General features: G+C 46.6%; 3 protein-coding genes and 1 long non-coding RNA gene across 8 annotated transcripts; 3 read left to right on the forward strand and 1 right to left on the reverse strand.

Annotated features, from left to right (window-relative positions):
- Positions 1-8,271: 8,271 nt before the first annotated feature.
- LOC128837057 (uncharacterized) lies at positions 8,272-14,736 on the reverse strand. The gene is made up of 3 exons (XR_008444883.1): positions 14,667-14,736; positions 10,358-10,412; positions 8,272-9,040 (listed from the first exon to the last, which is right to left on the reverse strand). It is a non-coding gene; the product is annotated as an uncharacterized LOC128837057 (long non-coding RNA).
- A 279-nt stretch (positions 14,737-15,015) lies between these two features.
- On the forward strand, positions 15,016-46,708 carry SLC41A1 (solute carrier family 41 member 1). 4 transcript variants are annotated; one of them, XM_054026792.1, is made up of 12 exons: positions 15,016-15,118; positions 18,556-18,707; positions 19,155-19,967; positions 29,830-29,937; positions 36,364-36,435; positions 36,688-36,832; positions 36,915-37,061; positions 37,727-37,874; positions 38,973-39,052; positions 39,977-40,111; positions 41,335-41,483; positions 44,083-46,708. In XM_054026792.1, the coding sequence occupies exons 3-12, from the start codon at positions 19,584-19,586 to the stop codon at positions 44,266-44,268; spliced, it is 1,554 nt and encodes a 517-aa protein (XP_053882767.1). In that variant the 5' UTR covers positions 15,016-15,118; positions 18,556-18,707; positions 19,155-19,583; the 3' UTR covers positions 44,269-46,708. The 4 variants fall into 4 exon arrangements, with proteins under 4 accessions (XP_053882767.1, XP_053882766.1, XP_053882768.1 ...); XM_054026791.1 differs by having other exon boundaries at positions 18,556-19,967; XM_054026793.1 differs by lacking the exon at positions 18,556-18,707.
- A 5,348-nt stretch (positions 46,709-52,056) lies between these two features.
- On the forward strand, positions 52,057-67,115 carry RAB29 (RAB29, member RAS oncogene family). The gene is made up of 5 exons (XM_054026363.1): positions 52,057-52,907; positions 57,008-57,079; positions 59,384-59,565; positions 62,174-62,295; positions 63,376-67,115. The coding sequence occupies exons 1-5, from the start codon at positions 52,784-52,786 to the stop codon at positions 63,491-63,493; spliced, it is 618 nt and encodes a 205-aa protein (XP_053882338.1). The 5' UTR covers positions 52,057-52,783; the 3' UTR covers positions 63,494-67,115.
- A 2,196-nt stretch (positions 67,116-69,311) lies between these two features.
- On the forward strand, positions 69,312-96,314 carry NUCKS1 (nuclear casein kinase and cyclin dependent kinase substrate 1). Of its 2 annotated transcripts, XM_054026868.1 has the most exons (8): positions 69,313-69,621; positions 80,396-80,445; positions 81,616-81,721; positions 85,853-85,908; positions 86,374-86,523; positions 87,549-87,701; positions 88,202-88,351; positions 90,466-96,314. In XM_054026868.1, exons 1-8 carry the CDS (start codon positions 69,605-69,607, stop codon positions 90,666-90,668), a joined length of 885 nt encoding a protein of 294 aa, XP_053882843.1. In that variant the 5' UTR covers positions 69,313-69,604; the 3' UTR covers positions 90,669-96,314. The 2 variants fall into 2 exon arrangements, with proteins under 2 accessions (XP_053882844.1, XP_053882843.1); XM_054026869.1 differs by lacking the exon at positions 88,202-88,351 and having other exon boundaries at positions 69,312-69,621.
- Positions 96,315-117,629: the final 21,315 nt, after the last annotated feature.

A 117,629-nucleotide genomic window follows, 5' to 3' on the forward strand; every position in this document is an offset into this window, starting at 1 on the left:
AAGTAATACGAATGTAGGACACCCCATTCCCTCCCTCTTCCCCCACAAAAGTGGGAGGCAGCTTCCTCTGACCGGCCCCAGCAGTGGTTTCTGCTCTGAAAGTTTCAGCCTTTTGCCTTGGCATGGCATAAACAAAGTGAATGCTGCAGGTTTGCATAATCCTAACTCAGGTCACATTGTTGTATAAGCAAATACTGTGGCCTGAAAAGGGGGATTTGCCCCCTGTTGTCTGTAGCAATCTGAGCAAAAGGGCCCTGCTGGAAGCAAGCCAGGCAAAAATGTCCTTTACATTTTGTAGTGTCCGGCTACCACACAAACTTCCCTCTGCCTTGACGCAAGGTTATGTCTTTAAATGAGATTCAATGAAGCACATTTCACTGTGAGGGGAAGTGTAGGGCAAATAGCACTGGCAGGCAGGGTTGGTTGTGGCAGGTCCTGGGTGAATGTGTGCCACACCGTTCTGCCAATGCACCTCAGGTCTGAGCCTCGTTTAGGCCCTGCTCCTCCAGCCCAGAGCCAAAGCTGGGATTGTACAGTGTCTGTCCTAGATAAAGGTTCAGAGATGCAACTTGAAACCACCACACTCAGGTGCTTTCGATAGGCTTTAACCTGAGGTCTGTAGTGGTACAGGCCTGCAGTATTAACCCATTGCTCCAGCTGCCCCACTTCCTAATGGAGCCGTATTTTTATGGTGAGCGTGGGGTTTCCCCCATCAGCCAGGACTCCCCTACACCTATTCTCCTTCCCCCTAGTGCCATTATTGGCCGTCAAGTCTCGCTAACCTGTCTAGGTTTTTACAGGGTTACACATCACCCTGATAGCTATAAATCTCTCCCTACAGAATAGCTTCTCTCTCCATCCCATACAGTCTTTCCCACAGGCTTGTTATATGCCTCCTAAAATGCCTCCCATTTAAATGGTATTTAAGATCTAAGGTAATGCATAAAGTGCAGTGTAAGGATGATGCACTGGCCTTTTTTGTAAAGATCAAATGTAGCCTGACATGGGTAAGTAATTTTTATTATGGAACGGAGCACAGTATAGTAACCTCGCTGGATACTATGGCTTCATTCTCTTACATGCTCTCTGAGGTACTATGGTCTGTTTCTGTAGAGAAACAGACTATCATCCAGTAGAGAAATGGGCCTAAGCCAGAACTCCTGATCCAAGTACATATGAACTTTGGGAAACTTCTGCTCTGAATCTCAACTTTGTAGCTTGGACTCAGTTTCATTACATCATGAACTACTATGATCCTCTTATGTATGTGGAGAAGTTTTCCTCTCCCTATTGTATTCAGCTTTGCTCTGTCCTTTCCCCTTACCCCCCATCCCATGTCCATGAAGCTCACAATCCTCTGACAATAGTTACGAAAGTGAATATGAACATGTCTATGGTTGTCTAACAGCCATCAGGTAGCCAAGCAGGGCCTGGATCACACCAGAGCATACAGGGCTGACTGCAGCACAGCTAAGGAAAGGCCAAATTCCACATCTGCATTTTCTAAAGAAAGCTCTGTTACCGGCTTCTGGTTAAAAGGGCCGGGTTTATTTTGAGCCCTGGGTGCCTGTGGATGATTGTCCATGACTGTCAAGCACTGAGTGAGAGGAGCAGGCAGGAACAGAGTATTTACAAAAGCATTTCCTCCAGCCATCTTGCATTCTTGGCTCCTTTTTGCCTTCTCTTTTTTCTTTTAAGATTGTAGAGCTTGTGAGACCATTTTTTCATGCAGATCCTGTGGGAACTTCCCCTCTCAGCTTACGCAACGCCCCTCAATCCCAGCATGCAGCATCCCTGGCTATCTTAGAGTTGGGTTCCCCTCACAGCTCTGACAGTGATCCTCAGTTCTGGCATACAGCATCCCTGCTATTCTAGAGAAGGGTTCCACATACACAGCTCTGCTAGTGCCCTTCAGTTCTGGACTTTGACACTCCTGTTCTAGAGCATGGGTCCTGTGAAAAAGTTGCCAGCCCAACATGCCCCCTCCTGTATGGCTGTGGTGCTGCAGCGACTTTTGCCTCAGTTTCCCCAGCTGTCTTTTGGCCTATTCCAACCATAGAATCTTCTGGCCAGTCCACTTTGCAGAGTCCTGCCCCTTCCAGGGCCACGGAGTCATAGAAATGTTTTCAGAGAACTGTCCACAATGACTCCAAGATCTCTTTCTTGAGTGGTAACAGCTAACTTAGACCCCCTCATTTTGTATGTATAGTTGGGATTATGTTTTCCAATGCGCATTACTTTGCATTTATCAACATTGAATTTCATCTGCTATTTTGTTGCCCAGTCATCCAGTTTGGTGAGATCCCTTTGTAGCTCTTTGCCCTCAGCGTTGGACTTAACTAGCTTGAATCATTTCGTATCGGCTGCAAACTTTGACACCTCACTGTTTACCCCCTTTTCCTGATCATTTATCAGTATGCTAAACAACACAGGTCCCAGTACAGATCTTTGGGGGACCCTGCTATTTACCTCTCTCCACTGTGAAAACTTAACATTTATTCCTACCCTTTGTTTCCTAGCCAGCTACTGACCCATGTGAGGGCCTTCCGTCTGTGAAGGGGTTCACTCACCATAGCTGGCACCTCCTTGTCGTGCTCTGGGGATCAGCTTTCACCAGGTCTGGCACCCTCTTCAGTCAGTTACTCAAGCTGTGACCCCTTTCTCTTTCTTCACGGCTTGGGGTGCTCCCTCTTCATGACCCAGCCCTCCGGCCAGGTGACTAGATAGTCCTCCCATTCTGGGGTGTAGTGAGGCAGACTGACCTTCCTCTGAGCCTGAGCCCAAGGGACCACTACATGGGGTAACATTGTCTCTCCAGACCAGCTGTCCAGTTGGCATCTCCAAATCAGCCCCCGTGCCAGAAGCAGAGGGGCGTGGTAGGCAGGGCCAGCTCCAGGGTTTTGGCTGCCCCAAGCAGCCAAAAAAAAGCTGCGATCACGATCTGCGGCGGCAATTCGGCAGGAGGTCCTTCGCTCCGAGCAGGAGTGAGGGACCGTCCGCCGAATTGCCGCCGAATAGCTAAACATGCCGCCCCTCTCCGGAGTGGCCGCCCCAACCACCTGCTTGCCAGGCTAGTGCCTGCAGCCGGCCCTGGTGGTAGGTAGTATAAAGGGCTGGCCCTGCAGCTCACTTGGGCTGTTACCACAGAACGAGGCAGATGTCTCCAGCCTGCTGCAGAGCTCTGGAGCTGAAACTGCGCTGTGCAGCGCCCTGTCCCCAGAGAAGACCAACCCGTGAGAGGAATTGCCCAGACTGCTGGCAGCCGTGTACTCTGAGAAGCTGGAGGACCCTGGGAATACAGAGCCCTATGCCCAGTCTGTGGTAGGAAGTAGCCCAGGGAAACCAGATTGTAGTCCGGTTTTGCTGCCAGAGCATGAGACACTGTATTTTGGTGGGATCCCTGCTGACCCACTGGTGGAACCATCTGCCAATGTCAGGGCCCTGGGCTGGGACTGGTGGAGTAGGGGGGGTCTGGGTCCCCCGGTTGCCAACACCACCCCTAGGGTGGTGGCCTATTCACCTCTAGGCCAGAAGGCATGTGCTTTGTTTGTGGCTTGCCCCAGCCAGGAGATTGTGGGCCTAGACTGTGTTTGCTGGCTGCCTTAGCCAGGAGGCTTAGGCAAAAGTCTGTTCCCTGCCCTGAAGGCCAGAGCCAAGGCTGTGATTGCCACCTGGGCTAGGGACCGTTTACTGCTCTGCCTGCCAGAGGGCCAGAGCCATAGACTGCTAGGTGACTGTTGGTTACTAGATGCAGTGCTACAAAGTGGCCTCCCTACCAGCCCAGGGATCACTACATGGGGTAACGTGGTCTCTCCAGACCAGCTGTCCAGTTGGCATCTCCAATGCTCCTGCGGTTCCCAGCAGTTGATAGGGAACCCAGGCCCACTTTCTACAGTGGGTTCCAGCACAGGGACCCTATAACAAGCAGCCAAGGTCTGCACAGTCCTACCCCTTACTGCTATTTCCCTCAGCTTCTTCCTACCTAGTCCTCTCAGGCTTCCTTTTCCTAAAACACCTCTGAGGCCTTCGTCTTGGGTTAGAACCCCAGGGCTTATTTTCCCTCTTTCTCCTCCCCTCCTCTCTGCTCCCAGAGACGGACTGCAAAATCTCTCTATGCAGCCCCTTTCTACTGCAAACTTCCTAGATTTATAATCCAGCCTACTCCTGCCCAGCTGGGATTCTTGTTCACTTAGGCCTGGCTCTCCAGATCCAGGGAAATACCCTAATTGGCCCCTCGGGCCCACATTAACCCCTTCAGGGCCTGTGTGAGGGTACACCCCCTATCACACCCTCTTATCCCATAACTCCTTATTTGCTTAAGAGCCTCATCAAAGGCTTCCTCAAAGTCCAAGTACACTATAGCCATTGGATCATCCATGTCCACATGCCTGTTGACCGCCCCAGAGAAATTTAACAGATTGGTGAGACATGATTTCTCTGTACAAAAGCTGTGTTGACTCTTCCCCAGCAAACTGTGTTCATCTCTGTGTCTGATAATTCTGTTCTTTACAATTGCTCCAACCAAGGTGCCTGGTACTGAAGTTATGCTTATTGGCCTGTAGTTGTCAGGATTGCATCTGGCGCCTTTTTAAAAAATCGAGGTCCCATTAGCTATCTGCCAGTCGTCTGGTACAGGTTCATCCTGGCCTACCCTCCAGATGCAAGCAGGCAGGTTAATTGGCTTCTTAGATCCATATTAACCTTTCTCACTGTGTGTGGGGTAAACACCCATCACAGCTCCCCACACGAATTCTTGCCAATGCACTTTAGTCCTAATCTGCACTCCTCCCTGATGTGCCAGTCCTGCCATTCAGGGATATAGCTGAGCTAGAAAGCTGAGAAGTTTATCGCCACTAACTGATCCATTGTCCCTGCTACTCACACTCTACCTCTAATCTCCCAAAGTAGCCATGCTGTCGTGCCCTGTAGGCTTTCTCCTGCAGTGCAGTCAGTGAGATGCAGAGAGCTAGCTGGGTGTTAACAACAGGGGCCTCCTATGGAGCAGAAATCCTGCTAGTGGCCATCAGAAATACTGTCCCAGGGAAATTTTTTCAATGACACATGCCCCACCTGCACCAAGCTGCTGTGCAGGAGGCTTGGGTTTAGTTTCCAGCCTCCTGGCTTCCCCGGGAGAGCAGGGGCTGCAGAGATAATGAGCTCAGCATGGTGGGGAAGGGAGTGCCCTGCATCATTCCATAGAGACCCCTATGACTGATTTAAGAGCGATGATGAGGGGCTCCAGAGGAAGCTATGTCCAGTTCTCAGCAGGAAGGGAAATGACCGCATCCAGGGGCGGTTAAAGCAGGGGGGGAGTCGAAAGAGCAAGCGCTCTTCAGCAATGATGGATTGCCTGGGGTGATGGGACATGAGAGTCAACATCCAAGCCACCAGATATGACACTGGCAGCTTTTCATACAGTTTCCATTGTGCTTTTACTCCAACTCCGTTGTGCTTTGTTACAGCCCAGGGGATGTTCATGAACATCTCTTGGATACAGTGTCCCAAACTTGCATTATACATACCAGTATGTCGGGGTCACACGCTAACCTGGTATCTAACAAGCCAGCTCCGGCTTGTAGTGCAGACTGGTCCTTGGCTGCTCCACAACCGAGAGGATGACTAAGTGGTAACCGTGTGGCTAACTGGATGCTAGCTACCCATTTGGCTCATGATGCAAAGGGTGGGACAGGTTATTTTCATACCTTGCTCTTAGGTGGAGCAGACCAGAGAAGGAGAGCAAAATAAGCACATAGAAATTGCTACACCAGATCACACCATGCAGTTCAGCCTCCTGTCTCAAAGTGGTCAGCACCAGTTGCTTCAGAGGAAGATGCGTGAAGCCCAGGAGATAGCTAAGGGATAACCTGCACCCAGGGGAAGTTTCATCCTCACCCCCATTAGTGGACTTATACCCTGAAGCAGGAGAGTCTATATCCTTTCCAAAGCTCATGGGTTCTTCATCCTTATTATTACAGTTCTGGGTGCTCTCATTATCTACATCCCTAGTGCTGACCCAGGGCATCACAAAAGATTAATCCAGCACTGCTCCTTGGGGGCTTTGTGGGGAGGCTGCAGCCCCATCAAGTGGGCGGGGGGTGTGTGAAGGGATTGAACTGCACTGCTGTTGTTTCCAGGTTCATTAATATCAGCCCCTCCCCACCCACCCCGTCACCCGCGATCAGGCCTGTGAGTTCTCCTGTGATAACATTCTGTTTCCAGCCCATTTTATGAATCTAAATGAGCTCTTGGGCTGTACCCAGAATGAGGTGAAAAAATGTTAGGCATGTCCTCCGTTTCTACATGACAGGTGGCCACTCGGTCGCCACGTCAGCAGCTGTTGACACAGGAACCCCTGGCTTCACGGAACACAGGAAGTGAGGGCCTTTCCGGCTGTGCTCTGCCCAGATGCTTCAGCACAGGGGCAAGCACTGGACATTTGCGTGGGAGACAGTTAACTGTATTCGTCACGCCCTGCGCAGCATGTGGGTCAAAGCTGAATACATCCGAGCTGGGCAGTCACATCCCAACCTACCCCTCTGCAAAGAAAAGTTGATGGGTGCTCCCCTTTGCTTTGAGAGCTGGTGAACACAGCCCTCAAGTCCTGTGTTTTTTCTACAGAATAGGGCACGCATCAGATGATGCTTCCTGCCCACGTGAATTGACCCTGTCCTGGAGTGACCCATCTAGGGATAATTCAGGCTCCATGACCCATTCAGCCGTTGGCTTCTCTGCTGAGACTGCAGTTAGTGTTAACCACGGTGTGGTTTCTTCATAATATGAACACCTGGCCCATGAAGAATTAGATTGAGCTCTAGCACCTTCCTTCCACACCCAGCTATCGATAGAGCAGAATTCTCAGTCACTATCAGCCCAGGCTGTATTCAGTCTGGTGACTTGGAACTGTAGGAGGGTCTGAACTAAGACACAAGAGATGCAGGTTTAAACCCTCTCTCTGCTACAGGTTTTCTGTGTGACCCTGGTCAACTCACTCAAACTTTCTGTCCCAAATTTTCTAAGACCTGGGAATTGCACATCTCAGGGCCTGGTAATTAGGTACCTTTGAGCATCTGAGCCTCAGTTCCCCAGTAGTGAAATGGGGATAATTACACTTCCTTTCTGCTACCCGCCCTTTGTCCATCTTGTTTATTTAGTCTGTTAGCTCTTCAGAGCAAGGACTTTCTTCCTGTTTGTTTGTAAAGCATACAGCACAAGAGGCCCTCCATTTTGATCCAATTAGTAGCTAATGACTCCATAGGCCATTACTAGGCTCCTGCACAATGCGGTTCTCCAGAGTCACAGTTAATACTGATAAAAATGATGTGGCTGGTGTAAAATGCACGGGCTTAATCTTCTGAGATCCAGTGTGGCCAGATTGTAAATTGTTTCTTTTCCTAAGCATTTTGCTGCCTTTTGTACCTGCTGCCCAGCAATTGGAAACCCATTTCCTGCCCTTTCATCCTCCTGCCTGTGTGATCTCTGCACGTCAGTGCAGCCTTTTTGGACTTTATCTATTTCTGTTTTCTCATCTCAGGGGTTTTTTCCTTCATGCTTCCACTTCCTGAGCATGCAGCTGGCCCGGCCGTTAATAAACAAGGTCACACTTCTGTGTGTGGTGTTTTTGTGTTCGGTGGGGAGGGCAAGCGTTCAGAGCACATGGATTTTCAAAACCTGTACAAAAGGCATAGATAAGGGGGAAACAAAGAGAGTCCTAAAAGTCAGGTTTTCTTGAACAAAAGAAGTAAGATGATCTTGTGGCCAAGGCATCAAAGCAGGAGTCAGGATTCTTGGGTTCTATTCCCAACTCTAGGATGAATCTGAGGTGGCTTTGGGGGTGACTTGGCCTGTCTGTGCCTCACTTTCCCCAGCTGTACAATGGGATTCATATTTACCTCCCTCACAGCGGAGAGATAGTGAGGATTAACTAATTGGCCTGATCTTGCACTTCTCTGCATTGCGATTTTGAGTGCAGTGGTGGTCAATGGGAGATGTAGCTCCCCCTGAAAAAATGGGCCGAAGGTTATTGAACGATTGGTACTGATCCAGGGCCAGACCCTCAGCTACTGTCAATCAAACCCAGTGGAGCTCTGCTGATTTATACCTGCTGAGCATTTGGCTCTAGCACTTGCATGCCCCAAGGAGTGAAGTATTTTAAAAGGGCCTCAGGGCTTTGCTATAGAAGGTTAGAAAATCTGACCTGGTGTCGTTTTAGCGGAAATAAATCCAGACGGTTTGATATTTTCATTTTCTTTTTATCGTTCCATTAAACACGGATTCATTTTGTAACATGACTGCAAAGGAAGCAATTTTGAATCCGTTCCCTAAGGAAGGGAGCATAAAATAGAACTCAGCTTCGTCTTACACAGAGAGGGGGCTGGAAAGTGGACCTGGATCCCCTCCCATCCACAGTTCAGAGCTGGAGTTTGGATATGGCTGGCTGACAGGACAAGGGAGGAAGAGGAAGTAGCCAGTCATTCTACACAGGAAACCTAGGTTCAAACTCCTGCTCCACCGCAGACCTCCTGTGTCACTTAGACCCAGATCCTCGAAGGTACTGAAGCTCCTGACTTCCATTGATTTCAATGGAAATTAAGAGTCTAAATACTTGGGAGGATCTGGGCCTTAGTTCCTCTGTGTTTCTGTTCCCCCATCAATAAAAATGGGAATAATACTTTCCTACCTCTAATGTGTGTTGTGGGATTATTATGGTAATGGTGCTTAAATAAGGACATAGACAGAACTCTGATTCCATTGTATTTAAAGGCAAAACTCCCTTTGACTTCAGTGGACAGATGGGGCTCACCCGTGACGTTTGGCTCCAATGTATGGCATTCCCAATGTTCTGGGATATTTGGATATAGGGTTTTGATTCTGGTCTGTGTCTAAGACATGGGGCAAATTCCCCTTTCAGTGGCAACAGCAATGCTGTATTTTCCTCCTCACTGTAAATGACAGCAGGATTTTAAATGCCACCAGCTGTCTTTGTAACCTCCAGGATCAGCTGCTGAGTTCCTTCCCTGTTCCTCATTTGGTCATTCCAGCACTGCAGGGAAAAGAAATTTACACACTGTAGATGCAGTGCTAGCTCTGCATGCCCCACACACCTATCTCGGGCACAGTGCGTTCTCAGCCAATAGAGATTTATATTAACATTTACATTAACTGCCATGTTGATAGATTACATTGTTTGCATGCGTCATGCAGCTGATTTTCAAAAGGACAGTATACACCCACTCTTCTACTACTATTTCCAGATTAACGAAGCAAATATAAATCCTATGTGGATCTTTGTAAAGCTGGAGCAAACACATGTGCAAAGTTTAAACTGCAGTTTTCATGCAGTGCAGGAGTGGCACTTTCCTAAAATGATGGGGTGGGCCCAAACTGCAAAACTAGATCTGAATCCAGGGCTGAACTTCCCCACAGCTCAGGGATAGAATCATAGAAGATTAGGGTTGGAAGGGACCTCAGGAGGTCATCTAGTCCAACCCCCTGCTCAAAGCAGGACCAATCCCCAGATTTTTACCCCTGATCCCTAAGTGGCCCCCTCAAGGATTGAACTCACAACCCTGGGTTTAGCAGGCCAATGCTCAAACCACTGAGCTATCCCTCCCCTGGATATTGGGAGCCAGGTTTTTATTCAATGCCATTGCTCTTTTAAAAAAAGAGAGAGGACAGATCACCACTTCACATGGGTCTGGGAGAGCAATCAAGAAAACAGGAGTTGACCAGGGATAGGGGAGGGCAAGTTTGGAGATCAGCAAAGAGCTAATGGGTGAGATCCTCATCTGGTGTAAATCGGTGTAGTTCTACTGCGATCACTCCATTCAGGCTTTTTGGCCGCCCCAAGCAAAAAACAAAACAAAAAACAAACAAACAAAAAAACACAAAAAAAACCAACGGGGCGGCCAGAACGGCAAAGCAAAAAACAAAACAAAACAAAAAAACCTGCGGCGCAGCCGGAGCGCGGGTGCAGGGGGACCGGCTGGGGGGGGTGGGAGGGAGCGGGCGGGAGAGAGAGAGAGAAGGGGGCGGCCAGGGCTACAGCAGGGGCGCTGCCACGTGGCCCCTCCCGCTGCGCCGCCTCCTGCCGCGAGGGCTCCGCTCCGGTCGCCGGGGAGGGAAGGAAGAGGACTGCCCTGCAGGGCGCTCTGGTTCTCCGCGCCGCCGCCCTCTACAGGGCAGCCGGAGCGGAACCAAAAAAAAAAAATGCGGCCGTCCCACCCTAGGATTGGGCGGAATGCCACCTCGAACAATCTGCCGCCCCAAGCACCAGCTTACTCAGCTGGTGCCTGGAGCCGGCCCTGACTCCATTGTGATCGATGGAGCCATGCTGATTTATACCAGCTAAAGATCTGACCTTCCAAAGTCTCCTCTGCCATCATCTCAGATTCCAGATACCAGGAGGATGAGCACTATATGAAAAATAGATAGGTAGATTAGATGGCTATCTAGGGCCCACAGTAACTGCCAACTCACCACACGCTAGACCAAAATACATACATATATATAGGCAGGGCATTCGGTGTATGTTTTGTGACCTGATCAGAAATCCATTGTTCTCTGTTCAGACCATGGGTGAACCAGCAGAGCTGTGTGCAGGAACCCCCGCTGGAATAATTGTAGGTGCTAAAAATCGGGATTGAGGTGCACTGGCAGAGCTGGGAGCAAGGCTTCAGTGGCAATGTGAATTAAGTGCTGGGACCAAGGTGCACTGGCGGAGCTGTGCATAGGTACCTGTATCAAGATCGACCTTCATCAGTGGAGCACTGTGGGAAAAGCTTACCTGATACCTGGCAGCTTGGTGTTTAATTCTATCTATTAATGCCAATCTCGCTTTAAAGAGTGTCTGATTCACTGTGCCCTTCCGAAACAACCATCCCAAATACTAAAAGAAAAACAACTCCCCATGCAAAACTAGCTTGTAATTCCCTGAGCACAGAGGGGTTAAATAACACAAAACATAACTCTTTAGATGTCTCCATCAGAACGCCTCTCTTGTTCCACAACCTCGACGGCCTTGTTTTCTGTATTTTAAGAGATGAGGTCACTAGTGTCAGTAATATTAGATTCACTCTGTGTGTGATGGGGAAGCAGACCAGAAGCAGTTCCTGTGTTGCATCTCTGCCCCCATCCTCTCCTCTCCCTTTCCCCCCCTCCCTTGCACTACTGTGCTGCAGAAGCCATTGGTTCAGGACCTGTCTCTAAGGCACCAAGCCTGGGATCACGTAATCAGTTCTGGATAGTAACTTGCCGTTGACCATTTCCTGGGAGGAAAGGAAAGGCAGGAAGGAAAAACAACAACTGGTCAAAAGTTCCACTGGTGAGTTTAAAAAAAAAAAAAAAAAAACCTGTCTGAATCAGACAAGCTGGCTTCATTCAGAGAAACTGAATCCTACAGAGCAGTGAGCAATGAGTTCTCAGCAGCAGGAATTACTGCATTTGGTGTGTTTTTGTTGGGGGGAAGAGGGAGTTTGCCATAAACAGGATTTGGGAATGAGAACATGTATCTCCTTATCGGTATATTTTCCCCTTTGCAGCTATACTTGATAGAATCAATGGGGTCTGGTGGATGGAGCCGAGGAGTAGAAGTCAGGACTACTACTTCTTTCGTGCCACTTCCCTCTTCAGGATTGGCGATTTTTATAGCCTTCATACAAAACTCACGAACATAGGCCAGGCTGTCATGCAGATTGGCCTCTCCGAGGTCTACTGATATCCAGTCCACTTTGAATCTTTAGTCTTCCCCTCGGTCATCTTCCATCCACAATTATTGCAAGAGCCATCCTACCGATACAGCTTCCCGATCTCCAGTGGATAAACCCTTACCAAGGTAGCCTAGCCTCCCTCAACTTGTCTTCTATTGGAACAAACTGCATTAGGCCCCTTACAATTCCATTTCATATCCTAACATGGTGTCCAACCATTTGACCATCTCAATAACTTCAGCTCTGTGGTGGACAGCACACTGATTTTCTTTCTTGTGGCTGGCCAAGTCTCTGTTCCATTAAGATGGGTCAAATTACAATTGTATACATGCGTTTTTTTAACTATGTTGGCTTCTTTTTGTCACAGACAACTGGAGTCAGCTCACACCATTTGCCCCACGAAGCTTAGTACAATGCCAGACATCACTCAGGAGGGCACCATCAGCAGCATCCATTGATCCTAGGTATTTAATGTCTTGCACTCTTCTTCTACGGTTTCTGTCTGTGATATCCTTCATGGTGAGTCCTCCTACCTCAGTTATCATAGCATCGGTCTACCAACGTTCACTAAGTCCAGCCCGCTCAAAACCATGTTGCTACTGTTCAAAGTTGCCTCCCAAGGTCTCACCATCTTCTGCACTTATCATTAACAGAGATCAGCAAATTCCAAGGCAGCTGCCGTCATATATTCTCACCTATCACATCCATGACAATTGCAAACAAAAAGGGGCTTGACGCTGAGCACTGCTGCAGGCCAATGATTACTGGTAATTCTGTACTGTAGCCCCATTTAGTCTGGACTACAGTAGTCACTCCATCATACCTATCCTGGATAAGCTGGACATATCTTTCTTGCACACCTTTCCATCACAAACTCTACCCAATTCCTTTTGTGGGACATGACTACGCCTTCTCCAGGTCCACAAAGTCCATAGCCAGTTGCCATCTCTTTTCTCTCAACTTCTCCATGAGGATTCATAGCACAAATACAGCATTAACAAACTTGTAAGGTAAGTGATGCCTTCCCTTCCCAGTGACTTTGCCAGGAAGCCAGGACTCATTATTATTACTTGCATTGTAGTAGTGCCAAAGGTCTTCAGCCCCGTCATGCTGGGCCCTGTACAAACAGTCCCTGCCCTGAAGAGCTTAGTCTAGAAGGGCTTGTCTACACCATACATTGTACTGCACTAACTATCACAGTACAGTTAAAGCAACATGATTGCCCTAGTGTGGATGTTGTTATACCAGTGGAAAGGGCTTTATACTGGTATAGCTATTCCCATATAGGAAGGGGAATACTTTATACTGGTTTAGGGCATATTTTTGCCTACATAACTGCATCCATACTAGGGGTTTTATCATTAAAAAATGACAGCCCTAACCAAAATGGTTATACCATTTAAAAAATGTGTGTAGACCATACCTTAGATCAGGGGTAGGCAACCTATGGCACGCGTGCCGAAGTTGGCACGCGAGCTGATTTTCAGCGGCGCTCAGACTGCCCGGGTCCTGGCCACCGGTCCGGGGCGGCTCTGTATTTTAATTTAATTTTAAATGAAGCTTCTTAAACATTTTAAAAACCTTATTTACTTTACATACAACAATAGTTTAGTTATATATTATAGACTTCTAGAAAGAGACCTTCTAAAAACATTCAAATGTATTACTGGCACGCAAAACCTTAAATTAGAGTGAATAAATTAAGACTCGGCACACCACTTCTGAAAGGTTGCCAACCCCTGTCTTAGACAGCTGGGTTCTATTCTCAACTCTGCCACTAACAATTGTTCAGTGGCCATGGGGCTGTGTCACCTATCAGTGGCTCACCACCATAGCCCTTTATAAAATGGGGATAAAAAATCTAAGGTCTTCCTGGCACAAGTCTTTGGAGACTTAATTAATTAACGTTTGTAAAGCATGTTGAGATTCTTATATGTAAAGAGCTATCAAAGAGCAATGTATGGGCTTGGGGTTATGGCATGGGGCTGGGAGTCAGGAGAGATGGATTCTACTGCTGGGTTCACCTCAATTTCCTCATCTTCAAAACAGAGATAATGGTGATGATCTCCCATGCCTTATTAATTAAGGTTTGAAAAGTGCACTGATCTATTGAAGAGAAAGGTGCTCTGTAGGGATAAAGTATGATTGTAATGATTCTGTTTTCTGGAATGTTTCACTCATGACCCCTGTTTACTGTTGACCCTTGTTCTGCATGGGGCCCAGACGGCACACCAAGCACTGACTGATCCTGCAATAAAATTCTCAATTAACTTCAAAACATCACCTAAGTCTCTCGGGTTTAGAAATGTAAAGGGATGCTGCTAAGTATTCTTCTATCAGTGGCAGAGCCAGACTACAACCGAGGAGTCCCAGCTCCCAGCACTAACCCCCAGACTTCACCCCACTCTCCAAACTGGGATAGAACCAGGAGACAGGCCTCCCAGGCCCCCTGCTCTTACCACTAGACCTCATACCCCTCCCAGCACTGGGACTATAACCCAGGCATCCAGGCTCCTAAATCCCCCCCACCCGCTAGGGCTGGGAACTAGGGTGACCAGATGTCCCGATTTTGGGGTCTTTTTCTTATATAGGCTCCTATTACCCCACCCCCTGTCCCGATTTTTCACTTTTGCTGTCTGGTCACCCTACTGGGAACAGAACCCAGGCGTCCGGGCTCCCAAATCCCCCCACCCACTGGGGCTAGAAACAGAACCCAGGCGTCCAGGGTCCCAAATCTCCCCACTTCCTGGGGTTAGAAACAGAACCCAGGAGTCCGGGCTCCCAAATCTCCCCACTCCCTGGGGTTAGAAACAGAACCCAGGAGTCTGGGCTCCTAAATCCCCCCACCCACTGGGGCTAGAAACAGAACCCAGGAGTCCGGGCTCCCAAATCTCCCCACCCCCTGGGGGTAGAAACAGAACCCAGGCGTCCGGGCTCCCAAATCCCCCCACCCCCAGCGACCTGACCACGCTGCTCGGGGAAGCGACAGCCAGACACGTGCGCACCAGCAGCGCCGCAGCAACCAGCCAGGAACTGAGAGCTTTGCAGGCAGCCTGTGATTGGTTCCTTCTCCCTGAAGCTCCGCCTCCCAGTGACAGAGGGCAGGCCCCTCGCTCCGCCTCCCCGGCCTCCTTCCCAGTTGCGGTTGGCTAGCGATGCTGCCAATGGAGTCCTTCGTCGGCCGGGGGTGGGCTGCTTGTTGCGTCTGCGGGCGGCAGCCAACCACAAGGGGCAGAACCGCAGGCGCCGAGGCCCCATTGGAGGCTGGTGATGTCAAGCTCCCTGCTCTGGGCACGGCGGCTCCGCGGGAGCGCAGGCTGGGCCAGTGGTGATGTAGCGGTGGCCGGGCAGGGACAGGGGCAGAGGCAGGGAGCGGACGGGCCCCGGCAGCAGGCAGCAGCCCCCAGGTGCAGGTCAGTGCACGGGGCGGGGGTCCTACAGCCGGCCGGGAGCCTGGCACAATGGGGGGGGGGAGCGGGGTGCAGCCTGCTGGGGATGTGGGGGGTCACTGGGTGGAGGTGGGGGCTTGTCACCCGCTGGGGGAGGTGCCCGGCCCTGTTCCAGGATATGTCCCTATCACCCTCCCCCCCCCCTCTGCCCCCCTGCACATTCCTGCTGGCACTGGGGACTCTTATTTGGGTGGGGGGACCTGCATCCTCCCCGGGATTTATGCAGTTCAGTTTCATGCCTTTGGGGTGGTGATGTCTGAAGGAGCCGCTGTTCGATGCAGCCTCCTTGCGGTATGTCCGTCTCATCCTCAGGCTGTTGCTAGCGCCGGGTGTGCCCGTAGGTGCTGGAACTGGGGGTGCTGCAGCTAGCACCCTCTGACTTGAAGTAGTTTCCACCAGATACAGGGTTTGGTTTGGTTCTATGGCTCTCAGCACCCCCCACTATACAAATTGTTCCAGTGCCCCTGGGTGTGCCCCAATAATAGGACCCCCACGGTGGGGCTCTGCCTGGATGGTGCTGGGGTGCGTTCTCCTTCGCAGGATTGCCAAGGCATGTTTGGTAAGGACAGCGTGCATTTGTTTTTCCTTAGGGAAGGAGGCTTATTGGTCAGTCTCCAGCTTTCCCTCTAAATCCCAGACTGGATGCATCCTTTCCCAGCAGAGGCTGTGGGGGTGATGGACTTTGGGGGCAAGTCCCTTTAAAATTCTGTATCTGAATGGGATATAGCTGGGATGGATATTAGATGTACTTGACTCAAAAGGCATTTGTTCTGGGCAGGAGGGTTTTCCCAATGGCATTGGGGTTGTTATCGGAGGGGCGTTATAGGTATTACCTAGAGAGAGGCAGGAGATCAATTCATGGATAATGAGACACCCAAGGAAGGTGAATGCTCTGTGTGTGTGTGTGGTGGGTCCTGTTCCACTCTTCGATTGGAGGTTGGGGGTAATAGACATAGTCAATCCAAACAGCCACAGTGGTGCGTGGAGAGAGGTTGCGGCTTTTGAGGTGTGACTTAAACATGTGTTTGGACTGGAGGGTAGGAGGGGCCTTGTGGAGCTGGCTAGATTACTCAGATTCCTGAATCACAGGCTGGCCTACCCGTGGGCATTGGCATGGCTAGTAATGATGATAAATGATCCGTTGCCTGAATCACAGGCTGTCAGAGGGAGGGTGAAAAGGAAGCACTAACCAGTTGTGGTTAACTAAGCACCAGTGTCCGTTGCTTAGTGTATTGACACTATTACTGGGGGTGGTTTTTAGACTATAACACAATGAGCTTTCCTCCACCCTTAGTAAAGATTCCTGCAGCACAAGGGAGACTAAACTGGGAAGACTTCTCAAGGTAGCAGGTTGAAACTCTGTAGCTTCATGTGGGGTTTTTCCTCTGGGGGGGTCCAGCTCGCTTTGCATTCGGCACTGTACCCTATGTTCAGGGTATGTCTTACAAGCTGAGTGGCTTGTCACAGCCCTGTTGCAAGATCCGTTCAGCAAATCTGGGATTCACCTTACAAACGTAGGTTTCAGAGTAGCAGCCGTGTTAGTCTGTATCCGCAAAAAGAAGAACAGGAGTACTTGTGGCACCTTAGAGACTAACAAATTTATTAGAGCATAAGCTTTCGTGGACTACAGCCCACTTGCATCCGAAGAAGTGGGCTGTAGTCCACAAAAGCTTATGCTCTAATAAATTTGTTAGTCTCTAAGGTGCCACAAGTACTCCTGTTCTTCTTCTTACAAACGTAGTGATGGTTCAGTGTGGTAAAATGTCTTTGCTTATTACATGCCCCCCCCTTCCACATATGATGCGAATGGATTGTGTCTGGGGAGAAGGGCAGGTGCTCATTTTGTGCTTGAGCCCCCAGCCAGCACTGAGCAGAACTCAGTACTCGCTAGGGGGGGTTTGTACCACAACACAGAAGTTACTTCACTGTACTGCAGAGTAGCAGGGAGACAGCTCTGATCTTCCAGCTCCCCTAGCAATCCAAGGCCCATGGTGTCCATGGAGCACTTGTGATTCTGTCCAGCAGAGGGCAGCAGTGCGCACACACCAGCCTGCTCAGGACTATGCCTGTTAACCATGGTTCCCTCTATGGCAGGGGCGGGCAATAATTTTTGCAGGGGTGCCACTCCGCGGATTTTGGTGAGTCGTCCTGGGCCGCACATTTCTACTCTATTAATGGAGGCGGTGCGGGGTTTGGGTGCAGGAGGGAGCTCTGGGCTGGTGCAGAGTGTTGGGGTGCAGGAGAGGGTGTGGGCTCTGGGAGGGAGTTTGGTGCAGGAGGGGATTCTGACCTGGGGTTGGGGTGTTGGAGGGGGTACAAGGTGCAGGCTCTGGCTGGCTCCCGGCTGGCGGTGCAGCAGGGCTCAGGCAGGCTGCCTGCATGCCATGGCCCCACGCCGCTCCTGGAAGCAGCTGCGGCCGGATGCTGCTGGCACATCTCTGCGCGCCCCTTGGGGGGGAAGAGGGGCAGTGGGTCTCCATGCGCTGCCCGCACCCACAAGCACCACTGCTGCAGCTCCCATTGGCTAGTTTCCGGTGTGAGGACGGTGCTGGGGGCCAGGACAGCGCGCGAAGCTGCCTTCCTCCCCCCCGGGTGCGCAGAGACGTGCCAGCAGCAGCCAGCTGCTTCCTGGAGTGATGTGGGGCCACGGCAGGCAGGCATGCACCCTGCCTGATCACCCCGCTGCGCTGTGGGACTTCTAGCAGCCCAGACTCGGAGATCGCGAAGGGGCAGAGGAGGCCGGATAGAAATGTAAGATGGGCCGGGTCCGGCCTGCGGGCTGTATTTTGCCCACCCCTGCTCTATGGCTTGCTCTCATGCTTATTGCAAAGTATCAGGGAAATCTTGGCTCTTGACCTCGGAGGCTGCCGACCCATGTGTCAGCTGGGGAAATGTTCCGCTCTGCTGTCCGGCACGTCTGGAGCCTGCAGCAGGCCATCTGGGGACGTGTGCATCTGCTTGCCTCGTGTTGCAACGGTGGCTCTCAATGGCTGAACAATAGTATTTGTCCTCTGGACTGAGCACATCTGGTCACCCTGTCTGGTGACTTTGGTGCATGAGCATCCCAACCAGGACTTTACAGGCTTGGAAGAGGTGATGGGAGATGTATGGTCTGGGTGGGAGGAACAGAACAGGGCAGACCGGTCACCCTGCATAAGCCATGTGATCTGTACCTCCTCCCCTTCCCCCCTCCCCCATTTGACACTGTCCCACTGCTGTGTGTGCCAGGAGTTGTGGGGGAGGGTTAACTAGCTCAGCAGCATAGTTCTGGAGAGCAGAATAGTAAAGCCATTGAAGGCCAGTGCATGGGAGGAAAGTGTTGCTGAATGAATGCGCCATTGTGCTGACTGCGGAAAGGTTAGATAAAATATTTGTATCCCTTGTTTCTCTCCTGTTTTAAGGTGAAAGAGTGCAGCAGTCTCTGGAGCGTGGGTGTGAACCAGGCAGTCTCTCAATGCCAGCATCCCTGCCAGCACTAACTAGGCTCAGCAAGTAACCCTATCTGGGAACTTCCTGTTCCTTTAGTTAAGTCATCCCTGCCACGTGTTGTAAGGTGAGAGATTCCCTTACACAGGAGGACACAGAGGCTCACTGCTGCAGTTGGAGCTTGCTGGTGACCTAGCTGTTCTGCAGAGAGCAGGGAAAAGAGGCTACAAGGCATGAAAAGGCCAGTGCTGTCAGCTGCCAGACACCAAGCAAGACTCCTCTGCACTGTCTCCCCATGAAAGCAAGGTCCCTGGGAAGAAGAAAGCAGATCTGTAGCTCCGAAGAAGAGAGTTCATTCAGGCAGTGCTTTATTTTTAAACTCTGATCCTCCCAGTTCCTTGCCTGGCGAAGTAATTAAACTGGAATGACCCAAGGAGCTGAAATCAGGGGAACTTTATTTATTCTTTTAAAAGGATAGAACCCAAATTCCACTCCCCTTGAACTTTATTATAAAATCCTGCTTTGTAACACCCAGGTTTGAAAGACTCTTTGACTCTGTTTTATGTTTTCCCAGCTTCCCCTTAAAAGCAACTGAGTACGAGTCCAGCTGCTGGAGCCAGGGCTGGGTGGGGGAACTCTGCGTGTTAGAAGAAGATGCACTAAGGTGTCAAGAACCAAAGAAGAGAATCCGGGAGACTGCGTGTGCTTCTACAGCTCGTTCTTCTGGGAACAGGAGAACCGGAGCCAAGCGGTTGTATCTGGAATCTCCTCCTGCTTCTCTGCCGGCTTGGTGGTTGGTGTCTCCCGTTTCTGGATTGTGCTTGATGGGGATCTCTGCTAGGGGATCAGCTTCTGCAGTCGAGGGCAGGCGCACAAGAACAAAGGAGGTGGTATCTAGATGCCGGAAGGGGCATTGGCTTAAGCCCCGGGCAGGTCTTTTCTGGGACAGCTGCCTGCTGTAGCCCCACCAGGTTGAGGGTCGGGGGGACATTCACCCTTCAGCATGTCCTCCAAGCTGGAACAGAAGGAGACTCACCAGACCAATGGGGTGGTGCTGCCAATCGTGGCTGTGCCCGTGGACTGCCTGGCCAGTCCGGACCGGCAGCAGCTCGTGGAGCCCTCGGAGTTCTTGGAGCCTGACGGGGAAGGGGTGGAGGTGGCGGTGCTGGAGTCTCGGGCCAACGCCAAAGGGGTACGAGAAGAGGACGCCCTGTTGGAGAATGGCAGCCAGAGCAACGAGAGCGACGACACCAGTACAGATCAGGGCCCCGAGCCTGCCTCCCCTCTCAAGGAGACCTCCTTCTCCATCGGGCTGCAGGTCCTCTTCCCTTTCCTGCTGGCCGGGTTTGGGACGGTAGCGGCTGGCATGGTGCTGGACATAGTACAGGTAAGGCTAAAACCTACTATTACTTTGGGGACTCTGCATGGCTTGGGCTCTGAATCCTGTTCCCTGGCTCGATTCTACCCCAAGAGATTCAAATGCTGGGACCATGGCGTGTGGTGGTGGCTGGCTGGCTTGTGTGAAATGTGGCATTGCGATCCCGTTCTGGGCAGAGTACTCCACAGTGCTAGTTGGGCTGGGCGTGTGGGCTAGGGAATGAATTGCCCCAGGTTGCCTAACGGGTCTGTCAAGGCAAGAGCTCGCGGACGAAGGAGGATGTGGGAAGCTTTCCCTAACCCAGGGCACGCTTCTCTGTGTCTAAAGAGAAGGTTCAGTGGTTAGCCTGGGACTTGGGAGACCCCAGCTCAATTCCCACCTCTGCCACAGACTTCCAGAGAGAGCTTGGGCAAGTCATTTAGCCTCTCTGTGCCTCATTTTCCCATCTGTACAAGGGGGATAAGAGCACTGCCCTACCTCACAGGAAGGGATAAATGCATGGGATTGTGAGACGGTTGGCTACTGCTGTGATGGGGGCCATAGAAGTACCAATGGCAAACTTCTTTCTCCAGTGCTTTAAGATAAACTCATAACTTGGGGAGGGTTGGAATTTAGGCATCTGCTTCCATTTTGACGCAGTCGGGTCTCATTCTGTTCTGAACCTGGAATTGTTAGAACCAAAGAGCAATGCTATTAGAGAAACTTCATGTGTATTTGGAAGGCTAGAGCCAGTGTAGCAGTGAACACGTGTGAGCCGGAGCAGCTGTTGTGGAGTTCACCCTCTGCTGTGCTTGAATGTTTTTTCAAGAGCACCATGGTTCTGTCAGCTACCTGATCCGCATTAAAACTGGGACGAGTTAGGGGGCTGTGTGCAGCCAGAGAGCCCCCTCGTTATCCAAGGAGACTGGCTCCATCCTGATGTTGCCCCAAGGGCTGGGTTGGAGACCAACCTGAGCTGAACAGAGTTGAAAAATAAAATTGATCTTTCCATGAAAAATGCTAAAGGGCTGAGTTGGAAACAGCTTTCTGGGAATGTGTCTGGGGGACCCTAGTTCTGAAACTCAGCAACTCGGGATACTGCCTCTTGTGGGTGGGTTTGCCCTGCGTGATATTGGCAATGCACATTAGATTCCTCTGACCATTCAGCAGTGACTCTCGCAGAGCAGTGGGAAGGCTTCCCTGAGAAAGCTAGAGTATCTGATTTTATTGTAGTGTGGTACTGCGGCTACCTTAACCTCTTGGACTTGGAGAGTATCGTAACCGCCCCTGGGAGCGGTGACTTGCATTGCAGGGGGAACAAGCTGTGCAGTTTGCTTGGATTTTATGTGGGGAAAGTGACCTAACTGACCATTGATCTGGTGCCAAAGTCACACACTCCGACCCTGGTGTTCCCAGCACTTGTGTCCTTGGCAGCTGATCAACGGCTTAACCATTTCCCAGCTGTCCTGAAGGGCTGGTGTTGTGAACCAGCTTCCTGAACACCCAGAACAAGATAGAAAAGGGACTTCTTCGGTCTGTCTTTCGCAGTAATGTCACACAGCAAAAACGTGCATCAGCTGAAGGGAAGTAAAAACTGATGCCAGGAATAAGGTACCAGTTCGCTATGGGTATGGGAGGTTATTGATCTGAGCAAAATGCAGCAGTCCTCGTGAAGAGTTGCTGTCAAAATAAAAATCCGGCTTGAAAATCCCCACACAGCTGTCCTGAGCTGTGGTGTGCAACACTTTAGGTCATTCAACATGAAAATACTTTAACCGCGGTCACTTATCGTTCTGGCTGGCTTTTGATTTGCACAGCACGGAGACAACACGCCCGGTAGTGTACTCGTTCTCCCGTGTCTGAGCTGCCAGGGAATGTTTAAATCAAAACAGAAATCTCGGTTTTGTGAGCCTTACCTAGCAGGGGTTAGAATGAGATTTCTCCTTCCCACCCTCCCTCCAGTTCACTGCAGACCTGTCCTTTAAAGCCATTTAAAGCCATTGACTCTCGGTCTCATCTGGTGTGGCAATTCCTATGGTATTACTGAGACGTTTATTTTTTTTTAAAAACCCCACCCCTGCGAAACCTTTTTAGTCACCGGTTTTGAGCCCCTGCTCTTTCTGAAGCCCGAAATCAACCTGACGATTCCTCTAAACAAAGATCTGCCCTAATGACGGTGGGGGTGGAGGTGGGAGTAACGCGGTAGGAGGTGGAGGAGGAGGTAACGCAGCAGCTCCCGGGGTTGGTAGCCCTCTTTTATTTCTGAAGGCAGCAAATCAAATTTCATCATTCCTCAGTAACCTGGCAGCTCGACGTGTAACTATGCAGTGTGTGCTGCCAACTTCTCAGTAGCTCCCTTTAGCCTTGGTATTAAATGATCAATCTAAAGGCCATGGGACAAAAACCCAGGCAGTCCATCTTTTTGACTCGCTCTCCTGTAAGATCTGGGGGTAGCCCTCTCGGTAACGGGCGGTGCCTTTGTTGTCTTGACCAGACTGCCCCCGGTGCAGAGGGATTGCTCACCCATTGCGCTGGGCAGTTCCGGAGGGGGCCATTGGGGAGGAAAGCTTCTTCCCTGCTGGGTGTATTGGTCTCTGCCCAGTGAAAGCTAGGGCCGTGGGCTAGCCCTGTCTTGCCCCGTTGAGCCTTTCCTGCTGCTAACACGGGAGCACACTGAGAATTTGCCATTCAGCAGGGGAAGCCCCCTCTGGGATCAGAGAGGCTTCTACCCCTTCGTCCTCCTGGAGGGCAGGGTTCTGACCAGTGTGCAAAGCCTGTGGCACTCCTACAGCAGGAAGCCATGGGGACAGCCCCCTTCCATCTGCAGAGCCCAGGTTTGTTGACTGTGCCATCTGGGCATGCTGCAAGGCTTGTCTGCTCCCCCTCTGGGGGTGTGCTGAGCAGGGAGAGTCGTATCTCTCTGGGGGTCGACGTCTCTTTATTTGCCTGTTATGTTGCTTTTGACATACCCACCATGAGTGGCTGTAGTCCAGGGAGAGCATCTCCAAGGCCTGTTGTTCCAGAGGCTTAGGTACTACCGTAATTGGCGTGAGGGAAGATATGTAACTGGTGGCCCTAGATATGGCATGCCAAGTATGCTGTATAATAGGAGAAATACATAAGAACTAACCCGCTCTCTGATGGAACATCGAGTCTGGGAGCTGGTGGATCGTGATCTGTCCATGTGGCTTGTAACATGATCTAAGCACAGCTTGACTCAGCCAGCGGGGATTGGGCTGGAGAGGGGGTGTGAAGGGGAGAGGGAAAGAGCTAGGATGGGCATCACATGTTTGCTCTCCTTGATCATTGTCCAGCCCGTAGAAAGTTATGTAAGATATGGAAAGGGGACATGGTCCCTGCACGTGCCTGTAATTCACGAGGAGAACTGCACATGACATGAAACTTCCTTGTCACGTGCATTTCACACGCACCCCGAATTTTGGGGTCAAATGACTCAAAGCGAAGTGGTGTTGAAACAACTGTGTGTTCCCAGGTTGCAGGTGGCACCAAGTATTTACTGGTGACCTGGAGCCTGACTTCTGGGTTTGGTTTTGAGTGGAGATTGGGGCCCAGCCCCTTGACCTAACACTCTAGGGGTGTCGTGAGGGACATGGCATGGGGACAGGAGGCAGAATATGCCAAGTGTCTTTACTCCCTGGCCTAGCTTGTGTCCTCCCCAGGGTGCTTCACCCCTTCCTTTTCAGGGATCACTAAACATCATGCATCAGGACCCTGCTTCTGTTCAGAACTGTGCTGCTCTGAAACACCCAAATATGGTTACCCAAAACACATGATGGAGTTTTAGATGCAGCTGTTGTCCTTGAAGTAACCGCACTTTTGCACAGGCCTGGGTCATCTCTTATTCAGCAAGACTGTAAAAGCTCCACTTGGCAGGTGGGTGGCTTTTGATGGCATATGCTAGCTCTTGAACTTTACAAGTATAGTCCGTGACCTTAAACTGCGGCTACCGTTGGAAGTTTGTGTGACTTGAAAATAAAAAAAAGTTTGATATGATTCCATATTTATTCTCAAGGAGTGGAAATTCAGTCTCCAGGCACTCCTATTTTCCTAACTGCTAGGGCTGCAAATACATCCTGTGGTTTGACCATGAAGCAATTTACCCCTTGTGTCTTCTATGACCGATCACCCATAATACTCTCTGCTGGGGAGCTTAACTGACAGTGTAGTATGTGAAGCAGAATAGAGTCCATGTCTCGCTGTATTTTTCTCTCTCGTTACTACCAGGAATTTAAAAGCTTGACTTGGTAAAATTTTCAAAAGCATCTGGGTTCCAAAGGCACTTCTCAAAATGAGACTTAACTTTCAATGAAAGTGAATGGGATTTAAGAACATAAGTCTCACTGACTTTCATTTAAAGTTGGGTTCCGAAGTGCCTAAGTCATGTTTGCAAAAGGGGTTTAGGTTCTTGTGCTTCTGAAAACCTTACTCCAAGTTCAGTGTTTAATTTGTAATGAAAGAGGTGCCGGGGCTCTAGCAATTATTTTACATTCATAACTGATGCAGCGAGCCCAGTGGTGCCGGGGCTGTGAACTGCCAAGGCTGCCGGTGCTGGGGCTTAGCCCTGGCACAGATCAGGCACTGCCCAAGTTTCAAGTCCGCCGATGTGTCAGCAGACAGCTGAGACTGCCAGGATCGGTTCGGTCTTCCTGTTGACTGTCTGATTCCCCTCTTCAGCCTTAGAAACACTTTCTCATGCTGTTGACAGGAGCCAGAGGGGATTTGAATGACTCTGTCAATGGCATGGGTCTCTCCTGAAGTTCTGTGCACAATAGCACTTAAGCGGAGGGGAGGGGGGAGAGAAGCGGGGGGGGGCGGGGGGGAGTTGCATTATCCCCCAAAGGCCTGTTCCTTGGGCACACTCCACTGCAGCGAGCTTTGTGCCCCACAGGAGCCATTGGGGCTGATATAAATATGCCCGTACGTTGGGCTTGTGTAACATCTTATAATAAGAAAGTTGGCAGGAGCCCGTGGGTCCTGTCCTCTGCAGCAAGTTGCTGATGCAGGTGAAAAGTCTTGTTTTCCCTCCTTGGGAACAGCTTTTTTTCCCCCTCCCTTCTTCTAGGAACGTCCCTGACTTGGCCCAGCGTCTGCCCTGCTGAGCAAATGTGCTGTAGCAGGTTCTGGTTACAAGTTCCAGCCGCTCTCCTGGCACTAGCTTACTGTGTAGACTTTTAAAGGTCAATGTACAATGGCAGTATATATGGTCAAGACAGGGAGACGGCGGGAGGTTCCTCTTGCTGCCGCCTGGACCTCCTGCTGTAGTGTCCCTTGTGACAAAGGCAGGGCTCTTGGATAATCAATACAAAGGGGCTGCTGGATACAGACTGACCCTGCGGCCTTCTCTTGTTCTCTAGCTCCCAGGCTAATGCTTGCGCTGCCTACTGTTGCCATAGGGCCTGGCCTGGACTTGGTAGATGGGGGAGGTTTTCCAAAGCCCTGCAGCAACAGTCTCCTTGGCCACACTGAGCCCCAGATAAAATAATCAATAGCTGAGCTCTTTTTCCAAAAGTGCTGAGCACTCGCGACATCCAGTGCTTTAAAGGTGACCTGCAGAAGTGAGTCAATGGGAGCTGCAGGTGTCAGCACCTCTGAAATCCATCTCGGAGGAATCAAGCGTCATTACCCCCCTTACGTGGATGGAGCCACAGACATGGAGGTGAAATGATTTGGTCATTAAGTGTGAGGGTTGGGATTAGAACCCAGGAATTCTGATTCCCATTCTGTGACTACTAGACCTTGTTCCCGCTCGGACGAAAGGATCTTTAGAGAGGCAAGTGCCCATATAGAATCATAGAATATCAGGGCTGGAAGGGACCTGAGGAGGTCATCTAGTCTCAAAGCAGGACCAATCCCCAGACAGATTTTGGTGTCTCCATAGATTTTTTTTGTTTAATTTTTAAGCCCAGAAGGGACCCTTCAGATGATCTAGTCTGACCTGCATAATACAGGCCACGGAACTTTGCCCAGTGATTCCTCCTCCTGGTCCAACTTGTGATTGAACAAGAGCGTGTTGTCTTCCCTGAGCAGCCCCAGGGACTCCTGACTCCCTCGGCTTGCATGTGGGAAGCACGGTTACCAGCGATTGAGTGCATGTGTGTGCTGATAGGGCCGGCCCTATCAGGCTCTCCGGATGCCCCCGCAGAGCTGGCAGTGCAATAACCGCAGTATCTCCTACTGCAGGCCTAAAAAGAGTCATTTGGGGAAGCTGAGCTCAGCCACTCCTATCTGTGACCTTCAAGGAGGCCGGCCCGACAAGCCCTGTGGCCAACAAAATGTTTGAGGGCACTGCTGCTGCTCCTCCCTACCCCCTCAGGCGCTGAGATTGACACCCCCTTTGCCAGATGTGCTCAAGTACTGACCCTGAAACTGTGCCATTTAACAAAGCCCTCCGCGGTGATGCAAAGGTCCCTGGACCAGGAGCTGAGAACGATCGCTTGACTAGGCTGCTCAAATGCACTGGCTTCAGCTCCTTATGGCATCCGGAATTGGAGCTGGGAGGATTTTGCTCAGGTTGGTGAAGGGCAGCAGAGGCCTGGGTGCTTGTCCCCACTCTGCCGTGGAGTTGCTGTGTAACTAGGTTTGGGGGAAGGGCTGCGGGTAACTGACCTGCTCCGTTATTCTCATCTGCAAAATGGGGCTATCCCTTGCCCATCTCACAGGAACGCTAGAAGGCTTATGATGGTCCTAAATTGCTAAGGTGCCTAGAGAAAATCCCACTCAATTCAGATTGTAGACCTTCTGAGGAAAGTGGGACATGTTTTAGGCCCCACATGCAAACAGATTCATCCATATCCATTGTCAGTCTTTAAAGAATGCTAACAACACCTTGGTGAGGCTGGGAAGGAATGTCTCCATTGGGAACTGCAGCATGGAGAGACCGAGTGACTTGCACTCGGTCAAACAGGAAGTCTGTGGCTGAGCAAGGAATTAAACCTGGGCTTAAGTCCCAGGCTGCTGCTCTAACCACTGGACAATAGGTTAAAAACAGTGAGACAAATCCCAGAATCACACAGAATGCAGCTCGAGAGCTGGAAGGGCAGCGACAAGGCTGGAGAAGTAGCTGGGAGGGATGGGCCAATGACCCTGTTCATTACTGAACCTGCAGGGCTTTCAGGTGGTTTAAGTGAGACCTTCGGTTTTGCTTTGGCCCCAAATCTGGATGACTGTTCTTAAAATAAACCGCAGACTGATAGAGATGTTGCCATGATGTTTTCTTAATTCCATTGGAAACCGTTCCTCTCAAACCACCACTCTCCTGCCAGGAGTAAGCCAAACACTGCAGTGCTGAGAACCTGGCAGAGAAACTGTCCTCCTTGACTCCTGTTGTCCCACCATTGAAGGTAAAGGGCACAAAAAATGGAAAAATAAACAAGGTGATTGAAATCCTTCCCCGAGGGAAGGGGTTACTAATGCAGGTAGAGAGCTCCCTGTTTGCAGTAAGTTTTAAGTATGCAGGGCTCCTTGTAATAGACAAGAGCGCACATCTGGCCAGCTGTCGGGATCTCTGCCAGTCTAGAGCTGCACCAATGGCAATGCAGCTGTGGGAGATCTAAACAGCCTATCGTAGTCAAGGCCTTAGGGGATATCACGAGAGCAGCAGGGGCCATGGCTGCAAATACGTTAATTGTGGGAACATCCAGTGGCAGCTTTCTAGAAAGCATGGTAATGCTGGTGCCGTTGCACCTGTATGAGTCTTGCCCAGCCTTTGCTGTTACTAATTTGTGTTACCATAGCTCCCGGAAGCCCTAACTCTGGACCAGGACCCCCCATGGTAGGCGCTGTACAAACACAAAACACAAAGACAGTCCCTGCCCCGAAAGAACTTACAGTCCAGGTGTTAGACTGGAGACAACAGGTAGGTACAGCTGGACGGTGGAGTGCCAGGACACAATGAAACAGCTTTACATTCAGACTTCGTTTTGACCCGTGCTGAGAGTCAGAGTGCCCCCATCTTTGAGATACCAGCGTGTGCCACCACAGGAAGGGAAAAGCGTCCTGTCTGCGTCCCCACCATCCTGTCAGGAGAGAGGCAACTCATGGCATTCTCTGTAGTGTTGCCTAAGGGAAGCAGCATAACATACGTATTGTTGGGAAGACAGATGGGCCTTACTCAGAGATTGAGGCACCACCATCGCCATCTGGATCTATTCCAATGGTGCTTAGCTCCCCTTGTGGGCAGGCAGGAACTCGGCTTTAGAGGGAGCAAAGAAGCCTTTTGCTCAATGCTTATGAAAGTAAAACGTTGACCCCTTGAGGTTTTTCTGAGCCTTCCGTTTTTCAGCTGTGGTCTCAGTGGTTCTTTTCCCATCCTGCCTTAGGAAGCCAGCTGCTCTGCTGTTGGGCTCTTTACCCTGCAATTACTCTTCATCTCTTTCCTGAACAGCCCAGTGTTGTTAGCTCTGTCTCTAGCACAAGGAAACTGAGTTGGCTGTGGGGGCGGAGTAGGCAGCAGCATGTCTCTTAGCAATGCAGGTTCCAGAGCGAGGCAGGGCAGGCTCCCTCTCTTAGCAGGATAAATCAGTCTGTCCTGCTCCGGCAGAAGCCAAGAGCATGTGTTGCTGTCTTTTTCTGGGGTTGGCGGAGGAGGAAGGCAGTAGGAATTTTGGCAGCGTAACATCTGTGTTTGCACCCAACACGTGGAGGGGATGGTCTTGTGGGTGGGGCACTGAACTGGGACCGAGACCTGGGTCCAGTTCCTGGCTCTGACAAACAGTTCAAGTGACTGTCCAATGCTGGATCTCTCTGCGCCTCCGTTTCCATGTTTGTAAAATGTCTTGTCTGTTTAGAGCATGAGCTTTCCAGGGAAGGACCCTCTCTTACGAGGTGTATATACAGCCCTTTGCACAACAGGGCTGTGTTCTCAGCTGGGCCTACAGCGTCCCAGAGAAGGTTTGTTCTAGTTTCATGTATTCACGGCCACACAGAGTCAAAATGTCCAACTGGGTAAATAATGAAATAGCTTTCCTGAAATTCACTTCAGAACAAAGGTGTAGCACAGTTAGGCTTCTCCGATAACTGACTCTGTAACCAGTCTGCGTCCGTTCATAAGAGCAGGCCCCATTGGTCTCAGTAGATAGATGCTTGATCTATAGTCGAGCAGGATCTTACGGTAATTTTTTTACACACCTGGCGGCTCTCCGGGTCTTCGGCAGCACTTTGGCGGCGGGTCCTTCACTCACTCCGGGTGTGTTCAGCGGCACTGAAGGACCCGCCGCCGAAGTGCTGCTGAAGACCCAGTGTGCCGCCCTGTCAGTAAAAGCACCGCCAGGTGAGTAAAAGTGCCGCAGCAGGTGGTACCTTTTTTTGTGATCGCTCCCCCTGTTCGTTCCACCTGGCTACACCACTGCTCTTACCATTGACGAAGAGAGGCACAGTGTTCAAATCCTGCCACTGCCCTTTGCGCTGCAGTAGGAGGTGGAGGATGACTCCAGTCATTGCTATGGGAAAACAGAGGCTTTCCAACACTGAGTCCACTTTGCAAAGAGCTTGGCGGTCCCGCGGTCTTGAAACAGGGAAGGAATGGAGCCAGAGCTGGGGGTATAGTCAAAGCATTTGAGGCTGGGGAGTTACAGTTATTACCAGTTCTGTGTTTCACCTGCCACAGATTAACTTCTGAAGGAAGGAGAGCTAGAAATTAAGCTACTCTACAGTCTGGCTGGTATTCTATGGAAGTGCCTTGTAATCCCAGTCATGGAACAGGAACTCATAGTGCTAGGTGTTGTCCAAACGGAACAAAAAGACCATCCTTGCCCCCAAAGAGCTTACCATCTGCAGCTGTTACCTTGAACCAAGATTCTTTGAGAGAGAGAGAGAGAGAGAGTGTGTGTGTGTGTACACTATGTATAATACATAAACTCTTTTTGTCTTGCAGCACTGGGATGTGTTCAAAAATGTGACTGAAGTATTTATCCTGGTTCCTGCATTGCTGGGACTGAAGGGGAACCTAGAGATGACGCTGGCATCTCGTCTTTCTACAGCTGTGAGTTATCTGGGATGGAATGGGGATGGGGAGGGAAATTCCATGTGTGCTTGTGTTTGTGTATGGAGAGGAGGGGAAAAGAGAGCTGTTGGGGGGGGGGGGGGGGGGGAGATGTAGCCGTTGCTTGTGGACTCCTTTGCACCTTCCACTGACTTTGTGGTGGCTTAAATCACTGATGGATATGCCTAGATATAGACACTTCATTATGCAGTTGCTCTGAACTGTATCATTGTGGGTTTGCCAGTCTCCAGGGCTCCACCAGTTTCCTCTCTCTATCCCAGGCTGCACTAGCTCTCCCCTGGCCAGTACCACTGCCAGTCCATTCATTTGGCTTGCCCTCCGAGGGGGGGCCTCGCCATGCTTCTCAGTGAGTTTTCAGTATTTCACGGTAACGAGTGTTCCTCAAGTCCGGGTAAATGTCACCCCTCCTCTTCGTGATTCCATCCAGTCAGAGCAGTCGAGACATTTCCTGTCTGCCCCCTCTCTCTTTGTCCCTGAACTATCTTCACGGGTATCCCGTGGCCAGGACGCCAGCTCACGCAGTTATTGCCCCTGCCCTGCTTTGATTAGCGGGGTACTGAGTCATGAGAGAGAGAGAAGAACCGTTTTTTGGGATGCGGGGGGAAGGGGAAGAGAAGAGCAAGAGAAGAGCCTGATTTTAAGCATCTCCCATAAGCAGGGGGCCTTTGGGATCAAGTCAGATGAGCAGTCAGCAAAAATGGTGCCTGTCACAGTTCATGGCAGCTACACCCGTTTTTCCCCTCAGTGGTCCAGCAAGGGCACGCACTGGCAGTTGCCAGGCATGGATGGAGACGCACTTCTCTCCCTTCTGACTGGGGTATCTTCAGGCTGAACGGTTCCCTGCCTTCACTGTGTTGTTCCCAGCTCAAGACAGACTGTCTAAGCAGACCCCAGCACCGAGTCTAATAACAGAGTAACTGACACAGTTAGGCTACTGCCCAGCTCTTTCCCTGCACTTATTTATTTTTAGGGTAAAAACATTACAGAGAGAACCTATTAAAAACAATCAAAGAACCTACACACATGCTAATAAGCTTCCCAGAGATCACCCCAACTCCGACATGGGCTCTGCCAGTTGATAGCCCTTTAAACCCCACAAAGGGGTCTCTTCTATGGGTACAGGTTCGTAATCGCCTCAGTTCAGCACTAGCTCACTCATGTGAAGTTTAATCCATCTTTTATACAGTTCAGGGGTCTTTGAATTGGAGTTTCCAGGAGCAGGTATTCAGTAGACAGTGGATTTTTCTCCCCAGGGCATAGCTTAAAAAGGCCTCTCTAATGCCTCCTATGAAGCCTACTTCACACACATTGTCACAAACTCTTTTTTTTTTTTTTTTTAAAGTTCCTAACATTTCCCCAGGGTTTACATTAGTCCGTCTCCTGGAAAAGTTACATGCAATCCTACAATAACACATCAACAGTTGCATGTTTAATACCAGGGACCCTGAAGGTATTAAACTTCATTCGATGAGGTGTGTCCAGAATATTGCGGGAAATTGCTCTCTGTCCCAGTGGTCATTTTGTCAAGAGCCTGGCAATTCAGGAAGGGGTTTTGAATATGAGTCGAGCAGGAAGACTGTTTAAAGTCCTAAAGCCTGGAGTACAGCTCTCCCCTGCTGTGAGTGCTGCTCTGCCTGGAAGCATTGCTGGAGCCAGAAGAGGGGTGGGTGTGTTTAGCTGGGAGAGTTCTGATCTAGTTGAAAGGGATCTGATTTGTGCTTCAGGAAACTAAATACAGAAATGCCCCAAAAGCAGGCCGGGGAAAGCCTGTGAGTGGCAGAGGCTGCAGGGCTTTGAGAGAATCGTTCTGCAGGGGCAAGGTTGGAGGCAAGTTCTCCTGTCCAGTGGAATCCTGCAGAGAGCATTGGCATCCTAGCTGAAAACCTCTGGAAGTCAATGGAAGGGCAAGATCGGGCATTGCCTCTGTGTGAGTGTAATGGCCAGATCCATAAAATAGTGAGCTTCCCGACTGAGCTGGGGGCAGGCGCTCCAGACTGCCAAGACCGGCCTAGGCTAAGCCCCTGAATACCAAGTTAGCGCAGTTATAACTGAACTGCTTCTCGTCAGTGCTCTGGAACTAACGGAGCGTTCTGTCCCTGTAGCCGAGCTGGGCAGGAGGCCTGGAATCCTTTCCTGTTAGGGACTGGAAATTCTCCTCCCTTTCCATAAAGCCCATGCTTCCAGGGCGTGACAACAGGTGACTGTTGGATGTTTCCATGCTTCACAGCACATCCCACAATGGGTCCACAGCTGTGATTCTTCAAGCACAACAGTACCAGCAGCCTGCAGCTCAACTCGTACCTCTCTCCGCCCTCTGAATTAACATGTTCAGAGTGCAGCCCTCAAAGCAAACAGCCCGGACCTGGTCTTCCGGGGGACAGAGGCGCAGGAAACTTTGTGCTCAGAAATTGCTGACTCAGACTGCTACCCAGGGAGGATTTGGGGGGCGAGGCATTCGCAGGAGTTCATCGAGCACTGTCAGGTTAGAGGGGAGCAGTGAGCACAGCTGGCAGAAAGCCTGGGCAGAGTTGCGCGTGTCTCTGTCTCTGCCAGGCCTCTTTAGTATGTCTGAGCCCTGACCCAGGGGAGTAATGCCAGCTGTGGTTCCGAGACCAGCTGCCTCTCCTCTGCCTCCCTGACTGTGACTCCCATGGCCCCTGTTGTGCCCCAATGCCACCAGGCCAAGTGCATGGCTCTTCCTTGTAGGCAGAAGAGCAGGCTCTCAAAGTATTCTTGACTTTGTCTTCTGCTCTTCCTGCTGCAGCCCCTCTCCCACACTGAACAGCCGCTACATTTCCGTGTGTCCTGCAGGACCCTGCCCCGGTGCACGGTGACGCTTGTGTTGCCGCGTCATGCTGGCTCAGTGTTCTGGAGACGTCTAGTTTGCGGAGAGGTGGGTTGCTTAGTCTCTAGCCCCCACGTCAGAATTGGGGCTCCCTGGCCAACATTGGGGTGGGTAGCGAGAAAGAGGCTCTATCTGGATTAGCTCTTAGTTCAGCTCTGCATGTACGGTGAAGCACAGAGGGCATCCTACCCCTACAACCCCCCAGCTGGTTACCACTGACTAGAACAACTCCTCTTCCTCCTTGAATCCACCCTCTGCAGCTCTTGGCCCTGGTGCCCTTGCTCCTAAGAAGCAAGCAGAGAGCTGGCTGGGAAATGACATTGCCAACTACCGGCTAGCACGCCGCGCCTGCTGCCGAGGCTGTCATCTCGGTGCCAAGCTTCCTTGTCTCCAGCTGATGGTGGGAACGAGCTTTCCCCTCCTCGTTGTGCCGGGTGGGAGCAGAAACCAGCTGCAATTCTGCCAGAGGCAAAGGCTGAGTGGTGAAGCTAATGTCAGTGCAGGCCAGACTTTGTTTGCTCTTCCACTTGGGGAAACAAATCCCTTTGTTTCATCCTTATTGTTTGGAGCATGTAAGGGATGTGAGGTCTTTTGGGGGATGGGGTGGAGGAGCGAGCAGTTTCCTCAGCTGGCTGGCTTGGCTCTGTCCACTAAGCATGCAGCCCCCACTGCGTTGCTGGGATCAGAGCTTAGCTCTTCTGGGACAAAGGCAGAGTGCACCGCTTCCTCCATCCCCCATCTTCCCAGCAGTGGTGCTGGCCCAGGGCTGGGGCCTTGGCAGGGAACCGAGACTGCCCATGCTGTGCAGAAAGTCAGGGGAATGCCAAACTTTCCTATCTCCCTTCATGTCCACACCAGGGCCACAAGAGAACCAGGGCACAGAGGGAGCGATGACCCAGCCTGTCTGCCTCCCTCTGACGCTCTGTGCCTGTGAGCAGCCCTGTCCGTGCCAGCTGGGTCTCCTTGTGCCGCCTACTGACATGCCATGACCTTGATCTGACTAGTGTGGAGAAATTATTGTGGCTTCCGGCCTATAGGGGATCAGTTATAGCTTGGTGCATGGGGGGTGGAATGACACGCTGCCTTTTAAACTGTTAAATTGCCTTCTGGCCTCCTCGGGGTCTCTTCGGCGTGCACCTGTGATGGGATCCGACGACCCATCTGGCTTGCTTTTTATTCCCTGCTTGCTCTGCTCCTTCCTAGGTGTAAGAGGCCACCTGTAGAGTGGCAGCGGAGAGCCCTTCTCACAGGAATCGCTTGGGACGTGGTCACTGTGCTGGCTCTGCAGGACAGCAGCCTGGAATGGCTTCTGCAGGCTCCACGTTCCTCATTAAAGCGGCATTAATGCTCCCCAGCCGGTTCCTTTCACCATTAGGAAGCAAAACTTTCCTGTTAGGGGATTAAAATCTTGTTGCTACTGACTACAGCCAGGTTATGTTAATCCTGACCTGATGGCAGGAATTTAAGATCCAGCTTCATACTGAGCTAAAATACCTGTGGGGTATGTGCTGATTGTTCCTGTAGTTGCCTCTCCTCCCCCCCCCTTCCCCCCCTGCATTGAACTGGCCAGACTGCAGACATTCCTGAGAATGCCCCTTAAACCCAGGCTCCCTTAGTGTCTGAAGACTTATTTTCAGGCATGGATGCTCTTCCTTCCTGAAAGGAATGGCACCCACATGCCACGTGCCCTGGTAACTTGAGGCCTGGGAATAGATTTCAAATGAGAGTCAAATGCCGCAAGAGGAGGGGTGTTACCCTGGAGTCATGGTCACATTCCAACTTGAGCAGCTGTTCTCTTTTACTAAATTGACCCGGCCAACTTGGTTGGCTACATTGTTTTTCTTCCCTTCCTGTCCTGTAGAGTTGCCATGCTCCTCCCCAGAAATGGCTGCATTTCAGTAGTGGATGAAGTGCTTTGTCAGAGCCTCTGCAATCGCTGGTTTGGAAGATGCTATGGAAATGTACAAGAAGTGGCAGGGACTGGGCAGTGGGGAAAGAATGCTGATTTGAGCTGCTTGACCTTGATTTCTCTCTGGCACAGAAACTGGAGGGAAGGAAACTGCCACCATATCCCTTCTAGCTGTTAACGGCCTTGCTTGTGCTTTAGGGAACCCTTTACACACTTCAGAGTGGTAGCCGTGTTAGTCTGTATCAGCAAAAACAATGAGGCAGCCTTGTGGCATCTTAGAGACTAACCAATTTATCTGGGCATAAGCTTTCGTGGGCTAGAACTCACTTCATCGGATGTTCTCCTGGATCTGCGTAGGCTCGTGGCTTGAACCAGGGGCTAGCAATCAGGACGCCTGGGTTCTGTTTCTGACACTCGGTCACTGTGACCTTTGGCTTGTCACTTCCCCTCTCTGTGCATCAGTTTCTGTTATTAAATTGGGCCCCACAGTCCTTGCTCTGCATCTCTGGGGGTGCTGTGATACTTCTAAATCTCTCTCTAAATCCCATAGAGACCTGCAAAGGACAGTATGGCAGGGCCTTCTGCAGTAACTCTGCTCAAATGTTGCAAAACAGCAAAGTTGTCTGCTGCCAGATTACGGCAACTTTCAGTCTGTTCTGTTTAAGCTGATTAGTGTCTTTTGCAGCCATCCTGGTGCCAAAAGACCCCCATGTGCTGTGGCTGCTTCCCACCACTCACCAGGCTTCCACAGGGCATTAGCTTTGTTTACCTAATGTTATTTAACAGGAAAAACTCTCATTGCCATCACCCTGGCCTTCCTTATCAGAGCTTAGGGTCCGATCTGATAGCAGAGCTGGGGTATTGAGCCCTTTGGCCAGCTGTGGGAGCAGCATGACCCAGATGAGTGTGAGCCAGAATTGGTAGTGAGACGTGGTATTAGGAGCTCCATTGGGAGAGCATCAGCAATGTCTCACTCCCCATTCCAGCGTGTGCTAAAGGGGAAATGGAGGAGGTCCTGCCACTGTCCCAGATTCGCTGGCAAAGTCTTTGTAGACCCTGGTCTCCAGAGCACTTGGCAAACGCTGAATCCTCGCTCTGCCCTTGTGGTATACGTGTTAACCTGGCTTCCATAGCTAGGAGAATGGAGGCAATTAAGGGGGACTGGGGTGTGGGTCTGGGCTTAGAAATGGAACATTCCTGCCACCCTGTTCTGTGCTCAGAGCAGCAGACCAAGATAGCTGATACCCAGCTCCTCCTTCATTGATCTGTCAGCCGCTGGGTGCAGGAGTCTCTTTTGTCTGCAAGAACTGAGGACCTTGAGAACCCCGAAAGCAATAGAGGAAGCCCTCTTGACTCTGAAGCTCATTCCCTTCTCAGCTGGAGGTGGGAGGTGATTGGCCACCTTGCTCGTGTCCACATCCTGCTGCTCTGTTCCTGTCGCCCGGCTGACACGTGGGGCCGTTAGGAATGTCACGAACGGCAATGGAATGCTAATTTTTTTCTTCCCTTGAACCATCATCCCGGAGGGCTTGGGTCTCGAATTGTTCTCCCCTGCCCCACACCAAATGTACCACCACTGTGAACAAGTTCCCTGAGTGCTAGCCATCTGAGAGGGGTTCAGTCTAACCGATACCATGGTCTCTTCCTACAGGCTAACATCGGGCACATAGACACACCCAAGGAACTCTGGAGGATGATAATGGGGAACATGGCTCTGATTCAGGTAAATTGGGGGAAATGGGGCTGGCTGTGGGGGCTGTGCAACAGTGACACTGGAAGGAGAGTTTAAATACTGATGCTGAATGTCTGGTGGAAAAGCAAACGGTGACTTCTTGTGCCGCAATTAATCCTCCCTAAAAGTTTCCCCCACTGGTATATTGCGGTCTCTTCTTCCTCCCAGCTAATCCAGGTGGGACTGGGACGGGTTTCTCTCTCTTCCCAACCCATGTCTGGTTTAACCTCTCGTGTGTGCTAGGTTCAAGCTACAGTGGTCGGTTTCCTGGCTTCGATTGCTGCCGTGATATTTGGCTGGATCCCAGATGGGCACTTCAGCATGAACCATGCCATCCTGCTCTGTGCCAGTAGTGTCGCCACAGCCTTCATCGCTTCACTCGTGCTGGGTAAGCCTAAACCCTCGGCCGCGCTCGCTCAGCCTGAGCAGCGGTGCCCTTCGGCTCACGCCACTTCTTCCTCTGGGCCTAGGCATGATCATGATCGGAGTTATCATCGGATCCAGGAAGATCGGGATCAACCCGGATAACGTGGCCACGCCCATTGCTGCCAGCCTGGGGGACCTCATCACCTTGGCGCTGCTTTCAGGGATCAGCTGGGGCCTCTACATAGAGCTGGGTGAGACGTGAGAGATGCATATCCCCTCCGAATGTGCGCTGCAGCATTTCCCTGGCATCTTGCCCTCCATTCCAGCTTTTAAGGGGATCTATGTAATGCCTAATCTTGAGGCTGCCTCTCTAAGGCATATTCAGAGATGACTGGGGGGAGAGGAGAGAAATCTAAAGGATCTTCATAGACCACACAGGTGCGGAGAGGCTTGGGGGTGCTCTGGGTGCACCCTGCCCGTCAGACCGGCAAGGGCTGCTTTTTGGCAAGTGCCAGAAGCTAGAAAGCATCCTTGGCGTAAGGCTTGGGAGGGTCCCTAGTAGCAGAGCTGTGGCTGTCTCCTTGGTCGGGACATGTCTTCAACGACATTCCAAGGAGAGGGCAGGCGTGGCTGCTAGGTTTTGCCCAGCAGGTGAAGGCCGGACGGGGTGAGAGGCTGGGAACCGGGCTTTTCCTAGAGGGCACATCGTCAGCAGCGGTAAGAGCTGATCCAGAGAGGGCAGCCTTGACAATAGCATACCTCCCGAAGGCGGGGTGGCCATGTCTGGCTCTCGCAGACTCCCAGGGCCTGAGGTCAAAGGGGAAATGGGACCAGATCTGCTGTCCAACACTGCTGTTGAGTAGTGACCCATGACATCCGGCAGGAGGGCTTGTTGACCTGTTGCTTCTCTTTTCAGAGGACAAAGTGTACGTGAATCCTTTGGTGTGTGCCTTCTTCATAGCCCTGCTACCGCTCTGGATCATCATTGCTAAGAGGAATCCAGTAACCCGGGAGGTGCTGTACTCTGGGTGGGAGCCAGTCATCATTGCCATGGCTATTAGCAGGTAGGAAGGCACGAAATGACTGTTTTGCGCCAGCCTGACCAGGAAGGGACACCCTGGCTTCCCTTTAGGGGCTTGCCCGAATGGTGCATGCTGTGCTAAGAAACTGAGATGGTGGAACCGAACCCCTTCAAATGTTAATGTTCAGATCTACAGCCCAGGCCCCTCTCTAGGAATAGCGCAATAATGGCACATCCCTCCAGCATAAGTGGGCTAATTCTGCTCCTAAACCTATGCAACTGTCGGAGGGTGCGCCTCTGGATCTGAGAGCAGGATTTCCACTGTATGTCAAAACAGATTTTAATGTGCACCAAACAAGTATCTCCTAAAACAGGGTCCCCAAGTACCTGTCTGTTTGCTGTCACCTTAGCATCTAAGGGTCCCACCTGGGATCAGGGCCCCACCAGGCTGGGCACTCTACAAACCCATAGTGAGACAGTCCCTCTCCCAAAGAATGGGGGGAAGAAAGTATTGTTATCCCTGCTCTACAGGTGGGGAGCTGAGAGACAGAGAGGTCTAGTGACTTGCCCATAATCACAGAGAGAGTCTGTGGCACAGCCAGAAATTTAACCCACACCTCCTGAGTCCCAGTTTAGCGCCTTCACCACAAGAGCCATCTCTAGGAAGTGACTGCCCCAGACGGGTTTGTTACAACAAAAGGCTCTTTCTACACTAGGTACACAAGGATTTACAATCTCTGTTCCTGTTGGGGAATTTTGTCTGACTGAAACTTACAAACCAGCTGGAGTGATGTGTGCCAAAATGCAACTTGCATCATGGGAAAGCACCCCCTACCTGACTCTGCGGCTCCCGCCAAAACTGTCTTTTACTACGACACACTAGTAACCCTTTTCCCTCGATGCTCTGATATTATGCACCAGCTTTAAGAGGCCCCGGAGTCCATATGCAACTGCTGCCATTGCGTAAATGGGTATAGATGCCTGTGACGTGTGCACAGTTGCAGTAACCAGCCTCACAAACAGTGGGCACTGCTTCTCATGCCTACATAAGTGTGGCCATCATAATTGCTTGGGAGTCTCTGGATGTTCTGAGTGGTCATTTTCTCTTGGGCATCAACTCCTTCAATGTCTTCCCTTGCAGTGTTGGAGGGTTAATATTGGACAAAACTGTGTCGGATCCAAACTTTGCGGGGATAGCCGTCTTTACGCCGGTGATTAATGGTGAGTTCCCTTCTGCTCTGCCAATGAGCCGCTCAGCAGTCCCTGCCAGCCAGTGGGTAGAATCTTCAAAAGCGCCCAAGGCCCATTTTCAAAAGTGATTTAGGAGCCTGCATCTGTAGATGCCAATGGGATTTTGGCTCCTAGGCTTGAGACAGGGTGTTAGAGCAACTCGGCTGCTCCACTGTGTGGCTGCTGCTCCTGGTGATAGATTAACATGAGGGAAGGATCTCAAGTGATCTACCCTTGAGTTGATACGTCAGCAAAGATGCACCTATGCACGTAAGTATCTTTGAATATTTTATCCAGTCTGATGCCCCTTCCCTGTTCCTTGAGCTTGGGTCTGAAACTTCTAGTGCCTTAGGCTTCTTTGCTAATAGAACTGTGGGTCTGCTCATTATCTGTATGTCGCACACTTTTTAAAAAATGCTACGAATCTCTTGGGCTTGTGGCGATGAGTTCCGCAGGTAATGCGCTGTGTTTCAAACAAAATTCTTTGCAGTTTTCAACTTACTGCCATGACTGGCCCATTGTTTTTGTGTCCCATGCACTGCACTTAAGGCTCTACAATAATTCAGTTGCAGCAGGGGTCATAAAGGGGGGTTGTAGAGCAGTGTCCTTTCTCTCTGTCTCTCTGGCTTTTTGCATCCCGCAAAAGTGGAATGTGGGACAGAAATTGAGGGCTGACACTTGATCTGTAACTGAAGCAGTTGCAGCTGCTTTCTGACAACACAGCAAAAGAATTCTGCCTGCGAGGAGCAAGAGAGGACTCGTTCACCTGCTGGTCTGGCTGTTCCGGAGGCATTAAAAGGGTTGAAGTTCAAAGGCCAATAGAGTTTAACCTGGCTCCTGAAGTCTCAAGTGCGCCCAAGTTCTGCGGGGGTTGAGTTACGCGCCCGTTCTTACTGCTCCCCTTCTGGCCTGCAGGTGTCGGTGGCAACCTGGTAGCTGTCCAGGCTAGTCGCATCTCCACTTACCTCCACATGAGCGGAATCCCGGGCGAGAGCTCAGAGATGGCCCCGCGCAAGTGCCCCACCCCCTGCAGCGCATTCTTCAGCTCAGGTATCTGTTCCTTCTACCCAGCGCCATGCGCTGGGGCTTTCTGAGCTAGGGGACTTACAGTTCGCTTCACCGGCATCCTGAAATGGCTTGACGGTTAGCTGGCTCAGCTTGCACTGAGGGAGGGGTCACTAAGCAGCAAGGAAGGGAAATGGGAGCTGAGACCTGCTGGGAAGCAGAGAGACCAGGCGCTGGCCTGGCCTTTGCTCTTGCTTACAGAGACAGCGTCAGTGCTGTTTGGTGAGGTGGAGCGTCCCCGCTGGGTTAGGAAAAGGCGGCCGCCTTAGTGGCCTCTGACTCCCCAGCATTGGAATGACTTCTTCCCCGCCACCTTCTAAATCCTCACCAAGTGCTTTTGGGCTGCAGAAGCTGCCAGCCAGCGACTCGGCTTATCCTGGCCAGTATAACTGAAGCTCCAGAAAAGGTTCCTGTTAATATAGAGGCTCCATAATGTTTCCATTATTTAGCTGCAGACCCAGACGTTTCAAGTGAGGATGGACATGGTGGGGGGAACGTTGCAGCGGGAATCCTGATTTGCATTTCATGCAGTGCATGTGCTGAGATTTATTCTCTACCATGCGTGGGGCAGCCCGTAGCCTGGGACTGGACTGGCCTGGCCTCTGGGGGCAAGGCAGCCCCCAGAAGAGTGGCCTTGTGGAGCTGAGCTCGGTGCTTTACGGTCTCGGAGGTCAGCATTATGTGTTACAGTGTGTGTTGAGAGACGTCCGGTGTGGCTGTGCTGGACAGAGGGTTGGAAAAATGAGCCCCCAAAGGGGGCAGGTACAGCCCTTGGGAGCACCAAGCACCTTGCTTTAGTTGCTCTTATGAATTCCCCTTAGTAAATTCAGCCTCCCAGTGAATTACAGAAAGCTGCGTACTGAGCACCTGCTGAAAGGTACCACTCTGATGGCCACTGGGATCTGTGTAGAGCCTCTTCGTTCGCCTGTCCCTTTTGGCCCTGTCTGTGCTAGGAGCAGAAGTGCGTTATCTCTAACTGATCCCAGTACGGGTGGGTCTCTAAGCCAGTGTTCAGAGCTCCGGGGCATTTCTGTTACGCTCCTTGCACTTAGTACATAGAGGTGTGGATCCAATATGCTGTGGCATGTGATCAACTAAAACGTAGTCTGCTGATTAGTGGACACATCCATGCTGGCACCCAGGGAGCTGGCTGCAGAGTTCCATTATCTGTTTAAATCCTGAGCTCCATCCTCTCAATTTCCCTCCAGATGTGAATTCCCGCTCTGCCCGCGTGCTCTTTCTCCTGGTGGTTCCCGGGCACTTGGTTTTCCTCTACACCATCAGCTCCATGCAAGGCGGGCACACCACGCTCACCCTGATCTTCGTAGTCTTCTACATGACAGCTGCACTTCTTCAGGTAAGAGCTGGCTTTGCCTGACCCGTCTCCTCTGCATGAATCGTTGCATGGACTGTGATCCCCGTGCTAGAATAACGGACACTAACGCACCACCTGCAGTGGAAAACTGGCCAACTGCTGCAAAGGGGTCACCACCCATGCTCCTGAAAACAGGGTTTGTCTCATTTAGAGTTGCAGAGAAAACGGTTTCCACACCAGTTCAGTGGGACCCACTGGCAGCCGCCCCTCAGTGTAGACAGACCTCAGAAGTGGGATGGAGTGAGGCACTTTCTCCTCAGTAAGGGGAATCTGCATGGTGCAGAGCTATAAGTACAGATGACGTGATTCTTGCACCTGGGACGGATACAAAATATCCCTTTATTTGCATTTAGCAGAATGCCTGCTAGCCCCGGTCATGGTCCAGGACCCCATTGTGCTAGGCGCTGTATAGCCGCAGCACAAAGACTATCCCTATTCCAGGGAGCTTACACAAAATACCCCTTCCCTTGACTAGAGAGAGAGAGCGCGTATGAAATGGGCATCTCCTGGCCCCGATCTAGCGCTCCTCTTGCATCCCAAATGCCCCTCGGAGAATAGAGATGTTTGGGATGCGCAGTGTGCTCCTTGCTGTTCCGAACACTCCACTGCACACACAGCTCTCCCTCGGGAGGGGGCGAGATCAAGCCATGTGTGACAGATGCCGGTCACCTCACTTAACGCGTGACTGGGAGGCATTTGGATACTACGGTGCTGCAGGCGGCAAAAGAACCTTTGTAGCTGGAACAGTCAGGTGGGGCTGGCTGGTTCAGGGTGCCTCTCTCTATCCTCGTCTGTTGTTACATTCCTCCCTACAGCGCTTTCCCTGCAGGGAACCCACTATCTCACAAATGATTGTCACAGGAGTAGAATTAAAATTCCCATAGAACAGAGCAGCACATCGTAAACTGAGGTGCTTCTGTCTGCTTCGGCGACCCTGCGAAGATGAGTGCGTTAGACTCCCTTCCGTGCTCAGGGCACTCGTTCTGCTTACCTGCTGCTTTCCGTAGCTTAGCAGCCTACACTCGGTTTTTAAAATCCTCAGGAGCAGGAAACTCGCTTCCTTGGCTGTAAAGAGCTGTGAGCGCCTCGTGGGGCTGTAGCAGTGTTCAAACGGCTTGGCAGAGAAAACAGGATGTGAAGTGTGTAGTGTCTCCCGTGACTCGTAGGGCTCTTCCTCCTTTTCCCTGGGCCTTTCCCACATGGGAGAAATCTGGCTGGGCTGCCAGCGTTGGGCCCCTAAGCGATTCTGTGTAAAATAACGATCAGTGCTTGAGGTGAGGAGTGTGCACTCAGGGATGTAAGGGGGGATTTTTGGCATTTCGGGAAACTCAGGCAGCCAATATATCCCTCCCCTCCTACACAGGCAGACAGAGGGGAGACTGTGGCCAAGGAGTTATCCTACTAAACACAGCCACCTCCTGGTGATTGTGGAAGTTGTTGCTAGTTTTAGCATCCCCCTAAAATCAACAACCGAGCTGAGCTCCAGGAAATGAGTCAGAGCATCCACAAGAAAGAGAAACAGAGCGGGCTAGACAAGGCAGCTAGTCTAAGTCGCGAGCCCCTGGTGTGTGCTGGACACATGAAGGGAAGTCCTTTAGCAACCACTTTCTAAAGTCTCTGGTGCTCTTCCCCCTGCAGAAAGTGAGGTGCATTGTGGGAAGCTACAGGCCTGCGAGCAAAGTAGGGGCTCATGGGCAACTAAATGGATTGTAGTGAAGGAGGGGGCCTTGGCCTAATCCTTCCAGCCCTCACTCCGGTCACAAGTTGATGGCTTTAAATGTCTGTACCTGATCTGCTAGATGCATTTGTGAGCATTTCTCCTGGCTTTGCTGAGGACTCAGTGTGAACCACTGACTTGGGATACCCTGAGTGTTGTCCTAGAGCAAAAGTGAGATCGTGACCGTCTGGGGATTCATGTCACTGCTCAGAGACGCTGTCCTGCCCCCAGGAAGCCAGGACTCTGCTGCTCCAACTCTGCTCCTCTTTCGCTGGGCTTTCTGCTCACCTCTGAGGCACCCTGGTGTGAACTGTCGATTGGATCCTGCCTCTACTTCCTGGCTCTGTGTCCACTTACTCCTCTTTTTGGTTAGAGTTGTGACCTGAGCTGCAAAATTTGGATCTGGGTCAGAGCCTCCTCATTTTGGAGGCTTTCAGCCCACATGCGGTGAACTCTCTCGTACACCTAAAATAAACTGATGGTGATGCACTGGGCATAGAGCAGTAAGGGGAGGTTTTCAAAGGCACATAGGGGAATTAAAAACCCAGCTCGCATCTTCTTGTGCCCCCTAAATGCTCACTGGCAGGCATGCCCCTCTCCGCCCACCATCTGAAATGTACCCACCATCAAATCTTTGGTTTTGCCTTGCTTGAGGATGTTCCTCTTAACAACAAGACCCATCTCTTACTCCTCTAAACTATTCCTTAGGCTTGAATGGGATTAATAGGGGCTCGCACTTCAATCAGGCTGAATTGCAAGTGCCTGAATATAGAGGAACTTGGGAAGCTTTGTCCTGGGGGAGAAAGGGGCGTGAAAGTCTGGATTAGTAGCTAATATGGCTCTTTCCTCTTGTCTGTTTTCCAGGTTCTCATTCTACTCTACATTGCCGACTGGATGGTGCATTGGATGTGGGGTAGGGGCCTGGATCCCGACAACTTTTCCATCCCTTACTTGACGGCACTGGGTGACCTGCTTGGGACAGGTCTCTTGGCTCTCAGTTTCCACGTTCTCTGGCTCATCGGTGACCGGGACACGGACGTGGGAGACTAGCTATCCCCTTCTTTCCTCCTTCCCTTCCTTCTGTCTCTCTTGGGACTTCAGCTTTGATCCTGGATTCTCATTATTTTCAATGGGAATTTTATGTGGTTTATATTTCAAGCCCAGTTTGTACAGAAAAATCTAGTTTTAGGAAGGACAAAAAAAAGTGTAAGAGACAATCACCAAGTGCAATTTTATAGCAGTAGCATCTGAACCAAGGTTCTATTGGAAATGTTGATTGAGTAGTCGGATCATAAAGGAAACCCGCACCCGTCACTAGAGGTGAAGCGTCACTCTTTTGGTTCATAAGCATTCAATGTTCAAGATACAATTAAGGTTTGTTTTTAATTATAAACTGAACAGGCACCTCCCAGGAGGGAACACTCTATACATTAGGATTTGGGACATCCCCAGATCCTCCCCCAAAGCCCCACTTTATGCCTGGATTCTAAATCAAAGAAGATTCTGGTTAGAGAACTAGCTTGAGTGGGCCAGAAAGAGGCCTTTTAAACATCCACTCCCACCCCCAGATGCTTATAAGGAGCGCTCACCCGGTTTATTTGAGGCTTTAAAACATAACCCTAAAGTTGCTGGATTTTTAATTGTATGTAGGGCTTTAGTTTGCCCCTTAAAAAGTCTGAAATGCATTCCTCTTTCCAGAACACACACACCCTGCACTCTTGTAGTGGCTCTTATTTTCTGATACGGGGTCAACTTTTGTGTCTCTCCCACAAGCTCCTTAAAACAATGCTGTTTTTCTCCTTTTTGGCTTTTCCCAGAGAGCTGGGTATTACGTGCAACAAGTGCGAAGTGATACTCGATGTGTTGTGTAGATTTTGACTTTCTTCGCCCTAAGTGAGGCTCAGTTTCAGGGGGTGATGGTTGCTGCTCAATATATTGGCACTCTACCACAGCCACATAAGTATGGCAGTCCTGACTCTCTTGGGAGGGAGTGGTTTGCTTGGAAGACCACCCCACCTTGCCCTTACCGTGGGCCAAGCAAGACCGCAACAGCCCTGCCAAGTGTATCTGTCATGACCAGCAATTGACCCATGCTGCAAAATTCCAGTCTGGAATTGGCTCAGAGCTTTCCCTGCAGTTCAGTGCTAGAGACCTGGTTTAAGGCCAGGCATCAGGACCGGCTCCAGGGTTTTTGCCGCCCCAAGCGGCGGGGAAGGGAGCGGGGAAAAAGCCACGACCACAATTGCGATCGGCAGCACTCCGGCGGCAGCTCCACCGCGCCACTTTCTTCTTCAGCGGGAATTCGGCAGCAGGTGCTTCCCTCCCAGAGGGACCCGCTGCCAAACAGCCCGACATGCCACCCCTTCCCCTTGGCCTCCCCGAGCACCTGCTTGCTGGGCTGGTGCCTGGAGCCAGCCCTGCCAGGCATGTTGACGGGTTTGAAACTAAAAGGGAAGTTCCATCATGGACTGATGGGGAAACTATACCAAAAAATACAGGAACCTTTATAGGTGTCTAAACCAAACCACGTTTAGTGTCTTGCATGCCAAAAAGATAAGAGCTGAGGGACCACTGTCTAAAGGTACTTGTAGAAGAATCGCTTCCTGTTTCACACTGAAGGATGCCTCTTTTTTATGGTCTTAACTGTACAGGGTATTTGGGAGACCTGGCTTACATGAAGACTGCCTTAAGTCACAGAATTGCAGTTCTTAATCGAGTGCTGTCTCGCAGACCCTGCGCTAGTAGGGAGTGTGTTTCCAGAGGGCTTTCATTTCTAGGTTAGAAAGCCTCGGAACTGCTCTCTTCAAATGTCACTTGTGAATTTCAGAGCTACAATCGCATCTCTTCACCCCAGCAACTTCTCACGAATCTAACTTGTCCAGGGCATCTGTTGAAATTTTGCTGCACTGAAGTCTCAATTCCTTCGAGATCTTCTCCTGCACCTCAGCGTTAACAGACGCAAAAAACTGTTCACTTGCTTCCATGCCCAGTATTGAGAGATGCATTTGAGATTTCCCTTCCCTAACACTTAAGCTTTTAGTAGACCCACTCCTACTATTTTACATGCCTCATCAGTTCCCTAACTAAAGACTTGTGCCAGTGAAAGAGACAAACCCTCCATGGTCTCAGCTGAAAAACTGAGGGAGGTAGAGGTGATTGTTTTAAGAGCCATAGTTTTACTTGGGTGAGGTACCTAAATTTTTACCAGGTTGAGGGAAGGGAGGGTGGGCAGGGAGGGTAAGAACTTAATTTACATTTAAATTTAAAAAAGCTTTGAAGGAAAACTTTATTTTTTTTTATTTTTCACCAGTTGAACGCGAATGCATGTGTACTTTAGATCTGGCTGCAAATGAAGAGAATATTGGGTTCCTCTTTGTATGAAAATTAAAAAAGACTGTCTGAAATATTTATAGTTGTATAACTGAATTGACAAATGTCAACTTATCTGATTTTAAATTATATTTGGTAAAATAAAGATGGCATTTATTTATGTGGATTGTGGCCTACTTTTTTTTCCCCTTCAAGCCATAACTTTTGAACACTGCTCACCCTGTCTATTAGTTGAAAATTGTCCTCCTGAACTGGGAAGCTCTGCGCTTTCAGCTAAGGGACCTGATTTTGTTTGCACCACTACTAATTCTACCCTGATGTATCTTTTTAAAAAAAATTTTCAGTGGAGATATTGACACTTTTCTGTAAACGGAGTGAGAGAGAAATCTAGTTCATAGGCTATTGCTAGCCAAGGTTACAGGTCTGATGCTGACATGTACACTCTTGTCTGATAAGGAATTGGCCATTGAATATCACTAGTATATGCTCTCATGCAGCATAAAACTAGAATAGATCCCCTTTCGTATGAATTGGTTGTGAGGCAAATTAGTGCAGCTGTGGAAAAGCACCTCAATCACCGAGAAAGCACCCTCCATAGCGATATAAGCTTTGCGTACTGGATTGGGCACAGACAAAATCCCTGAAAGTTGGGAAAAGGGAAATGTAAGATGAATATTGAGGAAGATTTCCCCTGCGCGGGAGACTTTTTAGAGTGGTTTAGTCTCCCAAGTGAAGTGGTGGGAATCCCATTGTCTGAGGCACTTAAAACCAGACTCCATCCTAGAAAATTCAGGGAACATCTTTGTGTTGGTAGGGAACTGAACTGGATGGTCCAGTCTTAACACTTCATCCTATGAAAGTCTTCAAAGAGACTGAATCACAAACTGGGCTATGCTCCTTTACTTTGACAAGAGTATTGGGAATTTAAAATTAAATACTTCATGGTGCTGTGGCCTAGCCATGTAAAAGTCCTTAATGTGATACAAGGCTTCCCCGCAGCACTGGCTCAGCTGAGGAGAGGAAAGGCGAGGTTACATATAGACAACTTGGATCTGCAGGCTAGCAGAGGGAGGACTGGGGAAATTCTATTGCAGTTTCTATAGCAGAGTCCATCCTGGAAGATCCCAAAGAATTTACACCATTACTTCACACTCAGCTACCATAGGGCTGAAGGAAGACACCAAACCAGCACACACAGGGCATCTTGGGATGCCAGGACAAGCCCCTACTCTTACAGATCATGCCAAGATGCTCTCTAATAGTTACGTAATGCAGACAGAAGGCCGACTGAAAGTCCCCCACAGGTCTAGATCCTACAGGCTGATGATGTCCTTGAGGAAGGAACTGCCTGGCCCCTGCTGGAGCAAGGTCCCATACTGTCAACAGTCTGGATCCCTACCCCTATTTCGGAAGGGAGAAGCATGCAGCTGTCCTTGCTTGCATTAGAGAGAGACATAACTGGTTGAAATATTTCCATCTTTTAAATAGAAATGGCTTTTCAACAAAATGGGAACTTACACACACACACAAAATCCCACTTTTTAAAATTGTGGGGAAAAAAATTGGGTGAAGTGGGGGTATTCTCCTTCTGGAGAGCGTATGTGCAAGACAGCTTGCCAATCAGCTTTAAGGATAACCTTTTGATTCAAGGATTATAAACTCGAACAAGGAAGCGCTGGCAGCTTAGCCACTTGGCTATCCCTGTGGCAAGGTCACTGAGTGGATGGCCAGGAAGCTGATGTCTGTTCTCAGTGGATTTCAAAAGGCAGGAGTTCACGCGGTTGGTCAAAGTTGCTCTCTTGTCCTTGTTTATGCTAAGGGGTTTGCATGAGTGGCTTATTCATGCGGCACATCTGGCTTAATAATTGATTTGGAACATGGTACATTGTCTGAATTAATAACATCTTGCCTAGTACATTGTGCTTTAATGTATGTCAAGTCCAGCAGCCACTTGATTAAAGATCTTTCTCTGGGCTCATCTTGGCTCTCGCTAAAGCTTTCTAGCAACTCAGTGTTGTAACGATCAATGGAATATATGTAAAAATGTGTATGCAGAGCAAGCCACACGTGTTCCATGAAAAAGGTATATTACAGCCCACCTGCCTCTACCCATCCCAGCCATAGCCCTGCGTTCAGATGGCTTCCTGTAAATTCAGTGTGAGTTCTAGGCGGAGAATGCCAGTGTTTTTTCAGCCACATGATGTAGGTCAGAACCCTTTGCTGTTTTTGTAATCACAATCTCTGATGGCAGGGCATCTCTATTAACAGGTATCTCCTCTTCTCCCATAATCTGTTTGTCAAGGTCTATGCCAGCTAAGGACGCTCGAGCCCATGCACAGTGAATGCTAAGCAACCTCCCAGACCTGCTGGTACTGGAGCCCACAACCAGGTCCTTACAGCTGCAGCCTTTTTCCTTTTTTATTTATTTATTTTGTTAAGACCATGGAGCATTTCTTATCCTGTATGGATGTGCTTTTTGCCTGCTTGTCCAAGCAAGGGTCACCTTGTGTTTTCTGAAACCAACCCAAGCTGTCTCACTGCATTAAGGACAAGTGAAAACCAGTGAGACTTCATTTACTCCCAAAGTCTCTCTTATCTGAATCTATATCCTGCTGTGTAACTTGTCATTCTGAGTTCTGATTCTCCTGTGTGTGTGAGAGAGAGAGAGAAATGTATACATTTTACAGAAAAAGCAGAAGCAGACATTTGCAGGTGAGAAGTAACTTTTTGTTTCGCAAAGTCCCTTTTAACTGGAAGTACCCATCACTCTGCTTCCTCTAACAAACAACCCAATATGAACAAAAACCAAAGGGGTCTCTTGCCACTGTCTATTTATTCACTGGAATGTGTGGAAGATTTCTTAATGGCTGTTTTTTCAGACAGAACCTTGCTTTTGGTCCTTTTCGCCAACCCTGAGTGTTTAAAAAAAATCCTGGGTGAAATTCTGCCCTTGAGTCAGACTCTTAAAAATCATGATTTTTTTTTTTATGTTGAGTTATTTTTAGTTGCCTTCTTGTTTTTCCGCCATTAGGGCATTTTCTAACTTTTCTATACAACTGCAAGGGCTACAACTTAAATTTCATTTTTTTTTTAAAGTGAGATCCTGTGATCACAAGACTCCAGAAGCTGGGGCCAGATATCACAAGAGCTGGCATTACTGCAAGCTGCTTACATCTTGTTCATGCCAACTGGTCTCACTATCCTCTGTATCAGAGGGGTAGCCGTGTTAGTCTGAATCTGTAAAAAGCAACAGAGGGTTCTGTGGCACCTTTAAGACTAACAGAAGTATTGGGAGTATAAGCTTTCGTGGGTAAGAACTGAAGAAGTGAGGTTCTTACCCACGAAAGCTTATGCTCCCAATACTTCTGTTAGTCTTAAAGGTGCCACAGCACTCTCTGTTGCTTTTTACTGTCCTCTGTGGTGTTCCTAGTGAATGTAACATTAGAACAGGTGGTCTGATACCCGATTGGAAGCTGGATGGAGCCAGGCCTGAGACGTGGGAGCAAAACCTACAAACTTGCTAGGTTCTTTCTTCTTCATGACAAAATTTTAACACATCAAAATTCCTTTATCCCTGACCCAGATTCTAGGAGAACTTTTTTATGATTATTTCTTCAATCCATCCTTTGTGTTTAATCATTATTTAACAGTTAGAGTGTGATAGTGTCTATGGGTCTCAACCATGGGAGTACCTCACTGTGTAATAGAAACATACGATGAAAAACAGTCCCTGCTCCAAACAGCATACAATTGCGGTTTATATTTAATCTTAGCTAACGCTGAAATTCCTGGTCTGTGCCAAGTTGAGACTTTGTAGCCAGGATCAAATACAGTTCCTCCTGCTTTAAATGCACAAGCCCTTACCACCTGAGCTGAAGGAGAATCTCCATTAGCTCTTAGCACTATAGGGCCTATGACTGCATTCTACCCAGCATAAGGGCCGTGGCAGCAGTTCATTACAATATGTGCTTACATAGTATCTTTCTTCTGATATTTCCATATCTTTTGTAGCTCTTAATTAAACCTCACTTCATCCCTTTGAAGTCAGTAAGCAATGTGCTTATTGAGCGCTGTCTGTGTACTCAGGTGCGTACACGCGTAGAAGTTACTATGTCTTTGAAGAGCTCACAGTATTTACTGCCAACTGGATATGGCAAATACAATTCAGACATGTGATACATGGGCTGAAGATATCATTTCACAGGAGCGCATTAATTAATAGAAATGACCAAAAAATATGGGAAAGAAACTGGGAAAATCTCTACCTTTTTTGGTCAAAATTTGAACCAAACATTTTTGCGTCAAAATTCAGAAAATTTTGACCAGATACCAAATTGGAAGAGAAGCAGGGTGCATTATTGTGACTTTGGGGGGTGGAGGGGGGCAGGTGATACATTCATCCTTTTTTATATTTGAAATTTCAATGATAAAAAAGTTGAAAAATCAAAGTTTTAAAAATGTCAATAACTGAAATAAAAAAATTCATGGGTGGGATGGAGGTCCATGACTATGCCTTTGTGGAATAAATGAATTTCAGCAAGGAAAGGGAAGTCACACAAAGGACTTCTTGAATGAAAAAGTCATTAAGCAACAATCAATACCTATTAGATAGACCTTTTCATCAGTAGCTCTCAAAGCACTTTACAAAGGTGCAAAAAGAACAGGAGTACTTGTGGCACCTTAGAGACTAACAAATTTATTAGAGCATAAGCTTTCGTGGACTACAGCCCACTTCTTCGGATGCAAGTGGGCTGTAGTCCACGAAAGCTTATGCTCTAATAAATTTGTTAGTCTCTAAGGTGCCACAAGTACTCCTGTTCTTTTTGCGGATACAGACTAACACGGCTGCTACTCTGAAACTTTACAAAGGTGGTCAGTGTCATTATCCCCTTTTTACAGATTGGGAAACTGAGGCACGGGGCGGGGAAGTGGCTTGTCCAAGGGCACTCAGCTGGCCAGGGGCAAGTCAGGCAAAAGAATGCAGGAGTCCTGAGTCCATCCCACGCACTATCCCCTAGGCTGCACCAAGGGAGCCGCAGAGGTGAGATTAGAGCCCATGAGTCTTTGCCCCCCACTGCTCTACTTATAGGCTACACTGCCTCTCAGAGATGGAACTAGAACCCAGGAGTCCTGGCTCTCAGTCTGCAAAGTTTACTTCTGCACCACACATAGTGCTGGGTAAATGTCCTAAATGCAATCCTGTGTAGGCGCCGCTCTTTTCCTAAAAAAAAAGGGCATTGATCCAACAGTAGAGAGAGAGGGAGAAGTAGCTTTACAAAAAGCACAGCGTGTCCCTTTAAGACTAGAGAGTGGTCACGCGTCTCCTCCCTAAAGACTACACTTCCCACCAGCCCCTGCGCCCACAGACTCCCCTCTCTGTCTCACTTTTCCCCGAGGTGCCTGATGGGTAATGCAGTTTTCTGGGTGGGGCTGGGCTAGTGCAGCCACCTGACCTTCTCACATGACAGCAGCTGGCAAAGGGGCTGGTGGCTGTTGAAGGAGGAGCGGCTTCTGCTCTGCCCCACTAGGCGGAAGCAGGGCTCGGTCTTTACCTCCATCATCCTTAGTAGTAAGCAGGGGAAACAACCATTGCGTAGTGCGGGGAAGCTTTCCCCCCAACCTGTGTGATGAGTGTGGCAGGGCTCAGCTGTCCCTCCAGTGCAATTGCATGAAGACTGAAATTCCAGGAAACGTTCTGGGTTTGGCTGTTGATTTATCTTATGTTATCCTCCTTCATCCTGTGGATAATTCTTCTTTGGGACTAGTTATTTTTTAACTTGCTTTCCCTGCAAACCAAACAGAGGGGCGTGCGTCTGCAAGAGGGAGCAGAAGTTATTAAGAAGCTAGATCTGTCTTTCTGAGTGAGCGGTACAGAGAAGGCTATATCTGCAGGAGGAAGCAGAAAGTTATGTACTGTAGCTAGGTAATGGTGTGCCCCTCTCTCTAAGTGAAGGGCATTCTGTACAAAACACTGCATCTCCAGGGAAAAGCAGAAAGTTATACAGAAACTAGACCACTCTGTCTGCGTGTGTTGTGCAGAGCAGATCATGGCTGTGAGAGGGGAAATAAGTATTTACAAACTTCGGCTAGCACATGCATGTTCACTTCTGTAAAAGTTTTCCACATGAAAAAGTGGTTTTTGGTTCCCCCATCTCCCTTGGGTTATGTGTGCTCAGATTAGACTAAAGATGCTTGAATAATAAAGAGAGGGTGGTTGTGTTTGCTTGGTATAAAAATGGGGCATAATGACCATATGTTTAAAGTTCTCATTATTGGAGATGCCACGGTTGGGAAGACGTCGCTGGTCCAGCGATATGCCAACGACAGCTTCAACAAGCACTACAAATCCACCGTGGGAGGTGAGTGATTATCAAAAGAGAGCTGCCTGCAGCGATCTATTTGTAAGGGGGGAAATCAGCAAAACTGTCCAATACTCCTCCACTCTGTTCTAAACTATATGTGGAATATTTTCCTGGCTTGGGATGTATATTTCCCTCTCCTCTTGCTATATATTTCTGTGGATTGCATTGTCATTTGCTAAATTATAATGTTTGTGCACTGCTTTGAAGATTGGAAGCACTGTGCCACTGTGAAGTATTATTAAGCTTATTACAACATGCTGGTTTGTAGTTAGAAGCCATTTGTGTGACTTCTAGGGCTTCCATTGCCTTCCCGTCAATAGTGTCTTACTGGGGCAAATTCTGCAGTATATATGCAGGCAAAACTCCTATTGATGTCAGTGAGAGTTTGACCTGAGCAAGAGCTGCAGGATTTGATCCCCAGAAAGATGGTAGTGGGCAGTAGCTATCAGAAAGGAAAATACCTTGGACATCTTTTACCACTGCATATTTGTCAACAAGGATTTTTGTCAACAGGGTGAGCTGTCTCCTTCGTGAGAAGGCAAGGAGTTTTAATGGATTGTTTTAATGAAGGATTGATGTGTGGAAGGAATTACTGTTGGCATAAAGGGGGAAATTAGGATGGTTGCATCTTAGCACTTACTATATGAGTGGACCACTGCAGCCTAGTGTTGCTGTGTGCCATTAAATAGCTGTTGTGTTCCATGTTCCACCCCAGAAATGCCAACGTTTCAGTGCTGGTTGAAGAGATCACTGTATATAGTTTGTGGTCTGCATTTTCAAAAGAGATTTGTGGTGCAAAGAAGCCAGATTTTTAGAGGGTGGATGCCTGGGACTTTCTGAAAATTAGGTCCTTTTATATTGGGCTCCCAGAATCACTAGTCACTCTTGAAAATGTAGGCCATAACTTACCTTGTGTTTGTAAAGTGCTCTGGGGTCATTTTAAGTTGAAAGCTGTTGTAGAAATGTACTGTATTCTTATTTATTGAGGGTCCTTTGCTCACAGGCAGAGATGTGAAATTTGTTTCTCCTATACCCCCCAGCAGTAAAAACCTGAAGTAACTCAATAAAAAGGGCAGTTTTCAGCCTGCAAGTATAATATTTTGCATTTCCTGCAGCATCTTACAACTAAGGACCTCAGGTTGCTTTACACCTGTTATTTAATTAGGCCTCTGTTGACAAATGGGCTAGTAATTTTTCTGATCCTACAGGAAAGGATTTGGGTAGCCTGACTCTAGCCACTTGAGCCAAACACATCCTGATGAGTTCTAACTCTGAGGCCTCTGATCATTACAAACTGCCCAATGAAAACCTGAAGCCAACTTCTCTTTAAGGCTCTCCCTATGCTGGGAGCACCAGCTATGGTTGGTTATCAGGTACGGGAACTGCTTTGGAATACATTTTCCAAGGTGCCGCTAATCACCGTGGTCTTGTTGCCCGTGGTGGAAAGGAATATTGTTTAAATGGCCACCCTAGCAGCATTGCAGCTATAAATAAACCTGCAACCGAGTGTATGTTACAACTTCTTAACACTGCTAGATAACAGTTTGAGGTCCTTTCTCCACTGTAGAATCAGCTGTGTTGGAGGACCTGGTGACAGCACCTTAGTCCCATGACATGGGACATGCTTGGCCTTGGCCTTGTTCCCTATTTTATAACATAGTTGAAGCCACTCTAGCAGAAACTAAATTTCTGTGTGCAATGAAACCATGCTAGTTATGGCCGTGTTGGAAGCAAACCGGGATAGACAGACAGCTCCCACGTAGGCAGGATCGCAATAGTCTTTCATCCTGAATTCCTCAGAGGAGAGATTTTGAATGAGCAGAAGGTTAGCAGGGTTGGGGAACACAGTTAAGAGTGTTTGATACTTAAAGGCTAAGCGGGCCCTTGAATTTTTAGTGATGGTAGGGTCTGTTAATTAACTCCGTTGTAAAGTCTGGTGTAGCCGCAACCCAAATATTTGTTCTGTGATGCAAATGTCTGTGTCCTGTTTATGCTAGAATTTAAGGCTGTGTTATGTAACATTGTTAAATCACTATTAAACATTTAAGTATAGACTTAACGCTAAAATGGAAGTGTGTGTTAATTGTCTTAGGGACAAGCGCATCATAACAGACTCACAACACAGTTGACTTTTGCATACAGGACCTTAATGGTGTGTGGAAACAATCCTGTGTTTGAAAACATTGTCCAGCCCAGCTATCAACGCTAACATAGCAGGGTTGAATAACAGGCCAAGTGCAGGAGGCACTAAGGCTCAATCCAAACGGTGTCCGAGTGGGACAGGATAATAGAGGCCAGTGTTGGTGCTTTTCCTCTTTTTTTCAAAGCATATGCTTACTTTAATCTCTCTGCTGGAGAATCCAAGATGAAGAACTAGGTCAGAGGTTCTCAAACTGGGGGCCTGCACCCCACTGAGACAGTGATGTACAAAGTGCCTGGATTTGGCCTTGCAAAACGTGCACTTACACACAGCTTTGATCATTTGCAGCAGCAGGGGTGATGCATTCTCTCTCTGTCCTCAATCGTTAGAAAATAAATCTTTAGCTTCAGAAAGTTTCAGAACCACTGAACTAGATATTGGCTCAACTGGACAGCCTTCCTTTGGATTGCAGCCTATCCGATTTGTGTCACTCCTGAAAAATGTAGGTCAGGTGTCTGTATTTATGCTCGCTGGGCACTTGAGATTGATTTGGTTTGGAGTGGGGAGGTTGTGTGTGTGAAAGGAAAAACTGCTCCCCAAATAACACACCTGAATTGTTTCAGGCAGCACAAAATGGAGACCAGTAAAAACAAAACAAAAAACATTGGCTAATTTTGTAAATTCTTGGGCATTTATGAAGAACCAAGGCTAACTTCTGACAGATGGCAGTGCTTATTTTTAATGTTGATACATTTTGCTTTATTAAAAAATTACTCAACATAGCTGTTTAATTGCCATTTTCTTCCGTTTTGATCTAGGATCAGTCAGTTTTTAAAAAAAGCAAGATTAGCAAGGCTGACCTTTCATTTTAAACTATCCCCATTGTGTATATAGGCCTCTAATCAAAATGATCTGATTAGTCCTGCTTGCCATTGAAACTGAGTATCAAGGGCACAAAATGTGCAATCCAAATACACTTGACTGAAATGAAAAGTAAATCCGGATGATTGGGGGAGGGGAGGTCTCCTGTAAAGCTCTCTGTGTAATAAGATTACCTGTATTATTATTATTTTTTTTAGTTTACATTGTTATTTCTCAAGATCAGGTGCTGGAGAGGGCTTATTCTTCAGAACTCTCCCTGGGAATTGAATCTTCCTTTGATGATCTCATTTATTATTTCCTCTACTGTAGCACCTAAGAACCCTAGCCAGGACCCTGTTGTGCGAGGCACTGTACAAACAGAACAAAAAGGCTCTCTCTGCCCCAAAAGACTCAAGCCACGGTGCTTGCCCACATTGCTAGTTGAGCATAAGACTTACAAGTGGGATTTTGAGTCCCATTCTGCAAATCAAAAGCTTTGGGTGGGATTTTCACAAAGGTTAGTGGTGGCCCGAATACTGATCCCGTTGAAGTCCGTGCTGGCTTTGGTGGGAGCAGAGTTAGTCCAACAGCGAGCTAATCCCACCTTGCTTGCCTCTTTCCTAAAGGACAGCATGGCTGCATGCCACAGTTTGGAGCCATATCTTGCACCAGATCAGCCCCAGCAGTGCTAGCATTGGGTTATCTAACCCTGCTCAAAGTGGCTATAAACAACATGGCAGTGACAATCCCAATGCCTTTTCTATGCTAGTGCTCCTGCTGCAGCTAGTGCTGGTGGAGCTGCAATGGCAGGAGACTTCTCACAAAATGCTGATGTAGGCAAAGCTATAGCTTGCATGATGCAGAAGGAGCAGGATGGACATGGGGTTGGCTGTGCCCTGGGAAAGAGTAAATAACAGCAGGGTTTAGAAGGAGAAAAGCCGTGTGGCATTCATGTTACAGTCCACTACAAATTGCCATTGCTAGTAAAGCATCCATCAGTTGTAAAGCAAGATGCCTGTAACCACTGAAAGAAATGCCTTGGGGAAACGCACAATGGTTTTACATAATCCCTAATCAGATTTCCTCTCTCTCGCAGTGGATTTTGCTCTGAAAGTGGTTCAGTGGTCAGAGTCCGAGACGGTGCGACTTCAGCTATGGGACATCGCAGGTGAGCTCATATAAGCCTCTGGAATCAGTAGAGGACAGAGTTTCCAAGTGTCCAACTTGTTTGACTTTTTTTTCTTCTTCAGCGAAAGACCCTTAAAAAACTCAACGACTTTATTTTGGGTTGGAAAAAACAAAGGTTCTGTTTTGTGGTGTACAGTTTTTATTTTTATTTTTTTCCAATGGTGATTAAACGTTGAATCATGTGGCTAGTCTAGAGAGAACACAGCAGCATAGATTGATAAATTCCACAGCACGCTTTCCACTATTTCAAAGGAACACAGACTGAATGGGGAGAGAGGGAAGGTGATGGGTATCTGGATGGAACGTTTTTCACCTCTCTAGATCCCCTGTCTGAATACAGCACGGGCTGGTTGCCATGAGTAGAGTGCTGTTCTCCTCGCCCTCAGTGCTAAATCAGGAGTAACTCCCACTGCTATGAGAAAAAAATTGGGCCCTGAAAGTTACCATCTGACAGCTGTTTGGTGGCCTGTGTGAAAAGAGTAGTGATTTCCTAGAGAATAAGTGTCCATATCAGAGACAGCAATCAAGTGGTCATGGAGACAGGATTCCCCTACAGGCCCTGGAGTTGGTGGGTCTGAGTTGGGGTGAGGCACATTGTTTGGGAGACAATGGGATGGAGAAAACTTTCATTGCAGCTGCCACTGTAGAGAACCAGAAGAACTCAGCTTCCAGCTTTATCAAAGTTTAGCAGCAAAAAAGAAAGGAGACAGAGCAGTGTCGGGGGGGGGGGGGGGAGGGAAGGGCAGGGTAGGGGGTTGGAGCATGTAATTGTGGAACTGGGTGACTGGTGTGGCTAGCTGTGGCTTTATCCTGTTCCAGTATTTCCGGGGTGTGTGTGTGAGTGTCACAGGCATCAATCTAATAATTAAAAAAGGAGAAGTTGTTCCAATTGCAGCAGCATGCAGATGTCAGCTGAAAACCCAATAGGCCATTTATGGTTTGTGGGACTAATGGCTGCTGCATTGTTGTTTAACCCCCAGCAATGTGCTCAGGGCTGTACAAGACTCTCGGATATTGCCAGTTCCTGCCCTGCTGTGCTTACAGTCTAAAAGGCACACAGAGAAAATAGCAGTTGGGCAGTAAGTAGAGAATGTGGTATTGCTGACCCCCTGCCAGCATACGAGCCTGTAAGTGCTTCCAAACCTACAGTGCTGTGTTGTTACAATGCAATCATCATCCACCCCATGGTAGATAAGGGTTTGTCTGTGTAGATTTGACCAAGTCCCATTTCAGTTGTGTTAGTGACGCATGTAACAGAAATGTTTCCTAGTTTGGTCCTGTCTACAGGGCGAGGCACTGCTTAAACACAAAGGCTACCTAGAGGGCTCAGAGCGATGCAGCTGGACCAGTGCAGCTGCGCTGCTGTCCACTCTGTAGTGGAGCCGCTCTAAGCCGATGGGAGAGCTCTCTTGTCGACTTAATTAATCCACCCCCAATTGGTGGTAGCTATGGTCAGCGGGAGAAGCTCTCCTGCTGACATAGCATGGTCCACGCCGGCACTTAAGTCGGAGTAAGTTATGTTGCTAAGGGGATGGCTCATTCACACCCCTGAGCGACATAAATTACATTGATGTAAGTGGTATTATAGACATAGCTACAGTTGTTTTGGTAGCATAGTAAGGCCCAAAGGGCTTGTTCACCCTGTGGTTAAAACTGTACTGCACAAGCTGCATAGTTACCAGGGTCCTAGCAGTTCCTCTAACATGGATAGGTTATTTTCTGAGAACAGTGTTCATAACGTTACAAGATGTTTACAGCACGTAGCCCGTAGCACTGTCGTGCTAGCACATACTTCGGAAAAAATCCCTGTGAAGACTGATCGGGGAAAATTTGACTCGAACCCTCCGAACAGCTGTGTTTAGACAAAGTATTGCTGCTGTTAGCCAGGCTTGACCGTGGATGAGGTCAAGCTGCAGGTGGGAAATGAGACGGGCTTAAATGGCCACGAAAATGACAGTGAGAGGAACGTGGTTGGAAAACAGAGGCTTGGGAGATGTGTGACTTGAGCACATTTGTGAGGGGGAGTCAGGAACTTCTAAGATTTAATATCAGCTGTGCCACTGAATTGCTTGGGCAAGATATTTATCTTCTCTGTGCCTCAATTTCCTCATCTCTAAAATGGGGATAGTGGCCCTTCCTTCTTCAGAGGGGCACTTGGAGGCACAGTGTGTGGTGGCTGGCCCTAGCTGGCTGCAACTGGGGCAAATCCTCGCCATGGACCAATCCAAAAAGACGATCTTTAAAAAACATCTTTCCCTTCTTCTTTTCCTCCCCGCCCCCGCAGGGCAGGAACGCTTCACATCCATGACCCGGCTGTACTACAGAGAGGCATCGGCCTGCATTATCATGTTTGATGTCACTAACTTCAGCACGTTCAGCAACAGCCAGAGGTGGAAGCAGGATTTGGACAGCAAGCTCACGCTGCCAGATGGAAGCCCGGTGCCCTGCTTGCTGCTGGCTAATAAGGTGAGCAAGTCTAGATGGACCTCAGGTGCATGTGTGTTTGGGGAAAGGGGGTTTAAACTGAAGGGAGGAAGATCGCCTTCTCCACTAGACTTCGTCAGAGCTGTTACGTATTTTGTCTCGCTAATCCCTTCCCTGATCGTTCACCTTTATCTGGCAAGGGTCTTGGGATTAAAATGCTGAGCTAGGACAGTGCTGCTCCTTACATGGTATTATTTTGACTTAGCTTGTAAAGGTTTGAGGGAAGCGGATCAGTTCAGGAGACCTGGTGGTTCCTTGGCTGGGCAGACGTTCGGACAATACTGGCTCCTAGGGTATGTCTGTACTGCCCAGGAAGGTGTGATTATAACAAGGGCATTTAATCTAGCTAGTGCAGCTAACAGGAGCAGTGAAGACGCAGTGGCACTGGCTAGCAACCAGAGTACATACGTAGGGTTCCCAGCTGCCTCGTATGCTGGTTAGTTGCCCACGCTAACACCCATCCCACTGCATCTTCTCTACTAGTGTTCAGTGCAAGCTAAATCAAAGCTAGTATGGGTATACCGGCCTGCACTACAACCACCCCTTCACTTGCAATGTAGACATACCTCTAGATTGAAATTTGCATCATTATTTTTTCTCTGAGAAAACTGATCCCAGGAACAATTTGGGTATAGGGAAGAGTGAAGAGAAAGTGAGGCCCAGCTGGGAGTTTCTTCAATTTCCTCCCAAACCACTTGTATTTAGGCGGGTGTTAGATAAGCTTGTGAGGTGGAAATCATCCAGACAGATTGGTTAGTCGTGCATGAGCTCCTCCCCCTCCTTTCCCCCCCCCCCCCAATGTGTGTGTGGGATCAGCCTCTGCATAGCTAGATTTCCTTCCTCTGGTCTGATTTGTGACTGGCTCCCCTGTTAGCATTTCTAACTTCCACTTTGTTTACAACTTATTTAAAACATTGAGTCTGACACAAGCAGAGTGATTTTTTTTCTAGCCTGGGCTAAACACTGGAGAATGTGTTTGAGGAGAAAAGCCTGCATTGACAGGAAGGATGGATTGAATGGGATCTAATAGACCCCCTTCTCCTTGGGGTTTATACTGCCATCCATCACCGCAGTATCTGAGCACCTTCCACACCTGTTTTCCATGATTCTCCTTGTGGAATTGGTGAGTCAGCAAAATGGTTCAGCGAAGATTGGTCAGAAGAGAGGGATTGTTATGTCCTTTTGTGAGCAGATTTTCAGATCACACCCATGCTGGGGGGTTGAACTGTTTCCAAACCCATCTTGAAAAGCACTTTTAACCACTTCAATATGGTTGGGCTGTCCATTGTGGATGGAGCCATACCATGTTTAGACGGGGCTCTAGCCTCACTTGCTGCTTAGGCTACAATGTGATTTATAAACTGAGCTTAAAAAGGGTCTCGTTGGCCAAATTCTGTGTTGAAACAGAATCAGTCGGGCTTAATAAAACCCTCTGAGGCTGGTTAGCCTATGTCAGTGCCAGCCTTGTGTAGATGGAGCTTTGGCCGATGCCCAATATTCTGAGTTGCTTCCTCATCTTCCACTGAAGTGTGGTTTGCTGTGCGCTGTCAGGTGGCTGCCCATGTCTTGCCCCACAGGCAGCACCAGTTCAGATTGCCAGGTATCGCTTTCAGAACCGGCAGCAGAGAGCTCTCCCACGAGGGCTCCTTCTCTGGAATCTACTCCCTCTGCTGCGCGATCAGAGCCAGCGCATGGTGGCTTTCAGAGGGTTGCAAAGCTTTTCTGGCCACACAGATCTTTAATTTGCACCAGGTTAGGACAAACATGTATGGCGGGGCAGGGAAAGGGTTAGTATTCTAATGAGGTCACCTATATGGGTGAACTGATACTTCCCTTGCTGAGAGAGATGCCATCTGTTTATTGGTGAACAGTGTCAGGCTTCATTGTTCAAATTGCTTGCTGCTCTGTTAAATGATTTATTTCTCTTGTATTAAAACAAAAAAAACAATATTCTGTGGTGACAGGGGTGCTATCAGCTCCGTGGCCCCTTCAAGGTCCAGATTGGAGAGGCTTGTCTAGTTTGAGTGATAAGGTCTAAAATTCAAGATTAGCCAAGAGCTGGCTATCAAAGGCATGATAAAGGGGACAGCATGTTATCCAGTCATTCTCCTTCTCATTGGGGAGAACACTGACAGCAGAGTTTAAAGAACGCAGGCTCTGTCACTAAGGAAATCTGTGCCAGTGCAAACCCCTAATGGAGATGCACTGCACCTTATTTCTCTATGTTAGCATCAGTGTAACAGCATAAGTGTGGTTAGGTTGATGTGAATTTTCTTGATGTAGACAGAGTGTTTCCTAGCCTGGATGAGGGAGAACATTTCTCTGCCCCACTGCTTGCTGTCTCACTCTGGAGGGATCTCCAGCACATGCATGCTTGTGTCAGATTACTCTCAAACCAGATAAACATACTGGCAATTACATCATCCCACTAGGAACCCCTATCCGATCATGCTCTCAAGTATGGGAAGGGCTGGCACGCCACGGTGTCTTAACATCAGCAAGTTGGGATGGGTGAAGGAAGGCTGCTCCTTTTGTTTAAAATAAATAAATAAAACGACTCCTTTTAAAGCGACCGACTCTTGTTTTACAGTGCGACCTTTCCTCATGGGCAGTGACCAGGGAAGAGATTGATCGGTTCAGCAAAGGGAACGGTTTCTCTGGCTGGACTGAAACATCTGTCAAGGAAAACAAGAATATTAACGAGTCTATGAGGTAGGTCTGATGGCTTCTCAGAGTGCCTCTAAAGCAGGGATACTCAGATTGAGGCTCAGAAGCCGCAAGTCGCTCTTTAATGTCTCTCCTGCAGCTCCTTGCTGCACATGATATTAAAGCACCGTATGATTTTAATTATTAACCAATCAGGATGCTTTTACGATGTTATTAACCAATTGTTGTTGATAACATAATAGTTGGTCAGTCATTTTGCTCTCTCTCTATAAAAAATAGTAAATGAAACAATGAATTCACACGATTGTGGCTTTTTGGGGTAATGTTGATCACTAATTTGGCTCCTGAACCACTGAGGTCTGAGAATCGCTGCTCTAAAGGGTTAACCTCTTAAGGAACTGAGCACACTGTTGGCATTTACCATAGAGCAGTAATAATGTGCAAGTCAGTCTGAAGGGAAACTGCAGCCGGAAAGGTCAGAAGTTATCCTGCCCATGTTTAAGCTGTGACAGGCATTGGGAAATACAGGGTTTAACAAAATACAGCAGATATTTTTTATCTGCCGGTCTCTATTGGGAGAATAGGAGCGGGGTGTAAGAGACTGGAGATCTGTTTGTAACATAGTCATCCTTCAGTGGAGTTATCCCAGCAGAGAACTTGGCCCTTCTACTTTTCCTAGGGCTTATGAAAAGGTGTTGGATTCTCATTCCTGGGCACCGAAGCTCTCTGCTCATATAATGGCTATGGCAGGAAAACGCAGACTTCCCCATCCAAGCCTGCTGCTGTGCCTTGATCCGGAACAGGAGGGGCTCACCTCCAGAGATGGGGAGGGTACTTCAGTCTCCATGGTTCATTCAGTCTCTGGCCTCTCTAGTGATGCTGCCAGCATATCAGCCAGCTAGTGTCCCTCATAGTGCTGTTTGTGCTGGGAACGCTTGCCCCAGGGAACTGGATTAAGAGCTCTAATTTGTATTACCTAGTATTGTCCCCTTAAGTCTACAGCAGCCAGCTCTGTCCTGGTGGGTGATGGTTCTCCCACAGGTGTGGTGGCTATATCCAGTTGTGTACCAGACTGTAGGGGTGTAGTCTCTTGCTGCTTGTTACAACATGTGTGTTGTTTCCTAGAGTCCTTATTGAAAAGATGATGGCGTCGTCCATGGGTGATGGAGACCTCTCTGTTTCTGGCCGCGGGGATTATATTAACATAAAAGATGCTTCCCCACCTGGCTGGGGATGCTGTTAGCTATGCTTACTTCTCCGTCTGCATCAGAGCAAAAGGGAATGTCTTTTTCACTGATATTGGCTTTATTAAGTGATGAATTGTCTCCTGTTCAGCACACACTGACTCTCAGTAAAGCATTGCTGTCAATGACTGTGGGAGAATTCCTCTTTATTCCAACACCGTGGCCACCTAAAGCTATCTGCTGCTCTTATCGTTTGGTTCAGCTGCATGGTTTGGGTTAACACCTCTGAAGTAAGAGCGCTCCACTTACTTCTATAACAAGTGACTGGACTTGAGGGGGAAAGGTAATATTTCAATATATACCACTAACTCCCAGCTACACATAGAGGAATTGTTCCAGAAGGAACGGTTACAGTGACCTTCTTTGTTCTGAAAGTGAAGATCTGGCGGTTTGCGTGTGTCTCCTGATTCCTGACCTGGCGTTACAGTAACTCCTCGTTATTTCACACTCTGGATCTGTGTATGACTAATTTATCTGTTGTGGAAATGCCCAGGACTCTTTGTCAGCTGTGACAATCACCCTTGGGTTGAAAGAGGACACTTGCGGGTAGCCAAAATACCTATTAGCAACCACTGTGGTGTTGCCTGATCTGCAAAGTGGATTGGTGTGAATTTGGGAGATTCTATAGCACAGCTTTCATGTGTGTACATTGATTGCAGTGCTTAGTTTGTCCCTGCCTTCTGCTCTGTCTCAAGAATTGTCCAGTTGCCTTTTGCCAGTTATCCCTTTTTGTCCCTCTACCCCGTACCTATAACTCTTTTGATGCCACTTTATTAGGGCATCCAGCGGTGAATGAGAAAAAGGTTGTAAACCCTCTTGTGTTGTAGAACAACAGTACTCTTTGCTTTTATAGCACCTTCCATTCTGTGATCTCAAATAGCTTTACAAATGCTGATGAATTACTTCCTTGCAACCATTCTGCAGTGGTGAGTAAAGTCTTTGGTGGAAGTCATGGTGTGGCTGACTGAAAGCCCAACTGCTGCTTTTAGTGATCCTAGGAAAAGCAAAGAAAGGGACTTAACAGGTCAGAAGGAAATAATGGCGAAAACTCCTCTTTGCCCTTTTGATGCCTGTTACTCTCCCTGCATATTCTACATGTGATCATGGCTGCTGACTGACTTGTGGGGGAAAAAAAAAAAAATTCAGATTGTTTCATAAAAGCACATGTTTGGCAGTTTTCAATAAAGGAGTTAATATGGATCTCAGCCCAGTAAAGCAGTGGTTACATGGAGTGGGATGAATTGATGGAGTGGGTTTTTAATCCTAACTTCAAATAAGGGCAAAATGAATCCTCTGAAACAGGGGTGGCATTTTTCTGTGGCAGATTCAATAAGAAGACTGGGGGAAGGATATTAAAGGGCTACTGTCAAATAAGAGAGTGATCTGAACACAGGACTGTCAGCCAGGAACATATGGGATCTATTGCTTGCTATGGGAGTGTTCTTTTCTGTGGCCTTTAGTAAACTACTTCACCCTTCATTTTATATATAAAAATGGGACTCATTATCCTACTACCACAAAGAGCTGAAGATTAATGAATGCTTGTAATGTACTTTGGACTTTAAAAGTTCTATATAAATGATGAGTGATAAGAAATTTAGGCCCAGCATTTTGTTAAAGGATAAAATCCATATGAGAATAGGACACAAGCAAAATTCAAGGCTTTTGTTGTGTTAAATGCATTTAAATATTCCATCACTGTGCAGTCAGGATTCACAGTGAACCCAAACTGTGCAGAAGGTATGTGAAAACTGGAAAGAGGAAATAACCAGCAAAGAAGTGGAACTGACCAGTTTAATTTTATTGTCCAAACAAAGTATAATATTAAAAAGAGGAGGGGGATAGCTCAGTGGTTTAAGCATTGGCCTGCTAAATCCAGGGTTGTGAGTTCAATCCTTGTGGGGGCCGCTTAGGGATCTGGGGCAAAATCAGTACTTGGTCCTGCTAGTGAAGGCAGGGGGCTGGACTCAATGACCTTCCAGTTCTAAGAGATAGGTCTATCTCCATATACTATTTTTTTAAGTAAACAGCCTAAAATATAAGTAAATTGGATTTTAAAAATCCTATTTCTATTTTTAGAAGATTAAATAGGAAAAGTAAAAGGTCTTGTTTTTAAAAGGGTTGATCTTGACAGCATTCCTCTGATGATCATAATTAATAATACCTAGCACTCAGCATCCATAGATCTCAAAGTGCTTTACTAGGGAGGTCACTATTAACATTCCTATTTTACAGATGGGAAACTGATGCACAGGAAAGGAAGTGACTTGCCCATAATGGCACCGTAAGCTAATAGCAGAGCCAGGAATTGAACCCAGTTCTCCTGAGTTAAGTCCAGTGCCCTATCCAGTAGGCTACATTGCCTGGAGGAATAGATTTCATCACTTGTGGTGATGCGCTTTAACCTGATATTCAGCAGCAGCTCTACAGTGCCTGGGCCTCTTCATTTTGCATAAGTAACTGCCTCTCAAAAATAAGCAAAAAGCTTGAAATCCTTTAAAGGTTTCTCATATGCAAGACATAAAGATCTGCCCAAGAGCCATGGAATGTTGGTATGTGCACAGGTTTGTGTTTTTGTTTTCACACATTTCACACACTGTTTGGTAACTGCTCAATAGGCGCAATAGAAAAAATAAGTGTCAAAAATCAACCCAGTGCAACAAAGAATGGTCTTTGCTTGAGAACTGTTTAAAAACTCAGCCAAACAGGAAAACAATCTGACTGTGCAAATGTGTGTTTTCAGAGCTGCCTCTCTGACACACAAGGCACTGAAAACAAAAAAGCAAGCTTGTTGTTAACCTCAGTTTAGTTCTTCTGCAAAACAAACTCGGGTTCAAAGGCCCCATCTAAACTCAGGCTGTGCTATGTTAGGCAATCAGTCTTAAACAATGCTTTGTGCAACTGTTTCTGCTAATGTGATTGTCCCGTCCATGGTGGTTGGGATACTTTAGCTTAAGTTTGTTGGGTGTTTTAATGTGAGAACAAAGTTTCTAAAAAAAAAAAAATAATAATAATAATAATTAACTAAGTTATGCCCCATCTATGCAGGCTTGTATAGCTGTTCAGGCAGAAATATGGTAGGAAACTGTTTTTAAGCAAAGAGACTGGATTTTCATCTCATCGGTGCTTATTACAACTTTGTACTCTTTTTGCATGATTCTGTGCCAACTGACCTCTCTCTCTTTCCCCCACATTATTGCTTAATGTCAGAGATCTTTGGTCGGTAGCCATGGGACTCAGATTATGTTAGATTTAGTTACACATTTTGTAAATTGTGAAACTTGGATTACTACAAATCTACCAATAACTAGAAAATTTTACTGCAGTAAAACTTCCAGATGATGAGTACAGAATACAATTCAAAGGGCCAGTCAACCATATAAAAACTCTTGAGGTCTTTTGTTTTGTTTTTGTTTTTTTGTTGAAACTATTTGCTGTTATGCATAGTCTTGCAAGGATTTTTTTTTTATAGACAAGATTCTGGTTAGTGTTTCTTAAGTTACAGTATTACTTTGTTTATATAAAAAGGAAAAAGCTGGTGATTTCTTCTGTAACAATCAGTAACCAAGGCAGTATCACAAACATTGAAACAAATTTGTAATAAAAATTCTGACTTTTTTACTCTTGCTTATTTAGTAGTTATTGGTTTCCTGTCTAAACAGTCCTAACGGCAGATGAGTTCACAAGTCCAAAACAAAAATATTTCACTGTCAACAACCGTATTAGTAAAGATAATTGTGTGTGTGAACATTGAACTGTTCCCTCTCTGCTCCAAAAATAAAGTTTCTGTCCTACAATGCCAGCAACACAAATCGGTCAGTTTCATGTAAATACACTGCTGTTGTGATATTGTGTTAAGGGTTATATTTGCTGTTAAAGTTGTTGACTCTTATGAATCCAGAGATTTAAATTTTCATGGACCTCTCTGAGGTTGTGTCTACACTACATCATTTACAGCGGTCTGACAAGAGAGAGCTCTCCCGTCGGCTTAATAACTCCTCCCTCTCTGAGAGGCCCTTAGCTATGTCGGCAGGAGAAGCTCTCCCGCTAACATAGCAATGTCTACACTGGCGCTTAGGTCGGTATAACTTATGTCACTCAGGAGGATGGCTTATTCACACCTGTGAGCGATGTAAATTATACTGAAGTAATTTGTAATGTAAACATAGTCTGAGTCTTTCAAGCTCTTCTGTCTCCAAGGAGTCTGCAGTTTCACCTATAGTTTTCTTATGTACTGTACAGGTATTTTGTGATCATCATAGCTTGTGTCCCTTTAGCTTTGTTTATATGGGGAAACTGCCCTATTTAGGGGAACCAAAGTAGATGGAGATGAGTTGGCAGGTGTACCCCCAGGTCAGGAATAAAAGCAGCATTTTTCATCCCTGTTCGTATTTGAGGCCCAAAGCCATTTTGGACAACAGTACCTGTTGATATGACAAAGTCATGATATTAGACCACATTAATGCTCTTTTGAACAGAGCAGTGTTTGCAGCTGTTGAATTTCACCATGTATTTTGGATTCAAATGAGCCAAGCACCTGCAACTGAAATGCAGCCTAGACTCCTGCATTTTCCCTAATTTCTACATGCTGTCAATGTTGTGCTTATTCTCTACTAAAGCTGAGCTATCTTAGGAAAATATTACCCACCACTGGTGCAACGATGAAATCGAAACCAGCCAAAATTCATCTACTTGCAGCTTTCCTTGATTCCACATGAAGTAATGGATGCAAATCAGCACTATGATGTACTGATCTAAGCTTCTTGTAGCTATTTACCATATTTCATGAGACCATCCAGTAGACATTTTGTGTTAAAGAGTATAACTTGAGGGGGTGGAGGGAAATGAAGGTGTAAAAGGACAGTCCACTTAAAAAGCTGCATGATTCTAAAGGTAACTAAAAAAATTACCACCCTGAGTTTCCGTGATTTAATTATGAAACATTCTGTTTACAAAGAGGGAAATGGAGTTTTTTTATAGATTCTGTTTGGGTGGTAAACTGGATTTTTGTACATCTGCTGTCACCAGAAACAAAGGCTCTGCCAGTCATCATAGGCTCTGATCGCTTGATACTGTAGCACGTGAGTACCTCCCAGACATTAAAGTATTATTCATATCGAGGGAGAGAGACTGGCAGGCTGTAGATGACGGGGTGAGCAATCAGCAAGGTATGGGCCTGGGGTAGATCTGGGGAAGGGAAGGAGGCATGGATGATGGAGAGGGGCTGAAAGGGGCTCAGGGCATAGCTAAGCTATTGCAATGCTCAGGTACTGGGACAGTGCCGGGGCAGAGGTATGGGGGCTGATGCGGGAGCATCAGAGTAGGTGTGTGTGGGGAGGGGCTCAGCCTGACTACATTTTCCCTCCAAAATCTACGCAAGCCAGGCCGCGTGCCGAATCTGCTGATCCGGCTCCATCTCCCGGCCCATCGCAGACCCCGTACCAATAATAAAATCGGGGCCGAATACACCTGACGGGGACGGGGGCTTGTAACTGGGGCCGGGCCCCACCGCATGGCTGCTCGACGGGCAGGGCGACCCGTGGCGAATCTACCGCCGCAGAGATCCCAGCTTGGGCTCGCGCGCTGTTATCGGCTGTTCCCTCTCATAGCAGCTTGAGTGTGGGGCGTCCTCCTCTCCCCCCCCCTCCCCGCGGGGAGGAAGGGGTGGAGCCGAGCCGCCGTGATGGTTCGAACGGACCAATTGCGTTGGACGGGCTGCTCAGTCGGCCAATGAGAGAAGGAGGAGGTGCCAGCGGGCTAGGTTGTACCGCCTCTCCGTTCGGCGCATATCCTCGGCTGGGCGAACGCGACCATTTTGCGGGGGGGGGAGGGACGCGGCGAGTGGCGGGGACCCAGACGGAGGGCGTTGGGAGTGGAGAGAGGGGAGTGGGCACAGGGCGCACCTTCCGGCAGGGACGCGAGCGGTGCCTGCCGCGGCGGAGGGAAAGGCGGTTCCGGCGGCGCGGCGCGGCCCGAGGCTCTGGGCCCAGGGATCCCGCTTGCTCTCGGCAGGGAGGGGACGGGTCCGTCACCGAATCGAGGCTAGTCGATTCCCCCCCCCCCGTCTTGGCCGACATCGCCCGATTCGGGCCCCGATTGGGTTGGAGAAAATGTCCAGGCCGGTCAGGTGAGCGTGGGGGAGGTAGCGCGGTGGGGGGAGGAGGCCCCACTCCCAACCCCCTTGTAGTGCCCCGCGTTCCTCTGCTGCCCCCCCTGCGGGGAGAGCGGGACGGGTGAACTAGGCCCTGCCCCGCTGCATCCTCTGGGATGGGCAGGCGGCCTGCTGCAGGCCATGCCGAGGGGAGGCAGGCATGGAGGGAGCGTGCATTGCTGCGCACTGTAGGGGGAGGCTGCCTAGTGCTGGAGGGACGGAGGGAGGGATACATCTTTGCAGCGTGCCCTTGTGCACCCCGTAGGGGGAGGCTGCTTGCTCGTGGGAGGGAGGGAGGGACGGATACATGCTTGCAGCGTGGTGCTCTTCTGCACCCTGGAAGGGGGACGGGGAGGCTACATGCTCATTAGGGGGAGGAGCGTGTGCGTGCCCTTCTGCACCCTGTAGGAGGACTGCGGGAGGAGGAGTGTGTGTGTGTGTGCATGTAGCGTGCTTCGCCCAGGCTGGGGGGGAGTTGCGTGAATCCAGCATGCCTGTAGTGGGGGAAGGGGTGGAGGCATGCAGCATACCTTGTTGCACGCTTGGTGGAAGGGTAACGTGCGTTGCTGCAAGCTTATTGGGTGGAGGAGAGCAGGGCGCTTATTGGGAGCTGTCCCTCATGTTATTGCTCGGGGGGATGAACGGTGAACATTTGCAGCATGCCATGACCCACTTTAGGGGGAAGCATGCGGAGTACCTGGATGCAATGTGATCTATTTAACACTTTCAGGGAAGAGGCATGCAGTATACCTTGCTGCATCTGCTTAGGGGAGAGGTGTCGAGTGGCAGGGAAGGGCAGACCGTGCTCTACGGTTTTCTTGGGAGGGGGACATGCATGCAGTATGCCATAATGACCACGGCACGGAGAGGTTTTGATGGGCTCCGAGTCCGCTTCCGCTAGGTACTGCTGCCGCCAACTTCCCTCACGTTTGGGGGAGGAGTTAGGAGGAGCCGCCCACCTGGGGCGGGCGGGGAGCGGTATCTGAACACACACCCCTTATTTTTCCTTTGCCGTAAAACAACCTTCCTCTTGGAGTGGGTTTCCTGCTATTCCCGAGTCCCTGAGAGATCTGTCATTAAATTGTGGGCTCGGGGATGAGGAAACAGTGAAGTTCGTCCCTAGTCAGGCTTCCTTCTCCCCAGTTTAAAAGGAGGGTAGGACTCCTGTTAAATGGAGTTGGGCCTGGGTTCTGATTGCGTTTCCAGGGAGTATAAACTACAATGCTGAATTGTGATACGGTTGCAAATGTAAAATTCTGTGAAGTTTTCTCATGGTAAATTATTGTAGCCTGCCTATATTGATTAATATTGTGCATAGCACTTGAAATTGTAGTGTAAATTAGGGATTGTGTCTTTCCAATCTTGAAACATGGCACATTCTTTGTTTGTGGAAGAGGATTGTAATGTGCATTAGCTTGACTTTTATTTTAGAATAACAAATATAATATGGTTTCAGAGTAGCAGCCGTGTTAGTCTGTATCCACAAAAAGAACAGGAGTACTTGTGGCACCTTAGAGACTAACAAATGTATTAGAGCATAAGCTTTCGTGGGCTACAGCCCACTTCTTCGGATACATAGAAGTTTTGTGTGTGTTAAAGGTGGGATTCAGGTTTGTCTGGTCTGCAAAGATTTTTGCTGAATGTCCCCAGATGGGGATGATAAAAGGGACATTCAGTACACTGATAGTTGAAAACTAAGTTTTCAGGTCTCATGTGTATTTTGACCAATAATTTGTGCATGCCAAGATAAGGGTGATTATATCTCATAGGTCATGCCTGAAAGTAATTGCCCAGGGTCCAGAAGGGTTTTTTTCCTCTTGCTTTATGGAACACTTAGTTGCCCAGCTACATTAATAGGGTCTGAAGCATCCTTGGCCTTTTGCAGGACAGGATGCTGTACTAGGTGGATTAGTGGTCTGAGCTTGAATGACAATGCCTCTATCCTGGAATACAGTGATGATGATACTTTGCTGCTCAGTGATATAGTATACATCCTGCTGGTGACTTAATTGCCAGTATTGGAACCTGACTACAGGTAAGGAACATGTATATTTTTAAAAGTATGGTTTCTAAATTTTTCTATATTAAATAACCCATAATTCTTTCTTATAACCAACTTTAAACAAAAAAAAATTGGGAAACCATACACAGTTGTAAAAGATGCAGCTTGCCTTAATATGTGTAGACAAGTGTTGGTCTTCAGCAGAGTTCAGTGGGATGTTAATAGCAGAATACCTGCTGGGATGTTGCAAAATTGGAGCCAGCAATCCACAGTCTAGCTGGTCTTAACAGGCCTATGAAAAATAGAAGATAAATCTTCCAACTGCAAATGTGTTCATGCCCCTCCAGTGTTAGTTAATTGGAAAACTGCACATAATTTTAAAGCTCTTGGTTTGAAAATATATATGATTTACCTGAGGATTGGATCTGTTACTGTACTGTTAATGAGACTAGGGGAGTAAGGCAATATCTTTTAGTGGACCAGCTTCTATTGGTGCAAGAGACAAGCTTTCAATTTTATGCAAAGCTCCTCTTCTTGTATTGTTAATGGGAGATACAGGTGAACTTATCCAAAGTCAGCAATGATGGAATATTAAAATGTTCAGTGGCCGGTGTGAAATGAATTCATGGTCTCAGTTTGCTTCTGGCTGAAGAAGTATCCATTTAAAAAATATCGCCCTACATGAAATATGGGGATAACCAGTATTGGGATAGTGGGGGAAACTTGAACTGCCACTTTATTTTGCTGGTAGTTAGAGGACTTTGGTCTCAAAGCCTGAATCAATGCTAAAATTGACTTTTAAAAAAAAAAAATAGTTTTGATTTATTTGCAATTTATTCCTTTTCACAGGCATCCAAAAAAAAAAAAAAAAAAAACCCTAGCACCAGGCCTAGTATTATTTTTGGTGCCCTGGAGTAAAATACTACGAAATTAATTGTATTGATTTTGTTACACATATTTTTGAAGAAGGATGCTATCTGTATCTTTGAAGTGTGCAGCGATGCTAATACCAATATCAATAGAACATTGCAAGAATAAATTAGTAGAGGATGTTGTTCTAGGATCTTTGCATAATATGACAAACAATTTCTAAATAGCATCCAGGTCATTTACAGCACATGGTTGTATCATCTCATACTTGTCTCATCTATTCTGATGTGTAAATTGATATAGAAACGTGTAAATCTTATGTGCTGTTAAATTAGACAGCTTTTATATTTCCTTGCATTATTAAATGTTGTATGTGTGTTTGAGAATTTAAAATTTGGTTTGTGTGTGTTTTTGTTTGTTTTGTTTTTAAAATTAATGCAGTGCACTTCTGCCTTTCACTCAATTGTCAGTTTCACTTGTCACAATTCTAGTCACTTTTACTTGCACATATAATGTTGTAGAATAAAATGCTGCAGGCAAATGTCTAAATCCAGTATGTTTTAAATAAGATCTTTGAATCAATACATATGTTGCTATTTTAAAAGTTCTGTAAAACTTTGAATTTCACAAAACATGAATTTTTGGACCCAAGTCTAACTTTCATGTCCCTTCAATGGTAAATATTACTCTAAGTCTTCCATTGGTTTAGATGTTTACTTCTAAGGTAGTGCTCCTGTCGGAGTGATAGGGAAAGTATTCCCCTAGTTAGAGGTGTTAAGGTCAAAACTTACATGTGACCATATGACACCTAATACTATACCTGGGCCATCTAAGAAACAAATGCTCAAACTAAGGTGGAGTGCTTCTTGAAAACTTACTTATAGCTTGCCTGCTCCCCTTTTCCTTAGAATTATCCCTTCCTTGCTTGCCCTTCAGAGTGGGATAGATTATCTGTGGTAGTGTCCACAATATGCCAGATACTTTTCTAATAGGGGAAAAAAAGACATGATCCCAGAGCATGAACACCTGAGCAGTAAAGAGACAGGCAAAGAAAGGATCGTGGCAAGTGGGTACAGCATACATAAAGTAACACCCAAATAGCACATGTGGCTGAAAGTCAGTTGTATCTTTCCTGTACTCTTATCCTCATAATATTTCTCTTTTGTTTCCTAAAATATTCTCCTCAGTAGTTGGCTTAAATGGAGGATATGCACAAGGCTGCTTAAACTGTTACTGCATAAATCACTTAAGTGTGTTTTTTATGGAGTTGCAAGTCAGACGTATCCCTAAAATTGCAGATACCACCATCAGGGCCCAGTCTTAGATGGCTTGTTGCACCAGGTCCTGGCCTAAATGATCACTGTCTGTAGTTAGAGACCTCTCGGCTGTCAGTCTTATTTGAGTACAGTTATGTCGTTTTAAAGAGAATTGTACGCACTAGCACTTATGTCGGTATAACTGATGTCACTTGGGGATGTGAAAAAGCCACCCCCTGAGCGACATAAGTTACACTGACCTAAGCGCCGGTGTGGACGGTGCTATGTGGATGGGGGTGCTTCTCCCACCGACATAGCTACCGCCTCTCACAGAAGTGGATTTATGCTGATGGGAGCGCTCTCTCCCATTGGCATAGAGCGTCTGCACTAGCAGGACTACAGCTGCATTGATGCAGCTGCGCTGCTGTAGCGATTCTAGCGTAGATTATCCCTCACACAAATAGTGGGTTGTCTTAGACGAATAACTGTTGTTAGGTATAAGCATTGGAAATAAAGAACTGTTATAAGTTTGTCTATTTAGTTAAGGCCAGAAATATAGCATTATATTCAAGCATGGCAAAACAAATATGTCTAGAAATATTTCTTAGATGTAAAACACCCATATGGGAATGCTTCCCTGCACTGTTGTTGAAACCAAACTACAGCTCCCCATCAACTGGATGAGAACCAGAAAGTGAAACTGAACACTCTTCTGTTTAGCAGTCCAGGCTGAATGGAATCCAAAAAGGCAGTAACATAAATTAGTGAAAAGCTTACCTATGTTCTAGTAAATATTTCATGTTATTTATAATGGTGTTAGCTGAACACTGAATAATATTTTTTGAATTACTTACCTTAACAGTCTCTGATCAGTCTACCTAATTAGTCTTGCTCATATTTTATTCTCTGGCATTGCCTGAGAGGTAACTGTTTCTGCCAGCATTCATTTAACAAATTTGCTAGGCAATGTAGCCAGTTGCTGGCTTTTTAGGATTTACTCTTCTTCCCCAGCTGCCAGGGCTGTCCCGGTGCAGCGCCTGGGACAACCCCCTCCAGCCCAGGCCCCATCTCTTCCCACCCCTGCTCAGCCCCCTCCCTGCCCCCATTCCACCCCTTTCCCCCAAATCCCTGTCCTGCTTCTTTCTGGCTTCTGCCCCCTCCCTTGAGCAATGCCAGAAGCCAGTGGGGCAGGCTGGGGCCAGGTCACTCGCTTCTGCCGGCGCCAGGCCCCCAGCTAATCCTCCAGGCTGCCCTGGGCCCCGTGTCCCAAAGCCTGGGGTGGTTGCCACAGTCTGTCCTATGGACGGGATGGCTCTGCCAGCTGCATTCCCTCTGCAATCATGAGCCAAGTTTTCTTGGAGGTTTTCTTTTCTTCTTCTAATTTGAATTTCAAACTTCATATGTCACTTTAGTGCCAGGGAGAGACCTTGAGGTTAAGCACCTCATAAGGCAGGGATAAATCATTCTAATCTGCCTTCCTAAGCTATCCACACACCACCCTATTGAGGTTTTATCCGCTAACATGGTGACTTGTATGCACTAATATTGAGTCTGGGAGTGCCTTTTTTTTTTTTTTCTGAAGATGGTATACAACTACTCAAGCAATATTTAAAAATATATTGTACAGCCAACTTCTTGGTTCTAAACGTGTGGCAATAGTCTTTCCGCCACAGGCAAAAACCTCTTAAAACTGGTGTCTAGTGGTCCAATGAGGTGTACTATGAGGATTACACAAAGGGCTTCTTGGACATAGTGGTCTTAAGAAATTCATCTATATGCATATACTTACCTAGTGAGCCAACATTCAACACTGTACACAAACATACTGTCCTGTGCCTTGGAATTATTAGAATGGCTTCTGCGTTCTAGCACCTTCTATCTTCATGACACCCTTGCCATTTTTCTGCCAATGGCTGTTAGAGACTGCATTTATGCTCACCTTAAATGATACAAACATGACATGGGGTTGGTAGATGTAGTGAATGTTGAGCCCAGAATAAGAATGCTAGATGGAAGAACAGTTTGTGCTTGACTTCAGTTTGTAGAGACAACAGCTGTAGTTAAACAGTCCTTGAATGTTTGTGTGCTCTTTGCACCTGTTCTTTTGAGAAGACTCCTTTCCAGAAGTTTATCTTTCTGTATTTACCCTCCTATGTCTCTGTAGTCATTCTCTCCTGCAAGGCAAAAAGGAACAGCCTTCACTGTACAGTTGTCTACTGATTTTTATCACACTTCCTCTAAAAATCAATATTGCTGTAGACAATGTAATGAGGGAGCACAGTAGGGACCATCTTGCTAGCTCAACCTGTAGGGCTTAGTGCTTGGAAGCAGGAAAGAAGCTTAGAATGTTTTCGTTATTTGCCTGACATAATATTTTGCGTTTTAAATGTGTATGCTACATTATATTCTAATAATATGAATAAGCTAGGTGAAGCCCTTTATGACTGCTTGTTTCTTGCAAGGTGCTTATCCTACAATTTACATTATGCTCAGTAGGTTAGTGAAATGTGAAGACAATTGCCTTGTGAAATTGATAGACTGAGTGTGCAGCAAAATTACCTTCAGTTTTTGTTTTAAGGGGGAAATGTCTGTTCACTCATGCACACAAAATAAGTGGATGGGCACAAGATTAACCTTTATCTCATCATTTAGTGTTCATGTTTCTCTCTACATATTTTAAAAATATAAATCTTTGTCCCGTTTCACAGCGAAAAAGCTGAGTTAGGCCCCAGGAAGGCTAATAGTTGAAACTGAAATTAGAAGATGAGTTTTTGTGGCCTGGCCTCTATCCTTCTCAGTGAATCCTGCCAGTAGTTATATTCCCAAATTCATATTTTACAACATTCAGACTACAGATGAGTGGGTAGTGTGATACATTGCAGCTGTACTTGAATCCCCTCTTGTCACTTGCTTTGGATTCAACATTGCAAAAGTCTGACTGTCCACCTCTTGAATCTTTTTTGAGAGGGTTTGTTTAGGGTTGGTTTAATTGAATTATGGTACTTCCTCTTTCTCTAAGGCTGCTCCTAATAGCTACGAATTGAGGTGCATGCTGAGAAAGGAAGTTTAGAAGGAATTTGAAGGAGTTGACAGCTGTAGTCAAAGTATGATTTTAGGGGTATCCTAGCAAAAAGCCTTGCCAAGAGTACACTGTATTAATCTCAAAGTGCTGCTCCTTTCTGGAAAGTGCATGTAAAATGGCATTGTGTGGTTCTGTTTGATTTAGTGGCTCCATGTGAAATTTAAGAGGAGGATGGGAGGGATGGAGTTGTGGTTCAGGTGCAGGGTTGAGTCTCAGAGCTGCTTTCTAATCATAGCACTCTTCCAGTCTGTGTAATATTGGGCAAGTCACTTAAAGTCTTAAACTTCACTCTTGCCATCTGTAAAAGTGAGATAACTACCCAACCTCATAAATGCATTTGTGAGGATAAGTTCCTCATCACTTTTGGATTTCTGATACTGCAGTGATTGTCATATAAAAGCCTATGCTTTTTTAGATTCCTTTATTTTTTTTAAAAGGACTTTCCTACCTGCTGCATATCCTAGGATCTAAGTCAATCACTGATATTAGATAGCAAAGTCAGAATCTGGCCCTGCAATTGGAACTTCATTAACAATATTATTTTATGAGCCTGAATAGAATCCAGTGAGCACTTGCGTAGTTGTATTGGTTGTACAGGGCTAACAGAACTGAATGAAGAGGAATTGGGAAGTGTCTGTTAAGTCATTTCTATAGTATTAGCCAACCAAATCTGCCAAAAATTGGAGCTCATAGTGCATTGTTACAGCTATAATTACTTACCTTTTCTAATCAAGCATAATTGTCTCTCAGAATTTTTGAAACATGCCTTGTGCCCCATTTTGTTTTGTCTTTTTGGTAATAATGTAGAAGGAGAACCAGAAAGGGTTTTTCAAGAAAAGCTTTAACACAAGAAATACCATGAATGTAAGGTCTGGTTGTCCCTGACTTTGCTGAGGGTGTGGATTATGTATGAGGTCATACCTTAACTAAGTGTTCCCTCAGGGGAGGTTGCCAGATCTGTCCCATAACTTCTAGGAAGGATAAGAGCCATGGGGCATGAGGGAGAAAATGAAACTCTTAAGATGCAGCATCCATGCTCACCTCTCCACTCAAACATACTGTGAATAGCTTCTTAAAACTGTCTTTCCCTTTCTGGGGCTGTCCATAATACAGTTCATCAGAGGAGCACCTCATATTTGCAGGGCTACAATCTCAAAATAGCCAACTGGCAGGGCACTTTGTATACCCAAAGAGCCCCTAATGGAAGCCACGTTGATCTACTTGTTCCCTCACTCTCCAGAAGACTAAGTAGTGAAGTCTCCACAGGAGAAGCTGTGTGAGGAGTGGGGCACTTCTCTATCCTTGTCACTAGTTGAGTTCCAATAAAAAGTTGCTCCCAACTGCTGCTTCAATCAGTGGGAGGGGTAGTGATACTTTGAACTCACAAAGGTCCAGTGTAATAATTTTTTTCTTCCAATTTTTTATTTTATCACTGAAATTAAGTTGGTGTTAACCATGAGAAACCAAAATTTTAAAAATGACTCTTAAAAAAAACCCAACTTTCACTCTTAACTTGTCAACTTTCAGTCTTGCCTCATTGTTCTCTAGTCATTATGAAGTCTTAAAGGATAGGTGGAATCTGCATTTTTTAAAAAACCTTTCAGGCATTCTTTTATATATATCCCAAAAGAAATTAAACAAGGAGGAGGAAGCACAAATCTTTTTCTCTTCCTTTTCAAGGACTGACTTTCTTAATCTTGAAAATGCTATATTTGTCTGCTTGGCATATTCAAATATTTTGATTGTAGGCTTATTCTGTGAAGAAGCTTCAAATATAATGGCCAAAGCATTGTGAAATGACAGGCTTTGTCACTGTTTTCTTTTATTTAAAAAAACAAAAACATTTACAGTTTCTCCCTCACTGTCCTGTTTAAAAATTCAGTTGGAGGTCACTGAATTTTGTGTAAAGAGCAGCTAATATCCTATGGAAAACTTTTATACAAGCAATTCTCCCTGTCTTTTGGTCTCTGTATTAATGGCATGTGCATGACATTGTTAGTTCACCTGCTCAGTCTGTACCTGGAAGTCCATCTTTGATACTATTTCTACAGCAACCGTTTCATGTCTAGTCCGTTTGGTATGATGTCCATCCGTTTGTATTTGGAAAGGAAGATGATATCTGTCGGTATTTGTGCAAGTTTCAACTCATGAAGAAACTTGCACAAATACAGACATGTTTCATGTCTGAGGCTAAAGATTGGGGGTGGAATGGAGATACAGACGGATGTAGGAACTTCTAGGTCTGGCCTAAACAAAGTTCCACCCGTTTCAGGCTATGCCTAAGGCCTATGTCCGCGAAACGTTGTGACTCAAGGGTGTGAATATTCCACCCCTCTGAGTGACATAAGTTACACCAACATAAGTGCTCATGTATAGCACTATGTCAGCACGAGAGCTTCTGTCGCTTGCGGAGGTGACCTTTTTTTTGAGTGTCTTCACCAGATGCACTGCAGCGTCACAGCTGTATGGTACAACTACAGCGCTGTACGTATAGACATACCCTAACTAAAGGTGTTTGGGGGGGTTAACTATTTTAATTTAAAATAGTGCAACTTCTAGATTTCATAAACCCTAATACGTAACTAGTGTAACAAATGCAGTATCAATAGGGAGGTAGATAGAAAATATCTAAAACCAGTTATTAACTAAACTGAATGTTTCCTGCCCTGTGAACAGGTTGTTGGTTTTTTTAAAGGGGTAGTGAAAACTCACTTTAATCTTAGGGTTCTTTAAAGGTGGTTCTCAAGAACTGTAGCTGAATATATTACAGCAACACAACACTGGATATGATTTCATTGTAGAGTAAAGGGACTATGTGTGCACAGGTGAGGGTGGCTCTGTTAATTGTGCTCTTAAGCTGCACAAAGAATACTGTTCAGAAACTTAGTGGCAAAAGCAAAGTGATGGATACCTGTTAGCAATCTCTAATAGAAACTGGAAAATTACCATATATATAAATAAAATATTTTAATGAAAACGTATCCAGCCTTATAAATCCTAACGGCTCCAGAGGAAGTTGCTAGAGCAGCAGTTCTGAAACTAGGGGTCGGGACCCCAAAGTCGGTTGCAATCCTGTTTTAATGGAGTCTCCAGGGCTGGCATTAGATTTGCTGGGGCCTGAGCCTCACAGCTTCAGTCCTGGATGGTAGGGCTCAGGTTACAGGCCTCCAACCTGGGGCTGAAGCCCTTTGACTTTGGCCTCCCCACCCTGGGCAGCAGGGCTCAGGCTTCGGTCCCCTCTCCTTGCATCATGTAGTAATTTTTGTTGTCAGAAAGAGGTTGCGGTGCAATGAAGTTTGAGAACTCCTGTGCTAGAGCGTTTATCCTGCATCAGTTTCTGACTGTTAAGATATAGATGGCTGAGTTTCTGGAAGTGTTTTTAGGGTTGCCCTTTGGAGGTATTGGTGAGTAATGACTTTGCAGACTTTGAATTCTATATCAGAAAACAAGAGTGGTGCTTTTTTGTTGATTTGAAAAAATCTGTCTTTCCAAGATCATAAATTGTTAATTAAACTTAACTTTTTTTTTTTTTTTAAACAGGAACAGGAAGGTGGTCGATTATTCACAGTTTCAGGAATCAGATGATGCTGGTAAACTATTTTTGTAATTTTTTTTTCTGAAAAAGAACAAATGTTCACTCTTTACCATGGCCGTGAATCGATAAGGGTTTGTAAATGTGTACCCCAATATTTTTTAATGTAGTAAAAAACTATTTTAATGCTTATATTGTGGCAGCTTCTAAAGGCCTTTCTTGGTTTGTTATTGTCAGAATCTTCCTGAAATTACTTCCTCATATTTTACCACAGCCAATTTATTAGTTTATATAGTTGATCCTAGCACACTGGCTTTTCTGTGAATCATCCTTTTTTAGTTATTTGCATATTCATGTGAATTAGATTATCCGTATGGCTTCCAAAAATATCATAATGTTTTATTTTCTTGGAAAGTAAACATGCTGCTGCTCTGCTAATTAAGGTTATATTGACATTTAGTGGGAAGAAAATATGACTGAGGCTTGCCTAGTTCTTAACTGCAGTACTATTGGTAGTATCCTGTAATCGTTGTGCGTAATTTGGAACTTAAACGATTTTGTGAAAGACCTTACACCTGTCTATTTTTGTCGTATCTAAACAGTGGTTTTTTTGGAGCACCTAAGATAAGAAATAGGGGCAAATTTTAATGGATTTGTGTATGATTCTGAATATAAGAATGTACGGTTCTGATTTTCCATAAAATTCAGATCAACTTTTCTCTTGCCATGAAGCCTTTGCTGCAGTATTTTCTATGACTGCTGCAGTATTTCCTATGACTGCTGCATCTTAAACTTGTTAACTTATTATGCAGTTTGCAGATATACAGGTTGAGTATAATGTGTCTCTTTTGTAAAGTTGAATTGAAGTTTTGAAGGTTTGGATTTTTGACAGGATGCTGATCTGACCCCCTTTAAAAATGACATGGCTTGGTAACTTTAAATATACACCTCTACCCCGATATAACGCTGCCGTCAGTAGCCAAAAAATCTTACTGCATTATACGTGAAACCGCGTTATGTCAAACTTGCTTTGATCCGCTGGCGCGCGCAACCTCCCCCCAGCCCCCCAAGCGCTGCTTTACCGCGTTATATCCGAATTCGTATTATATCGGGTCACGTTATATCGGGATAGAGGTGTACTTGAAGAGGTAGTACTCTATTTGGATTGCTGGAAGTTATAGCCTAGTTTGCTTCTTTTCAAAACCATTTCCTCTGGTGTACTGTTCAGATGAAGATTATGGAAGAGATTCTGGCCCTCCAGCCAAGAAAATCCGTTCATCTCCCCGGGAGGCTAAAAATAAGAGGCGGCCTGGAAAGAATTCTCAGGAGGACAGGTAAGAAGTTGTTTCTGTTACTTCTGATAGCCCAACATTAGCTAAACCAGTCTTGCCATGTAGGTCGCAACAATCGTAAGTGATGTGCACTTCATTGCACTGAAGCCTTCAATGCTAGTTGGTATGGTGATGAGCTTTCAAGGGGTTCTAAAAAGAGTAAAGAAATTTTAGTCATGGAATGGTCCCCTTACCTTGCATCGAAGGCTCAGTTACTTGAAGCTTAGGGTGTATAGGCATCTCCAGTTAAATAGTATCCTAGTAGTTTGAAAGAGATCTGGCAATGTGAAGTGCTTTTTCTTTTTTTCACCCTGTTTGACATCCTTCTTCCCTTCAGAGAATCTAGAAAATCTGCCTCTAGATTGTATGTGAATTTCCACTTGCAAGTGACTAACTGGACATAGAAATTTATTAATGGAGGCTGCTGTCTAAGGCAGTGGTTCTCAAACTTTTTTTTCCGCAGACCACTTGAAAATTGCTGAGGGTCTCGGCGGGCTTTGGATAAAAGTGCTATTTAAAAAAAAACTTAATAACATTTTTTTGGTCTACAAATAAAAGCACACAACTCATCATTTAATATCAGTAGTCTTACCTTTCTAATGCAATGGATGTGCCATCCCTCCCCAACCGCAGCAGCCCCTGAGCTGGGGCTGGGAAGGAGGGCTGTCTCCCTGGCAGCCACAGCCCTGGAGCTGGGGAAAGTCACCTCTTTCTCTGGCCGCCACAGCCCTGCATGTCCCTAATTCCCCCCCATCCCCTCTTCTCACCCCACTGCCTCCTCCCAGCTACCTCCTGTCCCCCCAAGATCAACACCTCACTTTACATGTGCGTCTTCTCCGGGGTCCAGTCACCTAATTAGTGGAGCCACACCTGTGCAGCTCCTCTAATTAGGTGATTGGCCCTTCATTCTCTCATGTGCGGCTGCCCAGGCGCGCACCTTAGAGGGAATTATCTGCGAACCACTTGAATGGAGCTCGCGGACCACTGGTCCTCTGTGGTCCATAGTTTGAAAACCTCTGGTCTAAGGAATCCCATTAATGTATTTTTTGGGACTTTTACTCCTAAATCCTGAAGGCCTGATAGATCCTACAGCCTTCTTGCTGAGAGAAAAAAGGGCAGAAAGGTCCCGCAAGAAGAGCATTTTATGTCTGTGCTACATGCTGGCAAACTCATTCTGTGAATCTGGAAAGGTGTAGACTCCATGTTGTGTAATAGCAAATTTGATTCTAGGCATAGAGCTCCTAGCTCCAGCGATTGGTCCAAGAGATCTAACCTGAGTCAAAAGAATATTGGAGCAGCCCATCTACTGTAGAGAGAGGAGTCTTCAGCAGAACTCTAGGGTCTGTTGGAATGCAGGACTGGATCTGTGCTGAGTTGAAACATTTGAATATATTGAGGAAGCCAGATCATAACAAACATGATTGTGGGTAGGGTGCATAGTCTGTGTAAGCTTCCTAAAATGGCAGGACTATTGCTGACCAAGCCAGCAAAAGGGGATTGGACACTGAGGTTCTCTTTCCTTTTCAAACCGGCAGTGCAGCCAGACATAAAGCATATGTCACTAGAGCTTCAGCATTAAAATCATGTTCCAGAGCTAGGCAACTAGAACAGGAGCAAGTAGAGTCGCATGAGCTACAAAAATCTTGACACAGGACAAGAGTAGGCGGGCTACCAGTTTGATATAGTTCAGTCTCTCCGTAGTTTTATAGTGCTTTACAGTCATTGTTGGATCTGACGGAAAAAGCCCCTCAACTATTAGCAATGCTTTCTACAGAAGTGGAAGCATTCGCAATAGTGAAGACTTATTAGTTCTCCATTTTCATAGTTTGTCTGGAATTCAAGAAAATATCTTACTTTGATTACTGAGGTTGCTCAGAAATGTAAAGGGAGCCAACCCCTTAAGGGAAGACCTGTTGAAAAATTACCTGCATCTTACCAGACAGGACAAAAGAGTCTCTTGACTTCTACTGTAAACCCAAGGCAACCATCACCAAGAAGTTGGCCTACCATGACTGGTTGTATGGTGTTCCTTAATGTCCACTGACTGTTTACAAGCTGAATATTAGTCTTGGAAATGGAAAGTATGCCAGCTATTTCTTGGTGATGACTGCCTTGGGTTTACTGTAAAAACTAAAGCCATGTCTGTGCTATAGCAGTGCAGCTGTAGTGCTGTAGTGTAGATGCTTCCTATGTCGATGGAAGGGGTTTTTCCAAATTCACCTCTCCAAGAAGCAGTAGCTAGGTCGACGGAAAAATTCTTCTATCTACCTGGCTGCATCTACAGTCCCTGTTAGGTTAACATAAGTTGCACAAGGTGCAAAAATGTTCACAGCCTGAGCAGTGTAGCTCAGTTGATCTAATTTTAACTGTAGATGAGGCATTAATCTTTTTTTTTTCCTTCTATATTTGGTAGGATGCAGGTCATTTTTTCAATAGGACTCTACTTCAAGGTGTGGAAGTGGAAAAAGGGATAAAGGGAATTTGAACGCAGATATTTTAGTTTCTAGAATAGAGCAAGAGTCAGGCTAACACTAACTCTAATAACGCGAGACTTTAAGGCAGGGCCTGGGCGAGTGGGGGAAAAAACTGTAAGAGATACTGTTTTAACCTTGTGTTAGATAAGAATGGAATGCAGACTGTAGCAGAAACTGCTGAGAAAAGTAAGATATCAGGAAGGAATATGAATAAACAAGATGTGGCTGCTGATCATTATTGTATGCAACAAAAGGTATAAATGCTTGCCCTAATTGTTTATCTGGCGGAGACCTGCCTAGGAAGGGGGAATCGCTGTCCGTGCATACTTTCCCTCTTGCAATTGCTTGAGAATGAATTGTTGCAAACAACCTAAGAGTGAAGACTGTGTTTTTTTCCACAAAAGTTTGAGGTGCTTTTACGTTTCTGGGCAGTAAGGAGGAGCGCTAGTGGCAGTCGTAGGATTAAGTGGGTAGTGGTGTGTGCCCATGTGCTGTCTTGGTGTGGGTGGGGCAGAGGAGAAATATTTCAGTCTGGCTTTGAACTTCAGTAGCTAACATAGAGACAAGGACATTTGCGTCTGAGATGTTGACCTTTTTACACTAGGTGCTTCAGGGAAGGGTGCTATTCTGTTTGACAAACATCCTAGCACAATACGGCAACATAAATAGTAAGTAGGAATCTGACCCAAAGGGATTTTTAGTGCTGGCACTTCAAGCACTTTTGTATGACTTTCCTGGGTGGTTTTTGTTTTAGCCTTTGCTTGCAGGATGCAGTGTTGTGAGAACTGCTGCAGTCTACATCTGCTGCTGCTGTGTTTTCTACTTACCTGTGCTCCAGTAGCTTAGAAATATTGGAGGCCAAGATTGCTGTCCAGGAATTACTCCCAAATATTACCAGAATCTAGATATTTTCGGCCACTTTCAGATGATCTAATTTATGAGAGAATCAGATCTGAAAGCATCTAAATGTTGATTGCTATGAGAGCCGCTAGTTCTGTTCCTTCTCAGTCTGTGGCAAATATGCGTATGTGATACAAACTTAATTGTTGTTCCCACAAGACTTGAACTTGTAAACAAACTAGCTTATTCAAGTAATCAAAACATGCTTCAGAAATGTGTGACGTTAAATTTCAGATTCAGAACTAGTTATGTTCTACAGTCCCTTATCCATTCTTGCCATTGGCACAACCCTTCAGTAGTCTGGAGTGTATTTGTTTCACCATTACTGGCTTTTACCTGTGTTTTTCACCAGTCCTATTTAAAACTGTTTACTCCTAGGCTGGGTTTGCTGTGTTGGCTTTACACCCTTTAGCATCCTAAAGGAAGATCCTTTCACTCCATGTTGTTTCTTCTAGCTAGTTACAATAGTAATTATTTTACATTTCAGAGTTAACAGTTTATTGAGCTGAACTGGGCAGCTCATTTCTCAGAGCTGTTGTTTCAGCTGTCAGTTTACACTTGCTTCACAATTTGGAGGTGGTTATTTTTACAAGCATAATGACTAGATAACTTTTTTTATTTTTAAACGAGAGCTTAGATTCTGAAGCACAAAGTGGCAGCCTCTAAAAGTACCAGTTCACCCAGCTACCACAGGCTTACCCAGTACAGCAGATCCATCCTCGAAAATAGTGATAAAACTTTCTCCTTCTCTCCTTTGCAGTGAGGATTCAGAAGAAAAAGATGTGAAGACCAAGAAAGATGATTCACACTCTCCAGGTAGTTACCCAGCTGCTAACACATAGCCAAGTAGGCTTGTTATAGGAATATCATCCTTGTAATATTTCTATAACAAGGATTATATTAAAGTAAAGGACTATTGATGCCGACGGGAGTAGTGTTCATAATACATAGCTCTGCCGTTGCACCTTAACTCAGTTGCTATCTTTGATTCTCCTGTTCTTTCTAGTCCTGGTGGACTAGACCACCAGATTTTCTTCCTTTGTGATCTAGTACTACTGAGACAAGGTGGATGAGGTAATACTTTTATTGGACCAACTTCTGTTGGTGAGAGAGACAAGCTTTTGAGCTATACAAAGCTCTTGCTCATGTAATGCTAGAGTAATACTTCCAGCAAGGAAGGCCAAAAATATTAGTCCACTGTACCTGCCACTTTCTTATGGCTCCAATGCATATGTTCCCTTGAAGTATTTGAGACTTCATTTTGTCACCATTTTCTCCTAGATGAAGACTTTGGCAGCGAGGATGATGACTTAGGAGCAGATGATGGCAAAGCTGACAGTGACTATGAGAGCTCTCAAAAAAGCAAAAAGGCAAAAAAAGCCAAACCTGAAAAGAACAAGAGAGCCTCCAAATCCAGGAAAAGGGCTGCAGGTAAAGAGGGTAAAAACAAAGATCTTTCCCACTGTTAAGCGACTGTTTCGGGTATGTTGCCCTGAAATCAGTCCTGAGCTGGCCTAAATGTTGTGACTGAATGCCAAAGATCCAGAAAGCAAAATCCGAAGTTAGGAACTAAGTATACTCTGTGCTTCATCTCTCTAGCAAGTTATGTGCTCTTCCTTCCCTCCACCTCTCCTTTAGATGAAAAGTCTGAAACCCCTGCTGTCCTGTGCCCCCACTTTTATCCCTAAGCTTTGGGCAAGTGGGTGGGAGGAGGGGAAGCTCAAGGATCGTTGACTAGTGTGAAGCCGTTCCCTGACCTCATTCCCCAGCGTTAGTACTGAGATTCTTCTGCTTTTCCGCATTTTTATTCAAGCTTCAGTCTGTCAGCTGGATGGAAACGAGAGTTTAAATAACTTACTACAGTATTTCCCAGTTTATTCTGCTCTAGAATCACAAAAATATGAGCGCAGAGTCTATAACCATCATGAGTGAAATATTTTTACAATGAAAAATATAGTACTATAATGCAACATTGACTTGAACAATTTGAGTCAGTGTTCAGTTATGTTCAATGTGGGAATCATAACTGTCATATTGTACAATAGCATTTGCTATTAAATTTACATTAATGATATCTGACAGTTATAGAGCACCTTTCGTTACAAAGGATCTTGGAAGCACGTTTTCACTAAGCAGCACTCTGCTCTGTATTAAGAATGGGTCAGTGCAGGATGCTGAGGAAATATTCCTGTTATGAAAAAGTGTCCTGGTTCTTAAGTTCATGGTTAATGGACAAGACCTCAAGGTTGAGCCCTTTCAAAACCATATGCCTGATGTAGGGAGAATTTTGACCACACTCAAATAACCAGCTATGATAGTTACCCAGCAAGCCTCTCAATTCTCCTGCTTTATCAGGAATGATTTGGCCTTCATTTTGCTCTTACCACATATTCCTGGCTTGCAATAGGAGCTATGTCATGGGTCTTCATTGCAACATGGTGAATTTTGTGTTACAGAGGACAGTGAGGATGAGAAAGAAGACCACAAAAACGTGCGCCAGCAACGGCAGGCAGCATCCAAAGCAGCTTCCAAGCAACGAGAGATGCTTATGGATGATGTGGGCAGTGAGGAGGAAGAGCAGGAGGAGGAGGAGGCACCATTCCAGGAGAGTAAGTAGAGGGGGCTTGTAATGAAAAACATACTAAAGCAGCTGTTTGGAGTAGTGTGACTTAAATGTAGTTAACTTCTTGGGCGTTGGATGCAGCATGCTCACTAATGCATTCAGTGTTAAGGCATATCTGTTCAAGGGATGAATTAAGTTTAGCTGTAGTGTAGTGTATCCTTTTTTTTGTCTTAAGCTCAGGGCAAAGAGGTGCATGACTTGATACACTATCCATTTACAAATACGAAGTCATCACCATAAAATAGGTATCTTTACAAACATTGTCGTCCGCTATGAAATATTTACAGATGATAAACTGAGGCACAGTGGTAAAATGACTTGCCCAAGATGACACAAGTATGTGACAGCTTATAGAACTAAGGTGTCCTGACTCTTACTCCTCTCCCATGCACCAGTCTAACTGCTAGACCTCTTTCCTTTCTTTGCACTTGGAAGAGATATAAAGGCTTCTTCACAAACACACACTTCCTTTCTCTGTCCCTGCAGAAGATTCTGGCAGTGATGAAGACTTCCTCATGGAAGATGATGATGATAGTGATTATGGCAGTTCAAAAAAGAACAAAAAAAAGGTGGCCAAGAAATCCAAGCCAGAGAGGAAAGAAAAGAAAATGCCTAAGCCCAGGCTAAAGGCTACAGGTGAGCTTACTGGACGGGAAGCCACTTGCTTCAAAAAATGAATATTTTTGCAGCTGTAAGGATCAGTTAGCAAGGCTGTGTCTGAGTGTGTAAATGTCACTCTTTCCTAACTGTTCATCTGCTTAAAGGAATATTAATCAAATGATTTTCATCATTGCTTTTCTGGAGATTAATAAAGCATAATTAGATTTTTAAACTATTTAGCACTTCAGAATTAACTAACAGCCTTGTGAAGTAAATAAGAATTAAATCAGTTTTACTGATAGGGAAATTGAGACAAAAAAAAGATCATGCCAGTGGCAATGTTGGGATGAGAACTCTTGAGTTCTTAGCTTCCAGTCCTGTCTCTAGTCAGCTTGTCCTGTGGTGACTTAAAGTAGTTGACACTTGGGCCTAACAACCTTGAATAATCACTCCATTTATTTCAATATGCAGACCTCTGAATGTAGGCATAGCTATATAGAGGTGCACAGATATTCAAATTACTGAATGCATTTTTATTCCACTTTTCTAGCTGACCGTGAGCATGAGAAATGTTAGCCTAAAGGAAGCTTTTCAACAAATGAAAATGCCTTGAAATAGGAGTCTCTGATGAAAGTGCCTTTGCAGCCACAAACTATACCATTACTACTACGACCTTACTGTACCCTATGTTTTTCACAGCTACAGAACATGTTGCAAAATTGTGCTTCAGAATTGCAGCTTTCTTAAAAAGAAAAGTTACAAAACAAGATTTTTTCCCTTCATGGTTGTGGGGAAACTTTCAAAAGACATTTGGTTCATAATATATTGTTGGCTGCTGGGAGCTTCGAACACTAGCAGTGGGATTTGAACGGTCTTGTTTTTTTGGGAGGGGATGCCCATGAGCTCCATTGTTCTGTGGAAGCGAGTTTCTCTCTTTGAGATGCCATGGAGTTGAGCTTTTGTGCTGCAGGTAGCTGCTTACTTTGATGCCACAGTGCTGCCATCCAGCAGCTCATTAAATCTTGCAATTAAATGGTTCGTAAATATCTTTTAGAAACACTTTCCCTTGAGTTCAGGCTCTTAAATAACCTTGCATAAGAGTAAAATGTCCTTTTTAGATTTATCAGGCATCTGTCTTAACACTTCTTATTTTCCTCTGAACGCCTACAAACATTCAAATGAATCCATAATAAAATAGTAGCCTGGTCCTAAAGTAATTTTTCCCACTCCTGGTAAGCTTCAGAAGACCAGCCTCACAGCATGCCATTAACTATAAGTAGATTGGCATTCACTTGCACCAAAGATGGTGCCTCTTAGCTTGTCAAAGCTAGCTCACGTGTGGGCTGAGATATGTGACAAACTCAAGGGTGATGGACCCAAAGTAAAATTAATATCACAAAACTAAAATATTGTCAGATTTGTTTCTTTAGTGTAGATAACTCTTCTGTAACTTGTGCTTCACAATTCTCTTTTTCTGATTGTAAATAACTTCAACTATAAAAGCGAGGACACCCTTACTTCATAGTGTGGGTAACATTGGGACTACAATGAGTGAAGTCCCTCAAAATGAGGGACATTTGAGAAGACTGCCCAAGTTTGCTCTCTGTTAATGAAACAGACTTGTGCTATTGACAAACCTAATACGAAGGCTAACTCTGAACTAGAACACTATAATTGCATGACTTTTGATATGTGATAGGCTTTCATCAAGGAGTTCTGGTGATGACTTCAACCAATAAATTGGAGTTTCATCTGATTGAAAATGAAAAGATTGAGTTTTTACTGTATGTGCCAAATTCAACACTTCTCCTACTGATTTGCCTATCCCTTACTATCTCCTGTCAGCTTATTTGAAAGAAAATGAGAATTATGGATTTTTCTTTCCAATTGCTTTCCTGCCTCTACTGATTTCTCATTGCTCAAGTCATCTCTTACTTTGGATATGGCATCATTATCCACGTTAACAGTTTGTTGCTCCAATGGCATTAATGCAGGACTCATCTTTGCAAGTATCATCTTACAAAAAACAACCTGGATTTGGTTTGGAGAATACATTTTCCAAGTAGAGGTTGTTTGTGTAAAGCTGTGTGTAAAGCTTTATTTATGTAATTGTAGCTGATCTCATGAAACTGGTGCTTTGCTTTCTTTAGTGACACCCAGTCCGGTGAAAGGCAAAGGGAAAGCGGGCCGCCCCACAGCTTCAAAGGCATCAAAAGAGAAGACCCCATCTCCCAAAGAAGAAGATGACGAGCCTGAGAGCCCCCCAGAAAAGAAAAAAAAATCAGCCAGCCCTCCACCAGAGAAATCGGGGGATGAAGGGTCTGAAGATGAAGCAGCCTCTGGTGAAGATTAAATGGCAGTTTGGGGAGCTTGTTTTTTTTTTTTTGTTTTGTTTTTAAATAAGAGGAAAAGAAAACATACTTAGGGGTAGAACACGGTTTTGGCTGTGGCTTGACTCATGGGCTTTGAATGCTGTCTTTGCTTTCAACTGTTTAATACAGTATCCTTTTTTTAAAAAAAAAAAACCCTTATTCAGTAATGTTTTTTTGAAGTCACTGTTCTCTATTGGCCATTCTGTTCTTGTCCCCCACCAAATCTGAAAGCCATTTAAAACTAAATGGATCACTTACTAAAAATTATATATTTTTGAAGGGATGTTGCAGTTGTGAAGCAATAGCATATGAGGCTGATACTTAAAAATTATACTTACAAATCATCAAGTAGCATAGATTTCCCAACGCTGAAAAGGGCCTTTAAAACTACTGTTCCTTATTGGAACACACAACAAATTCACCTTCCATCATGTAGTTTCAGTTGACATAAATTCATTCCCTCAGAAAAAAGGAAGTTAATGAATTCTAAATAAGATCTTTTTACCCATATTTAAGCTTGTTGGGTTCATGCAACTATTTTTAATAGGCAATATTCGGGAGACTTATAATAGTCCACCTTAGTGTTTCATCCTTTAGAAAGGACTTATCCAATAAGGATGTGATATCCTTTGTCTCTGGCTGGGTAGAATTGCATTCTGCTCTTGGCAAAGTGCATTCATTAGGCTCCAGACCTGCAACCCACCAGCTGCTCATACCCATTACTCCTGTCACTTTTCATGGCTGGATATAGTTAGGCAGAACGTGGGAGAAAGTTTTGAAACAAAATTTTAAAGCCTGGTTTTCTTATGATGATATGGGAGTTTTTTCTTAGTCATTTTAAGCAAAAAATTAACTTAGTCTCAAACTAAACTCTAGTTATGGGGATGAGGGGGGTGGCCTTTTTATAAATGTGAAGCAATGGATTCCTGTAATGCCACAGTCTCAGATCCCATGAGTCATGCTTAAGTGTTTCTCTCCTCTCTTTCCGTCTGTCCTCAGAAAGGCTGTGTAGTCATACCTCTCAACCCTCTCCAGCTATAGTGTTTGGATGGCAGACTCCCACCAGTATAGAACATAACTTCACCCCACCCTCACATCTATTTCTTCTTGCTCCTCCTTCCTGCAATGTGGGAGTGTTCTTCATGCCGATCCCACACCCCTATATCTGCGCCTAATGAGTCAGCTTTCTGCTACTGAAGCCAAAACACTGGCTGAGTAGGAATTGGAGCACTAATGGGAGGGAACAGTGTTGATGGCAGTGTAGCAGGACCGTGGTGCATACAAAAGCAGGCTGTCCCACCAAATTCAAGACACTTGATGTCTGTGCAGTGGCATTTTATTGTGCTTTTATCAAAGCCGCCATATCTCCTTTAACCCTTAGGAATAAAAGTACACAGGATTTTTCCTTGAAACCTTGATACAGGGACTGCAGTATTTGTTGGTGGAAACATAAAAACTGGACTTGATATCTTTTTAACCCTTTGTTTTCTATAGATCTTGCACATTCTCTCTCATAGCTGGCAAGCTTGACGGTCATAATCTTTTCAGTCGATTATATATGTTCTTAAACTAGCCTCTTCAAGGTAACAAGACAGCTAGGGAGTTGGATTTCTGGTCTTGTGTTGTTGGATTTTTAAGGCTGTTGGATTTCTGAAAGCTTTCAGATGGGATGCACTACTATGATCTGGGAGGAGACCTGGCAGAGTATCCCATGGAGTCTAAAGACACTGAGCTAAATGTGGCGCTAAAGACACAGAATGAAATGTTAATAGCAACCAAGTCGTTGTCTTATCTGATTCATGGCTGTGAACCTCATTGGGAGGCTGTACATTATCTTGGCGTATACATCTTAAGTTCTCTAACTCTCAACTAGGAGACTAACATTGCCACTATAATAAAGGCTATCCATTGTAATTCTGTACTTTTAGGGGTTTAACTTTGCAGTACAACTTCAGGCTGGGTTGTGATGTGACTGACTTGAGCAAGAAGTGAATGTATAACTTTCCCATCCAAATATCAGGAGAGCAAAAAGTCTCTTGCAATCCTTAAGTGAAACTTTTCAGATCATAGTCCTGTAATTCTTTAGTAATGTAGAAAAAAATTAAATGGACAACTTCCTAATGGTCAGCTATGTGGACACTGCATGTAAATTGACTCTTGGTAACATGCTCCTCCATGAATGACTTTCTGGTCCATGCAGATAGTCCCTCTCAGTACAAACTACAAGTATACACACTTAGGCCTTTCTTGTCTATTGGGTTGTTCGTTCGCACTTGTTTTTTTTTTTTTTTAAGTGTACTAGATTTACTAAGAGTATATTGCCTCCAGTAGTAGATCTGGTGAATCAGCTAATTGTATTTTTAATTGTCTAAATACACTTCGCCCCTAGACCAGATCTGTTCTGAAGGGTGTACGTTTTTTGTAGTTTCCATTAAAGTATTTTTTCCTTTTTAACAAGTTAAACTAATGTCCAGGCTGTGATACATACCTGAAACCTGGAAATTCAATGTTCAGACTAGACCTCTGTTATGAACTCAAGTCTTTGGACTCTGGATTCTCTCATACCTGCCAATTATGGCCCTGAATCTTTGTAAAATTGTTGTTGTTCTGCTTGTGTATTCATGACTAATGGCTGACATGACAGGATGGTAGGATTCTTAATTTTGAATCTGTCACAATCTGAACACTATGTAAATGCTACATTTTTGTTTGGATCTTTGTAACTATTTCTCTGTAGGCTAGTGTTTTGGTAGTACATGCAAACACTAAATCACAGTGGTCTAGATCCACTTGTCTCCAGGTTACCCTCTCCGTTTGGAAATAGAGCAGCTCATTTTTCCTGCAGATAAAAAAAATTGTGAAGACAAAGTTTTTGTTGTTTTTAAGACCAATTGAGCATGTCTGATTAGCAGTAGACTATTTTTTTAAACATGTCCTTTTAAAAGTTTTGTTTTCAAGCATTTTAATTCCATGAAGGGAAGTAATAGGGCGCCTCTTTTTAGGGGGCGGATAGGACTGGGTTCCTATTTCAAAGAGCAGAAATAGTTTCATTCCTGTGAGAAGGCTTTAAAAACAATGAGCAAAACAGATTGCGGCTTCTGCCTCTTTTCCACACACATTCCCCCACCCCTCCAATCTCCCCAAGTCAGTAAAGAGTTGAGTACCCGGGATAGATTCTGATCTGTTACCTAGGTGTACCTTTGGAGCACCTCCACTGACATGAATGGGTTGCTTCCAAAGTTGCACTAATCTAGCACCTGTCCTGGTTTCCATCCTAAAATGGCAGCTTCTCCATTAACTTCCATCAGAGCTTTCTGCTTCAGGACCTCACTACAACATTTGAGTTTGCATTTGTATACAAACAGTAATGTCTTTAACAGTCCATTCGGTGTGGCCAGCAAAGGTTTACAAACAAGATTTCACTGATGCTTGGAGATTGCATACTAAATCCTAATGTCAAACAAATATGGCTGTATTTAATTTCTGTTTAAATCCAAAAAACATCAATTCAACACGAGTGTCAAAATTCCCTTCAATAGAGGATTTTTCTCCTTTCAAGTTAAAATTAGATGGGGTTAGGATTTGGAGTGGATTGGGGGTGAGAGCAGAATTTAGATGTAGGAGCAGTTTGGGAAGCTTTTAATAATTTCAGTGTTCAATCAAACTATCATGTTAAAGCAGAGAAGTGTGTGGGGGAGAGGAAATGGTGTACTGCTGTCCTGGAGTGAATGAAAGGGTGGGTAGGTAATTGTTCTAAGCATGCTCAGTTTCTGCACCACCATGTGGCTGCATCAGGAAGCAAAGAACTGTTTGTACAGGGGCGGGAGCAGAAGATATATTTGACTTCTCAACGTCTGTTAATCCAAATGTACACTGGACAGTTAGCTGAGGCGCCTGGGTTGGGGAGAAACTAACATGCTGGAAGCTTTTGAGCTGTAGAAATTGGTGCTTTGCTTGATGTAATTTCTTTGTGGAAGGTTTATTTTTATAACCAGTCATACTGGTGAACATGGTTTTTAAAAAAACACCAATTAATCCCTGACTTCAGCTATTACAAACTTTTCAGAACAATAATGACACCAATACTGTCCTTGGAAAGCACCTTCCAAAATCTACCGTGTCCTCCTTTAAGATTTCCCCACCTCAGTCGATGACTGGCATTTGAATGTCCTTTTTCATTAAAATCTTTATGAAAACATAAATGTTTCTCTTTCTAAGTCTAGTCAAGTTCTCCCTGTGTGCTGACTCTGTGTATCAACCACTATTGGAAAGATCTCTGTAAGCTGCCGCCCCATACAACTGCAGGGAATTGAACGATTCCATCAGTCTGAGCATGCTCAGTGTGACTGCAAGACAGCATGGAGCATATGCTTTGTATGTCAGGGGCAAGGGTTACATATATATTTATATATATTGGGAAGGGCAGGGTGGGATGGAGAAATACTCAGTCAACTTAAGCCACACCAATGTGTGTGAAAGCCCCTGAAGTATTTTGTGTGTGTGTGTGTGTGTGTGTGCGCGCATGGGAGTGTCTGATAACTTTATCCCTCTGTGTTCTGGAAACTTGTGAATTTTACTTTTTCCTGCAGAAGCAATTGTTACAAAAATTGTAAATAAGAGCTACATAATTTGTTTTACCATGAACATGTCACAGCAAACCCTAAATAACTACCCCGAAACAAAGGAGGAAGAGACTCCTGGTGGGGCATTGGGCCCTTAACATCAGCAAGGCATCACTCAGTGGTATGCAATGAATATTTGTCTTGAGTATTCACAGCCCTGTTGGGCTTTTGCTAAAATAAACCCCCATCACATTCTGCACCTCTTCCCCCATTAGTGGCCAGAAAAAGGAGAGGGGCTGCAAATAAAGGACTCTTTCTGCTGGTCCATGACCTGAGAGAGTGTTGCTAAACATGGCTCTGTCATCACTGGGCATAAAACCCCCCATAAGGGTTGGCAGTCCTTGCAATACCTTGACAATATGAGATCTGCAGCATGGTACTAGGAGTTAAGTTTGAATGTAACGTTAATGCTTTATTTAAAAAAAAATTTTTTTAAGGGGTTGAAGTGAACATGACTTCGTTGACCATGTTCGTGAATTATAGATGCAACTGCATTGGTAGAATTGTGTGATGGTCTTTTGTGCTACTTAATTTTACATATTCCAGTCTCTGTATGTTACCTGCAAAGAAGAAAAAAGTAACAAAACCCTGCTTTGCTTTTATTGAGGGGTTCCCAGGACTGTGTACCTGCTCCCGAGCTCTGTTTTAAGTATGTGTATCCTTCGCTTGTATTTTGTATTAAAAAAGAAAAAAAAGAAAGAAAAAGAAAAAACCCTTTATCGTTCAGCATGTTGGAATTGTGTCCCCTCTTATTTTTCTCTTTTTGGAATATATTAAGCAACTTATTCTTCTGTATCTTTTATTTTCTTTTGTAAACTTTTTGGTTTTGTTTAAAAATGGCTTTATAAAAGGGCTTTTATAACCCATAAATATGCCTTGTGTAATTTTTCTGCTATTCTAAGGCAGTAGCTACTGATTGTTTTCTAGTGTATAGTAGCTCTTCTGCATTTGCTTTGTTTTGTGACCAGTAGTGATGTCTGAAACACTGTAAACCTATTAATTCATCTCCTTTGCAAGATTTATGCTTTATTTTTCATCTTCAGAGGCTAGTTGGTCCTTTGGCCAGAGCAGTTTTGCTGTTTCACCAGTCTGGGGGAGTGATTGAAAGAATCTAATTCCCGTCTTGCTTGTGAGCAGAGCGCACACACCCTGTTTCCCACACAGCTATTCCTTTGCAAGATGAGGTGGTGGGTCATGCTTTAAGGGTTCGAAATGTGTTGAAAACTTAATGGAAATCAATGAAGAGGAGAGACAACACTATTTAACTTTGCATATTACACATCTTTGGGCTTCCTGCAGCAATCGCTAGCCTTTCCTGGCTGGCCTGATATTTCCTACCAGTAACACTACATACTATCGTACATTAATTCTTCATCTGTGGTTGTCAGATGAGGGAACCCAGCAGAATTTAGGCAGCATTTGCACATTGTGTGTGTCCTTAAAATGTGACAGTTCAAATTAAGATAAGCTTGTGACAAAATACCTTCCGTATTTCTCCGTGTGTTGCCACCTATCTTACAGGATGTCTAAGTATAGATAGTACACACAGGCTAAAGATCAATTCCCTCCAATCTGCTACAAGAAATTATATTTCATCTCTAGCTATTAGAAAGTTTAAAGCCAAAACCGTTGACAGTCTTGTTTTGAGCATATTAAGCTTAGCCTACCACTGTTTAGACATTCTTGGGACTGTAATCGCTCTGTCAAATTCTAAAAAGTTGCCATGAGGAGGCAAGGTGACCTTGCAACACTTGGCAGTGCAAATATTCCTTTCATGCAGCAGAGGGCGTAGCTTGATCTCTTATCACAATTTTTTTTTTCCCCACCCTCCCAGTACAAATAGCTTGTGAGTGGTGTGTTTTACAATGTATTGTATTGCAATAAGCTTTTTTTTTCCCTTCTTCTGTTTGTGATGAGCTGGCAGTTGCTCTGGTACATTTTACAAGGCCTATTTCAAACAAGTGAAAACTGGAAATACTCAACTCTTGATCATCAGTTTGTTAAATCTTGCAGCATCTTGTCGTTCCGATCAGGAGTGTCTGTCCTCATGTTTCAGGACGGAAGCCACCTGCTTCCTCTCTGGGCTTAGGACCAACTTTCCCCCATAAGTGTCTTGCAAAATTGTATCAGGGCCACAATGGACGGCTAAGCACGTGCATTCATCGTTATTCAGCGAAGCACTTGAGTACATCCTTAAGTGTTTTGCTGAATTGGGGCCTATATATGGGGGTCTTACACCTCCCCAGAAATACCTGGTACTAGCTATGGTCAGACTGGACTGGACTAGATTAACCAGATCAGGGGCTTGCGCTGGTATGGAAGTTATGTTCCAAATTGCAGTGTGGACTGATTCATGCCATTTGTTGTATATATCTGCTTCAAACGCTGCTGTTGCTTGTGCATTGTCATATCTCTGTGTTAATGGAACTTGAATTCCCATTGATGGTGGTAAAACAGGATCTGGCTGTTAAGTTCCTCTAAGTGTTCGGAATTACCCTCTCTACTGTGCAGTACAATATAGAAGCACATTGAATAGCTGTGGATTTGGCTTCCAGCTGATACTGATGTGTGGTCAAGAAGTCTCAAACTGAAATCGGATCAGCTCTCTTCCCCTCTAAATGCCCCCGAATTTCCTGCCCTTGGCAGGTCTACTAACTCATTGCTCATTTAACTTGTTGCATAGTGTCCCTTGAAATTGGTCCCTTTTTGAATGCAGCTATGGCTGTAGTATTATAAACCTTAAACATTGTTAAACTGCTTCAGTTAGAGGATGGGAGGCCAGTAGCATGTGCTGCAGCATTTTTTGGCCCAGCAAGCAAATACGGTCTTCAGTGGCGCAAAGTATAAATATGTGAAGCGGGCTGGTTGACCAGATTATTTTCAAGCAGTGCTTTAGGTGCAGGATTGCCCTCTGGCAATGCCCTTTCTAACATAGGGTTGTTGGGATCTCTCTTGCAGCATTAGGATCTCAAAGCTTTTTTTTCAGTCGTTCGAGCCCTGCCATGTGTACATACAGCTGTGTGGAACAATAAATCAGGAGTGTTGCAGCCAGTTGAAACTCCAGGACATTTTTTAGCTAAGCACAATATAAATACCTGCAGTAAATTCTTTATTCATGCACAAAGCATCACATCTACTAGGGGCTCGGGAGCTGTGTGTTAAGGCTTTTAGCTGTCTTCCTCCCCTCTATTGAATCTTCAGATGTAACACGGGCTGAGCATCTTCCTTCCTGCTATCTTGTGTTTGCAGAAGCTGCACTGAAAGACATCAAAATATAGTGGCTTTGTGTCTGGGGGAGGGAAAGTACTATTCACATAGGGATTAAGTACCATTAGTGAAGGATGTGTGGGGTGGGGAAGTAACGAGGGAGCAATATTCAAGTCAAATAAGTTCTCTTTCAGGAGTTAGCAGGCACTACAGCCATGACGTCTCTGGATGAACAGATCCCCAGCACCAAATATGACAACAGGACTGTCCAATGTTAAGTGCATATCCTGTAATGAAAGTCTGCCCAGTTCAAACCTTTCATAGTATATGGTAACAGGCTCGTAAAAATAAGTGAGCTAGAGGCCCTCTCCATCCTAGTGAAGAATATAGACTCCCTTAGTAAAGCAGTAGTGATTGCTGTTTCATGGCCTTTAATCACAAGCTATGATTTTTTGATACAGGGCACAATGGAGAGAATAATTTCACACCCCATCTTTCTGATCTTACTGTATTATCTAGCTGGGCTGAGACTGCCTTTCTTTTATCCTTGCAGAAAGTGTGAGATGTCTGAGCAAACCAGCATCTCATAGTGGTTAATTTCTTAGGTATGGTTTTCATGTGACACATGACAAAAATAACTACATTTAATCTTATTTCACTGAAACCTGGAGGCCATGTGGCAAGCAGTCAAGGTGAATCAAGCAGAGAAAGACGCTAGAGAGATACCTGGAGCCCCCTGTAATGTGGGGAAAGACTGCCCTAGGGAATATGGAATAAAGAGGAGACGTGCTTCTGAAAAGGGTATATGTCTCCTGTACACCTCATGCATTAGATAAGAGCACTAAATGTATAAACCCTGAGATACGATCTGAGTGTTTCTCATTAGCTTGGTAATAACGTGTGCTAATAAACATTTCCAACTTTGGAGTTTATGTAGATCAGGAAATGCTAGACTTTGATTTTCTATCTATAGACATAGGTCACTATTCCATTTCTGTTATGCCCCCTGGGGGTTAGGCATTGGACCCATCTCCACTATAAACACGAGTAGCTAGCCTTAGAACTAATGCGATCAATAAACTACGCCTCTTTTTAAACTCACCAGTGAGTAAACTAAGTGCAGAACCTGACCTAGAGTTTAAACTCCTGTAATTCTCACTAACTTTACTTTGGTCCTCTGTCTGCATAGGATTTTTGATAAACAATGAAGGATGAAATATAGATGCAATTCTCTACAAATTTTGGGAAGGGTTTTTATTGGCATTTCATTTACATTCCATAGTTCTAAATTGTGCTTTAACTCCCAGTTTGACTTAAATTCATTTCCAAGTGTCTTACACAAAGGAGACTGGTATTTTATTTTAATAATGACTTTGTCTTTCAGGTTGAATAACATCATTTATGTTTTGATAGATAAGATGCTGTTCCTAACAGCAATGAATTTCCTGTTGTCACGCTATCTCTGTCCCATAAGCAGTTCTAACTAGATACTAGGCCTTAGTAGGAGTTTTTAGTTAGTGTTATCAATTAGAGGTTTCTCGGCACTGGGTTCTGTTAACTTAGTACTCTACAAACATTTTCCCTTTCAAACATTTTTGATGAATGGGGGAGTTTAGGGTCATGAGAACTGTCCTCTCCCCTTTTCTGAGATGAAGTTAATACTGATTGTAATGCTTTACTCTTTCTGCTGACTTTCAGCCAGGGGTCTCTGTGTTTTATAACGAGATCATTTGAGCTTTTTCTCATCCCTGCAAAGTTAGGGTTTTTTTTCTGTTTTGCCATCTGTAAACTGCAGATAATAAACTGAGACAAAAGTTGAAGTTATTTGGCCAAAGTTACATAATGCAGTAAGTTGTCCATCCAGGTATCTTGGCTCCACTCTGAACACTATACATTACTGCATTTTGCCTTTATTTTCCCCCCTCCCCCCCAATGTAGCTGAGGCCTGACCTGACATAAGTAATGGGTTAATGATCCGTGCTGGTAGACCATTCTAAATGTCCATAAAATCTATATCAAGCTCTATTAATATAAGAGCATAACAGCCCTGGCTGATTAGACCCCTATACCTGAGTCGCTGACATGATTTTCTTGAATTCGGATGTAAACTAGAGTATTTGACGGGCTTGGGCTTCAGCTTAGAGGTGCTCTAAGTTTTATTTCCTGCCATGCTGCAGCCTTTCCTCCCTCGTCTGGGCTAGTTACTTACCCTCGCCCTGCTTCACTTTCCCCACCTGTTAAAAATACTGGACAAGCCATTAGAGAATATGTGGTAGGGACCAATCCTCCATTAACTGGGGGAGCAGACCTAGGTGACTTTTTCCAGCACTGACATCTGGGCATTGACATTTGATAGGTTTCCCTATAATAATCCAAATTATGGACAGCTGAGTCCATTTCTGGATGAGATTTATGCTCCTTATCAATGGGAATATTGAGAATTGTATATTTTGTCTAGTGCTGTTGTGGAAACGACTTTGATCCCATTCTGACAGTGCCTGTTACATCAACTGAGCGCTCATTCTATCAGACAGGAGGGAAACAACATCTAGGATAGCTGCTCAGGGGTTTCCAGTGATGTTGCGTGCTTCATCCCGAGGCTAAGGCCCCTTTCTTCCCTGGATAAAGAAGTGCTTTGCTGAATGTCAGTGACCCTGTCCTAGGTTTCCTGGGCTACTAGGGCTGAAACTGAAAGATCAGTAATAATATTTAGTAGGATTTATTAAACATTTTTTTAAAAAATATTGGCCCATTCATCCCTTGGGTGGGAGTTGATGGAGCTGAGCAAGAGGTGAATATTTCTCCATTATATAGATAATCATCACAGCTCCTGTGTGAGGCAGGTCAGGATTGTTAGACAGGAATCCGTGTCACAGCTGGGAGTAGAACACCAGCATTCCTGGCTCCTAGGACTCTGTAGAACTCACCTCTCCTTGGAAGGATGGGTGGGGAAATAGAAAGGGGTGGAAAGGACAGGGGAGAGAGACAGAGAAAAGACAGGCCATTAGGATGGAGTTAAGTAAATAATATCTGTTGTAGCTACATGACCACCCTGTGCCAAGCCACCTGGCTTGGGTGGGCTGCAAGTGCAGAACCCAGTCTCCCACATGCTTCTTGGTCTTCTCCCTATATTTGCCACATATTCCCTTTTCCTTCATTTACAGAGCAGCATCCTTATTCTGACACTCTGGTAGTATCAGTTCAATAAACCTTAAGGACTGTATCCTGCTCCGGGCAGGGGGATGGTTTTCGCCATCTTTGCTAGGAGCCTGAGGGCCCCAAAAAACCATCCATGTCATCAGGCAAGGATTTAGCATTTCTAACAGCTGCCTCCAGCCAGTGCTTTGTGAATGAACGTAGCTGGAGTGCCTTCCTTCTGTGATAACTTCCTGCTTCCATGGTGCAAATCTTTTAGAATAAACACTGGGAAATATTTGCACAGTGTTTTATAAACAGGGTCCATGGTGTTTACCTGAAGCAAATATCTTCTTATCAAGCCATCAAATGCTTTTATAATAGTAGAGGTGGGAAAGGGAAGGGAATTAAAAAAAAAACAAAAAAAAAAGATTCCAGATCAGCTGGTTTGACTACAAATTTCTCCTGCAGAAAAATGACTGAGGGGATTTCTGCAAATATTTCCTTGTTGAGTTAATGTTCCAGGGTTCCTGCTTCATTTAGTAATCATTGACTGTTGGCTGGGTTGCTGGCTTCTTTGCTGCTCCAGCCACCCCTGCAGCTGGGTTGCTGAAGCACGTCCCCATGGAAATTCTCCTTGCAATCCTGGCTCCAACCATCTCCATGTCAGATTGTTTGTATACAACGCAGCACTTTATCCCACAGCTCCATAGGTTGTGTTTACTTGTTTGATCTTAATACAGGCAATAAAATAAATGATTCCGATTCAGACTGGGGGATTGGGCATTGTTCAGGTTTGCCAGCTGAGAGTTGTGCACGTCTCAGGGATGCACAAGTCTGTGCGTATGGATGTGGTACGCTGTACATGTGTGTGGATATCTATATTGCTGCCATGCTAGTGAATGTTGGGATCTTGCAGGTCCGTTTCCCATTGGAAAGATTAAGGCAGAGAGCAAACTCTCTTGATTTTTGCAACAGCTTTTCCATACAAAATTATGTCACAAAGCAACACAGCACGTCTCCAAAGACTGAACAATGCTCATGTGCTAAGAAACAGAACTTCTTACAAAACCTAAACCTAATTTCCCCAGTACTAATTTCTCCCTACTGTTACTCACACCTTCTTGTCAACTGTCTGTAATGGGCCACTCTCTTACCATTTCAATAGTTATTTTTCCTCCCTTGGTATCCTGCTAAGTGATTTATCTCATTAGACTGACCTCACACTTGGTAAAGCAACCCCCACCCTTTCATGTATTTATACTTGCTCCTGTATTTTTCACTCCATGCATCTGATGAAGTGGGTTCTAGCCCACAAAAGCTTATGCCCAAATAAATGTGTTAGTCTCTAAGGGGCCACAAGGACTCCTCGTTGTTAGAACTTATAAAGGCTTCTCTACGTGGTGCCGTAATGCGTACCTGTGGAGGCGCACGAGTACTCCATTAATGCACACTAGGGAGTTTCTAGAGCACGCCAGCAGGGTTTACACGAGCTAGTTGGTGCACATTCAAATTCACAACCCACTGGTGCACATTACCACACTGTGTAGATAGGCCCTAAGACCATGTGTAAGTCCTGGTGACTCCTGCCATAACAGTACATACATGAGTTTGCATATGCCTGTGTTTATGGATAGTCTCTGCATGTTCAAATGTACGTGGCATAAGCCGCCTTCTCACACGCACGTTTCTAGGCAGGTGTTACTAGCAGGGGATGGAACTGACGTACTGGGCTCCAGCAAAAGCAAGGAAAAAGAGATGCCTTTCATTCAACCCAGGAAAGGCTTCGCATTGTTAAAGTAACTAAAACAGCCCTAAGCGAAAACCATCCTTAAACCTCCCGCATCGTGAGAGCTTTGTTGCAGATTTCTTTGCTCGGGTGTCAATACAGTTGTGACTATAGCAGGGCTCCAGGCTGGTTTACTCGGACCAGTGCCACTAGCCTGGGTTCCACTGTAGGAGGGAGGAGGCCTTTGTGGTGCTTTTCATTCAAAGCAAATGTCACTCTCTCCCTGCAGCCCCTATTTGGGTGGGCTCTGACTGCTGCGCTTGGTCTCCTTCCGCCGCCACCGCGAAAAGCAGTAAATAAGCTGCAGGCTGCGGACTACGCCACAGCTCTGCAGTCACCCAGCTCCATAGCCATCCTCCTCCCTGCTGTGGGAGAATATTGTCTGCTCAGGAGGCAGGGCTGTTCAATACAAACTGTAATGTGGGACTGGCCTGAGGCCTAGACTCGGGCAAAGCAGCCAGAGGTCTCTCTGACCCAGTCTCTGCAGTCCCACAGGGCCTCCTCCTGTTCCTCCTCTAGGGAAACAGGGCTGTAAGCATCCTCCGCAACAAGATACCTGCTTTCCTACCCTGTCATACGGCGGGGGATGGATTGGGAAGGGAAGCTGCTGGGGGTGGGGGTGCACAGCCACGGGAGTTTACAAAGCTCTTTGCTAAACAGCTGTAGAATGCTGGGGGAATCAGGATTCCTGGATTCTGTTTCCGCTCTTGGGAGAGCAGTGTGGACTGCCGCTTACACACACATTCTGAAAGGCAGCAGGTCTGCAACTTGGTCCTGCCATGTTAGAGGTCTGGGTTCTCTTCCTGCTTCTGCCAAAGTGATCATTTGCCATCTCATTTATTGTGAAAAGAGGGTGAGAGTAGGGGGGGTGATAGCTGCCTCCCTTTTTAGGGTAAAGGTGTATGAAAGCATGTTATAATATTAAATGGAGATATACCTATCTCATGGAGCTGGAAGGAACCTTGAAAGGTCATTGAGTCCAGGCCCCTGCCTTCACTAGCAGGACCAAGTACTGACTTTTGCCCCAGATCCCTAAGTGGCCCCCTCAAGGATTGAACTTACAACCCTGACTTTAGCAGGCTAATGCTCAAACGACTGAGCTATCCCTTCCCCCTGAGGATAAAGGTCTTAAAGTGCACACAAAAATAAGCTACTGTTGGTGGAAGAGGTCAGCTTAGAATGCGCTCCCAGTCCAGTGCACAGTCCTCTAAGCCGAACGGTATTTGGAGAGTGATGCTGTTTCTCTTATCCATAGAAGCAGAGAGGGGGAATCCAAGGCTCTTGAGATGTCTGGAGATAGGGTTGCTTTTTCCCCACCAGGCAGGCTGGCTGTCAGCCTGTTTAGTAAAAAGATATTTTAGTCTGCCCTGGGTTGACACAGGGTCATTGACCAAGAGGCTAAGTGGTATGTTCTTAAACTGGATTGATCTATATTCCCGAGTCTTCCTTACCACATGATCTTTCTTGGCTTTTGTTTAATTAAGCCTCCCTGAAGTTAACACTGCTACAGCAGCATGTCCTAGTCCTCTCTTTTTGCGTGCCCTCCCACCCCCGAATTCAGCTTCCAAACTGTGTTTGATTAAAATCCAGCTATAAATAAAACGTGGCACATGCACATCCTGGAAGGCTCTTGGGGCGGTGAGGAAAAACCGCCTCCCAGGCTCTGAGGGTGGGGAATGTGTGCACAAGGCTGAACTTCAAATAAAAGGACAAGTTTCGAAAGTGAGACTCTGTCACAATCTATGCCTCACAGGCCACCTCCAGGGACAAGGAAGACAGGGCTGGGCACTTTAGCTTGCACTCTCCCTGTTTGTGTTTTACATCCAACCATTGTTTTTCATCAGATACTTAGACTGCAAGCTCTTTGGAACAGAGACTGCCTTTTTGTTCTGTGATTGTACAGCGCCTTGCACCTGCGGAGTCCTGGGCCATGACTGGGGTTGGCAGGAGCTACAGTCATACAAATAATAAGAAGTTCTGAAAATATATTGCAGTGCTTTAATACTCATGGTGCGTTGCCCTTCCCCTCTGAGAAGTGGATTGAACTAATTCACCATAAGACACTCTTATTCCAGAATAAGAGTCTCCACACAGGCAGTTAATCAGGAATAGCTATTCCAGAATAACTCTCCATGTAGACAAGCCCTAAGCCTTTAATGTAAGTGCTTATAGGGTATTAGCAAACTTGAGGGAGACTCCGCTATCCGATACTGAAGGGCTGTAAGTCATGCAGCTGCGCCAGCCTCAAGCTGTGTAGCTATGGTCGAATGGATTCTGTGTAAGGCTAGCGATGAGGGATCCATGTTCTATTCCCACCTCTGCCACTGACTCTTTGTGTGACCTTAGATGCGCCACGTCCCTGCTCTATGCCTCAGTTTCCCCATGTGTAAAGTAGGGGATAATGATAGTTACTGTGAGAGCTATGGATACCAAGAACTAAATAATTGGCCAATCTGGACACCTCAACTTCTTCCATGCTAGGACCTTTACATCCATCACCTGCCTATCCAGCATCCTGGAATCCTTTGGGGGCAGTACTCGTCATTAAAGCCATTCCTGGATATTCATGGAGTACATTAGCTGCAAGTGGAGCAAACATGCTTCAGGGATTGGCTGGAGATGGGGGATGGGAACTAACAGCTTGCTTGGTGTCTGAGGCAGAAGAGAAAGCAGTTCCCTGTCTTTGGCTCTGCAGGGCTAAGTGGAGGATGAGTGAGCAGCTGTGATTTGCAGGGAGCAAATAGGCAGGTGAGAACAGAGCTATTTTCCCATCTCTTTTTATGTCTAGCCCCACTAATCAAACTGTGCTATTAAATCATAAAGCAGAGCGCCACCAACCGCACCCCAGTGATCTGGAAATCCTGCCCCAACAGCTCTGGCTGCTCCACCTGGTGACAGAGAGGCTTGATTGTCTGGCACCCAGACTGTGCAGAAGTAAAATAACCTAGTGGAAGGGGAAGGTGGGACCAATGCAGGCCCAGCACGGAGCTGGTCTCAGGAGAATCCCAACGCGATGCAGCAGCGTGGGATGGAATGGAGCCCGCCTCCTTTGGCCTCCAGCCGCCAGTTGCTTAGGAATCCTGCAGCGGGGCACCTCACACGGGTCACAGGCAGTCAAGGCAGCACACCCGTGTCACAGCGGAATGGAAGCAGCGTAAACGTGGAGGGGGAGGAGGAGAGAAGACTGTAGGGCAGGGTCAGAAATGCTCTCAGAAGGAGCTCAGGCAGATGTCCCCGATAGATAGGTTCTGCCTTGGCTTCTCCAACTGCTGCCAAACACGTTTGCTGTCTGTCCAGCAGGGTCTGGGCGTTTCACCATTAGTCTGGTTACAGGTCAGTTCTGGCCGTTCTACAGCAGGACTCATTTCCCACATGGTGGGGGGCCTGGTGGAATTGCTGCCAAGGCTCTCTTGGACCAAGCATCCACCCAGAATGGACCAGTATTCTGGGAGAGGAATGTGAGGCTCCCTGCCCCATGTGTGCGGGGGTCTTCATCGGGCTGGGAAGTGGTAATGGACTGATGTGATCTATTTTAAGGAAGGGAAAGGGAGGGAAGTGGGTGTGATGGGGGGCTGCTCTTGGGTTGGGGGTTAGGGTGGTGAAAGGTGACCAAGATAATGCTTGTCCTCACTGCAGTCTCCTTAGCTCAAGTCTATTGTCCTTGGGGAGCTAAGGGTTAATCAGCTGGCGAGCTCCAGGAAGCCAGGTGTTAGCTATTGATCAGAGTGTGTGTAATGATTAGTGACAGGCCAACTGCCAAAGGGCCTGTGTTAAGGTTCAGAGAAGCAACCGAAAACTCAAGAGATGTTTAACCTGCACTGCTGGGGTCTGCAGAGGCTGCAAAACACCAGGAGAGGCCTGGTGTTCCCTGCTTCATTCATACAGGGTTGGGTCCTCCTAACGTACACCTGTTTTACACTGGTGTCAATCCATTGCTTTCAGTGGGGTTACTTCTCACTGATGCTGGTGTAACTAAGAGGAGACTCAGGCCTGTCTGGAAACCAGAGGAACCCAACAACAATGCAAAGTTACAGGAAGAAAACGTTAGCAGGAAGATCATTGCTTTCTTTTAAAAGGTTTGGTTTGCATTTTACACAGCAGCTCGGGCAGGCTATTTCCCTTGAAACAGCTCATGCATCTCTAGCAATGACATGTCTTCTGGCAGGGATTCCTGGTCTGTTGCAGCCAGTGGGCAGGGCCAGGGACAAAGGACAGAGCAGCTGGGGTACGGTAGACATTGTTCATACTTCTAGCTGCACCCCTGCCAGGGAGGGCAGGAGACTGAACATGCTGCCTACAAGACATGTGATTACTCTACGGGTGAAAGGAAACCGAGGTTAAGAATGCAGTCTGGCAAGCAGCTGAGTGAATGCTAAAGTGTTTGTCTCACATTGGGCAAATAGGGTAGATACACCTGAATTTCAAACACCGCCTAGCAAAAATCAAACAAGTTTCGTGGGAAGCTTTTCGCATCCCCTGCTGCAGCCGCAGCGACACTGGGCTGCCAACACTGGGAACCTTTCCAGTATCTATAAGGAACGTAACCAGGGGAGTGAGTTTATTTACTTGGTTGGCAGAGCCCTGGGATTTTAGTAAGGGTTTCACCTCAGTGTCTGGGGTTTCAAAAAGACTCAGGGAAGACCTAGAGGAGCAGGAAACAGGGGCTGCAAGCCGTGAGAATGCAGAGGGATAATCAGCCACTCCAGCCTCCGCTGTCACCGCTAAGGGCCGTATTTCCAAGTGGTCAGTGCCCACTAGGGTGACCAGACAGCAAATGTGAAAAATCAGGATGGAGGTGGAGAGTAATAGGAGCCTATATAAGAAAAAGACCCCAAAATTGGGACTGTCCCTATAAAACCAGGACATCTGGTCACCCTGGTGCCCGCAGCCAGGGCCAGGTTTTTCAAAAGTGGACAGCTCCCTCTGAGAGGCTGGTGGAGAACTTTCAAAAGAGCTCAACCCTGGGCCTGGTTCAAAATTTTCTATCAAAACTGTTGTTGGGGTTTTTTGCCAAATCATCTGGTTTTCAGCTAAACACCGTTTTTCACGGGAAGTGTGTGATTTCAGCAGAAAATTCCGACTTTTCGCCAACTTCCTCCCCTGCCCCCAACAAACAGTAACCTTTCAGTTGAAATGTTTTGCTTTTTTTTAATGAATAGTTGACATTTCCCAAGGAACTAAGCTCCACTTCCCAACTCGCTGTGCTCAGGCATGGAGTGCTCCTGAAAATCTGTTCCCGGCTGTGGGCGCTGACTGCTGCGCCCTTTGAAAAATCCCCAGTCCCTGCCCCAAATACAATACTCATCCCTTCCTCTTGCAGTAAGTAGCAGGTTTCCCTCCACACTCATCTGGCAGGCCCTATCTGACGTTATCCTTGCCTAGCTCTTCCTGTGGCTTCACCTCTGTTACATGCTATCTCCTGGGCCTAAACCCAATACAGGTCTGTCACACCTTACGCTGGGGTTACGTTCCACAGTCAGCGCGTAAAGCGAAAATCGCGTATAGTCAAAATTACATTGAGTGTAATGGCAGGCGGAATCGCCCGCACTACAGGTACAGTATTAAAATAGTTATTTTTCTCTTTTTTTTTTTTTGCCGACCGCGTAAAGCTGAAATTGCGCGTGTTAAATGCTCGTAAGATGCGACAGTTCTGTATCCCTGTTTTCTTCATCAGGGGTCTCCTCTTGCCTACTTCAGATCCCATCTCTTCACACCTCCGCCTCCTCATTAGCAGTCCCCTTGCCTGAACTAGTCCATTAAGCCTTGCCTAGGCACAATGTCTGCACCAATTAGCTACATCGGTGTAAGCCTCTTATGTGGACATGTTGTTTTAGGCTCTGGTCCTGCAGTGAGACCCCATGTGAGCTCCGCTGAACTAAATTTGATCACTTTCAGTGGGGTTCCACCCACGCAGCGTCCACTGCACAGATACTACCCTGATGAGCATGGTGCAAGATCACATAAAGAATAGGATACGGGCCTGGGATTCTAAGCTCACTGGAGCAGAAGGAACTGTGTGTGTCTGTGTGTAAAGCATTGTGCACATCTGTAGCTCTGCATGAGTGAATAATAGCACGAAATCCCATGCTGTGGCTTGCCACAGCAGTGAAAAATGCTTCCACCTAACTCCAGCATTGCCAACCCTAAATAATATATAACAAATGGAAGAAAGGGGAAATTGATAGTAATAATAGTAAATCAGAAGTCAGGAACTGTAGAAAATGAATAAGGAACAAAGAATGTAGGCCATACGTACAGGATGTGGGAAGCCAGGACTGAAAAAGATTTTGGGGTTGTGGGGGATAATCAGCTGGATATGAGCTCTCAGTGAGACCTGTGGTCAAAAGAGCTAATACTCTTTGAACTGGAATGCATAAGCAGGAGAATCTCGTGTAGGAGCAGAGAGGTTATTTTACCCCTCTGCTTGATACTGGTGCAATTGCTGCTAGAATACTGTGTCCAGTTTTGCTGTTCAGAAAGGATATTGATATATTTTAGAGAAGTTTCAGAGAAGAGCCATGGGAAAGGACTAGAAAATGTGCCTTATAGTGAGACACTCAAGGAGCTCAATCTATTTGACTTAACAAAGAAAAGGAATTATTTTGGGGAAGTGTGATGGGGCGTCTATCCCACACTAGCCCATGAAGGGTTAATTGAACCCTAGGGAGGCTGCGCAACTGGCAGCCAATTGGAGAAGACCTTAGGGAGGCTATGAAGGAGACAGCCAATTGGAGAGGGTTACGAGGAGCGGCGAATCAGGGCTGGGGCAGGCCCATATAAGAAGAACTGCAGGGCAGAGCAGGTCAGGCATTCCCTGGAGCTGGAGGAGGACTGGCTGCCTTGCAGGCAGAGGGCAGCTAATACCTTGGACAGAGCAGTGCTGGGCAGGATCAGGGGAGCGAGAGCGAGCCGACTGCTGGCATGCTGGGGTCCTGAGACAGGGACGGAGAGGGGTCTGGGGGCTGCGGGGAAGTGGCCCAGGGACAAGACTGCATGGTTGGAGGGGACACAGCACGTGGCTGCCATCTACAGGGTCCCTGGGCCGGGACCTGGAGTAGTGGGTGCGCCCAGGTCTCTCCCTACCCCCACTTGCCACTGAGGAAGTGGCTGGACAGTGGACTATGGTTCCCCTGGCAGTGGGGAGAACAGCGTGTGACACAGCCAGAGGGCTCTGTCCTGAAACGGACACCGAGTCCTTTGGGACAACACGCTTCCTGGAGCACACGTGACGGCGGCGAGACACCACCGACAAGGGCGCACTGGTGAACTAAGCTAATTCCCAGGACAGCCAGCAGGAGGTGCCACAGCAGTGAGTGAAACCCCCTCACATGAAGTTCTATGGCCTGTGTTACACAGGAGGTCAGACTAGACGGTCACAAAGGTCCCTTCTGCCTTAGAAGCTATAGGGGGAAAAAATCTTCAGAAATCATGTATGGACACCAAAAATCATGAGACTCCCAATAATAAATGTTGGGTTCTTTTCATTTGCCTTCTAGTTGGAAGTTATGTTGCACTCAGGTCACCTTTTCAAGCTCTGCAACCAAGAGGACTAGAAACCTGCTTTTATTTTTTTAATAAAAACAGAGAGTCTCCCCCAATCACATGACTCCTGGAACTGGCCCCTCGATCGAAAGACCCAACTATCCCAAGACTCCCGGTGAAATCACGAGAGATGGCAGCTCTATAAAACTGGTCAAGTGCTGCTACTCTCTCCACATGGAACTGGGGAGACAGCCCAGAGAGGAAGCTGCTCCGTTAGCCAGGGCACAGGAATAAGCCTGCACTGTGTGGCCACTATAATTTGCTGGGACACACGAGAAAAGGAAATCATAACATGTTTTTTTCAAACCTTCAGGCCCAGACGTTGTGTAGCCTGGCAACAATCCAGCTGCAGTTAATGTCCCTCCCTGGGAAGCCTGGCCTCATGCCTCTCACTGGCAGCAAACACCGGGTGTCATTCCTGTAGCTCCTGGGAGTCTCCCCCTTCACCCCAGTTCTGCCTGCTGAGCACTCTTTCAGGGTCTAAAAGGCATGAAAGCTGGAACTGACCTTCCAATAACATCCCCTCCATTTCCTAGAGCAGTCAGTGACATTCTTCTGAGGGTTCCTTGACTAGCCTGGCGGACTTAGTAACTTGAGCACTTTTGAAAATCTCCCTTCAGTCTCCTGTCCGTATGAAGAGGGCTGGGGTGAACCTCTCTCCCTGACATTCCTCCTGCGTTTCAGAAGGCTGACCTGGACTTCTTTCCATAACCTATTCATCTCTTTCTTCTCATGCTTGTGAAATGCTGCACGAGGCACGTGCACGCACAACTATTGTGTGCACAAATTATATTCCGAGCCCTCTCGGGGTGTCACAATGCTGAAACCTTCCCCTGGAGGGAGAGGAAAGCTCATTAGATCAGAATACTGTCTAGCTCCCGCACCTCCCACTGAGACAGGACACAAAGATTATTTCCTAAAACAGGCTCACCCTGTCTCTACGTTAGGGCAGTCAGCAGCAGCAGTGGCAGCTCCAGTCTCCTTTCCCTTCCTCTCCCTTTGGCAAAAACGGTTGGTCTTGAAGAACGCTCAGAACAAAACCCAACTGTTCCAATGGCTCCTCTTCAGCTTTGCTGGCAACTTGCCTCCAAAAGCACTGAGAAAATCCTCGGGAGCCAGTTGCCTCTCACCTCACGCTGGAGAATGAACATGATGTGGACTAGGGAGACAGCACAGTGCATTGGACTCTGGACTGAGAATCAGGAGATGTGGGTTGTCTTTCCAGCTGTGCCCCTGACCTGCTGTGTGTCTTTGGGCAAGTCACTTCACCTTTCCCCTGCACCCTTTGGGTTGTCGGCTTTTAGACTGCAAACTCTTTGGAGTGGGGACAGTCTCTCATTGTGTGTGCATGTGCAGCACCCACCACAATGAGGCCCTTCTCTCAGGTGTCTACTGGAATACACATAATAATAGGCTCTGAAGTCCATATCTAGGCACTGAAATCAGTAGTTTGATTTTCAAAGATGCTGCGCACCCAACATCTTCTATTATCTTAAATGGCAGCTACTAATCTGGAAATCTGTCCACTGATCTAGGTTCCTAAATATGGCATTAGCAGCCTTGCTTTAGACCCCCAGCTCTGAAAATCCTGGCCCCTTGTTTCTCCTCCTAAGAGAAAAATGCATGAGAGAAAAATACATTTCCTGTTTAGGGAGAATGAGAAGATAAGCCCTAAAGTGCAGCTGTCTGCTCTGGCCACCCTCTGTGCAAACAGCCAGCATACCCCTCTGCTCCCTTTGTCAGCTCTGTCGCCTTTTTTTCCCCGTTATAGATGCATTAGACACAATTATACACAATCCACATCTCCCACGAGGATCACTTTGAGCTGGCACGAGAGTCTTGGGAATCCAGGGAGCACACAGGGCAAAGCAGGAGAAAGCTTCCTAAACTCACAAGTATCCAGCAAAAATTCCTCCCTTAATTCCAGAGGAAACTTCAGTGAGCACTAAATAAATATGTCACTTTGTAGTCCGCACACTTTCCCTCCAGAAAGAACAAGGAGGAGTCCTTGTGGCACCTTAGAGACTAACACATTTATTTGGGCATAAGCTTATTCACCCTTTCGTGTCAACTGTTGAGAATAGGCTACATCTATCCTGTTTGAATTGGCTTCATTAGCACTGACCCCTCACTTGGTAAGGCAACTCCCATCTTTTCATGTGCTGTAATATATATACCTGCCTACTGTATTTTTCACTCCATGCATCTGATGAAGTGGGTTTTAGCCCACCAAAGCTTAGCCCAAATACATTTGTTAGTCTCTAAGGTGCCACAAGGACTCCTTGTTGTTTTTGCTGATACAGACTAACACGGCTACCTCTCTGAAACCTGTCCCTCCAGAGGATCTCCAAGGGCATTATAAATAACAGAGCCGCCTAACACCTTAGGTGTGGAGAGAGGAGCTTATTTTCTCACTTTACAGAGAGGCACAGAAGATTGAGGTGATTTGCCTAAGATCATACTGCAGGTCAGTAGCAAGCCTGCAATGGAACCAGGGGCCAGATTCTATGCTGCACCTTTTAAGGTGGCCCAGGAATGAGATGGGCTTTGCCCCTCCGGATTCTGAGGCTTAAGGCAACTTCCTCACTCCTGCCAGCAGGTTATCCCCATGGAATGGATGGAGTCAGAGCACTGCAGTCATGCCACCTGCTGCCAGCATGCCCCTACACTGGGACTGCGAAAGAGGGGTGTCCCATATGCTAGCGGGTTAGGGTTTTGCCTATAACAGGGTTCAAAAAAGAACTAGATAAGTTCATGGAGGACAGGTCCATCAATGGCTATTAGCCAGGATGGGCAGGGATGGTGTCCCTAGCCTCTGTTTGCCAGAAGCTGGGAATGGGCGACAGGGGATGGATCATTTGATGATTCCCTGTTGTTCATTCCCTGTTGGGCACCTGGCATTGGCCACTGTCGGAAGACAGGATACTGGGCTGGATGGAGCTTTGGTCTGACCCAGTATGGCCGTTCTTAGCTCTGCAAAAGGAGAATTCGCCCAGAGGCCTTTCCATTGCCTTTCCAGGCCTCCATGGCAGGAACTGGAATCTGGCCCAAGTCTCCTGGCTCACAGTCTCCTCGTTGACATTGCCCTAACAGTTGCTAGAGAGGCTGAGCTGAATCTGCCCCACTCCTTATACCCTGCACCAAATTGCCCAGGTTCAGGCCGTCTCAGTTCTCTGTTCACTCGTTCTGGGTTCTGCTTGCACGTGAGCTGCTGACACCCGGCCCCTGTCAAGATTTTGGCAGATACAGCAGGCGCAGCATGTACCCTGGTACATGAGATTTGGATAAGACCAGGGCAAATCAGCAATGTGATCTAATCGGGCACAAGCATCTGAAGTGGCAGTTAGTGGCAGTTAGCCCAGCACTTCCCCTTCCTCCTGATAGATGTAACTCTTGTTAAGTATATGTTTAACTTAAAGCACGTGGAGTCAGTGGAACTAATGCTGTACTTAACACTACGCTGGATCGGGGAGAGCGTGCTCAGCGCCTTGCAGGATTGAAACCGTAAAATATAAAATGTTTTTAAAATTCGTAGCTGGGGCACGAGGGTGGGGAGTTTGGCTGGCTCAGGAGATTTGCAGCTCTTCACCTCTAGCTGACCAGCTCAAATACTGCCCAGCAACTGAGAGTTGTTACTGTAGGGTGATAGATCAGAGGCCTCTGTGAAATGAATTTGTCAGGTCTCAGCCCAACTCCCTGTGGACAAGCATCAATACCACTCTCACTGTAACGTTGAGGGGCAGCATGGAGGAAGATCTCACTGCCACCGCCCATACTGTAACAGTCCTGTGGCTAAATGGCATTGTCTCCTAGCCCTTTTCACTGCATAACAGTCACATTAAAAAAACAGAATCCCACTGGCGACCATAGCCCTGACATTCCTGCTATATTGTGCTTGCAGTGTGCAGCTGCACGTACAAGGCACCTGAGCTGTGGCCAGACAAGCACTGCAGGTGAGGGGGCTGAGCCCTTTTGGTCCATTTACAGCTGTAACTTTCCCAAGCAGACCCGCCCCATCCTCAGTGTCAGTCGGGCGCATGAATATTATTTATTACTTACACAGTGCTGAGTGCTTTGCTGACAGCTAGAAAGGCTACGTCCCTGCCTGAAAGAGCTTATCATTGAACATTTTCAACAAGATGCAGTGGATGATAGCAATGAGCAGTGGGGGTGGGAATAAATGGAGAGGAGGGCAAGGGTTACAAAAACAAGGTCCTGCAGCTACTGAGGGTGCCTGTGGGCCTGTCTTGTTCCAAACAGATCCATCCTCTGGCCCCAGTTCAGCAAAGCCTTTCAGCACAGAATCCATCCCCATTCAGCAAAAAACATAAGCACACGCTTAACTTGAAGGCAATGGGATTTAGGCACAGGCTTAAAGTTAATTATACACTCGCGTGCTTTGTTGAAGAGGCATGAACTGGGGCCGGGGTGTGCGTGTGCACACATCATGCATGCCTTGTACAGAAGACGAAATGTGCAGAGTAAATGCTAGGAGTGCTTGTTAATAATTATACTTGGCACATGTGTGGTGCTTTTCATCCGTTGAGCTCAAAGGGCTTTACAAAGGTGGATAAATATCGTTAGCCTCGTTTTACTGATGGGGTGAATGGGAAGAGAGATGTGAAGGCTCAAATGCTCAAGAGGGACCCCTCATTATGAGCAACTCAGTTTGTGAGAGCCTAGCTGGAGACGCTTTGGGTCTGATATTCAAAGATATTGAGAAGCATAAGCAGCCCAGGGACTGAACCGGTAAATGGTGGTGTGGCACACACGGGCATCTCCACCGAGCTGCCTTCTCGGGCTCCAGAATCTCAGCTTTCATATCAAGTTTCCAGCTGGTATAGCTGGGAAGAAAACCATGAAAATGTGATCCAAGTGTAACTGATAGAGGGCTGCCTGCCTGAGCCTGGATGCTGGGAGAGGTGGGACGTGCCCCTTTCACCTCAGTGATAATCATGTAAATGTCAACATCATTAACCATTTCATTGCTCACGGAAGCAGGCAAGCAAGGAGAGGAAAGATCATGGATCTGCGCCATCTGCTGTCAGTGAGGTCCCATTTTGGCTCCAGGAGTGGGTGGCATTTGGGAGATGCCATCACTTTTTTTTTTCCCTGCCACAGTCAAGACAGAGCTAAGCCCAAGGTGCCTAGCAAAGCTCATGGGCATATTCAAACTCCACTGAGCGCTGGCCGTGCCCTGTGAGCACCCCCGACCACATGTGGAACATCTGCACAATCTACTGTGAGCAATGCCTCATTTTGATGATGACTCAATGGGCAGAGCTGATTTCACGGTGGAGCTTGAAAGAGTGCTGCCACCTTGTTTCCCCACCGTTCCCCCCATTCCACCCGTGCCCTTAACTCCAGCTGAAGTCAACAGGAGAGCAGATTTCCTCAGCATCTTCAAAATTCCAAACCAAGAAGTCTCAAAGGGGCCCCTCGAGAACAAAGCCCCCCACCATTACAGGACACCTTCAAAAATCTGGCTGCTTGTGGCTAGCCCAACGTCACACAGAGAGGCAGAGGCAGAACTGGGACTGGAACCCAGAAGTTCTGACTTCCACACTACGGCTCTAACCTCCTGGGGGCATGGTGTTTTGTGAGTCAGACATATGCTCCAGCTGAGAATACACCATACAGAGTACACTGAAATAACACTCACACTTACCTAATTACCCATCTATAATTATAAGTGAACAAGGTTTCCCCAAATAGAAAACATGGACAGCTCTGCCCACACAGATTTACAAGCATAAACATAACGAGACTCTTTTAAAATGTGCTTCCAGCTAAATTTGGACCGGAGGGAGCTTTTGCAGGAAACAGCAGCAGCAGCATTTCCACCCGTCAGCCATCCCAGTGAGTTGTGCCAATGAGTCAGTTCCCATCGGTTCAAGTGACAACAAGTGCAGGTGCTCCTCTGCTTTTCCCAGCAGTGCGCGGATTCCCTTCAGCAAACTGTTCAGGAGGGAACAGCTGCTCAAAGTGAAAACAAGACTGTTCATACACAACTGATCCAAACTGGAATACAAAGTGGGACTGAGACCCAAGCAGAGACTCAGTGGTACTCAGCTAAGGGACACTGTAAAAATAAGTGTCTTTGTCTCTGCAACTGATAGAGCTGGGTGAATATATGCAAAACAGTGGGCCAGATCCTCAACTGATGCATCGGCATAGCTCCATCGACTATATGCCAGTTTGACATCAGCTGAAGAACTGGCCCAAGTGACTGTTTTCAAACACTAGTTTGAATTAAGAGCAGCTGTTCGTGTCCACCACATTCCTGCCTTTTTTTCATCTTCTGTTCATGAACATTCACACAAACAGATATTTGTTCACACAGATGTTTGGGGAATGCCTGTTCTTCGTACGGGCACCCGTCTTTACATGTGGATGAGGGGATTCATGGATGAACAAGAGCATTCATTATTCCTTAAATCATTCCATTCAGGCATCCAATCAAAGAACAAAAAATATATATACCGAGTGACTTAAGCAACAAATCATATGCCCTGAATAATGAATAGGGGACTGGTCACAAACTGCCCATAGTGTGAAATGTGTTTGCATTCAGTTGAAACAATTACAGATTAGAGGGGATGGAGAGGGAAGGTCAATACTGTGGATAATTCACAATTGGGGATTAA

Source organism: Malaclemys terrapin, chromosome 4 (genome assembly GCF_027887155.1).
Source record: "Malaclemys terrapin pileata isolate rMalTer1 chromosome 4, rMalTer1.hap1, whole genome shotgun sequence".
NCBI lineage: Eukaryota > Metazoa > Chordata > Testudines > Emydidae > Malaclemys > Malaclemys terrapin.

Coding starts and splice junctions, on each gene's coding strand:
- NUCKS1 (XM_054026868.1), top strand. Junction 80,446..81,615: donor TCAGGAATCAGATGATGCTG/GTAAACTATTTT, acceptor TGTACTGTTCAG/ATGAAGATTATGGAAGAGAT. Junction 87,702..88,201: donor GGAGGCACCATTCCAGGAGA/GTAAGTAGAGGG, acceptor CTGTCCCTGCAG/AAGATTCTGGCAGTGATGAA.
- SLC41A1 (XM_054026791.1), top strand. CDS start 19,584: ATGTCCTCCAAGCTGGAACAGAAGGAGACTCACCAGACCAATGGGGTG. Junction 29,938..36,363: donor CATCTCGTCTTTCTACAGCT/GTGAGTTATCTG, acceptor CTCTTCCTACAG/GCTAACATCGGGCACATAGA. Junction 37,875..38,972: donor ATTGCCATGGCTATTAGCAG/GTAGGAAGGCAC, acceptor CTTCCCTTGCAG/TGTTGGAGGGTTAATATTGG.
- RAB29 (XM_054026363.1), top strand. CDS start 52,784: ATGGGGCATAATGACCATATGTTTAAAGTTCTCATTATTGGAGATGCC. Junction 52,908..57,007: donor CTACAAATCCACCGTGGGAG/GTGAGTGATTAT, acceptor TCTCTCTCGCAG/TGGATTTTGCTCTGAAAGTG. Junction 62,296..63,375: donor AATATTAACGAGTCTATGAG/GTAGGTCTGATG, acceptor GTTGTTTCCTAG/AGTCCTTATTGAAAAGATGA.